This window comes from Peromyscus eremicus, chromosome 4 (assembly GCF_949786415.1).
Source record: "Peromyscus eremicus chromosome 4, PerEre_H2_v1, whole genome shotgun sequence".
NCBI classification, from domain to species: Eukaryota; Metazoa; Chordata; class Mammalia; order Rodentia; family Cricetidae; genus Peromyscus; species Peromyscus eremicus.
Window position 1 is genome coordinate 128,828,838 of NC_081419.1, and position 125,955 is coordinate 128,954,792.

The 125,955-nt window shown below is 46.0% G+C and overlaps 3 protein-coding genes across 4 annotated transcripts in view; 1 reads left to right on the forward strand and 2 right to left on the reverse strand.

Moving 5' to 3' along the window:
- The window catches only part of Gss (glutathione synthetase), a 31,368-nt gene extending 31,247 nt beyond the window's left edge, over nt 1-121 (reverse strand). Inside the window, exon 1 of the mRNA XM_059261726.1 lies at nt 10-121. The gene's annotated coding sequence lies outside the window, so the exon portion shown is untranslated. The remainder of the gene's footprint in view (nt 1-9) is intronic.
- Nucleotides 122-17,077: 16,956 nt separating this feature from the next.
- Myh7b (myosin heavy chain 7B) lies at nt 17,078-41,056 on the forward strand. Its single transcript, XM_059258968.1, has 41 exons — nt 17,078-17,168; nt 18,613-18,719; nt 18,895-19,038; nt 19,555-19,711; nt 19,964-19,991; nt 21,031-21,127; nt 23,381-23,404; nt 23,521-23,613; nt 23,729-23,792; nt 24,430-24,528; nt 25,767-25,870; nt 26,090-26,228; nt 26,458-26,576; nt 26,669-26,818; nt 26,962-27,132; nt 28,959-29,138; nt 29,226-29,358; nt 29,444-29,520; nt 29,913-30,000; nt 30,145-30,262; nt 31,591-31,714; nt 31,801-31,937; nt 32,646-32,901; nt 33,749-33,991; nt 34,749-34,925; nt 34,999-35,144; nt 35,379-35,469; nt 35,573-35,962; nt 36,590-36,716; nt 36,807-36,925; nt 37,015-37,211; nt 37,342-37,691; nt 37,809-37,933; nt 38,047-38,162; nt 38,511-38,907; nt 38,995-39,120; nt 39,220-39,390; nt 39,469-39,573; nt 39,652-39,747; nt 40,130-40,267; nt 40,970-41,056. The coding sequence occupies exons 1-41, from the start codon at nt 17,078-17,080 to the stop codon at nt 41,054-41,056; spliced, it is 5,901 nt and encodes a 1,966-aa protein (XP_059114951.1).
- Trpc4ap (transient receptor potential cation channel subfamily C member 4 associated protein) lies at nt 40,531-115,620 on the reverse strand. 2 transcript variants are annotated; one of them, XM_059261727.1, is made up of 19 exons: nt 115,329-115,620; nt 92,712-92,840; nt 90,592-90,708; nt 87,149-87,206; nt 84,248-84,303; nt 80,650-80,778; nt 74,765-74,972; nt 65,096-65,281; nt 61,511-61,677; nt 55,812-55,943; nt 54,489-54,547; nt 52,551-52,652; nt 51,449-51,532; nt 50,374-50,464; nt 49,086-49,226; nt 48,647-48,755; nt 42,532-42,644; nt 41,563-41,769; nt 40,531-41,384 (listed from the first exon to the last, which is right to left on the reverse strand). In XM_059261727.1, exons 1-19 carry the CDS (start codon nt 115,494-115,496, stop codon nt 41,247-41,249), a joined length of 2,394 nt encoding a protein of 797 aa, XP_059117710.1. In that variant the 5' UTR covers nt 115,497-115,620; the 3' UTR covers nt 40,531-41,246. The 2 variants fall into 2 exon arrangements, with proteins under 2 accessions (XP_059117710.1, XP_059117711.1); XM_059261728.1 differs by having other exon boundaries at nt 61,511-61,653; nt 115,329-115,590.
- Nucleotides 115,621-125,955: the final 10,335 nt, after the last annotated feature.

Here is a 125,955-nt window from a genome sequence, read left to right on the forward strand (position 1 = left end):
CCGACCTACTCGTTCGTTGTCCAGCTGCTCGCCAAGCTCAAACTCCTCACGCCGTTACCCAGGCTCAGGGGGCGGGGCCTCGGCACGACCCAGGGCGCCTGCGCAGACCGCCCCGCTGGGCTTAAAGAGCTGGGTCGGGAAGGAGCCCTGCGTCTGTGAAGCTGGACGGCGGCCGGGAAGGGGCACTTCGTGAGAAGCGACCTAGGCTCTAGGGATACATCGGTACCCTGGGGAACAGGCCTTGGGAAGTAGGAAGGGGTGTGGCTCCATCGCGGGATGTTGCCTGCAGGCTTAGATCCCCGAGAGTCAGAGCCAGTGACGTCCTGTGAGATGGGACACTGTAGAATAGGGAGGGCATCGGGTCCCCTGCGAGAGCAACGAGTACCCGTAATCGCCCTCTCTCCAGCCCCATGGGGCTGTTTTTAAATATGCAAGTTCATGATCCTCCTACCCCTACACAGACCCCTCGTCCTCTGGCAACCCACAGCAATTTGACTTTCTTATTCCTAGATTGTGAGAGGTTTGTTCAAAATCTGAGGCTCCTGTTAAAATGTTACTTAAATGAAACGCATCTGACCAAACCCTAGGGAATTAATTATGACTAAGATACCAAACTCCTAATTAGTTTGATGTCAATAAAAGATGAGCTCTAGAGTATGGGGCAGGCTGTTAAGAGCCCCAAGGAAGAAACCTTCGGCCTGGGGTTCTAGCAGCGAAAAGAGACAGTTTCATATGTTAGGTTTGGGCAGATGCGGGCAGATTTCAGGTGTGAGACTGAGGCTGAGGCAAGCCATGGTTGTGGAGCTAGAGAAAGGGGGTATCAAATTGAGAGAGGTTTATGAGGGAGAATTGTTACTGTAAATCAGTGGCCCAACCCAGGGACCAGAATCCTTCACTCCCTAGATAAGGCAGGTACATCTTTCCCTAGGACAGATAGCCCTCAGATAGGTGGACTGGTAGTTACTGACCAGGTAGGAAGCAGCAACCCCAAGTGACAGGCAAAGGAAACCATTTCTAATTCATAATGAAATTACAATAAGCAGGGAATCCTGGGCTTGAGCCTTTAATTCCAGCCTTCGAGAGGCTGAGGCAGTAGGATCTCAGTGAGTTCTAGCCCAGCCTGGTTTACATAAGAATTCCAGGCCAGCCTGAGTTAGATGGTGTGAACTTGTCTCAAAACCAAAACAAACAAAAATGAGATTATAATAAAAACAAAAGCACCATGGCCCAGGGCTCTGTGTACAGGTTCCTCTCCTCTGAGCTGGATCAGCGGTGATATGCCCGGTGATTATGGGTGAACTATGGGCGGGATCCCAGATCTGAACAGCCCATTTGGTTGAGCATCCTCACACTGTGGCTTTGTTTCTGTTCTATAGATGTGGCAGCTGAGCCTGAGAAGTTACCTAACTTGTTCAGAGTGATATGGTGAACGGTGAGAGTGGGATGAAGGGTCAAAGGTCCTCCCAGCGAGGCTTTTTACCCTGTGCTCCTCTTCTTGGATGATTTACTTCTAAGTCCTGGCCTGGCCGGCTTCTTGTCATTCAGATGTTTGCCCCTTAGATGCCACCCCGCCTTGCCAGTCTGTCACATAGTAGTTATTAGCACCTGAAATTACTTCTGTTTGTTGTTTCCATCTCCTGGGTGCGAATTCCATCAGCGTGGCCATCGGCTGTCTCATTCACTACCCCCTGAAAGGCCCAGGAAAGGAAAAGACAAAGAAGCAACCTGAGAAAATATCAAAACCTTTGGAAGGGAGAACTCTAGATCAAGAAACCAGGGGGACTCACTGTTCTCTTACAGCAATGGTTCTCAACCTGTGGGTCACAACATTTAGGATTGAATGACCCTTTCACAGGGGTTGCCTAAGACCATCTGCATATCAGATGTTTACATTATGATTCATAATAGTAGTAAATTCACAGTTATGAAGTTACAATGAAAATAATTCTATGGTTGGGGATCACCACAACATGAACTGTATTAAAGGGTCGCAGCATTAGGAAGGCTGAGAACCACTTCCCCAGACCCTGGAGTGGTGACTGGAATGATGATCTGATAGAATGAGAGGGAGGGAGGGAGGGAGGGAGGGAGGGAAGGAGGGAGGGAGGGACATTAGTGAAAACTTTACAAAATCTCAGGTACTTCCCACCAGTTCCCTTGTTTAATCCTTCCACAGCCTTTCAAGGTAAACATTATCTCCACGAATTGGTTTGTTTCTTTCGGGCTGAGGCTCAGTTGGTAGAATATTTGCTGGCATGCATGAAGCTCTGGGTTTGATAACCAGCACCACATAAACCAGGTGTGGTGGTGGACACCTGTAATCCTACCATTTGGAAATTAGAGGCAGGAAGACTGGAAGTTCAAGATTACCCTAGGCTACATGAGACCCTGTCTCAAAACAAACAAACGAACAAACAAACAAACAAACAAAAAAATCCTATTCATTGGATGGAGACGTTTGTGTATACGATGTGGAGAAATTAAAAGATCTAAGATGAACATACTCAGTATGGAGGATTGGGATGTATCATGGTGGTAGCGTGGTTGCTTAGCACTGTGAGGCTCAGGGTTTGATCCCCAGCATCCCCTCAAAAAGGATTTAGAAGGCTCCCACTTTGCTCCCTCATGAACACTTCTTTAAAAGCTGGCCACAGGGGTATGTATCTGTAACTCCAGAAACTTGGGAGGCTGAAGTGGTAGGATCACAAGGCCATCTGGGGCTGTATATAGATTGCATCTCCAAACAGAAACCCAGGACGAGGAAGTTTTCCCAGGGTATTCCTAGCCCCATGCCTTTGCTATTGCATGTAGTAGACAACAGAGAACCAACTGAAGATTCACAGAGGTGGATGAGGTTGCAGTGAGCCTTGGTATCTATGATCTGAGTTCAAATCCTGACTCCACAACCGAGAACTGTGACTACAGCAAGCCCTCTGGCCTCTAAATCCACAGCCAAAGTGGAGTCTGTTTTTCCCTGTCTTTATTGCACTGGTCACAAGTGCTAGGAGCTTTGCTGCTTCCTTCTTACCACCAGGGTTAGTCCAGGAGTATTATGGTCTCCATTCTTACAGCTGGGGAAGTGGAGGCTTGAAGAGGTCTCCTGGTTTGCCAGAGGCCACACAGCTCTGCACTCTTAGCCGCTGGCCCTCTTCCTACACTTTGGGATGAGGTCAAGCTTGTCAGAGCTGACCAGTAACTCCGCTGCAGTCTATGTTGAAGGGTTCGTGGGAACACTTGAACATGAATTAGAAGACAAGCAAGGATGCCTTTAACTTTGTGCTTTATATTTGCCCTGTGATGGCCTCTCCAAGTCTCAGCTAGCTTATGGAGAGTGAGGTTGACACAAGGTCTCGTGCATCTTGTTACGGAGCTGAAGATACCCTTGAACTCCTGATCCTCCTGCCTCTACTTCCCAAGTGTTGGGATCACAGCCATGTTCCATCACGCCACACCGAGCTTGGTCTGGCCTTCTGATTGGGAAACCTCCCACTGTCCCAGGGTCTGCATCGCACATGGCTGATGTCTCTTTTTAGCCATGACATCACCCTTCTGGCACTACAGTTTATGGGGCTAACTATCTCTCCACCTGGCTGGGGGCCACTGCTTCAGCTATTCAGAGTGGAATTCCTCGGCCTTCCAGCCTCTAGCACGGGCCTGGCCCAGACTTGCTGCTCAGGAAATGCCTGTGGAATCCAAGTGGGGCTATTGCATGTGTTGAGGATTTACTATGTGCCAGACCTATCCCTGACACTTTATATGTGCTATCTCATTTACACCCCGGCAGTAATCCTGGGAGGGAGACGCTATTGTCCTTATTTTACTGAGAAGAAATAGAGAAGCTGGACTCTGCTGTAGGCCCACTTGCCATTGCTATTAGAACCCAAACTGGCTCTAGGGCAGTGATTCTCAACCTGTGGGTTGTGACCCCTTTGGGGATCAAATGACACTTTCACAGGAGTCACCTAAGACCATCAGAAAACACGGATATTTACATTATGATTCATGACAGTAGCAAAATTACAGTTATGAAGTAGCAATGAAAATCATTTTGTGGCTGGAGGGTCACTACAACATGAGGAACTGTATTAAAGGTCACAGCATTAGGAAGGTTGAGAACCACCGCTCTAGGGCACACACTCTTATAGTTCATCACGAACTGGGGAGGCCGCTACTTCTAAGACCCAGAATCCTCAGAGACCTATCACAAATTCTGACCCAGCTCTAACTTCATTTACAAGCAAAGAAAATTCCCAGAAAGGAGAGAAGACTGTGAGAAGGCTCCTCAGGATAAGGCTTTTGTCACCAACACTGAAAATCTGAGTTCAATCCCCAGGACCTACATGGTACAAGGAAGAACTGAATCCTACAAATTGTTCTTTGACCTCCACAAATGTGCTGTGACTCATGCATGTGCATAAATACAACTAAATAAATGTAAAAAAAAACTTTATGACTTTTCCTATTCTGAACATTTCATACAAATGGAATCATACCATGTGTGACCCTTATGACTTTCCTCTGGCCGGCATGATGTAGTCTGGATCAAAGCTTTGTTCCTAGGGCTGGAGAGATGCTCAAGGGTTAAGAGCACTGGCTGCTCTTGCAGAGGACCACAGTTCAGTTCCCAGAACTCACAAGGCAGCTCACCCCACTTCCGGAGAACCCTGAACCCTCTTCTGGCTTCATCGGCACCAGGTGCGTATGTGACACACACTCGCACGTGCACACAACATGGAAAAGGGAAACTCCGTTCCTCTAGGTTAAGTACTCAAGTTTGTGAATAGACCATTTTGTTCATTAGTTTAAAGCTATTTTCCCTGTGTAAACATTTTTTTCCCCTTAAGACAGGGTCTCATTATGTAGCCTTGGCTAGCCTGGAATTCACTCTAGACCAGGCTGGCCTCAAACTCACAGAAATCTGCCTGCCTCTGCTCCCAGGTTCTGGGATTAAAAACATGTGCCACCCTGCCCAGGCTGTTTTCACTTTTTGTTATTCTGAATGTTGTTAACATCCACATACATGTCTGTGTGTGAACATTACATCTTATAGTCCACTTGAGATCTAGTAGTGAGATTGCTGAGTCATGTTAACTATAAGGTAAATCCTTTAAGGAATTACCAACTGTTTTCCAAAATAGCAGTGGTATATGAGCTCTGGTTTTTCATCTTCTCTAGTACTTGTCTGTCTAATTATAGTCCTCTTAAGTAGGGTAAAGTATCTCATTGTGGGTTGTTTTTGTTTGTTTGTTTGTTTTTTGGGGTTTTGTTTGTTTGGTTGGTTGGTTTTTGAGTCATGTAGTTCAGGCTGGCCTCCAACTCCTATGTTGTTAAGGTTCCTCTGTGGTCTCTATTTCTGTTCATGCCTAGACTTACCTTGATGGTGGACTGTGTCTGGCTAGTCTTCTGTGGACTTGACACAAGCTAGGATCATCTGAGAGGAGGGAACCTCAATTAAGAAATTGCCTCCATAAGATCAGGCTGTAGGCAAGCCTGTAAGGGCATTTTCTTACTAGTAATTGATGAGGGAGGGACCAGCCCATTTTGTGTGGTGCAATCCCTGGGGTGGTGGTCCTAGGTGCTATAAGAAAACAGGCTGAGCAAGCCATGAGAAGCAAGCCATGGCCTCTGCATCAGTGCTGCTTCCAAGTTCCTGCTCTGTCTGAGTTCCTGCCTTGGCTTCCCTCAATGGACTGTCACCTGTAAGCCAAATGAACTTTTTCCTCCCTCAAGTTGCTTTTGGTAGTGTTTACCACAGCAAAAGAGAAGCAAACTAGGACACCAAAACTCAGGATTGTCCATTTATTATTACTATTTTTTCTAATCTACTGGTTGAGATGCTGTGAAATAATCCTTCTGTACACTGTGAATATGTATTACTCTTATTGGTTAATAAAGAAGCTGATTGGCCTATAGCAAGGCAGGATAAAGTTAGGTGGGACAATCAAACTGAAGATACTGGGATGAAGAAGGTGGAGTCAGAGGAGACACCAGCCAATCAGCCAGCCACTGAGGAAGGAGGACCTGTAGAAAATGAGGTAACAAGCCATGAGCCATGTGGTGAAGCATAGATAAGAAATACGGGTTAATTTAAGTGTAAGAGTTAGCTAGAAACAAGCCTGAGCTACCGGCCGAGCATTTATAAGTAATATTAAGCCTCTGAGTGGTTATTTGGGAACTGGTGGGCAGGAGAGAAATGTCCGACTACATTGAGAAGTGACAGCTCACTGTGGCTTCCCAGATTAATAGATATGTTCTACTATACCTGCATGGTTAGTCAGATGGCTGATTGGAGCCTCTGAAGGAAAGAACCCTTTACTCTGCTGTGGTTGGAGCTTCGCAGGGCTCTGCATCTAGACTGTTGGTTGTGCAGAGGGAGACTGTGGAGTTAGGGAATGTTAAGGAGGGTGATGACTCTATAGGGAGAGGGTTGTTGTCACCTTGAAACCTGTGGTGGAAGGAAGCTAAAGTTCTATCTCCTATCATAGGGCTTTAAAAAATTAAACCAAACAAAGGAGTCAACGACTTAATCTTGAGACCTAAAACAATGAAACTCTTATTAAAAGAAAACCCAGGTGAACTCATGGGGATCTTAGATTCATTGATGGTTTTTTAGATATAATAGTCAAGTGGGACATGGATGCACATGCCAGTAATCACAACACCCAGGGGCAGGCAGGAGGATTGCTACTGTGAGGTTAGTCTGGGCTACACAGCAAAAACTATCCTCAAACTAGGCGTGGTGGCACACGCCTTTAATCCCAGCACTCAGGAGGCAGAGGCAGGTGGATCTCTGAGAATTTGTACTGAGAGAAGGGGCCACAGAGACCATGAAACCAAGGAGATGCCTAAGGCACCCACAGTTGCCAGCATGACCTTTTCCTTCTCATGACCTCATGGCGAGTTGTAGACTTTCCTTGCTTATTCTCCTGAAATGGAGACGATAGTAATAAGAGAAGTAATTATTACACACTGGATAATGATTATGAGCATTGAGTTGGCATTGTGTTTGTTCTTTTTAAAGGTGTGTTATCTTATTCCTTAGGGAACAGCTGCTGTCTCAGAGACAGGGTAATTGGGGTTTACATACAGACAGCCAGACTCCAGCTGTATTGTTAGCCTGGCTCAAAAGAACAAAGAAAGAGGAAGCCCAGACTGGGGTGGGAGAGAACAGAGGACAACATGTTTGTTTACTGGGCCTAGAGTTGAGGCAACAGCGGGGGTGGGGGGGGGGGGAAGTGGGAGGGAGGGTGGGGGGGGTGGGGATGGGGGGTATAGTGAGGCCCTCAGGAAGATAGTTCTTGGTAATGACTGTCCCACTCCGCTGGACATGGCCTTCAGCAAACACTGCCACTCCCGTACCGAGGCCCCTGCTGGATGCTAGTGAGCCAGCCTGGGATCTGCTTCCTCTAGGGTTTTACATTGCCCTGATCTTCTGGGGAAGACGTGATGAGCAAGCCTGACAACAAGCATAATAAATTAAAATTCTGGGTGCATGCCAGGTGGTGCACACCTTTAATTCCAACATTTAGAAGTAGGTTTGAGTTCCAGGCCAGCCTAGGATTAATAGTGAGACCTTAAATAAACAAAAAGTCACTAGGAAAATGTAAATAAGTTGGTCATATCTCATATCAATGCTGTTACAGGGCGATCCTCCCATGGTGTTTTTTTTTTTTTTTTTTTTTTTTTTTTTTTTTTTTTTTTTGTGGGGGTAGTTTTAGATAGGGTCTCACACTGTAGCCTAGGCTGGCCTGAAATTCAAGGTTGCACATGATGGCCTCAAACTCACAGCAGTCCTCTTGCCTCAGTTTCCTAAGTGCTAGGATTACAGGCATGAGCAACCACAACCAGCGTTCTGTACTTTTTAAACAATTGAATGTAAATACACAAAAATAAAAGAAAAATGAATTAAGCAATAGAATCTGGCAGAAAGTGTAGTTCAGGGGCAAATGGCCACCATCCGCAAGGTCCTGGGTTCAATCCCCAGCACTACAACATATTTTAAAAATAGAAAAAGAAATTTAAGCCATAAAAACCCTAAGGGCTATGCTTATGCTTGAAGCTTCCTGTCCTTGAGTTGAAGTATGGCTTCAAAGATGTGGGGCTGAGGAAGGGTCACCCTCTGGATCCTTGGGTTAGGGCTGTGGGATAGGGCTATGCTGCACGCTATCGGCCAACTTGCCCAGTTTAATCTTTTGAGAGAGTTTCTGCTCTCAGCTCCCAAACTTACTGACCGTGACCACAGAGCAAGGGCAGAGCCAAGCCTTGTCCACACCTTCAGCTCCTGCTTGGTCTTTTACTAAGGATGGTTAAGTGTTCTTTCTCCGTTCTCAGTCCACCAGATGGGGCTAAGTCTCCATTCCTGGGAGGCCCTAGGTCGTTTGTTATTAACCCTCTGTCTTGGGCATGTCTCCCTCACCAATCTGATGACCCTTAGCAGTGAGCCAAGTCCCAGGCTGGAGGTGTCAGCCAGCGCCTGGTGCCTTGAATTAAGTGGGCAGCTGACCCAGTCTGAACCAGTCATCCAGATCCCAGGACTCAAGGCGGGGCCTGGGCTCTGGCGCAGGATTTGGGCTGCTGTGGTCCTGTAAGATCGGGGAACTTCCCTCTCACGTGTTGGGCCTCTTAGGACCACTCTTGCAAACTGTTGACTGACCTGGGCACCATCCTAAATTCCATCCCCAGAGTGGCAGACTCGAGATTTCCCTACCCCAGGACCCCGATTTACCACGGCCAGAGCCACAATCTCAGCCATTGCCGCCCCAGGCTAAGCGCTGCGTTTGGCCACTTCTCTCAACAACGTAAGTCGGGCTCTCCGTGTGTTCTGTTTTGCAGAGAAGGAACATGAGGCTCAGGGGTGAGGCAACGTGCTTGTAAGTGACAGAGCGAAGAGGTGAAGGAGGCCTAACTTGTCGCAGGGTAACCCTTAGTACTCAGATTAAAAAGAAGTGTTGCCAGCCGGGCGGCGGTGGCGCACGCCTTTAATCCCAGCACTCGGGAGGCAGAGCCAGGTGGATCTCTGTGAGTTCCAGGCCAGCCTGGGCTACAGAGTGGGTTCCAGGACACCCAAGGCTGCGCAGAGAAACCCTGTCTTGAAACAAAACAAAAAGAAATACTGCCTTCTCTGCAGGAGCTGATGCTGCTGTCAGCATACTGTGTATGTAGAACAGACACAGGCTCAGCCCTTTGCATGGATTATTAATTGAATACGCATAACGACTCAGTGCATAAAAGTTATGCCTTCTTCACAATGGAAATTGGGGCTCTAAGAAGAGACCTGTGCAAGGCCTCATGGAAAGCTGGACGGTGACTCTCTTCTGCTATTTCTTTCCTAAACCCTCTTATTATTGGTTTCCTCTCTTCTCCCTACACTGGCTCCCCAGCCCCTTCCTAATGATGTTGCTGCTCTCCCTCCATCCCAGGACCCCTGGCTAACCTATATCCATAGCCCTTCATTCATATTCTTACCATGGTTTGGAGCCTAGTGTTGGACCAAGCTGTATGGATTAGTGAACCCTGGGGATAATTCTCCCTTTAGACATTCTTTAGCCCTTATTACTTTCTGCTTCTGGGCAAGGGGAGTGACCCAGGGACACATCACTCAGGCCCTCTGAGAAGTCTGCATATTTGTGACTAGAGCAGTTTAGAGGGTAGAGCCGGCAGGATGTCCATACCTGGCAGGGAGGTCAGATACACAAAGGTGGGGTCAGGATTGGCCTCTCGAGGCTGGGTAGTTCCCAGGACTAGGCCCCTCAAGCTGGAAGCTGATATGAGCAGCAGCAACCGCTGGCATTATCTGGCTTCTAAGAATAGCTTGAGGTAAAGATCAGAGGCTGGGGCCAGGGAAAAGGACAGGGGCCTCTGTCTCCTTGTCCAGCCCTGCTGCTTGGCATGGAGGCTGGCCTCCTCCCTCTGGCTCACTCTTTGGTCTAGGAAGGTTTTGAATTGACATACTCATCCAACTCTGGGCTCCCAGAACTCAGACCCAGGTTGTTTGGCCTATGACTAGAGATAGTGAGCACACAGTGCAGGGCTGGTCCTCATCCAGCCATCCTCCCGTGTTATAGGCCTTTATTCACTTAGCAAACATTTTAAAATGGGCCTTATATACATATGTGATTAAAAATTCAAAAAGTATTCTAAAGGAAATAAATCTGTCCCCACTGACTGCTTTCATCAGCATCCTGAAGAACTAGTCTATCCCTAGATAAACTCATGGACTCACAAGCCTCCCTGACATACGCAGTCCATTTCTGCACATTCTTTTTTCCAGTGCTGGGGACGGAACCTAGGGCCTTTGCATTCTAAGCAGGTGCTCTACCACTGAGCATACCCACAGCTCCTCACTTGCTTTTCCTAATGCTCTGTCTTAGACATAGTAATATATTGAGTCTCCTCTTATACTAAATACTAGTCTTAGCACTTCGGATACTTCAGCTCCACCATCATGTTCAGGACTGTGTTCTAGCTATTCAGCTCACTGTTAGAGGCTTAAGTGACTTCTCAAGATGCCATGGCTGGTAACTGATGGAGACAGGATTCAAACCTAAGGTGTTCTTCCTCTTCAGTTTGAGTCACATCCCTCTGCTATAAGCCTTCTCCCTGTCTAAGGGCCAAGGTAAGAAATATGTAGTGAACATTACCAGGCACCAGGCTGAACTGTGATACAGTAGAGCATAAAAAAGATCAGGTCTCTGCCCTCGTGGAACTGGCACCCCAGCACTCACAAGTGCCTGTCAGCTAAGGCTGGAGAGAGGGGACCCCCAGATGTCTTACATCATGTTCAAGTCTTCTGTTCAGACATACCCTGTTCCTTTACCCATGAGCCCTCCAGCTCTCCAGTCTCAGAGCTTGGAACTCTTAGAGCTCAAGTGAAAGATGAAAGATGGAAGATGGGGGTCAAGACAGCGGTAGCTGCCTCTGAGGTCACCCTGTAGCCCTGGTGAGCCTCATCTCATTCCCTCTGGGATCCACTGCAGCAGGCCCGGAGGGGGTGTCTATAATCCAGGACCAGCCATTGTTTGAAGTTGGGAACAATTGAAGGGCAAGAGAGCTATAGATAGATCCACAGCTGCTGTCACCTGTCCCAGCCTGGGCCTAGGGCCCAGGCGTTGTCTACACCGAGCCACTCTACCAGTGAGGCCCCCGGGGGTGGGGGCACAGGCCCAGCTGAGCCTTAGAGAGACAGAGTCAAAGGCCAGGAGGAAGAAATGCTAAGTCTCAGAGGATAGAAGAGGGACAGGTAACATGGAAAGACCAAGCCCCTTGAAAGATATTAAGGATTCCCACCGAGTATTCCAAACCGTTGGATTGGTGTTGGGGCCAGAGAGAGCACACTATGGAGACACTGGAACCAAGGCAAAGGTTGAACTCACACATGAGCAGATCAGAACCTGAATAGAGCTGCTGATGGGAGCTAGAGACCCTTGGCCCCACACAAGTCTTCTGGGATGCCCGCACACACACTTTTTTTAATCTCTTTTTTTTTCTTTCTTACTGGGGTGACCACATCCCAGAATTCTTTATGGGGCAATTTGAAGGATCCCCATGAATGCTCTGAGAGGCCCCCTGGGTCTTTAGAAGCTTAAGATTAATTGTACTGCTGGGTGATGCCTTCACAAAGACCGGCACCCCCCTGCTGTGCCTCAGTTTCCCTGACTTCAGTGAGAGCTCATTTCTAAAACCATTAAAGTGTCCCTTGGTTCTCTGACACTGGCAGGACATTATTTCTCATGTGTCTGCCCTCCCTCCTCCCTCCTCCAGATGAGGCCACAGTCCCTGTACTTAGTCCTTTATGGGGATGGGGGACAGCTGGTTCTCCACTTCCTCCCCCCAGCAACCTTTCAGACATAAATCCATGCTGAGGCATCTCTTCTCTGGATAAACAGCCTTGATGCCTTCTGGCTGCCCTCATCCTATTTTCTGCTTGGAGCATCAGAGCGGGGGCCCACTCAAGCCCTCTGCAGCTGCCCAGGGCCCCACGAGGAGGACAAACCTGGGACAAGCAGGGGCCAACCACCCCCAGAGTGCCAGGGTGGCGGGCCCCTCTTGAGGCCTCACCACCTTGCCTGTGGACCGTTATGGCAGCCTCCTCCCGAATGAGCCTTCCTGCCACCGGTGGGTCTCGCCCCTTCAATCCATCCTCCACACCAGCTGCCACAGGGATCTGATGAACACATAAATCTGACCGCGCGGTCAGATCTCCTTGCTCAGGACGCTTTGATGAAGAAATAAATAAAAACGCCTTTGATGGTGCCCCAACTCATACAGGGGAAAGCTCTAAATCCCAGTCTTGCTTTTGAAGTTCCCCACAGTCCTATCCCAATGACCAGGTCCAGCCTTACCCCTCTTTATGCCCTGGGGCCTAGCCTTAGCCGTGCAGTTGCTCAGGCCGGATCTTCGTTCTCTTCCCCGTGGGACTGTGGGCTCATGACATCTGTCTCGTCTCCTCTTCCCTGCCTTCAGCACCCCAGGCCCATCTGCTTCTTCCTGGGTGACCGCAGCAAACTCAACTGTTCCCTGATCAGCTCTTAACCTTCCCGGTCTAGTCTCAACATGGTAGCCAGACTAGCCCCTCTTAAACTTTAGGCCACTTACATCCTTGCCCTTGAGGTTCCTATTGCTCTTGTAGTCAAACCCTGTGTCCCAGGTTTTTTAAGATTCCAAACAATCTTGCCTGTTTTCTACCCCCTGTTTTTCCCTGGTAAAACTCTTCTCCCAAAACATACTTTTTTTTTTTTAAACCACACCCAGTGTTGTGGGGTACACTGGTAGCAGAGATAATTTGGAGCTGGGTTCTAAAATCCTGGAGTCTAGCCTCCTGAAGCTAACCAGACTTCAGCCATTGCCCCCTCCAAAACATTGAACCCTCTGCAGCTACTGCAGCCTCATTTTCTTCCAAGGCCAGGTCTGCAGTCGCAGGCTGGCTCTGAGCATTTTTTTTTAAATTTTATGTGCATTGGTGTTTTGCCTTTATGTATTTCTGTGTGAGAGAGCCAGGTACCCTGGAACTGGAGTTACAGACAGTTGTGAGCTGCCATGTGGTGTTGGGAATTGAACCGAGTCCTCTGGAAGAGCAGCCAGTGCTCTTAACCACTGAGCCATCTCTCCAGGCCTGGGCTCTGAGCTTAAGAACCTACCTGTGTACACGACTTTGCTTCCTTGTCGTTACCCCGCCCACAAGTCTACTCTCCCCATCCCAAATGCTGGGGATTAAATCCAGGACCCTAGACTTTCCAGAGAAATGTTCTACCTCGAAGTCCTGTCTCCAAGTCATGGCAGATTCACCTTTGAGGCTGCCCAAGTCCCACAGATCCCTTTGTTCCTGACCGCATAGACGCATTTGAAATTAGCACCTCAAGCCCTTGCAAAATCACAGACTTCCTTGGCTCTCAGGACATGGGTTTCCTTGTTGCTTTGCTTTCCTGACCTGGATCCTCACCTTAGCAGGAAGATGTGCCCTGGGTGGTAGAAGTGAACCTAGCAGGACACTTCTAGGCCTGGATTCTGGGTTTGTTTCTAAGCACTTGGATGTACATTGAGCAGGTAACTCTAGAATTTCACCACATTGTAACTTTGGTAGAGACTACAGTTATTGGAAGTTCTGATTCTTTAGGTTAATTCTGCCACTCTGTCCTAGAACAAAGTGCCTTGCATGCTGAGAACCTTTGAGCAGTGAAGAGTTGTGTCTACTCTCTATACTGTGTGTGTGTGTGTGTGTGCAGCCACTGTGCATATGCAGAGGCCTGAGGAGGACATCGGGTCTCCTGCTCCATCACTCATGACCTTACTCTTTTGAGGCAGGGTCTCTCACTGAACCTGCATCTAGAGAGATGGCCAGCAAGGCCTAGCCATCCTCCTGCTTCCTCCCCACCTCTCCAAGGTGACATGTGTGTACATGGCCATGCCCAGCTTTGTGTGCAGCACCAAGTCACCCCTTCACAGGGATGCCGGGATCTGAACTCAGATCCTCAGGACGGCAAGTGCTCTTACCCACTGAGCTATCGGTCTGTTCCCTACTCTCCACAGTTCCTACAACTTGCTCAAACTCATCTCCCAGCCTCTGACCTTGTATAGATATGGAGACTCTGTCTACTGAGTTTCTGTTCCTGGGCAGGCTTTCTGACAGGTGCTGGGAATGCAGAACAGAGTCCTGCCCTCAGAGTCCCTTTCTAGTTGTGGGAGGCAAGTGAGAAACAACCTACCTCCCACAAGGAGTGAAAATGACATTGTTCTTACAAATATGTCAAGAGGATGAAGGACTAGTGATATAACATCCAAGACATAAAATTCTGAAAATAGGCTAAGTGGTAGTGTACACCTTTGATCCCAGCACTCAGGAGACAGAGATAGATGGATCTCTGAGTTCGAGGCCAGCGTGGTCTACAGAGTGAGTTCTAGGACAGCCAGGGCTTTACAGAGAAACACTGACTTGAAAACCAAAATAAACCAAAACAAAAAATAAAAATTCTGAAAATAGGCAAAACTAAGTAGTGATGTAGAGTCGGGACTGTATTACCTCAGGAGAGGAAAGTTTATACTTTTGTCAGTTATTATCAAATTTGGCAGTGAAGTTTTTATTTTTAAAGCTTTCATGTTTTGTGGGGTGGGTGGGAGCTTTCATGTTGTGTGTGTGTGTGTGTGTGTGTGTGTGTGTGTGTGTGTGTGTGTGTATTTCATTATGCATATGTACACACATTTAAAATGTACAGCTTACTTTGATCACAAGATAGACACAACTGTGCAACTACCACTTAGCTCAGTGTCTGAAGTATTTCTTCCATTCTAGAAGTCTCTCCTACCAGCCTTCCACTTCTGTCCCCATAGATGAGTTTTGCCTGCTCTGGAAGCGTATGTGGTGCCAGTGTATATGATTACTTTTGTGTATTTTGTTTGGCGCAGTTACATATCTGGAATGGACTGCCTGTTGGGACTGAGCGTTATCCCCCGATGCCTGTTTGGAACGCCCCAGGTTCGTGTCCATGTCCAAGGATCTTGGATTCTTTTATTCTCTGCTTAGCCTGGCATGTGTTTGGAATCCTGGCCCTTGGGCTTTTGAGTTCTGTGTCCAGTGTTCTTGGATCATTTGAGCCTGTAATTCTAAAATCCTGCAATGTCATCCAGCCCTGAAGGAATTGATGGACAGAGAGTCTAGACGTTTCCTGACATATTCTAGAGTTGTATCAGATGGACTGAGTTGTGAGCACCCCACTCCTCATATGAGAGTAGGGTACAAAAGTTGGCTTTCTGTAAGTCATAAATGTCAGAATATGGAGATGCTCCTAACTAGTCTACCTTTCTTCCTCCCTTTACTGTATGGTTCGAGCTCTGGCTCCTTTCCTTTTTTCTCTTTCTTTCTTTCTTTCTTTCTTTCTTCCTTTCTTTCTTTCTTTCTTTCTTTCTTTCTTTCTTTCTTTCTTTCTTTCTTTCTTTCTTTCTCTCTCTCTCTCTCTTTCTTCTTTTTCTTTCTTTCTTTCTTTCTTTCTTTCTTTCTTTCTTTCTTTCTTTCTTTCTTTCTTTCCTCCCTTCCCTCTTTCCTTCTCTCTCTCTCTCTCTCTCTCTCTCTCTCTCTCTTCCTTCTTTCTTTCCTTTCTTCCCTCCCTCCCTCCTTCCTTCCTCTCTTCTAGGGGCCACACCTAATGTCTTAACCTTGTTAGATAAGCACCTTATCACTCAACTACCTCCCCAGCCCCCTCTCTACCTTATTATTTTTTTTTATTTTGAGATGGAGTCTTGCTAAATTACCTAGACTGGCTTTGAGCTTGGCCTCTTCCAGCCTCCTGAGTGTTAGGTCTCAAACTCAGGACTAATGCCTAACTGAGGTGCCTTATCTCAGCCATTTGTCCCGAGTTTCTTTGAGATCTAACATTGAGCACCAGGAGCTGCAGGTGTCCGCCAGGCCCAGCTTTGTGTGGGTGTAGGTTTTCTTCATGTTGGATTTCCCTCTGGAGACTGAGGGACCAAGATGGAGGCTGAGGAGGAGGAGGAAGGTCCAGGTGCTGCAGAGGGATGTGCGTCTTTTCAGTGCTGACTCCTACACTGCTGACCTTTGAGACGTGGTTAGGGCTTGCTTTCTCCAGACTTCATTCTTCCTAGTACAGAAAGAGAAATAGGTGGTTTCCGTGAGCATTCTATGGCTCCCTTCCCTGGTCTCTTTGCTCTCTGTTTCTGGAAGTACAGGTCTTTTTTTCCGCATGTATGAGACTCCCTGTGACTCAGTTTCCACTCCTGAGTGCCTTACTGCCTTGCCCCTGTCCCTGTCACTCTCTGAATCCCAGCTTCCCTGACTGAGTGCACTGTCTCTCTCCGCCTTTGTGATCCCCTGACAATGGGAGGTAAAAATAGCCCAGGGGCTGAGCTACAGGAGATAAAAGGGACTTTGCCTTTTGTGTCCTGTGGCCAGGCTGGGGGGGCTGTGACACGTGGAGATTGCTGACATAGCTCTCCTTTGCTGACCTTGACAGCATCAATAAAAGGGGTAGCACAGCTCCCTGCCCTCACTGTGGTGCCAAGGTGGGTGATCAGGGCTGGGGTGGGTGATCAGGGCTGGGATGGGTGATCAGGGCTGGGGTGGGTGATCAGGGCTGGGGTGGGTGATCAGGGCTGGGGTGGGTGGTCAGGGCTGGGGTAGGTGATCAGGGCTGGGGTAGGTGATCAGGGCTGGGGTGGGTGATCAGGGCTGGGATGGGTGATCAGGGCTGGGATGGGTGATCAGGGCTGGGGTAGGTGATCAGGGCTGGGGTGGGTGATCAGGGCTGGGGTGGGTGATCAGGGCTGGGGTAGGTGATCAGGGCTGGGGTGGGTGATCAGGGCTGGGTTTGGAGCTGGAGGGAAGGTAGGAGAGAGTCCATTGGTGGGCCCAGGTCCTCAGTACCTGTAGCAGAGGATGCTCTTATGTTTGGAGTTGTGTGTTTACAGGCAGGGAGACCCACTGTCAGTCCTTGTGGGTTAGAGGGTCATACGCCAGTGTGCAACCCAGTCCCCGAGTTTCCTGCCATTGCCATCTTCCAGTGCCTGCTGCCTAGGACTACCTTGAATCACCACCCAGATCTTCAGGCCACCTCCTCCCCCTCTCACCACCATGATGGATGTGAGCGAACTTGGAGAATCTGCCTGCTATCTCCGCCAGGGCTACCAGGAATTGATGAAGGTGCACACTGTCCCATGGGATGGTAAGTGAGAGCAGAGAGGGGCCCAGCCATGGAGAAGCCCAAAGGACTCAGACTAGGAGTGAAGAGGGAGGGCTACCATTCTCCTTGATACTACAGAGGCACTATGGCCTGGTACCTGGGACTTTCTCTCAGGTTCTGGGTGCCAGAGGCTAAAAATCGCAGGGACCACGTGAATAAGATTGTGTGGCTACAGGCAAGGCTTGGTTTGTCCCTCTGTAAAATGGGATAATGTCACCTTGCTCTTAAAGTCTCCATGAAGACTCAGGCTGGACCTGGGCCTCTGAGATGAGACTGATGTGTGCAGGTGGCCTCCATGTCCACAAAACCTGTGCTGAGCTTATTTTTAGTGTTTTCCATGGAGCCAAAGCCTCTGTTTATTAGGGACAGGAATAAAGACTACTATTTATGACTGGATTGGCTCATAGTACAATAATAACATAGGCAGTGTGTGTCTAGGGCTTACTGTGTGCCAGGCCCAGAGCTGATGACTTCCTGTGTATCCTCTCAATAATCTGGGCAGGTGGGAACCAAAGTAGAGCCAGACTCAGTGTTATGGCACATCTGGAGCTGTACATAGCTCTATGTTCAAAAGGGATAGCGCTTAGCTGGGCGTGGTGGCGGCACACATCTCTACTATCAGCACTCAGGAGGCAGAGGTAGGCAGATCTTGGTGATTTGGAGGCCAGCCAGAGCTACATAGTGAGAACCTGCCTCAAAGGAAAGGAGAGGTGTCTCATGCTTGATTTGACATTCTTCTATTGTCATTTTAATTGTTTTCCTTTGTTTAAAATTTTAGCATGCAGAGTTGAGGATTTCCTTAGGGCATTAAAATTTTTTTTTAATGCATTAAAGAACAAAACAAAATGCAGGAGCCTGGGTTGGAGTCTTGTTGTATGAATAGTTCTGACCAAGGCACATGGCTAGCAACTGGGAGGTCAGGGAACAGAACTTGCTGTCTGCATGAGTCCACATTTTTACCATCATAAAAAATCTGGGCTCTCAGAAGCTCTGGGGTGAGCTGACCAGTCAGGAAAGAGTATAGGACACAGGAGAGCCCCAAGTGTTCAGTGAGATAGGGAAGGTACAAGCCACCTGAACGTTAGGAGCCCGATACTGAAGGGCTCCTCCACCTGGGACTTCAGCTGGCCTCATGGCCTTTGCGTTTGAGGAAACAGGCCCAGAGAGAATGAAGGCTTCCCAGGTGGCAGGGAGCTGAGCCCAGGTGTGCAGTGTAGACTGTTATCCTGATCAGCTCATGTGTGATCTTTAGGGACCTTCCCAGCTCTGCCCTGGGTTTGGATGAGTCCTCACTGGAACTCCTATGCCCTGGCAGAAGGGCTCCTGGTGGGGAATGGGGGGGGGGGGGCATTGCTTATGTTCACAGTGTAGGAACCTCACTGGACACTTGGAGGCCCTCTCAAAGTCCGATCTTTCTGCAACCTAGGCAAGAAACGGGTCTGGGTGCCTGATGAACAGGATGCCTATGTTGAGGCCGAGGTCAAGACTGAAGCTGCTGGAGGCAAAGTCACCGTGGAGACCAAAGACCAGAAGGTTGAGCACCCTCTCCCTTGAGATTAGCCCGCCTGACCCAGGGTGCATCTCCTGACTGCCTGGATCAGCAGAGTGAATGAAGCAGGGTGGGGGGGCATGACAGTATGTGGGTAGGAGAGCGAAAGGTCAGTTGGCGCATCTCTAGCCCTCACTATATGACACATCTCCTTGGAAGGTGCTGACAGTGCGCGAAACGGAGATGCAACCCATGAACCCACCCCGCTTCGACTTACTGGAGGACATGGCCATGATGACACACCTCAACGAGGCTGCGGTGCTGCACAACCTGCGCCAGAGATACGCCCGCTGGATGATCTATGTGAGGCCCGGGCAGCTGTGGGCGGGGCCACTGAGGGGGATGGGGCCACTAATGGGGTGGGGCTACTAGTGGGGCGGGGCTAAGGGAAGAACCAGGGCTCAGAAGGAATGGGGTCTGGCGAACTGGACTAGAACAGGGCTGGAAGGGGGCTGTGGGGCTGAAGGAGCAGAACTGTGTAAGTGGCAGAGGGGAGGGTTAGAGGCACAACCCTGGGTGGACGAGAGGCCAGCCTAGAGCAATGACTTGGTGATGTCTAGGGTCTTGGAGTCAGGGCCAAGGCTGTGGGTGGGGCCTGAGATGTAGCGGCCTGCTTGTCACCGCTGAAGGTTCAGCAAAGGACAGTGGGGTCGGTCATTACATGGGGCTCGAGCTGGAACAGGAGGAAGAGGGCTGTGCATGGCGTGTATCAGGAGGCTTCTTGAATATAGCAGGGGTTACGGTGAGGCGGGGGAATGGAAACTTGGACATCCCCCTTCCCTCTCTCTAAAACTCCGTCTGTGAACTCCTTCTCCTCAGACATACTCCGGCCTCTTCTGTGTCACCATTAACCCGTACAAGTGGCTCCCGGTCTACACAGCCTCTGTGGTGGCTGCCTACAAGGGCAAGCGGCGCTCAGAGGCCCCGCCTCATATATATGCGGTGGCAGACAATGCCTACAACGACATGCTCCGCAGTAAGAGGCGCTCCCTCTCCACCCCTCAGCTCCAGGGTGGCCTCTGGTTAGGACTCCCTTCCCTTCCCTTTGGCACTGCCCTAGCTCTACCCTAGCTATTCTGCCTCTTGAGTCTGGAAGTCCTGCTTGGTCTTTCCCACTGGGACTTCGGGTGGCGGCAACTGTCTCTGTGCCGTAGATGACCCAAGAGATCCACCTACGGTTAGTCCCTCACCCTGGCTGACACCCATACCTCTCCCCCCTTTCCTCTAGACAGAGAGAACCAGTCTATGCTGATCACGTGAGTGGGGCTCTGGGCATGGAGTGGCAAGTACTAGCCATTTGGTGGTGGTGGTGGTGAAGGAGGAGGAGGAGGAAGAGGAGGAAGGGGAGGAGGAGGAGGTGCTGGTGCTGGTGATGCTGCTGGTGGTGGTGGTGGTGGTGGTGGTGGCGGCGGCGGTGGTGGTGGTGGTGAATCAAAGCTATTTCTCAGGGTTAGATTCCAAGTTCTTAGGGTAGGCCTTTACCTCCTGGAGCCAATGTCCTCCCCTCTCCATTTATGGGTGGGGGGATAGAAAGCAGGTATTCAAACAGGGCAGTGGCCCCAAGCCCCTGCTGTCTCTCCCCAGAGCCAGAATCTCCCACCTGCCTTCGCTGGAGGTGCTGCTCTCTAGTTCTTCTTCCCTACTCTGCCCAGCATCTCCTCCTCTCTACCTCAGCCCTCATCCTTCCTTCGACTTCATGGGAACGTGGTCCGCTTCTGATGAATCGGGTTCCTATCCCGTCAGGCCAATACATGCAAACATACACACACACACACACACACACACACACACACACACACACACACACAAACATAAACACAAACACAAACACACGAAACCTTTAGTCTGCAAGTTTCATCACTCTGAAACCAGACAGAGCTGGATTCGGGCGCTCACATTTCCATTTCTTGCTGTGTGCCTTTGGGCCCCTGAACCTCACCAGTCAGAACAGAACACTCTAACCTGCCTCACAAAAGAACAGCAGTGTGTTTGGATGTGAACCATGCACAGGGCAGAGGCAGGCCCAGAATTTCTGAGGTTCCTTTCCATATCCATAAAATGATCGTGGTCCGCTCTGTGGGGTCTGCTGATGGAGGCGGGGTACCTGGAGTGGCACCAGGAGTTAAGTTAGTGCTCAGGAGGTAGTGGTCCACCATCTCACAGAGTGGTCTGTACCCGGGAGTTGGAATCTGGGGATACTGAGTTGGGAACAGAAATGGGAGAGGAGGGCTGGGGTTTGGGATCTGGGGGGATTAGACCAATGGGCACTGGTGACTCATGTTTGTGTTGTCCAAGCGGAGAGTCGGGGGCCGGTAAGACGGTTAACACCAAGCGGGTCATTCAGTACTTTGCCATCGTCGCTGCCCTGGGAGACGGGCCGGGCAAGAAGGCAGTAAGACTTGCCCACTTGGGCACCAATCCCCACTGCTTCTCGCTGGTTTTCTTTTCTTTCTTTTTAAAATTGCGACCTCCCAGAACCCCCAGCCCTGCCTGAGCCTCCTACCTCGGTGAGAGACTCTGGCTTGAGCAAGGCTTGACCAGAAAAACCTGTGGCCACCTCCTTTACTGTGTTAGGCCTGAGCCAGGCCTCGGCTACACAGACGGGAGCGACATCACTGCTCCCAGATGTTTTGTGTGGGTGTGACTTTTCCATGTGACCTTCACGGTTTTGAAGAGTTTACCAAGTGGGCTGCTTTTACCTGGAAGGGCCTGTTTTCTTGGACCATATGCACATCAAAGACACTGTTACCTGCTGCCAAGGAGAGGAGCGGGCTTATCCACAGATGCTGACTACCCAGAGCTGTGGGCTCTGGAGCTCTGGTTTTAAGATGTTTTGAAATTTCTTTCTTTCTTTCTCTCTTTCTTTTTTTTTTTTTTTTTTTTTATGACAGAGTTTCTCTGTGTAGCAGTCCTGGCTGGCCTCAAACTCACAGTGATCCACCTGCCTCTGCCTCCCAAGTGCTGGGACTAAAGACATGCCCCGCCACTGCCTGGCTCAAAATTTCTTAAAACGGTGGAGACATGGGGCTTTTGTTGTTTTTAAGTGAACTATCCTATCTCTGGCCCACAGGCCAGCTGTTGACAGCTCTGTGGCTTCCACAGACCCCCCACGTGCCGACACAGATGTGCACTGTCTTCTCTTTCTGGACCCAGGTTTTCTCTGAGCAACCCCCACTCCCGGCCCTGTTGAGCCTTGCTTTATTCTGGGGCGGCTTTCTTTTTCTTCTTATTTTTTTCTTCTTGCTGTATTTTCTTTCTTTCTTCTTTTTTTTTTGTTTTTTCTTTTCTTTTTTTGTTGTCCCCCCCTTCCCCTTTTCCTCATTTGATTGTCTTGGTTTTTGGGTTTTGGTTTGGTTTTTGGTTTGGTTTTTGGTTTGGTTTTTGGTTGCACCCATTGTTGTTTTTGTTGACTTTTTGATATTCTTTCTCCCCTTCCTTTCCTGCCATGTTTTTCCAAACCCCAAAAGACCTTTGAGGATACTGCAGAAAAGTGGGGTGACCCCTGTAACAGGAAAAGATGACGGGGCTAAAGCTGACAGGAACACAGCTGGAAGGCTGGGGCAGGGGAGTACCTGCATAGGGAGGGGCTCTGATCCTGGGGTCAGGGCAGAGGGGCAGCTCAGAGAGAGGACAGAAGCCACCCACGGGAATTGGTGACTTAAAGCCTGTACTAACCCCTCCCCTTGGGCTCAGATGTGGCTAAACTAGCCAGGAAGTCCTGAACAAAAGCAGTGGGTGTGAACTGGACAGGGAGGTCAGGTGTCTTTCCTCCCTCTTCCCAGCAGTGTGTCCGGGGCACTTTTAAGTCGTGGGCTCCCTGGAGGTCAATAAGTGAATGAGTGACCACAGAGTCCCTGGTGACATGTCATCCCACAACCTGTTCCTCTCTTTCTTCTCAGGCTCTTGGCATTAGGGTAGAAGCGGGGAGGGGACATGAAAATGGAGGAAGAATAAAGTGAGCAGGGGACGAGGGAGTGTGGCCTCTGGGCTCTGTGTCCCTCTGGGTGAGACACAGAAGGGCATCACAGGAGGCAGGATGCTTGAGGTGACCCCCAGGACATAGACTCACTGTGCGGCCTTGAGCCGATCAGCTCCTTGCTCTGACAGAGCTAATCATTTGCAGCGGCAGGGCCCCTTTGTCTGTTAGTCTGCACACAGCACTGAAGACACACAGACACACACAACAAAGCACAGAACACATGTAAAGGGGCTGCCAGGGAGGTTAGGGTGGGAAGGTTTGGAGTTGGGAGAAGTCTCTGCTATCTCAGAGATCAGGGACGTTGTCTCAGAGGAGGAGAGGCCTTGACAGGCCTCTAAGGGAGAGAAGACTCTAGTCAGGCCCTTGTGTGGATATGGACAATGAAGAGATTCCTGAGAATCGAGAGACAGGTTAGACCTTAGTGCACAGGAGACCCGTGCCGCCCTGTCTCAAGCCCTCAAGACTAAGTGTGCTTCCCCGCCTAGCACTTCTCAGTTATCCGCCCCAGGAAAGCTAGGTGTACAGAGTAAGGGGAGGGCAGGATGTGATGCTTACCATTACTAAATATCTGGGTGACTAACAACATTATCCCACTGACTGCTGTCCCGATGCCCCACCCCTTCCGGAGAGACCTCACACCCTCTGACATCTTCCTTCTCCTTCCAGCAATTTCTGGCAACAAAGACTGGGGTAAGTATAGGCCAGCTGCGGGGCAGACAACATTTATGGGGTCCTGGGGATGCCCACCTCTCCTTACAACCAGAGATTCCATGGGAGGCCCTGACCCCTCCTTCCTCTGCCACCAGGGCACCCTTGAGGATCAAATCATCGAGGCCAACCCTGCCATGGAGGCTTTTGGCAACGCCAAGACCCTGCGGAATGACAACTCTTCCCGCTTTGTGAGTGGGCACAGCGGGGCATTGTGTGGCTGGGGGTGGAGAAGGGTCGGTAGCCAGGGGGGCCCTGGTGGTGGGAAACAGCAGGACTGAGGGTGGCGTGGTCCTTCTGCTGTAGGGCAAGTTCATCCGCATCCACTTCGGTCCCTCTGGGAAGCTGGCCTCTGCAGACATTGACAGCTGTGAGTCCGGGAGCGCGGGGCAGGCGCGGGAGCAGGGACAGAGGCTGAACTGAACAAATCCTTCGGCTTCCGTCTGCTCTGGCCATTGCTCTCCATCCCCAGCCAGTTCCCACTTGAGTCCTTCTCGTCCATCCTATTGGCCTCCTGGTCCCTCCTCTTCCGAAGCTGATCGTATGCTGTCCCTGCTTCAGAACCTTCTCTAGGGAGTCAGGGAGAAGCCTCACGTGTAAAGTACTTTACTGTGCAAGTACAAGGACCAGCGTTCAGTCCCCAGCACCCATGTACATGCTGAGTGGGTGTGGAAGCCACTTGTAATCCCAGCCCTGGGGAGGCAGAGGAGGGAGTCATAGAGAAGCTGGATAGTAAGGGCTTCATTGATGAGCTCTGGGTTCAATTGAGAGACTTCTGCCTCCATATACAAGGTTGAAAGTGATGGAAGAGGACACCAGAAACTCCCACAGAGGCAGACCCGAGTCCCATACGGTGACACAGATACTGTGTGTGTTGACCCGGGCACAGACACAGGCACCTCCACACATCCCCTGCCCCTGTGGCTGCTGCCTCCCATCCCTGTACGGCTCTGGTGTCTTTGTCTGGGGAGGTAAGGAGCTAGCAGGCCGGCACTCCTTTTCTGCAGATCTCTTGGAAAAGTCTCGAGTGATCTTCCAGCTGCCCGGTGAGCGTGGTTACCATGTCTACTACCAGATCCTCTCGGGGAAGAAGCCAGAGCTGCAGGGTGAGGGCCAGGATGGGGAATCAAAACCCAAAGAGACTGCCTGGCCCCCATCAGGCCAGGCCCTGGGATGGCTGTTCATCCTCTAGGCAGAGGTGTGGGATATCTCCACTCTCCTGGAGGCTCACAGCCCGTCTGTACCCCCTCCCCGATTCTTCCTGCTGCTTCTTATTACCACTGAGCCCTCTTTGTAAAAGTTACTTTGGTCATAGTTGTTACTGAGGGGTGACAGTGGTGGTGGTAGTGTGTGTGGCAGGGGGCTGTAGATAAGGGTGTGGGTGTTCCTGCGGTAGGAAACAGGCTTCTTAACACCATTGTACTGCCAAGATGGCAGCAGCTGCTCCTGCCATCCTGAGACGAGAGCCCCCACCCAGTACCAAGGGAATCCAGTGGTAATCTATATCCACTTTGGCTTTTCCAACCCTTTGAAGGCAAAACCTGGTCCTCCCTTTGTCCCGGTACCCACCTCAGGATCTGGGCTAGAGGGCTGGCTGTGAACAGGGGTCAAAGGATGAGTGAGATTTATGGACTGAGGTTCATTCTCCAGAGAACCGTAAAGAACACACGCCCGGACACACACATGAACTTTAAAAAACCAAAAGGAAGGGGCTGGGCTTGGTGATGCCCAACTTTAATCCCAGCACTCAGGAAGCAGAGGTAGATGGATCTCTTTGAGTTTGAAGCTAGCCTCGTCTATAGAGTAAGTTCTAGTCCAGCCAAAGATATGTAGGGAGACCTTGTCTCAACAAAACAAAATAAATATGTAAATAAATAAAATAAAAATTTGAAAGAGCCGAGTATAACTCAGTGGTAGGAAGCACTTGTCCAGGAGATACAGAGTCCTGCATTCCATCCCCAGTCTCCCCTGCACCCCCCACTACACACACACACACACACACACACACACACACAAAAAAAAAAAACCTATGAAAAAGAAGCAGCCAGGCAGACATGCCTGTAATTCCTGTACTCAGAAGCTGAGATGGGAGGATCTTAAGTTTATGGACAGCTTGGGCTACATAGAACCTATCTCATAAGACTAAGTAAATAAAAATAAATGATAAAAAGAATTCAAAAGTCACGTGTATGGATACTAAGGATCAGAAGCTCAGGTTCCAGAGAAGTCCTGGGAGAGAATCTAGACTTGCTGACAGACTCCCCAGGGTCTCCAGATGGGATGGAGAGGGAAGGCAGCCTATGACTACTCCGCCTGACTCACCTTTGGGGCATCTTGTCCACAGACATGCTGCTTCTGTCTATGAACCCCTATGACTACCACTTCTGCAGCCAGGGGGTCACCACCGTGGACAACATGGATGATGGAGAAGAACTGATCGCCACTGATGTATGCTCGGTGGAGGGTGGGGAGTGGGAGGCGGTGCCAAGCTGGGTTCCCATGGTATGTGCGCGTGTGCGTGCGTGCGTGCGTGCGTGCGTGCGTGCGTGCGTGTGTGTGAACCTACGCGCTGGGTAGATACCAGGAAATATGACTGGTGTGGCGGTGCTTGGCTAGACTCTCAAGGATCCACACTTTTCGGAACCTTGTTTGTTTGTCCCACCTCAGCACGCAATGGATATCCTGGGCTTCAGTGTGGATGAGAAGTGTGCCTGCTACAAGATTGTGGGTGCCCTCCTGCACTTTGGCAACATGAAGTTCAAACAGAAGCAGAGAGAGGAACAGGCTGAGGCAGACGGCACCGAGAGTGAGGACCTCTAATCCCTGGCCTTTACCCCGGACACCTTGTCCTGTACATGACCATCAATCCTTGTCCGTAACCTTTGACCTCAGTGTTCTCTGTTCCTGTCTGAACTCTAGACCCTCCTGAGGGTGGCAATATGCAGGCCCTGATTCCTCCCAATCTTCCTCTTCTAACCCCACCCCAAAGTGCCCATATTGTTGACTTCCCTTGTCTAAGCCATGTTCCCTGCCAGGCGCTGACAAGGCTGCCTACCTGATGGGGGTCAGCAGTGGAGACCTCCTCAAAGGCCTTCTGCACCCCCGGGTTCGTGTGGGGAATGAGTATGTGACCAAGGGCCAGAGTGTGGAGCAGGTGAGATGCCTGTAGACTAAGGCTCACCCAGGGACAGCTGAGGCAGGATCCCTTTCTTGCCAGGTCCCAATCCTGCCTTCCTGCATCCACAGGTGGTATTTGCTGTGGGGGCCCTGGCCAAGGCTACCTACGACCGGCTGTTCCGGTGGCTGGTGTCTCGGATCAATCAGACCCTGGACACAAAGCTGCCCCGACAGTTCTTCATTGGGGTCCTGGACATCGCCGGCTTTGAGATCTTTGAGGTGAGAACAGCTCTCGGCCACAGGCATTGCTCTGAGGCAGAGGCTGATGGGTGGGTGGGTATGGGGGACCGCTTCCCTGCTTCCCCACGGGCCCCCGTGCCCATCCACAAGGAGCCTGCTGACTGTGGCACTGCCCCTGGTAGTTCAACAGCTTCGAGCAGCTGTGCATCAACTTCACCAACGAGAAGCTACAGCAGTTCTTCAACCAGCACATGTTCGTGCTGGAGCAGGAGGAGTACAAGCGGGAGGGCATCGACTGGGTCTTCATCGACTTCGGCCTGGACCTGCAGCCTTGCATCGACCTCATCGAGAAGGTCAGGCCTGGGGTGGGGACCCTGCCTGAGTGCGTGTGCGCATATCAGCTGTGTATCAGCGTGTGGTTGTGCTCCAAGTGTGTGTGTGTGTGCATGAGTGTGAATAGGGTTGCGTGGCTGTGCACATAGGTGTAAATAGGAACATGAGGGTAGAGGTGAATAGTGTCATACGTGAGGTAGGGATGGTAAAACTCCATTGTTGTAGGCAGCCCTGCCATCCACCAGGCCTGGTGCAGAACGGACCTGAGCAGAGTCTCCTGTTTATCGGATTGGAATACATTGTATATGTTTCCCCACTGCACAAAGGGAAAGATGAATTGGCAACATTGGAAACAAAGGGGGAAAATTCCCTTTGAGCCTCCCACAGCCTGTGCCATAGCCTTGAGCTCGGTCACTCCAGACGTTTTGCCCAGGGCATGTGTGGTTCTTTTCTATCATTACATGTATTTATTTGCTTCATATATTTGTGTTGGTAAGCTTATGCCATGGCGTGCATGTGTGGGAGAGCAGTCAGAGGACAGCTTAGGAGTCATTTTTCTCCTCCACCACATGGGTCCTGGGGATCAAACTCAGGTTATCAGGCTTGGTGACATTTGTCTTTACCCACTGAACCATCTTGCCAGCTCAGCACATATTATGTTCTTTATGGACATGGCCCCAGTGTATAGTATGTTTTTCCTCTGAACATGCATTTTCAATGCCGTGAAGAAACCAGATAGGCCATGCAGCAGGTGACTCAGAGAGTTTCTGGCTGTTGGGCATTTAGATGGTTGGTCTTTTTATTATTTTTTCTTTTTTTTTCCTTCGATTAAATAAGTATTGAAGTGAAATCATTTTCCCATTTGGTTAAAAAATGAAGGTGTGGCCGGGCGGTGGTGGCGCACGCCTTTAATCCCAGCACTTGGGAGGCAGAGCCAGGCGGATCTCTGAGTTCGAGGCCAGCCTGGACTACCAAGTGAGTTCCAGGAAAGGCGCAAAGCTACACAGAGAAACCCTGTCTCGAAAAACAAAACAAAACAAAACAAAACAAAACAAAACAAAACAAAAAAAACAAAAACAAAAAAAAAGAAATGAAGGTGTGGGGCTGGAGAGATGGCTCAGTGGTTAAGAGCCCTTGCTTCACCTGGTGGTGGTGGCAGTGCACGCCTTTGATCCCAGCACTCGGGAGGCAGAGGCAGGTGGATCTCTGTGAGTTCGAGGCCAGCCTGGTCTACAGAGGGAGTTCCAGGACAAGCTCCAAAGCTACACAGAGAAACCCTGTCTCGAAAAGCAAACAAAGAGCGTGTGCTTCTCTTGCAGAAGATCTTGTCAATTCCTGCCACCCACATAAGGCAACTCATAGCTGCCTGTAACTCAAGTCCCAAGGGATCCAGTTCCCTCTGGCCTCCGTGGGCACATAAACTCTTGCAGGCACACACATACACACATAAATAAACAAATGCTTATTTTTAAAAACATAGGTTTAGTAAAATGCAAGATCCCTATTTCTATTGAGTGTGGGAACCAAAATGCAGAGTTAGTTGGCCTTAAAAACCAAACCACAACCAAAACCTAATGTGTACAAGTGAGCCATGGATGTTAGTTAATAGAACACAGAGATGCCAGTCTGGTCTGCACACATAGGCAAAGAAGGGGACTGAAAGTCAAGCCACAAACCCTTCTCTCCTAGAAGGTGGGCTCCTGGGGATGGGGCTCGTCCCTGGCCCTCCTGCAGATGGCTGGGTTATGGATCTGAAACAGCTCCTGGAGGGAGCTAGTCTGGAGAACGAGAGTCTAAGAGCCCAGCCAGCATGGTCTGGCCCTTCAATCTTGCTCCTTGTCCCCAGCCTCTGGGCATTCTGTCCATCCTGGAGGAGGAGTGCATGTTCCCCAAGGCTTCAGATGCAAGCTTCAGGGCCAAGCTCTACGACAATCACTCTGGGAAGTCACCTAACTTCCAGCAGCCTCGCCCAGACAAGAAACGCAAGTATCAGGCTCACTTCGAGGTGGTCCACTATGCAGGCGTGGTAGGTGCCCACTGGAACTCTACACTCAACTACTGTCCTCCCTTCCTTCTTGGGATCACGACCTTGGGTCAACACTTGTCTCTGTAGGTCCCGTATAGCATCGTGGGCTGGCTGGAGAAGAACAAGGACCCCCTCAATGAGACAGTGGTCCCCATCTTCCAGAAGTCACAGAACAGACTCTTGGCCACCCTCTATGAGAACTACACAGGCTCTTGCTCCAGTGAGTACCGAGGGACACTCTGGTCATTCCCGTGGGTCCACAGAGTGGCATTCCCTGGCATGATCGGTTCTCGTATCTTTACTAGCTGAGCCCCCCAAGTCTGGGGTGAAAGAGAAGCGTAAGAAGGCAGCATCATTTCAGACGGTGTCCCAGCTTCACAAGGTGAGGTGCAGACAGGGCCCCAGCAGCCCTGACCCTCTGAGCCTGGAGCGCCCTCCGCTTCCTGCCGCATCCCTGTGTCTTGGGTGGGCAGCTGTTAAGACTTGCAGTGATGTTTAGCTCCTCTCTACGTGAACATCACAGCAAGTCTGTGCTGCTGCCTGCCCCCATGCTGCCTGGGCAGGGCTGGGGGGAGGGGCAGCCCTGGGAGTCGGCCCTGGGAGGGGATGGAGACCTTGGTGGCGGATGGGGTGTCATAAGGAGCGAGAGATAAAGAACAGGCGCAGGTGCATTTGGGCCCCTCTGCTCAGTCCCCACTGGTCCCTATCCACTGCAGCATCCAATTCTGGTTCTCTGCCCCTCCCACGCCTTCTCCCTGCTCTCCCCACTCCCAGGAGAACCTCAACAAGCTAATGACCAACCTACGGGCCACACAGCCCCACTTCGTCCGTTGCATCGTCCCCAACGAGAACAAGACTCCAGGTGGTGTCCCTGGGCTGGCCAGGGTGGGGGAACTGGAGATGCTCTTACCTTGCAGGGTCTGCACAGTCTCAGAGGCCTGGGTAGGGACCTAAAGGCCTGTCCTTAGGTTCCTAACCTCCTCCTTTCACTCCCAACACACTCCAGGGGTCATGGATTCCTTCCTGGTGCTACACCAACTACGCTGCAATGGGGTCCTGGAGGGGATCCGGATCTGTCGCCAAGGATTTCCCAACAGGCTGCTGTATGCAGACTTCAGGCAGCGGTGGGTGGCGGCTGCTTCAGCGCTGCCCTCAGCTCCCTTCTCCTGCCCTTAGATGAGGTGGAGCCTGGGGGAGTGGGAGGGACAAGTTACAGCCCGAAGGACAAAGAGAGGTTCTAGTCCCTGAGGAGGAGGCTCCATCCCAGGAGGCGGTTAGGGAGAGAAGTAAATAAACTTGTGGTAAACTGAGGTGGAGGCTGCAGGCTTTGCCAGTTACTTGGATACAGAGTAAGAAAGGATAAGCCTACGGTGACTTCCGGGTTTTAGGTCTGAGCTACTGGATAGCAGATTTACTGAGCGACATAGAGACCCTGTCTCAAAGGAGGTAGCCTGCATTCACGAGGACAGCTCCGGGGCTGTCATGTGGCCTCCACAGGCATGTGTATGTGTGCCTGTGCACACAAGTTTAAAACTAAACCTGGGCTGGAGAGATGGCTCAGTGGTTAAGAGCACCTGCTGCTCTCGCAGAGGACCTGGGTTCAGTTTCTAGCACCCACATGGTGACTTAAAACCGTACAACCAGCTGGGTGTGGCTCCAGCTCCCGGGGCTCTGGCACCCTCCTCCGGTCGCCATGAGTACCTACATGTAGGCAAAGCACTCATACACAGACAATTAAATAATAATTCTCAATCCTTCTGCCTCAGCATCCTGAATGCTGAGAGCACAGACGTGTGTCATCACACCCAGTATATCACGTTTGTTTGTTTTTTTATTGTCTGGAAAACATACAGTAGCCCAATGACCCACACACCTTATTTAGTGAGTTCCCCCTAGTGAAGGGGCCTGGGCTGTCTCTGGGACTTGTCCTTCACAGCATGGCCACAGCCCACCTGTACACATGTGTGTATATGTCCATGTAAGTGGACATGCTAGGAATCCTTCCTCCTTTTAAATAGAATTCTCTCAAATTTTTCTTAAATTTGTGATATGGTATAGCATACCACTTCTATGTTTTGTTTTGTTTTTGCCTTTAAGAAGCTATAAAAATCGCACATGCCCTTTATAAAAACCACATCCATTTACAAACGCACTAAAATGCACTTGAAGCCATCAAGCCCATTTCTGAGACAGGGTCAGGCCAGGTAACCAGGCTGGCCTCAAAGATCCACCTCTGCCTCCCAAGTGCTGGGATCTTGGATGTGTGCCACACACCTGGCCCCTGCGCTGAGGTTTGTACAGAATGTGCCATATCCCCCAGTATGGCAACACTCCCCCCTGCCGTCTCTGAGCGGTCAGGCAGTCACAGTTCTCTTGCTACAGCTCCTTGGCTTCCCGTTCATGGCCTGTGCTCGGTCCCGGTCCCCATGTCAGCTTCTCCCTGATCTCCTAGGTACCGCATCCTGAACCCCAGTGCCATTCCAGATGACACCTTTGTGGACAGCAGGAAGGCCACAGAGAAGCTGCTGGGCTCCCTGGACATCGACCACACTCAGTATCAGTTTGGCCACACCAAGGTTAGGGAGCACTGGAGTTAGGGCTGAACCTGGGTGCACCCGCTCACATTGGGCAGGGGTCCCACTCGGCTGCACCCTGCCCTTAGGTGTTCTTCAAGGCTGGGCTTCTAGGCATCTTGGAAGAGCTCCGGGACCAGCGCCTGGCTAAGGTGTTGACGCTGCTGCAGGCCCGGAGTCGGGGCCGCCTCATGCGCCTGGAGTACCAGCGCATGCTAGGAGGAAGGTAGCCGTGGGATGAGGGATGGGGAGGAAGGGTGGGAAGGGACGGGGGTGTAGGTGTGACCACTGTCCCCAGGGCTGCAAGGCTCTCCCACCCTGCCACCCTGCCTAGGTTGTCCCCCATGGCTGGTTGGGGTGAGGTTCTGTGTCACACCTGTTTTTACACCTTAAAATTGGAGTGAGAGCCAGAGAGATGCTCAGTAGGGAAAGGCACCTGCTGCCATTCCTGCTAAGTTCAATCCCCAGGATCCACACAGTGGAAAGAGAGAACTGACCTCCATGTGTGTGCACAAGCACACACACACACACACACACACACACACACACACACACACACTAAAAATAACATAGTTTTAGAAGTTGGGGTGAGAGCGCGTCCAGAGTGTGGCCGGGAGGGTAACAGCATTTAGTGCTTCCCAGATTTGAACTGCATGTCTTATTTATCGCTTGCTTGGTTAAGGTAGAGGCAGCCCTCTCGGGTGGGTACCGCTCAACCGAGGAGTCGAACAGTCTGACCACAGGGCCTGGTAGCTTAGCTGTCTCCAGACACCTGCAGAGGCCACCTATCGGATATGTGGAGGTTATGGACCCTGCCTTGGAGGTGGATCTGCGGCTGCTCCCCAGACTCCCCCAGAGGACTGCTGGGAAGACTACAGAGAGAGGCCAGGGCACCTTGAGGGGGTAGAGCTTCACAGGATCTGTGTTCTCCCAGGGATGCCCTGTTTACCATCCAGTGGAACATCCGGGCCTTCAATGCCGTCAAGAACTGGTCCTGGATGAAGCTCTTCTTCAAGATGAAGCCACTGCTGCGCTCGGCACAGGCAGAGGAGGAGCTGGCAGCGCTGCGGGCCGAGCTGCGGGGGCTGCGCGGGGCACTGGCTGCTGCTGAGGCCAAGCGTCAGGAACTGGAGGAGACTCACGTCAGTGTCACTCAGGAGAAGAACGACCTGGCCCTGCAGCTGCAGGCAGTGAGTGAGACAAGGGCAAGAGAGTCCAGGTGTTCCGATGAAAACCTCTAACCAGATGTGGGCGGGGCAGCCCTGGAGGGTTCTGGGTACTCTGACCTGCCTTCCTACCCTGGAAGTACCAGGAGATGAGGCCTGTAGGCCTTGACCATCCACATGTCCTAAAGCTAAAGCTGCAGGAGAGCCCCAGCTCCCCAATCCCCCATCCCCCTGAAACAGACCCCTGCTCCCTTCTCTGGTTCAGGGACACAGGGCTCTCTGAGGCAGGTAACAGGGTCCTACCTAGAGGGCAGAGGTCAAAGTCTGGAAACTCCTCAGCATAGGTTTTGATGTTGCTTGGATGCCAGCCCCAGGCTGATGCTGGAGATGGTTCCAGGGAAGACACAGCCGTGATGGTTATAAAACTCCCCTTCTAGTAGGGAGGTTATGCAATAGGCAGTGTGGAAACGTGAAAGAACACTGTCTCCTCCTGGGATGGCCTTTGGTGATGCTCCATGGTGGGCAGGGCCTGGCCTGCCCACCCATCCACACTGCCCTCAGGGGGTGGCAGCTCCGAACAAGCAAATGCACTGTGGGGCTTCTCTCCGAGAGCACTTAGGCCTCGTGGGATGCCTGCATTATGGCTAATGTTGATCCTTAACAGCGCCATTTCTGTCCCTGTGTCCAAGGTCCTGGTGAGGCCCCTACAATAGTCTCCAGAGCCCAGCAGAGTGTGGGTGCTTCAGCTCCTCATCTATCCAATTGAATTGCCAACGTTTGCCTCATTGGAGTTGCTTTCGTGAGGACGAATGGCCTTTGTTTCTCAGGGTTGGGCTCCTCTTTAATCTGGCTCCCCCACCCCGCCCCTCAGGAGCAGGACAACCTAGCGGATGCAGAGGAGCGCTGCCACTTGCTGATCAAGTCCAAGGTGCAGCTCGAGGCGAAGGTGAAGGAGCTGAATGAGCGCCTGGAAGATGAGGAGGAAGTGAATGCTGACCTGGCCGCCCGCAGGCGCAAGCTGGAGGATGAGTGCACAGAACTCAAGAAGGACATTGATGACCTGGAGTTGACACTGTCCAAGGCTGAGAAGGAGAAACAAGCCACTGAGAATAAGGTGTGGGGTGGGCCTGAGCTGGGGGCCAGTTTAGGGTTAGGCAGCTGCAGGGTCCCCTTCTGGCTCTGCTGGGCCCCTGCTGTGTGGCCTGAGGCAGGTGACTGCCTCCTGTGAGCCTCAGTGTTCTCATCTGTCAAGTCGGGGTACCAGCACTTTATCTCATTAGGGTGCCTGAGGATTTGGTGTGTAACTGGCCGTTGCCAGGTATACACTACTGGGCCTTGCACACAGTAGGTGCTTAGTAAATGCTAGCAATTATCGTCTGTCATGGACTGCAAGCTTGCTGGAGGGGGCAACTCCTCTGAACTGCAAATCCCTCTGTCACAGAGACCTCATGGTACCCATGGTTGCCAACATGTATTGACTCTGTCAGAGGGGAGAGGAAAGTAAGGCTATTTGGGTTCTCACGGGGCTGAAGATAAAGCCAAGACCAGAACACAACTCACTGAATACCTGTTGATATTGTAAATGGCTGCCACCCACATGTCTCTTACTCAGGGCCAGGCGCCATGCTTGGCTATGAGCCTTTACATGAATCCTCTACATAGCTTGAGGAGATATGAACCCCTGGGGCAGGAATGGCGAGGGTCAGCGCAGTGGCCTGCCTTCATCCCGCAGCTGGAAGGGGTGAACCCCTGGGGCAGGAATGGCGAGGGTCGGTGCAGTGGCCTGCCTGCATCCTGCAGCTGGAAGGGGTGGCTGCTCAGAGCAGCCAGCGGGGAGGAATGGACCCACAGTGACTCGGGCCTCGGCACAGGTGAAGAACCTGACAGAGGAGATGGCAGCGCTGGATGAATCCGTGGTCCGTCTGACCAAGGAGAAGAAGGCCCTGCAGGAGGCTCACCAGCAGGCTCTGGGTGACCTGCAGGCCGAGGAGGACCGTGTGAGTGCGCTGGCCAAGGCCAAGATCCGGCTGGAGCAGCAAGTAGAGGATGTGAGTTGGAGGACCTTGGGGGACTGTCAGGGTGGCACAGGCCTGCTCCGGGCTGAGCCCCACTGCCCCACAGCTGGAGTGCTCCCTGGAGCAAGAGAAGAAGCTACGCATGGACACCGAACGTGCCAAGCGCAAACTCGAAGGGGACCTGAAGCTGACGCAGGAGACGGTGACAGACACCACCCAGGACAAGCACCAGCTGGAGGAGAAGCTGAAGAAGTAGGTGTGGGGTGGGCCAGGGTCTCTGAGCCTGATGGGCTCTCCTTCCCCTCCGAATTCCCTCAGCTCTGTTGCTGTGGGGGAGAATACCAGGGCAGGTGTCATGTCCCGCCCTCTCTGGACCAGGGCTGAGGACAGCAGATGGGACGACTGAGGCTCCTTAGGGATTCAGGGAGGCAGACAAGGGGGTAGCAGTTAGGGCCAGGGCGGGCTCATCCCACCGTGTACTCCCAGGAAGGATTCAGAGCTGAGTCAGCTGAACCTGCGGGTGGAAGACGAGCAGCTCCTGGGGGTTCAGCTGCAGAAGAAGATCAAGGAGCTACAGGTGTGCACGGTGGCCGTGGGGTGTGCACGGTGGCCGTGGGGAATGCCCCGGGGTAGACCAGGCCCCGGTCAGAGGCTCATGAAGCTGGTCCCATCTACCCCAGGCGCGGGCAGAGGAGCTGGAGGAGGAGCTGGAGGCTGAGCGAGCAGCCCGGGCCCGCGTGGAGAAGCAGCGAGCAGAGGCAGCCCGAGAGCTGGAGGAGCTCAGTGAGAGGCTGGAGGAGGCTGGCGGAGCCTCAGCCGGGCAGCGCGAGGGCTGCCGCAAGCGTGAGGCCGAGCTGGGCCGCCTGCGGCGGGAGCTGGAGGAGGCAGTTCTGAGACACGAGGCCACCGTGGCTGCCCTGCGCCGGAAGCAGGCAGACGGTGCGGCAGAGCTGAGCGAGCAGGTGGACAGCCTGCAGCGGATCCGGCAGAAACTGGAAAAGGAGAAGAGTGAGCTGCGCATGGAGGTGGACGACCTGGGGGCCAGCGTGGAGACTCTGGCCCGCGGCAAGGTCTGCCTCCTTCCCGCCTCTAAACCACTTTTGACTCCACAGCTCACCCGACTCTTTGTCCGCTGCCCACCTGATGCCAGTACTCCACAGCAGCATTGACCTCCTGACCCCTGAATGCTTGTTTAACCTGGCATCTAAGCCCCAGCTGCCCACCAGTCCTGACCTCTAACCCTGACTGCTCAACCTCATTCCCCGGCTCCAGATTGTTCCCATTCACATCCAAACCTTAGTCCTCCCACCCAGTAAAAGTATGACCCCAGCTCTTTACTCCTGAGTTCAGACTTAACATCTGCCTTTACACTGTTCTTGTCCTGAACCCCAGCACCCAACTCAGACCCCCCCTACACACACACACCCCTTCAACCTAATCCTAACACCTGTTCCCAGCAGATTCCAGATCTAGTTCCTAATTCCTGACTCACTGACCTTGGTGTGGGTTCTGAGGCTCGCAGTTTGGGCCCACATTAGGAACTCTGACCCTGAACCCGGAACTCAGTCTCCTTTTGATCCCTAGTCTCATACCTAGTGTTCCAGGTCCCAATCTCAGGCCCCCATCTCTGACCGGCAGCCCCTGGATCCTGCCCTCGGATGCACAAACTTGTCTTGATCTCTGACTCCACGTTCCAGGCCAGTGCGGAGAAGCTGTGCAGGACCTACGAGGACCAGCTCAGCGAGGCCAAGATCAAGGTGGAGGAACTGCAGCGGCAGCTGGCGGACGCCAGCACCCAGCGGGGGCGGTTACAGACGGAGAACGGTGAGGCCCCGGGTTGGCTGGGCTGTGCCAGGCAGGGTTTAGGTGGTCCCCTCAACCGACTGACTGGCGCGCCGGCCCCTTCACCTGCAGGGGAGCTGGGCCGCCTGCTGGAAGAGAAAGAATCTACGATCAGCCAGCTGAGCCGAGGGAAGACCTCGGCAGCCCAGAGTCTGGAGGAACTGCGGCGACAGCTGGAGGAGGAGAGCAAGGTGCGTTGGCCCCGCCAAGTGCGGGGCAGACGGGCGGGCCCTGCGGCCACCCGCTTGGATTGATGCTGAGGCCACTGGTGTCCCCGCAGGCCAAGGGTGCACTGGCTCACGCAGTGCAGGCTCTGCGTCACGACTGCGACCTCCTTCGAGAGCAGCACGAGGAAGAGTCGGAGGCTCAGGCTGAGCTGCAGAGGCTGCTGTCCAAAGCCAATGCTGAGGTGGCCCAGTGGAGGAGCAAGTACGAGGCAGATGCCATCCAGAGGACCGAGGAGCTGGAGGAGGCCAAGTGAGTGGCTGGTGTCTAGACCATGGCCAACGAGAGAGTCAGGCCTGTGGGCCTGTCTGCATGTGGTGGTGGGGACTCGGGGGTCCTTTCCCCAGGCTCGCTAGTCCACCCTGCCTGGTGCGTGGCCCAGGAAGAAGCTGGCCCTGCGGCTGCAGGAGGCAGAAGAAGGTGTAGAGGCTGCAAACGCCAAATGCTCCTCCCTGGAGAAGGCCAAGCTGCGGCTGCAGACAGAGTCAGAGGATGTGACCTTGGAGCTGGAGCGGGCCACCTCAGCCGCTGCTGCCCTCGATAAGAAGCAGCGGCACTTGGAGCGGGCACTGGAGGAGCGGAGGCGGCAGGAGGAGGAGATGCAGCGGGAACTTGAGGCCGCACAGAGGGAGGCCCGAGGTCTGGGCACCGAGCTCTTTCGGCTGCGGCACAGCCACGAGGAGGCGCTCGAGGCCCTGGAGACACTCAAGCGGGAGAACAAGAATCTGCAGGGTAGGACCTGAGGTCCAGAGCACTTTAGGGTCACCTTGGAATCGGGGTGAGGAAAGTAACCTGGGGCAGGGCAGATGTGAGGGTGAGTCCTCCCTCTGTGCTCTGTTCACCCCGCAGAGGAGATCAGTGACCTCACAGACCAGGTCAGCCTCAGTGGGAAGAGCATCCAGGAACTGGAGAAAACCAAGAAGGCGCTGGAAGGGGAGAAGAACGAGCTGCAAGCCGCGCTGGAGGAGGCTGAGGTCAGGGCTGGCCGCAAGGGTGGGTGGACTCTGGTCCACGGCTCCCTAGCCTCACTGGTCCCCAGATAACTGCCCAGTCCCCTCACCCGACACTGCCTGATCCACATCCCCAGGGGGCACTGGAGCTGGAAGAGACGAAGACTCTGCGGATCCAGCTGGAGTTGTCCCAGGTCAAGGCAGAAGTAGACCGGAAGCTGGCGGAGAAGGACGAGGAATGCACCAACCTGAGGTCTCTGGAAAGCAGTCTTGCTGTGCCTATGGTGGCACATTGGCAGGAACTGCTAGTCTGCCCCTGCCACAGGAGTAGGGTACTCCCATTCCAGAGGTGATCCTCCACAAGTCTAAAGGATGCTCAGGGCCAGAGTTCAGTCCCTGTCCCCCTGGCCTCTAGTGAATGAACTTAACTGTTTTTTTTCTTTTTTGGCAAGTCACAAGGGGCTTTAAAACAGAGGGAAACAATTCACTTGCTTCCCAAATGATTTTCCATCTCCATGGGTCCTAGGGCATGACGCCACAGGGAACGCCAGACCTACTCCATGCCTGTATGCGAAGACTGCCCTTTATGCCTCCCTCACAGGCGCAACCACCAGCGAGCAGTGGAGTCCCTACAGGCCTCCCTGGATGCAGAGACTAGGGCCCGCAATGAAGCACTGCGGCTCAAGAAGAAGATGGAGGGGGACCTCAATGACCTGGAGCTACAGCTGGGCCACGCCACTCGCCAGGCCATGGAGGCACAGGCAGCTACCAGGCTGCTGCAGGCCCAGCTCAAGGAGGAACAAGCGGGGCGGGATGAGGAGCAGCGGCTAGCTGCTGAGCTCCGCGAACAGGGCCAGGCCCTGGAGCGCAGGGCTGCACTGCTGGCTGCTGAGCTGGAAGAGCTGCGGGCTGCCCTGGAACAGGGTGAGCGCAGCCGGAGGCTGGCTGAGCAGGAGCTGCTGGAGGCCACAGAGCGCCTCAATCTCCTGCATTCACAGGTGGGGACGGGCCGAAGATGTCCTCCAGGATGGGGGTGTGTGTGTGAGCAGAGCCCTGCTGACCAGCTGAGTCTCTGCTCTCCTTAGAACACAGGCCTCCTGAATCAGAAAAAGAAGCTGGAGGGGGACTTGGCCCAGCTGAGTGGGGAGGTGGAGGAGGCGGCGCAGGAGAGGCGGGAAGCCGAGGAGAAGGCCAAAAAGGCCATCACTGACGTGAGGCTGGGCCAGGGTTGGGGATGAGTGGGTACAGAGCCCAAAGGGCTGCCTTTGCCCCCTCCCCACCATGTTACCCCCCCCCCCCCCGCCCCGTAGGCAGCTATGATGGCTGAGGAGCTGAAAAAGGAGCAGGACACCAGCGCACATCTGGAACGGATGAAGAAGACACTGGAACAGACGGTGCGGGAGCTGCAGGCACGCCTCGAGGAGGCCGAGCAGGCCGCGCTCCGGGGCGGGAAGAAGCAAGTGCAGAAGCTGGAGGCCAAGGTGTGTGCAGCCCTCCCAGTCCTTGCCCTGTACGGCTGAGGCTGGCCCGGCTCAGCTAACAGTCTGACTGCTCCACAGGTGCGGGAGCTGGAGGCGGAGCTTGATGCGGAGCAGAAGAAGCATGCTGAGGCCCTCAAGGGGGTGCGCAAACATGAGCGCCGGGTCAAGGAGCTTGCATACCAGGTGGGTGATAGGGTCCATCCCAGTGGCCCTGGAGCTAACCCAGTCCAGGCGAACCCTAAGATCCCTTTGCTGGCCCAGACGGAGGAGGACAGGAAGAACCTGGCTCGCATGCAGGACCTGGTGGACAAGCTGCAGAGCAAGGTCAAGAGCTACAAGCGTCAGTTTGAGGAGGCGGTGAGCACACTGGGGGCCAGGCATCTGGGACTGTTCCAGATGCCAGTGGTGAGCTACTTTCAACTGCAGGCCTTGCAGCCGCTGCACGACAGGGTGACAGCCGTGTCCTCTCAACTCAGGGACTTCTATGGCTAAAGCATGGGTCACTTATCGCTTTACAAGAGACTGAACTGTTTCCTTCCTCTGTCCAGGCCTGGGGATGGCCTATGGGCAAGGACACACGGGTACCTCTTAAAGGACAGTCTCCACTCTGGGTCTGAGTACGGGGAAGGCTGGTGATGGAGGAGTGGAGGGAGGACGGGGGAAACCAGCTGCTTTCTGGGCTGGGAGCAGGATAGCCATTTGTTACCAATGGGAACCAAGGCCCTGCCTATGCCTCTAGGAGCAGCAGGCCAGCACCAACCTGGCTAAGTACCGCAAGGCCCAGCACGAGCTGGACGATGCCGAGGAGCGCGCAGACATGGCCGAGACCCAGGCTAACAAGCTGCGGGCAAGGACCAGGGATGCCCTGGGCCCCAAGGTGAGGAGGCCTCTGTGCTGGGTGTGCTGAAGTTGGGCAGACACGGGTGTAGCTCAGTCTCTTTCTCATCTCTCAGCACAAGGAGTGACACCCCAGGCTCTGAAGAGGTTACCCGCTGCCGGTCTGCTGTAGCCTGTCTGTGGCCACCCCCTGCTCCCTGGAACTCTGAATAAACGCCACGTCTTCACAAGCACCACCGTCCTTATTTCATGGGGTCAGGGGATCTGGGACAACCTTAGGGACAAAGTCAGTCCACATCAGTCTTTAAAATAAAGTTCTTTAATAGTCTCCATTTAATTGGTTTATTTGCTGTTAATAAATTGGCAACACAGGAGGAGCCAAGGGTAAGCTCTCAGCCGGGCTCCTGTGTCTGGGCTCAGGCAGGCACAGGCACTCCACGCCCCACGGGATGGAGAGAGAAGGCCCCCACTTCTGGGAACCTTTGGGATGAACACAGTGGCCACTGAGAACCAGAAGCAGTTAAAGGAAGACGGGAGGTGGGGGGGAGGAGAGATGGGCAGACCTGGGGGAAGGAAGGCAGCATTCTCCGGTACCCACCCCTGCCCAGGGCTCAGGAGCCTCTGCCTGGGCCCTGAGGCCAGGGAGGCTTGGCTCACAGGGGTCCGCATCTTCCTCTCCATCAAGGGGCTGATGGGAGAAGCTCAGACAGAGCTAGTTTCCCATGTTCCCTTTCTCTGGCAGGCCAGGGCTCCAGGATTGCGAGGGAAGGGTGGGCATGGTGCTATTGTCCTTACCCTGGGGACAGTGAGGAAACAGGCTCCCCAATGACCCAGGCCTCAAACCCAGGAGACAAGAGCTTCTAGGATGTTCCTTCCACTGAGCCCATACCTGAAGACCTGGGGTAGACAGAGCAGTGGGGAGGCAAGAGAGGGGTGGGGACAGGCAGAGTGCGTGGCATGTGCACTCATGCTCACCACACTTGCCCTGGCCCAGCAGCTTCTTGAAGCCTGGCTCAAGGTCACTCCTCAGTGAAGTCTCTGTCTATGTCCATGTAGGGCTCCTCAATGTAGCTGACCAGGGCAGAAGGTGACTGGCGGTCTGGGTCCAACAAGATGGACACTGTCTCCTTCCAGTATGAGAAGCTGATGCAGGAGCTCTGGGTGAAGAGAGAGAGGTTGGGGAGTGCACTTGGGCCAAGTCTGGTGTCACCCAGGAGGGACTTGGCAGGCCAACAGTGAGCAGCCTGTCCACAGAGGGGCAACCTGAGTGCCCTGAGTGGCCTTGGGTTCCCATCCACCGTCCTCCCACCACCCCCTCAGGGGTGGGGCACTCACGTTCTCCAGGCAGGTGCTGTCCTTGTCCTTGTGCAGGTAATGCTGCTGCCAAAAGCGCAGCAGGTTGTGGAAGTTGTTGAGCAGGAAGCCAGGGTATTTCTTGCTGTGCTCCATCCGCTGGAGTAGCCGCAGGTACAGGGGCAGCCGCTCTTTCCGCCGGGCCAGCATCAGGATCACTAGGCTGGTGTTGAGGCAGCTGACATTCTCCTGCAAGGCCAAAGGCAGCAGGCTGGGTGCATGTCAGCAGCCTCAGGATGCCACTGGGCAGGGAGGAGGGGATCTTAGGCCTACACAGGGGGCTGGCACAATCCAGGGGCACCTTCCTGCTCCCCATACCCAACTACCACCATCCACACTAATATTAGCATTGGTCCTTGTCTACATCTTGGTTCAGGTATGACTTCTTCCAGAAGCTCCCATCCCCTACTGGGCTGGGTGCATAGGCTAGGTGCACTGATTTCACTTTAGAATTTTTAATGCTGCACTTGGACGTGAGCTTCAGAAAGAATCAGAGTTTCAGTCCATGTCCATCTTGTTCACCAAGCATCCCTAGCCCCAGGCCTAGCCTCAAAACATGTTTGGCAGACGTAACAAAAGAACCACTGCTCTGAGGTCCCAGATGACTCTCATCTAAGAAAAGTGGGTGTGAGGCTGGGAGAAGAGAAGACTGCCAGTTAGAGAAGGAGTTGGGGCAACCTCAGGTCCAATTCCACAGCCCAGTGTAGCCAGAAGGTAGGGGTAGGGTACATGGGGAAGAACACTGGCTCGGAGTCAGAAGAATGCAATGTCAATATCATCTGTGCCCCAACTGACTCTGTGACTTAGTTGACATCTGGTCTTAGTTCTCCTGTAAACTGGGGCACTGGGCAATACCCTAGAAGAACTACATTTCTAGAGGGAGGGGGCACACACAAGAGAGATACTCTCCAGTCTGCCCTACCTGACTGCTCACTGGCTGAGACGTCTCACCTGGGTTAGTGTCTGTACATGGATGATATTGATGAGACGGAAAAGGAAGGACATCTGCGTGGGCACCTGGGATATGTAGGCGAGCAGGCGGCACTCGGATAGGACCTCAGCCACTATGGAGGGAAGCAGAGGTGTAGTAGCAGGGGCATCCAGCGGCGGGTCACCCACGCCACTGGTTAAGCACACTTTGGTCCTGACTCTGTAGCTGGTGGTCTCTCACCACCAAAACAATTATGTCAGGGGCTGGAGAGATAGCTTAGCAGTTGAGAGCACTTGCTGCTCTTGCACAGGACCTACAGTGGTGGCTCACAACCACCTATAACTCCAGCTCCAGGGTATCCAACACCTTCTGGCCTCTGCCTACTCCTGCACATACATGCACATACCCACACATAGACACACTGCAAAATATTTGTTTACACTTAAAGATGCACCTCTGCCTACAGTGCCTTCTGAATGGTTTAATAAAGAGCTAAATGGCCAATAGCTAGGCAGGAGAGAATAGGCAGGACTTCCAAGCAGAGAAACTGGGAGGAGGAATCTAGGCACATGATTTTTGCCAGCAGACTCGGAGCAAGCTGAATGTGCCGTACAAAGAAGAGGTAACCAAGCCATGAGGCAGAATGTAGATTAAAAAAATATGGGTTAATTAAGTTGTAAGAAATTAAGTTGGAAAAAAACTATGCTAAGGCCAAGCTTTCATAATTAATAAGTCTCCGGGTCATTATTTGCAGGATGGTGGTTCAAAGATAGTCTGACAAGAAAGCTTACTACATTTGGTGCCCAACTCGTAGCATGTAAACCCACACAGGGCCTGAGAAAGCTGAAGAAAAAAGTGTTTCAAGTAGGCTTGGTGCTTGAGGCCTACAGAAGCCCTGCTACAAGCACTTGAATGGGGTTTATGAGCAGCAGGTGGAGTGCTGCTTAGTGGCAGGAGACTAGGTCCAAGGGCCTACAGGAGCTGGGGCAGACAGACTAGGTCCAAGGGCTTACAGGAGCTGGGGCAGAAAGACTAGGTCCAAGTGCTTACAGGAGCTGGGGCAGACAGACTAGGTCCAAGTGCTTACAGGAGCTGGGGCAGACAGACTAGGTCCAAGTGCTTACAGGAGCTGAGGCAGACAGACTAGGTCCAAGGGCCTACTGGAGCTGGGGCAGACAGACTAGGTCCAAGGGCCTACTGGAGCTGGGGCAGACAGATGGGGCCACAGGCATGAGCTTTGCTCTCACCGACCTGAGGCCATGTGCTAAGTGAAGAAATGCAGGGGAGGGCCTGGCCACTGCTTAGCAGTTTAAAGTTTAGCTAACTCAGAGAAGGCTGTAGATGAGCAAAAAGTCATGTCCAGACTGAGAATACTTCTGAACAGATACAGTATGCTTAAAAATGTGCTTAGATGCTGAAGAAAGAGAAGGGGTACAGACAGTCAGAGAAAATAGTGTAGCAGGCTTTCTTTTGGGCCACCAACCAGATCCCAAATCAAGCTACGGAGACTTCTTATTAGTTGTGAATGTTTGGCCTTATCTTAGCTCTTATTTCTTGCTATCTCTTATAACTTAAATTATCCTGTTTCTTTTGATCTACGTTTTACCTCGGGGCTTTTGACCTTTCTTTCTGCATGTCTTATTTTCCTGCTTCTTGTGTCTGTCTGGCAGAGGCCTGGCTTCTGGCCCTGGGTGTGTTTCTCTCTTTCTCCGTCATCATTCTCATCTCCTTCCTCTCCTCTCCTTCGCCTAGATTTCTCCCACTTATTCTCTTTGCCCGCCAACCCCGCCTATCCCTCTCCTTCCTAGCTATTAGCCATTTAGCTTTTTATTAAACAAAAAAAGATACCTTAGGCAGGTAAGGTGAACAAATGCAACACATCTTTGCATAATAAAACAAATGCAGCAAAAACAAGTTAACACACCTTTACACAGTTTAATGTTCTGCAGCATAAACAAATGTAACACATCTTTACATAGTTAAATATTCTACAACAAAATAGTCTAAAAATAATAAAGTTCTTAAAGAGAGAGTAAAGTAATATAAAAGGAAAAAGCCACATAAAGATGGAATATACTTAAGGTGTCTGGATCCTGTATGGTATTTTGTTGACTTTAAATTTTTTAAATGCTAATGAACAAAAAACAATAGTTGCTGAGAGACATTAGATTATGGAAATTGCTAACTTAAACCAACATATATATTTTAAGAATACCTTAACTTTAGAATGAAAGTCAGAAAGTATGTTGTGTTGGGGGAAAAGTTCTGCTTGTTTCCATAGGAAACAAAAAGTTATGGATTTCTTCAAAATTGATAAAGACCAGATTTAATCAGGGGAGACCTCCTGAAATTCTTGGCTACAGACATAAAGAAAGAAACCAAGAAAGACTATAGGACAGATAATGTATATGCTGATCCCTCTATTATGGGAACAGCTCTGAGACTGGATGAGACATGACAAATCTTGTTGGCTACAGAGTTCTCATAACTTACTATTACATGCCATCCTTTCATATGGCATGGATAGAGATTTATATAACAGTTTGTTATATAGTCCAAACAGACTTATAAAGTTAACAGATGCCTTTTACCTGCTTAAATATAGAACAAAAAAAACCCCCATCTTTAGCTGACTTGTGCAAATTGCACACTCCATACTTGTGTTAATAGATATATATGTTACCTTGAAGTCTGTGTTTTCGGGGGCGGGGGGGGGGGGGAGAGATCAGATACCAATAAAAACAAGTAGCCCAGGTGATCCAGCCTCTCAGAATGCCTCTGTTGCAGTTTCCTCAAAATTCTGCATCCAGAACTTCAAAGCTGCTAGCTGAGATGGTCTAGCCTCACAGACTACTCCAGCCAAGACTTCAGATAAGCTCTATACTCTCCCATCACACAGAGACTAAACAAATTTAGTTAGCTAGCTCTCCCAGGATTTGACCATTGTCCCAATTTTCTCAGGGTCCCCTAGAGATGCAATTGTCCCCAGACAAATGGAAGCAGTCTAGAGAATAAGATGCTCACATTCCCAAAAGGTAGGGTGAATGGTTTTTGGTCGTTCAATGGATTAGGGAAGTTTATCATCATTTAGGGGGGTTGGTTACAAGTTGTTGTTGGTCATGGTCAGGGAGAAAGCTGAGCAAAGGAGATTAGATTCAGGGATCTCATTCTGAAAAGGAAAAAGGGAGATATGAAAAGGATAGGATAAAAGGGTAGATTATTGAATCTACTTTAAACTAAAATGCAACTATTAATCTCAAATACTTTACCTGGTATGTATTTTTGTATGTTGATACAAATTTGAGGTTATTTTTGTTAGAATATACTGTTTCTATTCTTGTTTAAGATATTTTTTTGTATATTGATACAAATTTAAGGTTATTTTTGTTATATTGTATATATGTTTTTACTCTTGTTTAAGGTACTGTACTTATGTTACTCTAAAAATGTAATATATAATTAAGAAATACAGCTTAGTAGTTAGTCATCTATCATAATCAAACTTGTAGTCATGTTAGGTATATTTTCAAGGTTAAACAGACATATATTTTAGATAGATAGGTGGTCTTCAAACACTTCAGAGACCTACATAATATAGCATTTAAGATGTTTTAATAACCTAAGGCTTTTCATGACAGTGAGTCATGTCTGATCCTGGCACTACCAATTTACTTCAAATTAGAATGATGGGCATTAAAGAACCTCCATATAGAGTTTATTTTTCTTGTGGCAAAGTTAGCCACTGGGCAAGAAACTGCCCTTGCCTCAACTACTGACAGTATGCTGTCCAAATTGGACAAGCAAGACACAGAAGAACTTTGTTGAACTTTGCCAAGACAAGGCAGGACAGTCCTTCAACATTCCTGCTTCACAGAAAAGTCTGTCTGTAGGCCAAAGATGGATTCCCCAATGTTGCAGAGGAACCCTGGGTGACTGTCCAGGCAGCCAGATGTCTCTGTCATTTCTAGAGTTTTGGAAGTTGCTTGCTCTGCACTTTCTGTTTATTCAGGTAATATTACATACTTCTTGGGTCTTTGATGGAGTTGAAACCTAGATAGTTATAGTTACAGTTTTCCTTGTTATCAAATTCAGAAAAGACATTCACAAAAGAGATGTAAAGGGCATAAGGTTGAGAGACATAAAAGCTTAAATTGTTTACCTAAGATGTTTTAAGGACTAAAAAGGTATTTTTAGGATGGTAATACAAGTTATAATAGAAGTGGTTTAGGTACAAAACTTCAGACTCACTAAGACAGGATAGATAATACAGTACTTTCTCTAAATTTGCCAAATGCAAAAGGACTGGACATTGTGAATGTAATTCTTACCTGATAATTGTTCTTATTGTATATAGTTTTACTATGTTAGGGTTAAAACCTTTCCTTTTTAATTAGACAAAAAGGAGGGAATGTTGTGGAATATTTGTTTACACTGTAAAGATGTATCTCTGCCTACGGTGCCTTCTAATTGGTTTAATAAAGAGCTAAATGGCCAATAGCTAGGCAAAAGAGAATAGGTAGGACTTCCGGGCAGAGAGAGAAACTGGGAGAAGGAATCTAGGCAGGCGATTTTGACAGGAGACTTGGAGCAAGTCGAATGTGCCGTACAAAGAAGAGGTAACCGAGCTACAAGGCAGAATGTAGATTTAAAAAATATGGGTTAATTAAGTTGTAAGAGCTAGTTGGGAAAAAAATCTAAGCTAAGGCTAAGCTTTCATAATTAATAATAAGTCTTGGGTCATTATTTGTGGGATGGTAGTCCAAAGATAGTCTGACAAGAAACATACAAACACATAATTAAAAGCAAATCAATACAAAAACCTAACTCTTTATTAAAAGCTGCAAGAACAGGATCAATCTCCAACTGTTTGGTTATCAGGCTAAACCAAATCTCAGAGACTCCACTGGTGCTTCAGAACCATGCTCAGAAAGTGGTCCTCCTATGGCCCCCTCCCAGCTTGGCACCAGCTCCAGCTCCTATGTATGTTCCTCCTCAGGAAGACAGGGGGATAATGATCATTAAGAAACATAGCAAAAGCCGGGCAGTGGTGGCGTACACCTTTAACCCCAGCACTCAGGAGGCAGAGGCAGGCAGATCTCTGTGAGTTCGAGGTTAGCCTGGTCTACAGAGTGAGTTCTAGGACACAGGAAGCCTGGGGAAATGGCCCAATGGTAAAGTTGTTATGTAAGCACGAGGTTCAAAGCTTGGATTCCCAGAACCCATGTAAAAACCCAGTGTGGCAGCATACACCTAAAACCCCGGAGCTGGGGACACAGACACAGGCAGATCTCTGAGGCTCACTGGCTGGCCAGCCTAGCCGAATCCATGAGCTCCAGGTTCAGTGGGAGACTGTTCAAAAACAAAAGGAGGAAAAAGAGAACCTCTGGCCTCCACGTGTACACACACATGTGCACATACCTACACATACATAAATCACACACACACACACAAAGAAAGTCAAATTCAAATCACTTTCCAGAGCTCCTAATGTGACCGACTGGTTTACCACAGCTCTCACATGTCTATGTCCATATGCAAAGAGTGCTGAGCAAAGGACCTTCCATACTATTGGGAAGGTGATCAATACCTGATTACACTAAATTCTATGTGACCAATCTCCTAAAACAGACCCTTCAGAGAAGAAATAGGAGGTAAACGGTCTAATTTAGCCATGACCAGGATTTTTTCACTACCAATGACAATGATGAGGGGCACTGTCCTTTTTTGGAAGTATTCATAAACTTGTGAGAAACTGCTTGGTGCCACAGACCTCCTAGGGCAAATAGCACATGGGAACACACATATGTGTAGCTACACACAATTCTAGATGACACCTGACACCCACCCACCACAGCCAAATACTACAATCTTGCACAAGAAAACAGAATGAAGGGACCCTGCACGTTGCTAGCAGTCAGTCCAGAAGATGGCTTTTTCCTTTACTAAGATGTTGTACTCGTTCATTACAGGAAGCACAATCAGTGGAGAAGTCAACACAGCCGAGCAACGCAGCCAAGGGCACCTCTGGACCCCAGGCACACAGATACCTGGGCAAGTAACTCAGCAGTTCCTGGCTTGAGACCAGGTATCTGGCGGCAACTGCACCCACTGGCCTTGGCTCCTTGGCTGCCTCACCTTTCATGTCCACCTGGTTTTCAAATCGGTCCAGTGACAGAGTGACACAGCGCACCAGCATGTTGGAGTCCACCAGTGAGCTGTTGATCTGTTTCAGGAACACCTGGAACTGGAGCAGAGATGGTGCTCACTGGCGGGGGCTGCTGGCCAGGGCACCACTGATCTACCCCAGCTCCACTACTCTGCTGACAAGACACACTAAGTGGCCTGATCTTCCTGCTGGGCTGCTAGGATGCTGTAACCCAGCCAAAGTTCTCATCCCAATATTCTTAGGGTCTGGCTCAAAACGTGACACACAGTACGTGCAGTGAAGGTTTGCTGACTGCCCTTTGGATTCTAGACTCTTTCAACTGTGTAACCACACCTGAAGATGGGCAGGTCAAGTTTCACAGATAACTGATGCTGCAGCAAACACCATGGAGGCCTGGGTGAGCCTTACCTTTGCATCAGTGTTGATGTATTTATTGAATCTCTTGAATGCATCGACGTTGAACTTCATTAGCTCTCCCAGGAGGTCAAAGTAGCTCTGGAGTACATCCCTTGACTTGCACTCGCTGTCCACAATGCAGTATAAGATGTGCTGGGGTGAGCAGGGGACAGGGTGAGGGTGTGGATGGGGCTGACTCTACCTGTTTGCCACTCAGGCCTGGTCTGGAGCGCAGATCACTCGCTTGCTTCAAGCAAGCATCCAGGTAGATGGGATCTGCAACTTTGTCTAGGTTCTTTGCTGGGGACACTTGGTGGCTCCAAGAGTGAGCCAGGTAAGTGACCTCAGTAGGGGACACTGGGTGGGTATGTAGGGTTCTCTTTGCCAGGGCTTACAGGTGAAGCCTCTGACCTGCTCTGCAGCCACCTACATGGCCAGAGTTCTCTGTCTCCAGATCTAACCAGGACTGCTGTTCAAGCACTAGGGCCACGTAAGTAAGTGAAGGACAGAATTTAAGGGCAGCATACACATCTTGACCCTAAGATCTGTCTTTGTGTTTATCAATGAAACTGTTAAAAACAGAAAAATCAATAAATATTTACCAAGAAAAATAAGCCAATTTAACTCCTGTTTCTAATATTTTCCATTTTTGTTTTCTGGTTATTCTCCCGTCCTTCCCCTTTCTTCCTTCTTTTCATTTTTTTTTTTGTTTTGTTTTTTTGTTTTTTTGTTTTGTTTTTTTGAGACACAGGATCTGGCCTTGAACTTGTAAAAATACTGCATCCGCTTATGAAGTGCTGGTCTTTCCACCAAGCTCAACTCATTTTCTCGGACTTATACTGATTGGGCAGTTATTTTCCTTTACAATTCATAGGTCAGTTTCTTGTTCATAGTAATTTTTTAAAAAACCAATTATATAACTCGGCCATTTACTCCCTTTTGAATTTGCTTTTTCTGCAGGCCAGTGATCAAAACGGGAATATTAACTTTTAGTCAATACCAAATTATTCTCTGGGTCAAAGGCCTTGCTGGGTAACTCTATAGTCTACACTCCTGCATGAATACCTCTGAGTCCTTCAGTCACCTGTCAGTACCTACAGGAGCCCACAGCTGGAGCCCACAGCTGGAGCCCACAGCTGGAGCCCACAGCTGGCAGCTCAGGGCAAACACCACAGCAACATGCACTCGGAACACCCAGACCTGTTCTGTTCCTGACCAAACTACTTAAGGCTCAGGATGAGAAATCGACACGAGGGGCTGGGGAGGACGGCTACCTGACACCCCGGTTCCTCAGCCATACCTCCAGAAGGCCTCGCTTCAGCAGGAACATCTGGTCTGCATAGGAGGTGGTCCCTCGGAGGAAACTTTCCACAGCCCGGGCTTGCCAAAACCTGTGACCCAAATGTTGACCCCTGACCTGGGTGGCTTTGGCTGCCCTCTCCTGATTGAGGGTCCATCCCCCAGGGTTGGAGTTGTTCACAGCCAAGTATCTGACATTTACTGAACATTTTCCAGTCCTCGACCCCATCCCTAGGTCTTGAGGACAGAGTAGTGAGTAAGACAATGGCTGTCCTCCTATCATGGCGCTCACAGCTCAGCAGGGACCAGTCTTTCACATGGCTGTACCAGAGAGTTTGTATGGCATAGGCAGTTGAGGCATCCAGGCTCAAAGAGTGATCGCTAGTTAAGTTCCGTGTGAAAACTCTCTCAGAAGACTGGAAAGACAGGAACTTGGGAGCCAGGGAGGTGTGTGGCCAGCAGCAGGGCATGTGTGGACAAGCCCCTGAGCTTATATGCACTGAGCTGGCCTAGAGAAGAGAGAGCAGACACGGAGTAGTCCACACGGCTCAGCTGGGCTTCACGAGGGAAGGTCTACACAGGCAAGGCTGAGGTGACAGAGACCCTGTAGGGACAGAGCCTTGCACCCAGGCCTGATGGAATCCCTCCTGTCTGCAGCCTTCACAACTTTCTCCAAGTGGCTAGGAACTCTGCAGCCTCTTCCTGGGTGCCTGGTCACCTAGCAGATGGCTCCTGGGGCAACTCCTGGCTCTGTTTCTTCCCATGCTGCGCTGAGGGTTTCTTTCTTTTCATGCTTATTTCCTACGAGCCCAGGAAACGTCACACAGGCAGGGCCTGATCCCATTTTTGTCCCACCTCTCTAGTGCTAGCCTGATGACTGCTCAGTCACCTCCTGACATACCCTGCTGGTATGTGACAGGGGTACATACACTTACCAGCTGAGTCACACGGAGCCAGTGGCAATGAAGCCAACTTCCCCCATGGTGACCACTCTTAAGGAGTAGATGCTAGAGACGAAGCAACTGGGAAAGCCCTGGCTCCTGGGCCCCTAAGAAGTGCCCTGTCCACAGACTCACCTGAATGAAGACTCTGCTGGCTCCTTCTTCATGACCTGCAGCAGCCGCGTTAGTAAGCCCCTCTTGCCATCACACACCAAACTCCTGAAATCAAAGGGATAGAGCACTGGTGACAGATCCCAACGGCTGCTGGGGACCACTGAGCTAGGCTCCTGTGCTGGTGGAGATGGATGCTCTGTTGCTCTCCACCTTGTGCCAGGACCTCCGAGACTGTGCAGCTATCAACTCAACAGCCAAGTGCATTTCTATTGCATCTTAAGCCAGTTTTCTCTTCTCACACTGGCTGGCAGGAGGCAGAGGCACATCCAGGGCCAGATGTGACTCAGAACAGCCAGAGGAAGGGCCATTTATATCACAAGTGAATTTAATCCAGGCCACAGCAGAGTATGCCAGATGGAACAAGTCTGTGCCAATTGGGCAGGGCCCAGAGTTCTTTTCCTGCTCCAGGGTTAGTTCCAGCTGAGCTGTGGGCTTCCAGGCCTCAGTTCCTTGTCTACGAGGCAAAGGCAGTAGGTAAGGAAAGGACTAGGCCTGTCATGGTGGCAGGTGTCTGGGCCCTTAAACTCTCTCTTCACACAGCAGCTCCACTCCATCCCCTGAGGACACCGGGGCGGCGCTGTGTCCACCTTATCAGGGCAGTGGGAGTTATGGCTCTGGTTGCTGGATAAGATCCACACTTCATTAAGTTCCTGTGAGCCTGGCATGTCACTGTGTTGTTCCCAAAGATGAGGTAGACATAGCCAGCACACAGGACTTGATTCTTGGCAGGGGGTAAAGAATCTGCTTACCCTGCTTAGCACAGCTGTCACTGGGCAGGGGATGAAGATATCAGCAAAGGGGACGTTTGCATGGGACAAGGTGGAGGGACAGAGTACAGCTGACCTTTGGCAGGGGGCTGCTTGATACATACAGAGAGGAAGATGAAGATGGCACTTCCTTCTGAGAGCTGCTGTGATATTCGGTTAGGAAATACCGGAGATGTGAGTATTTAGCACATAAAGCCAGTGGGGCACGGTAGCTACGCCTGAGAAAGGGCAAGTATGCACACCTGTGTGTGCCCTCCTGCGAGCCTGTACCTACAGCTGTTCCCCACCAGGATCACCTGTCAGTGTTGAGGACAGCTTCCACCTCAGGGATGTTGGCTTTCAGAGAGATGGCACTGAGTTCATTTAGCTCCTGATTGTTGAGCAGCAGGTACTTGTTCCTGAAACAAATGGGTTCAAAGGGTAAAGGGCAGGACCAGGGCTGCTAAGCAGCAGTGCAGTGGGGCAGTAAGTTCGCCGCCCCCCCCCCGCCCCCCCCCCCCCCCCCGACCCCAGGGAAGGGAAGCTGAGAATCTACCAGCACCTCCACCCCTGCTTGTCACTCACGAACAAGGTCCTTCCCTGAGCATCTCCAGGTCGCTGTGTTGTGCACTGAACATTTCTATGTGACTTTTCAAAGTCATCTGCATCTCGGCATGTCCAATCCCATCTGCCATCTTACCCCAGAGCCTAGCCCTGCTACAGCATTCTCAGTGGCCACAGGGTCACATAAGCAGGGGCCTGACCAACTGTGACAGCCCTGTCCTCTTCATCCAGGCTTGCCATTATGGGTCTGTGCAGCACAGAACCAGCATCCTCAGCTGTTCCTGTTCCCACAGGAAGGGAACCCTCACCCAGCTCCTTGTGTGATTCTCAGAGCAGGGCTTGGACCCTGTCACTATTGAAAATGCTCCCCCCAGTTCCACATTTCAGTTGTGTACACCTAGGGGGTGAACACGACTCAGAGGCCCTGTGCAGCCACACTACCAACTGAGCAGCTCACACCCACCACACCATCTGGCCACTCTGGTTCATGACCACGCCATGTCCTTCCTGCAGGGGTTTCTCCACATGTGGGCCTCTGGCTAGAACACTTTTTCATGCTGCCTCTTCATCCCATTCAGGCCTCTCTGCAGTAAAGAGTCGCTGAGTACCGGCCAGCCGGTCACTGAAACCTGCCCACCGTCCTCCACAGAGTTGTGCCCTTCTCTGTCATCATGCATTCTTTCCTGGTGACCTTCTCTAATGTTATACTTCTTCCCAGATGGACCCTTCATGACAGCATGGGCCAAAGTATTTCCATTCCTCACTGCATGCTCTGAGCCAGGCATACAGAAATGCTGATTTGAGAGTCTGATGAAAGCTAGGAACAGGGAATGACGGATAGACCGATGGACAGACAGACAGACACAGACAAACACACACCACCCCCACAAAAACCCAAAGACAGAAAATGAGCGTAATTCTGTAACCTACGGGTACCTTCAGCCACAGATGTTCTCACAGAAGAGAATCACAAGAGATAGAGGCCCCTAGGCCACACTGTCCTCGGGCATGTTATATCAGCTTGTACAGCACTCCAAAATGTTAAACCAACATTTAAAATCAGGTTAACCCCCAGCACTGTGAGAAAACCAAAAGGACAAACTCCTCACAGGTAACTCCTCCTCTGTGCTGTTCATGGATACTTTAATTCCTGGCTTTCTTTGGGACACCAAAAATAAAATAAAATCAGAAGCCATGTACCAGTGTGTCCACTTCTTTGTGCACACACAGCTGTCAGGTCACCAAAGTCCTTACTGCAAAGCTAAGGCCAAGATCACCAGCTTTTCCTCCCTCCCCTGCATTGTTTCCTTTATAGTGGACAAACATTTTCTCATACAGTCTCCACTGAAAGCTGAAACATTAAAATCAAAGAGCAGAACATCTCAAAAAGTGTGTGTGTTGGGGACTCAACACATTTCATTGTGGAGGTAGGAGCCCCCATGTTTCCAGTCAAGGGCTTTCTGAGGCTCAGAAGCCAGTCACTGGGGAAACGTGTCGCTCCAGGGGCAGTGAGGGACAGCCACTTCTACCCCTTCAGGGGGGCTGTGAAGGTGCAGGAAAAACCCAATGCTAGATGAAGGAAGGACAGCCACACCAGGACACTTGGGTAGCTCCCACCAGCCCCTTCTGAGTCAGGGGTCAGTGAGAAGATGAGGGGAGATGCCTATAGATTACAGGCCACACATACTTACTCATGGTGGTCACTGAAACTCTGGAGAAGCCTCAAAAACTGGATCTTCAAGGTAATGTCCTGTAACACACATTAAAGCTACATTAGTCCTGGTACTTCTACATAAAACAAGGGTGGGCTCTGGTGAGATCCCTGTCTTGCAACACTGCTTCTTTTGAGTCCCTGTCCTCAAGCACAGTGGGGTTTTTCTTTAGTTGAACAGTCAGACATTCATAGCTGACCAGAGTCAAGGTAAACTAATGTAGACCTTTTCCTAGCATATTAGAATTAAAAAATTAACTTAAGTCCTTTTACATGTAAGGCTAATTTAGAAATGAGAAAGGGAAACCTACAGGAATCAGAAAGGCCTGGCCCACAGAGCCCAAGCAGAGATGCATAGGAGCTAAGGGAGGTGGCATATGGATGAGAGAGAGGGCTGGTCACAACAAGGCTTTGGCTTCAGGGTCCTGCAGTGATCAGACAGAGCCAACCTGTGAGCCAGAGAGCTGGGCAGGAAGCCTGACCCGCTTAGGCTTGGCTGGTGGGAGCTGCCCAGGAGAAATAAGCATCCTAACTGAGGGGCAGGGCCAAGAAATTAAACATAAAAACAGACTCCTCCTAAAACACTGGCTCAAGAGTGTCCAGGGCAGAGGCTGCACAGGTCCCCAGGCTGGCCTCCTCCCAAACATCACAAAATGGGGGACGTGCCACTCTGAAGGTGTGAGGACCCAAACACAAGCTAATGGCACCACAGGAGCATCTCCAAGGGACCAAAGGAAAGTAACTGGCAAACCATTAAAGAGATAAATTGCAAAAGGAAAAACAGAAGATGTAGTGTGTTTACATAGCAAACAAAGACCAATTGGTTTCTGACTAAGTCAGACATGTTATCTACACATATAAACTATACTCCTTTTAAATTATTAACTCAAATGGACAGAAGGAAAAGCAATCTGACAAGGCCAAAGAGAAGGACAAAGCAGGAGGCAGGGCACTGAAGAAATGCAGGGTCAGGAACCCAGGGCACCAGGTTCTGCTGATTACAGAGTTTCAGGTCTTGGAGCACTTTCCTGCCAATGGTGTGGGAAGGTTGTGCTGAGGCCAGCAGGCACATTGCCCTTTGTGTCCAAGAAAACAGAAGCTCTGAGATTCTGTGACTCAGTCAAATTTTTCTGAAAAGCTGAGTGGCAAAGGACTTCTGATTCTCAGTTCAACGATCTGAGAAACAAAAACTTCCTTTCTGCTCCCATCTTCAAGAACGAGACCCTGAGGGTCAGCAGTGGCTCTCAAAACAGGTAACTCTTAGTAATTAATATCCTGCATGTTCCCAGGCTCTCTTGCTTACCGGGCTACAGTCACAGTTCTGGTTGTGACCATGCAGGACAAGGGCAGACGCTGAATGTTTCCTCCAAATCAGTTTGTCAAACAAATTATTGAGTCCTGGGATCAACTTGAACTCAGCAATCATCCTGTGGACCTGTGTGGGGTGGGAAGGGAGAAATAGTGAGCCTACAGTGAGACCAATGTGTGCCCAAGATCAGCAAGGCCTCTCCTCCGCACATACAGCCATCCTCAGGATGAAGAAAGCAATTGTTAGAACTGAGTGCTGCCATTTAAAGACAGCATCCACACAGCCTCTACCCTGACTGCACAGAAAAATACCCTTAAAAATGTATGTGCATGTCCATGTGAGTATGTGCACGTATGTGCTGGTGCCCTCAGAAGCTAGAAAGCACATCAGGTCCTCTGGAGATGCAGTTATAGGCTGGCCTGCAACTCACTATGAGGAGTGAGCCATCTTATTTGGCTTAGAAAAATTTTTGTTGTTGCTTTGTTTTGTGTTTTGTTTGTTTGTTTGTTTGTTATTTTTTAAAAGACAGGGTTTTTCTGTGTAGCCCTGGCTGTCCTGGAACTTGCTTTGTAGTTCAGGTTGGCTTCAAACTCAGAGATCCACCTACCTCTGCCTCCTGAAAGCTAGGATTAAAGGCATGGGCCACCATGCTCAGCTAGAAAATGGTTTTAAGGGTTAGAGAGATGGCTCAGTGGTTAAAAGCACTAGCTACTCCTCTAGAGGACCTGGCTTTGATTCTCAACATCTCCATGGCTGTTTACAACCTTCTGTAACTCCAGTCACTGATGATCCATTACCCTCTTCTGGCATTTACGGGTACCACACACACTCAGTGTATGGCCACACGGTTAGGCAGAACACCCATACACCTAAAAGAAAAAAAGACAATATGGTCTTTAACTTGTTTTTATTATTATATGTGTATGGGTGTTCTGCCTGCATACATGTCTATGCATCGTAGTGTGTCCAGTGTCCATGAAGGTGAAGAGTGTCGGATCCCCTGGAGCTGAATTTACAGACAGCTGTGAACTGCCTGCTAGGAATCAAACTGGGGTCCTCTGGAAGAACAGCCACTCTTAATCACTGAGCCATCTCTCCAGCACCAAGAAAATGTTCTTAATCACAAGAAAAGCTCAACCTCACCATGGAGAAAAATTCGTATCTCAAACAATCTTGCTTTTTCCGACAGGCAAAGGAGACCAAGTCTCATGTGCCTTTGGCATCTGTAACTGTGTCAGCTCACAGCTGGTAGGTAGCACTACTTCAGGAGGGTCTCAAATCGAGGAGGAGGAGGGACTTATAGGAGGAAGTAGATGACGGGTAGATCCATCAGAGTATCTTGTCCCTGTCTTTTTCTCTGGTTCCCCATTTTCACAACGGGGACTGTTCTGTTGTACCACTGTTCTCACCACGAGACACCTCTAAAATAGTGAGCCAAAAGAAATCTTCCTCCTTCAGACTGCTTTTCATAGTGACACAAAAACCTAATAAAGAAAACATGTACAGCTGAACAGGAGGTTCTAATAGGAGCTCAAAACACCAGAATACCGTAGAAAAGCAGACCACAGAGACAGACTGCTCACAAAGCCAGGCATGGTGCACACAACTTTAAGCTCAGCATTTGGGAGGCAGAGGTAGGTGGATCTCTCTGAGTTCGAGGCCAACCTGGTCTACAAAGTGAGTCAGGACAGTCAGGGTTACACAGAGAAACCCTGTCTCAAAAAAACAAAACAAAACAACAAAAATAAGACTGCTCACAAGGTTTCAGTGGGAATAGGATTTAGAGATCATTCCCAATACATTCTGGCAAATATTTTGCTTATATTTGCCCATATCCTAAAGCTTTGTAGGAGACTGAGTTTAAAGGTGATAGACTAATTGGAAGAGGAAATTTTAAGACAGCATAGTGCTGTGAGGTGTCTTTCTGTATGCTGTGAATATGTGTGGCTCCCATTGAATAATAAATAAAACTGTTTTGGCCTATGACAAGAAAGCTTATAGCCAGGCAGGAAATCCAAGCAGAGATATAGAGAGAAGGGCTGAGTCAGGAGAGATGCAGGCCCACTGTCGAAGGAGCAACAAGATGCCAGCAGACCAGTAACACCACAGCCACATGGCAACATATAGATTCATAGGAATGGGTTGAATTTAGTTGAAAGAGCTAGCTAGCATAAGCTGAAGCCATAGGCCACACAGTTTGTAATTAATATAAGCCTCTGAGTGATTATTTTATAAGTGGCTGTGGGACTGTGGGTAGGAGAGAATTGTCCTGACCTTGGGGCCAGGCGGGATACCAGAGAAACTTCCAACTACAGCATTAGCATTTGGGCTGTGGCATGGTTATTGATGGCTGCTTCTAGCTAATTTTATAGTGAAAACTGGGAGCAAAGAGCAGAGAACTTATAAAGCAAAGTGAGTTATTCAGAAAAAGAAGGAATTGAAAGTTGTGGATAAAGAGGATGTGGTTGGGAAAGAGATTAGGGCCATTAAAAAGAAGCCAAGCACTCTGCACAGGAACAGAAAAGACAGGGAACATACCTAATAGGCACCTCCAGGGTTAGAGGGAGCCCACCTGTCCCAGGCTCAGGTATAAGGTCAGAAGCTCATTCGAAGCATTCTTCTGACAGCAGACAAGAGGACAGGGTGCTTTGCTCACACAGGGCCATCTATAGAAGTACTCTCCCAGGTTCAGCTTCCCAGACACTCAAAGACCACTGTACTTATGGTCCAAGGGAGACCTAGCCATTACCTGAATTAGTTGCACCCCTTAATACCACTCACAGGGTATTAGATTTTTGCTTTGTTTTTATGACAGTGTCTCGCTTTACAGTCCAGACTGGCTCTGAACTTGTGATCCTCATTCCTTCTCCTCCTAAGAGCTGGGATTATAGATTTACAACACTATGCCCAGCTCACGTTATACTGGTTTTTGGACATGTAGTATGCAAGAGTTATGGAATCATTGAGGCTTTCATTGAGACTTCAAAGGAAGGCCTAGAGGAGGGTGATGCATGAACTCAGCTGTGATGGAGACCTCATGATGTATCTACAGCAACTACAGAAGAGAGCTGCAGGCAAGGTTTAGAGCCTGTCCAGGAGGGATGCCATGAAGGCTGCAATGACAAGGACACAGGGCGAAGCTCCCAAGCCACTGGAGCTCACCTCAAGACACTACACTCCCTATTCTAAACACAGGGCTACAGGTTTAATGGTTTCCCTGCTGAGTTTGGTCTCACTTTCATCTAGCCCTTCCTTGTCAGTCACCAGAGGACCTGAGTTTGGTTCCCAGCATCCATGTCAGGTGGCTCACATCTCCAGCTCCAGGGAATCTGGTGTCCTCTCCTGGCCTCCATGGACACCAGTATATATGTATGTGTGGTACGCATGCACACATACACACTTCCCCCCCCCCCCCAAGGCTTATAAAGTAAAGGGCTCTGTGCTCAGTGCTCAGCTGGAGGTTCTACTTTGGGGGTTTTAGAAACTTTAGGAAGTAAGATCCAGTGTCTTCCTGCTTTCCCCTTTGTTTCTGGCTGTCATGAATGAATTGCTCTGCTCTACCACACCCTCCTTACTACAATTAAACAACATGTGTGAAACCACGAACAAAAAACAACCCTTTCTCAGGTGTCTGGTTATCAATGCCAAAGTCAGCACCATTTTGGCGACCTGGACACCGATGACAGAGCATGCTGGTACCACCTGCAAGAGGATAGTTTGGCATAATCCCCTAGATTCACAAATCTATGTTTCCTTGGCCAAAAATTCTCCTTTTATCATTAGAGGACCCTTACATATGATAAATGACATATTTGCAGCATCAGTGGTGGAAGTATTATCTATAATACCCAACACAGACATAATTTACACTTAAACAAATAACAACACATCCAAATGATGGGATAAATGATAAGTCTTTCACATGTAGTGAGCTGAACCATCAAAGAATACATGGAAGGAAATGTGTCTTGTATTCAGCTGAATGTATGAAAGTTGCATTTGCTTCGTAAGTATGAAAGAGCTAGGGGCTGGAGAGATGGCTCAGAGGTTAAGAGCACTGGCTGCTCCTCCAGAGGTCCTGAGTTCAATTCCCAGCAACCACATGGTGGCTCACAGCCATCTGTAATGAGATCTGGTGCCCTCTTCTGGCCTGCAGGCATACATGCAGACAGAACACTGTATACATAATAAATAAATTAAAAAAAAAAAGTATAAAAGAGCTACAGAAGGAAATACTGACAATGGATAACTCAGATGTGTTCCAGTACACGGAGGCCCAGAAGGGAGACAGGCTCCACTGACACTAATTTGTATCAACTATGGGAATGATGTGCCTACTAAATATTTTTACATAACATGAAACAAACCCCTTGCTACCTCTTGTTAGGAACAGACTATCCCTGTCATATGAATAGCCAGAGAATGAAGGAGACTGGAATCGACCCTATGATCAATTATTGTTACTCTGTGGGCAGTGAAGCCCAGCAAGACTGTTCTAGATAAGGTCAGCTAAGGAAATACCACAAATTCAGGCATCTTATCCTTGGTTTGCCTCTTTCCAGCTCACCACTGGACCTAGCTGGAAGGAGTAGGTCACAGGGGAACTCATGGAGGGCATTATTTAGGCCTTCCTGCTTGCCTTGAAGTAAGCAGTTTTGCTCTGCACACCTTTCAGTCATGATGTGTGGCCTAGTTACATGGGCCTCTGAAACCATGAGCTTCAGTAAACCTTTCCTCCCTTTAAACTGTTTCTACAGATGTCATCATGGCAATGAAAAGCTGAGTAAAAGACAATCTTGTTCCTCTCTCCTACTTCAAGGCTTAGGGAGCCCCCACTCCCCCACATCTACTCAGGTTTCATAAGTGGGCATCCTTCTAGGCTCTGCCCCAGCACCCTGATCTCACCTCAGAGTAGCAGCTGCTCTACTGCACTGACAGGGCCAGATTTTTTTTTTAAGATAATGTTTTAATTTTTTGAGACTATAATTACATCATTTCTCTTTTCCCTTTTCTCTCTCCAAACCTCCCCTGTATCCCTTCCCTCTTGCTCTTTCAATTCATGGCTTCCTCTTTAATTGTTGTTATAGACGTGTGTGTGTGTGTGTGTGTGTGTGTGTGTGTGTGTGTGTGTGTATTTCTGAATAAATAAATACAACCTGCGCAGTCTACATAATGTTACTTCTATGTACGTTTTCAGGGCTGACCATTTGATATTAGTTAACCAATTGGTGTGCTCTTCACAGAGTCAGTCTTTTTTTTTTTTTTCTCTCGAGATAAGGTTTCTCTGTGTAGCCCTGGCTGTCTAGAAACTCACTATGTAGACCAGGCTGGCCTCAAACTCACAGAGATCTGCTTGCCTCTGTCTCCTTAATACTGGGATTAAAGGCCTATGCCACCATGCCCAGCACACAGCATCAGTCTTTAATCTTACATTACTAAAATAAAGGCTTGCTCTTGGCTTGCACAGTCACTATCTAGAAATGCTGCCTGAAGCCCAGAGCAGACACTCTAGGCTCTAGAATCTAGAATCTAGAATCAGTCTGGTTTCCTTACAAGGAGGCGAATAACACATAGACTTTGCTGGGCTGGAGAGTGCCACGCTGACACGGCCTGGTGGAGGTACACCTGGCACTCCATGGGTCACGCAGTGTTTGCTTTCATCTCTCCCATTCTGAAGCTGGGGGAGCACCCACCTGGTTTCGCTGACGCCCCATCAGCAGCACACAGAGGACATAGAGCACTTCCAGTTTGTACATGATCTCATGCATAATCTTCATTGACTGGGGCAGCTGGGTCCTGGCTGAGGTGTGTGGCAGCGCATTCTCCTCTGAAGCGCCTAGAGGAGGGAACACAGTGGGGGCTGGCAGAGCCCCCGTATGATGGGTGAGGTCTGGCTCCTGAGAAAACTTGCTCTACCCACAGGCCTGCTGTGAAGAGACTGGAATTAAAGAGCCATGAGACAGAACTCAAACCCTCATTAGACATTTTAAAAGCCAGGAAACTTCCTTACACCTACAAGAGCAGCTTAGAAACCTAGGGAAGGCTCTGCAATTCTGTACTCTCCAACATCAAGTACAGCATTTTAACACAGCCAGTGCAGTAGCCTCTCTCTGGTACTTCTTGTCACCAATCAGTCAGATGTCTGGCAGCAAACTGTGGAGAACACTCTTCAGGTCTCCAGTGACCAAGTGTTTGGTGCTGTCTATACACTGCTGACAGCATGAGGGGTTCTTCTGTAAGATTGTCCCTTAGGTAATACTGCTCATTCACTTTATTACCCACTTCACAAGAGTCCAGCACTGGATTCTTAGGAAGAGCTCTGAAAACAGACAGTGATGCACGAAGATAATAAGATGCAGCATGGCGCAGTGGTTAAGCGCACAGACGCTGAGCCTGGCCCTGTGCCGTCAGGGAAGTTGGATGATTTCTTTGTGCTGCCTAGTCATCCTCCTTTGTGAGACAGAGGTGATGTCGTAGCAACTACCTGCTACTGTTCTAAGGATAGGAAGAATTAACATATGGAAGGTGCTTAGAACAATGCCTACACAAGTCAGCAACATACGAGGATGCTGAATAAAGTAAAATAAAAAATTCTTCTGCTAATGCTTGTCTGCTGTAATTTAGAAATTAAAAAAGTTAACTAATACATAAAAACAAACTGTTCCTAGTAATGGGGCATATTATACAAAGTTTTGATAAGATAGATACATATATGTACATTGCTTACTGAATGATTTAAGTTAAACGTTATCTTTTCAAACATCCAATTTTTTTTTTTTTTTTTTTTTTTTTTTGGTTTTTTCGAGACAGGGTTTCTCTGTGTAGCTTTGCACCTTTCCTGGAACTCACTTTGGAGACCAGGCTGGCCTCAAACTCACAGAGATCCGCCTGCCTCTGCCTCCCGAGTGCTGGGATTAAAGGCGTGCGCCACCACCGCCCGGCTCCAAAATTCTTTAAGATTTTTTGAGATATATAATATACTTGTTATCTATAACTGGATATAGATAACTGGAGCTTTTTGTTTTTATTTATCTTTTATTTATTTGGTTTTTTGATACAAGGTTTCTCTGTGTAGCCCTGGTTGCCCTGGAACTCTCTGTAGACCAGGCTGTCCTCGAACATATAAGAGATCCTCCTGCCTCTGCCTCCCGAGTGCTGGGATCAAAGGCGTGTGCCGCCCCCCCCCCCCCCCCGCGTTTTTTAAAATTTTTAATTAAAATTAATTAATTTGAGGGAAGGTCTCACTCTGTAGGCCGGTCTAGCCTGAACTTGCTATGTTGATCAAGACAGCCTTGAACTCAGACATCCACCTGCCACTGCCTTCCATGTGCTGGGACTAAGGGTGTGTACCCCACACTCAGCAGATGGATTCCTCATTGCCATCCAACTGTCAGTCAGGCAGCTTTTCATGTGTGTTTGGCCATTTTTTCCTGTTTAGAGAAATGTCTATTTGGATCCCTGTCTGTATTTTGGAATGAGTTGTCTTTTTAGTCTTCCTCTATGGGTATTCTTTATACACTTTTGTAGCAGGAATCTTAGTCTTATTAATAAAATCAAACCTGTGAGCCAGGTATTGGGGTGAAGCTGGAAGATCAGAGATACAGAACAAGCCACAGCTACCTCACATCGCCGGATCCTCAGCTGGTCTTGTTTCCTCAGACTGGAGGCCTCTGAGTCCTCATCCAGAATGGGTCTCAGCTGAATTGCTGCTCAAAAGCCTGAATGCTTAACCAGGCCAAATGCCTAACCAGCCAAATGCTTAACCAGCCAAATGCTTCTAGTTTCTGGTCCTCACGCCTTATATACCTTTCTGCTTTCTACCATCACTCCCTGGGATTAAAGGCTCGCTTTCTGGGATTAAAGGCGTGAGTCACCATGCTTGGCTATATCCTTGAACACATGGATTTCTGCCTCTGGAATGCTAGGATTAAAGGCGTGTGTTACCACTGCCTATCCTTTATGCTTAATATTGTGGCTGCTCTGTCTCTGACCCAAATAAGTTTATTAGCATGCACAATATTTGGGGGAATACACACTTTTTTAAAAAAAAACAAAAAAAACAAAACAAAAAAAACCACGTTCATGTTCGTATCTGTGAGAGGCCAGACAAGGGCTCTGGATCCCTGAAATTCAGGTCCCCTGAAGAGCAATAAGCAGGGTTCTCAACTGCTGGGCATTTCCTCAGTCCCATGCTCTTTTCTTCAGTTAATTAATTAGCTCTTTTGGTCAGTACCGGGCACTGAACACAGGGTCTCACATGTGCTAGGCAAATCACACCCCTAGACTTCTTTATATATTCTATATCAGTCCCTTATTTCATACGTGATTTGTAAAAATGTTCTGTTCTGTAGGTCAGTCTTTTCAGCTTCTTGGTGATGTTTTCAAGACTTTTATCAAGTCTGATTTATCTATGACTATCTGCTCACCTGTGTCTGTGGTGTCTGTGAAGCCACCGTGAAATCTAGTCAGGAAGGCTTTCCCTTCCGTTTGCTATGTACTCCCTAGGCTTCCCAAAGGCACCCTGCATACCTGTCTGGAGCCTGACAACTGAGATGTCAGAGACATGAACATTGTCCCCAGCGTCCCTTAGGGCAACCTATATAGGCAACAGGCCATGTACACTCCCAAGGAGGCCACTTAATTGGCTACAGAAGTTTCTTTTTTTTTGGGGGGGGGGGTAGATCTGTACATCTATATGCGTAAGATATTAGTCTGTAAGTTTCTTTTCTTGTGATCTCTTTGGTTTTAAGGGTAAAACTTGTCTCAAAGAATGAGTTGAGAAGTGTTTGCTTTACGGAAGAACTTAAATGTTGGTAGACTTCACCAGTGAAGCCATGTGGCTCTTATTTTGAGCTGCTTTTGCACCCCTAATTCAATCTATTTATTTATTAGACAAATGCAGATTTTTTTTATTTCTTCTTTTTATGAAGTGAAGTGGAACTTATTAAAGTTTTTTTTTAAAGATTTATTTATTTATTATGTATACAGCATGTATAACTGCAGGCCAGAAGAGGACACCAGATCTCATTATAGATGGTTGTGAGCCACCATGTGGTTGCTGGGAATTGAACTCAGGACCTCTGGAAGAACAGTCAGTGCTCTTAACCTCTGAGCCATCTCTCCAGCCCCTTATTAAAGTTTTAATACAGTCCTGGTATAGGACCACCTTAAGGAAATTTCTACTGTAAGCAACTCTTAATTTTCCACAGAAAGGGGACCAACAATGTCTCCAAGGGGTCCGGAAAAACTCACCATTCAGGGGACCCCCTAGAAAGTACCTTGATTGTGCTCAGACTCCTCACTGGCCACCCTCATCAGGGCATCTAGTACCAACGCATTGTCTAGCCACGTGTACCATTCCTCCAGCTCCTGAAGGAAGCTGGCTGTGCCCGTTGACTCTGACACTTTCCTAGTGGCCAGTTTGCAAAGCCGCTCCACGAAGCCAGGGATGCTGAGAAGAGCCGCTGCAAGGAAAGAAAGAGAAAGAATTCACAGAAGCTCTACAGCCCTGACCATGGCAGGGATGATTCCTTTGTCCTTCCATTGTTGTTTTCTTCTGTAGAGACAGTCTCCAGGACCCAGGCTGGCCTTCAATTCCCAATCCCAAGTGCTAGGATTATAGATATGTGCTACCCTATCCAGCCAGGAAAGGGTCTACTATGATAGCAGCTAGAGTACCCTTTTAAAAACAAAGTACCAAGGGGCTGGAGAGATGGCTCAGAGGCCTAATCAGGCTGCTCTTTCAGAGGACCTGGGTTCAATTCCCAGGACCACACAGTAGCTCTCAACTGACCATAATTCCAGTTCCAAGGCTATGATGCCCTCTTCTGGCCTTCTTGGGCACCAGGTACCCAAGTGGTGTACAGACATACATGCAGGCAACACACACACACACACACACACACACACTAAAAAATAAGTAGCTGGGTGGTGGCACACACCTTTAATCTTAGCACTTGGGAGGCAGAGGCAGGTGGATCTCTGTGAGTTTGAGGCCAGCCTGGTCTACAGAGCGAGATCCAGTATAGCCAGGGATACACAGAGAAACTCTGTCTCCAAAAAAAAAAAAAAAAAAAAAAAAAAAAAAAGCCAAGCCAAAATAAAATAGCAATAAACTTCAGAAACAAGTTTAGATTTTAGATGTGCAGGGAACCTGGCTCTAAGTGGGGATATAAATAAAAATAACTTTATGCTTTTAATGTGTGTATTTGAGTTGAAGGCTCATTGTTGGTAAATTTTTCATTATGAGAATATCTGTGTTGAGAGGGTGGAGAGACAACTCAGTAAGTACAGTGTCTGCCACACAAGCACGAGGAGGACCTGAGTTCCATCCCTGGCACGATGGAAGAAGTTGCCCCTCAGAGCCAGTCTAGCCTAACTGGCAAGCCACAGGTCTGTCTTGGTTAGTATTTCTATGATAAAACACCACAACCAAAGCAACTTGAGGGGAAAGGGTTTATTTCTTCTTCTTCTTCCAGGTTAACTGTCCATGACTGACAAAGTCAGGAAAGGAAGTCAAGCAAGGCAGGAACCTGGAGGCAGGAACTGAAGCAGAGGCCATGGAGGAGTGCTGCTTACTGGCTCACTCAGACCTCTTTCTTATACTACCCAGGATATGGTCCTAGGGGTGGCATCACCACAGTATTCTGAGCCCTTCTCTGTCAATTATCAGTTAAGAAAATGCCCCCTACCCCCCAAAAGACTTGTCTACAGGCAACCTGAAGGAGGTGTTCTCTCAATTGAGGTTCGTCTTTCCATTTGACCCTAGCCGAGTGAAATTTACAAAAAACTAAGAGGACAAGGTCCCAGGTGGGAGATCTCGCCTCAAAAATCAAGGTGGACAGTCCCTGAGGAAGAAGAGCCACAGGTGATGTCTGGCATTTGCATGCACACACACAAAAATCTGTGCAGATATTCAACCATGTTCTTTTTGTAATACAGAAATCACTAAATGTCTATCAACAGCAAACTGATCACATATAGCTAACTCCATAAAGAATATAACAGACTTTAAAAATGACATATTTATATATAGTTCTTTAAAAAACTTGTTTTAAGGAGAAAAATTAAAATTATTAAACAATATTGATTTAATCTCTCCCCCCCCAAAAAAAATTTAAGGAACAGAAGCAGGGTTGGGGTGTAGCTCGGTATTGAGCATATCTAGGTAGCATTAGGCCCTGTGTTTAATTCTTAGCACCAGAAAAAAAGAATGGAGACATATAATCTGAGTATTTACAGTGGCTGCTTATGAACAAAACAGAACAGAAACAACACTTCAAAAACTGAGTGTGGTGGTGAGCGTGGTGGTCTTCCAAAGAACTCAAATTCAATTCTGTGGTAAAATATTGTGTACCCTATGCAGAAAGAGTGGTTTTATATATTGAAAGTGCTGAATTTATCCCTGATGAGTCAGAATTAACTTCGTTACTTATTCAGTTACAAGAAATAATCAGGAATAGGAATCATCCCTTATATAACACACATCTGATCCTATAGAGGTCTACCAGGCCCTCTAGCACAAGGTAATGACAAGATTGATCAATTATTGATAGGAAATGTGCTGGAGGCCTCAGAATTGCATAAACATCATGTCAATAGTAAGGGTTTGAAAAAGGATTTTTCCATAACCTGGCAACAAGCCAAGGAAATTATAAGGAAATGTCTTACTTGTTCTTTATACAATCAGACTCCACTACTAGAAGGATGTAACCCAAAGGGTACTCAGAGGAATGCAATCTGGCAGATGGATGTGTTTCATTTTGTAGAATTTGGAAAATTGAAATACATATACCACACCGTTGATACCTATTCAGAATTTCAATTGGCAACTTCCAAAAAGGCTGATTCTGTAATCACGTATTTGCTAGAAGTTATGGCCATCATAGGTATACCTGTACAAATTAAAACTGACAATGCTCCATTATATGTCTCTGGTAAAATGAAACAGTTTTTTGCTTATTGCAATATAAAGCATATTACATATACCACACAATCCTACAGGCCAAGCAGTCATAGAAAGATCAAATCAAACTCTAAAGGATATGCTAAATAAACAGAAAGGGGTAACCAAAAACCCCAGAAATAGATTATATAATGCTCTGTTAACTTTGAATTTTCTCAATGCTAATGAGAAAGGAACAACAGCTGTGGAGAGACACTGGATAATAGAAAAACTATGGAATTAAATCAGCCTGTATGCTTTAAAGATGTGCTGACCTCAGAATGGAAACCAGGATACATGTTACATTGGGGACAAGGTTTTGCTTTTGTTTCCACAGAAGAAGAAAAGCTATGGATACAATCAAAATTGATAAAGGTTCAATTTGAACAAGAGAGACCTCTTAATTAGAAGAGGTGATAGTTCATCAACCAGCATGACCATTCAATTTAAACTAACTTATATGACTAACAAATGCTTTTCATTAGATTAGATATGACTTGTCAAAAGGGAGCCTCCCCAAAGTTAGGGTTGGGGAAGGGTTTTGTTTTTGTCTTTCAGGAGAATGAAGGCTAAGGAATCTGAAGAACACTGGACAAATGAGACATCTGAAGAAAAAGGACAAATCATCTAGAAAAAAATGTTCCAGGAAAAAGATTTTCGGCAGTGAACCATGACCATGCCGAACAGTGAGTGACTTTGAAGTCTCCAAAAAGATGATAGGACCCCACAACAACCATTCCATCAGGACAATGATAATACCATTAAGCTGACAACACCACTCAAAGATCATCTTTGGAATATAAACTGCTCAGGACAATTTTGAGATGGCTAGCTGAGATGATATAGCCTCACAGACTACTCCAATCAGAACTTGACCATAATCCAAAATTTTCTTTGTGTCCCCATATGATTACTAGCATCCCCCAATCAGCAGGAAGTAGCCTAGAAAACTACGCCCACATTCCCCAAAAATAGATTATGGATGTTTGTCTTTGTTTAGTGGTTGGTTAAAAATTGTTATTGGTCATAGTCAATCTCTTTCTAAAAGAAGAAAGTGGGATATAATACAGAAATGTATTATACAGAAATGATAGGATAAAAAGGTAGATTATTGAATCTACTCTGAAAAAAAAAAGATATAGAAATGATTGGATGAAAGGGCGATTGTTGAATTTACTCTGAAAAGAAAAAACAGGAATATAGACATAAGATAAAAAGGTAGATTACTGAATCTACTTTTAAATAGCAACTACTAGTTTTAAATATTTACACTGGATTGGATTTTTGTATACTGTATACAAATTTTGTATAGTGATACAAAGTTAAGATTAATTTTGTTAGAAAATACTGTAGATACTTCTAATCTTGTTCAAGGTACTGTGCCTATACAGTTCATTTAACAATGTAATGCAAATTGCTAGTCCTCAAAAGTTATTATTGCCAACTAATTAGGATATAAAGAAGTACAGGTTAGTAGTTAGCCACCTATTACAATCAAACTTGTAGTCAGGTTAGGTATGTTTTCAAGGTCAAACAGATATATTTTAGATAGGTCATCGTCAAACACTTCAGAGACCTACAGAATACGGCATTTAAGATGTTTTAATACCATAGTTTTTTTTATGACTATGAGACATGTGTTGTTGGTTGTTTTTACTCTTTTCTAGGGGGCCCGCCACCCAGCTCCCAAGTAAATTACACACGGAGGCTTATTCTCAATTATGAATGCCCAGTCTTTGCTTGGCTTAGTTTCTAGTCAGCTTTCCTTAAATTAACCCATCTATCTTTTGCCTCTGGGCTTTTCTCATTCTCTTACTTCTATAAATCTTACTCTTACTCCATGGCTTGCTGAGTAGCTGAGTGGCTGGCCCCTAGAGTCCTCCTCCTCTGGCTGCTAGATCTAGCTCTCTCCTCCCATTTTTTTCCTTCTACATATACTCTCTGCCTGCCAGCCCCACCTATCCTTTCTCCTGCCTTGCTATTGGCCAGTTCTTTATTAGACCATCAGGTGTTTAAGCACAGTAACACAGCTTCACAGAGTTAAACAAATGCAACATAAATAAAAGTAACACACCTTAAAATATTCTACTACAGACACGTCTGCTCCTGGCAACACCAATCTACTTTAGAGAAGATGATGGGCATCGAAGAAACTCCATTATGGCATTTACTTTCTTTGTGGCAAAAGTTAGCCACTGGACAAGAAACTGCCCTTGCCTTGACTGCTGACAGTATGCTGTCCAAATGGGATAAGCAGGACATAAAAGAAAGGACTGTCAAGACAAGGTAGCTCTTCAGAAAATGCTGCTTCACAGATAAGTCTGTCAGATATGCTAAGCCTGTAGGTCGAAGAAGGATGCCCCAATGTTGCAGAGGAACCTTGGGTGACTGTCCAGGTAGCCAGCTATTTCTGTCATTTCTCACATTTTTTTGGAAGTTGCCTACTTACTGCTTACTTAGGTAATATTATTTCTGACTTGAGCCTCTGAGGGAGTTGAAGACTAGATAGTTAGTATTCCTTGTTAAGAAATTCAGAAAGGGGCTGGAGAGATGGCTCAGAGGTTAATAGCACTGGCTGCTCTTCCAGAGGTCATGAGTTCAATTCCCAGCAACCACATGATGGCTCACAACCATCTGTAATGAGATCTGGTGCACTCTTCTGGTGTGCAGGTGTATATGCAGACAGAACACTGTATACGTAATAAATAAATAAATCTTAAAAAAAAAAAGAAATTCAGAAAAGAAACACACTAAAGAGGTGTAAAGTATATAAGTTTGAAAGATATCAAAAGATAGTATTTGGTTGGTAATACAAGTTAGGATAGAAAGTAAATTAGGTACGACATTTTGGACTCACCAATTAGGATAGATAATGGAATATTTTCTCTGAATTTGTCAAATGTTTATGGACTGGACATTGATAATGTAATTGTTGACTATATATATTGTATATACTTATTGTACTTATTTTATATACTTTTTCTTATATTAGTTATAACCTCTTTTTATTATTTTAGACAAAAAAGGGGAAATGTGGTGATATACTGTGTATCCTAATAAATTTGCTTGAAGATCAGAGAACAGAACAAGCCACTAGATTAAACATAGAAGCCAGGCAGTGGTGGCACATACTTTTAACCCTAGTACTCGGATCTCTGTGAGATCAAAGCCACTCTGGACTCCATGAGATTGACTCAGTCTAGGAGAGAAACCGAGCCAGGCAGTGCAGTGGTGACACACTCCCAATACTTGGGAGTCACACGCCTTTAATACCAGCACTAGGAAAGCTGAGACCAGAAATGATATGGGTGGGCAGAGAAACATACATAAGGCATGAGAAGACAGGAACTAAAGTCTTTCGGCTGAGGAAAGCTTTTCAGGCTGAGGAGTCCTAGTGGTAAGAGGTGACTTGTTCCTTTGTCTCTCTTATCTTTCAGTATTTACCCCAATTTTTGGCTCTGGGTTTTTTATTAAGACCATTTAGGAATTCATGCTACAAATTCCCAGGACCCACACTGAGGGGCCTGTAACTCCAGTTCTAGGGAATCTGATACCCACTTCTGGCTTCTGGGGAACCCACACATACATGGCATATACAACACAATATACATTTTAAAAAATAAAATAAAATCTTTTTTTTTAATTTATTTATTATGTATACAGAAGAGGACGCTAGATCTCATTACAGATGGTTGTGAGCCATCATGTGGTTGCTGGGAATTGAACTCAGGACCTCTGGAAGAGCAGTCAGTGCTCTTAACCTCTGAGCCATCTTGGATGTTAGACTGCTGTGGAATATTCCTTTACACTGTGTGAAGATATGTCACTGTGACTGATTTAGTAAAAAGCTATAAGGCCAATACCTAGGAAGGATTTTCGGAGCAGAGAATGCTGGGAAGAAGGCAGAATTACCAGCCAGATGCAGAGGAAGCAGGACATGTAAGAAATGAGCTAACAAGTCATGAGACATGTGGCAGCACATAAATTAATAGAAATGGGTTAATTTAAGTTATAAAAGCTAGTTAGAAAGAAGCCTAAACTATTGGCCAAGCTTTCATAATTGGTAAGAAGTCTCCAGTTGGTTATCTGGGAGCTGGCAGGTGGGGCAGAGAAAGACTCACTATAACTGTGTCCAAAGTGGGGGCACATATTTCCACATAAGAACTGAAAAAAGGTTTCAAACACACAAAAAGAGTCAAACGTGGCTTCCTGGAACAGCAGTTTCTCATGCAGGCAGTGGTACAGAGACCATCTCCCAGCTGCTGCCTATGGGCTTGAGTCACCAGCACACTAGGAGCTAAGCTGCACAGTAGTTTAAGGTTTTGCTCGTGCAGACAGAAAAGGTTACAGGTATACAGTAAAGCAGGTTCAGATGGAAAAAACCTTTAAACAGTTTGTTTAATAACGTGTGTAGGCTTAAGAAAAAAAAAAGAAAAAGGATATAGACAGTCATAAAAAATAATAATAGTTTAAAAATAATAAAATAAGCCATGTGGAGCTGGGAAATATACAGGGAGACTGGATCCTGTATGATGTTATTAACTTTAATTGACTGCTGATGAGCAAACAGTAGCTGTTGAGAAACTTTGGAGTATAAAAACTACTAAATTAAAACTTGAACTAACAGAGCTCTGCCTGTCTCTGTCTCCTGAGTGTTGGAATTAAAGGCATGTGCCACCACACCTGGCTTATTATTATTATATTATTATGTTTACTAGTTTGGCCTTCTTAGAGCATCTGACTACGGAAGACATATGTGGGTTTAGGACAAGGAACAGGAATTATGGCCAGAGTCAGAAACGGTTAGATTCTGCATCAACTCCAGGTGGTGCCTGATGACCTGGGTTTCATCCCCAGAACCCATATGACGGAAAGAAAGAACCAACTCTGACCTTCATGCACCTGCCGTGGTACATGTACACATACCCTTGTATGAGCTCCCTCCACCCCACAAACACACAGAGTGAATAAGTAAATGTGATAAAAAAGAGAAAGCTCTGGCTTACAGAACCTTCCCCCAACCTATGCTGCATAAGTTCACACACTACAACAGTTAGACTTCATCCTATCAGCTACAGACAGACACTGCACACAGATTATCTAACAGAACAGCCACATAAGCAGGCAAGTGAACCTAGCTATTTTATATATAAACTTTCTTTTTTCAACACCCCAAATCAAAGAAAAGTCGCCTTGGAGTTATGAATCAATCAAAACCAGTTGGCTAGATTATCTTAGTCCCCCAAGATGATGGGTAATGCTATTTTCACTTAAATAAGTTTACATGCACCCAGCCAAATGGCTAAAAAACAAAGTATTATTTACAGAGCATTGTGAGGATGCTACCTTGGGATGGTAATGATTTTCTACTGCATTTTTATTATTTTAATAATAATAAATTTTAATAAATTTGAGCTGTGTCAACAGCTTGAATTCTAATATCTAGCTGTTAACTGTCAACGACTAACTTAAAAGACATGCAAATGATTCAATTAAATCATCTACACTCTTCCACCCAGCTCTGGGAAGAATACTCCGTCAACATAACAGTTATTTTTCTGCTGAAAAGAGAGCCATAAGGTAAGGCCAGGCATGGCAGCACAGGCCTAAAATCTCAGCTACTGGGGCTGGAGATATGGCTTAGCAGTTAAGAGCACTGACTACTTTTCCAAAGGACTAGGGTTCAATTCCCAGCATCTTTTTTTTTTTTTTTTTGGTTTTTCGAGACAGGGTTTCTCTGTGTAGCTTTGCGCCTTACCTGGAACTCACTTGGTAGCCCAGGCTGGCCTCGAACTTACAGAGATCCACCTGGCTCTGCCTCCCGAGTGCTGGGATTAAAGGCGTGCGCCACCACCGCCCAGCCCAATTCCCAGCATCTTTATGGTAGTTCAAAACCAGCTGAAATGCCAGTCCCAAGGGATCTAACACCCGCTTCTGGCCTCTGCAGGCACCAGGCATACACATGGTACATAGACATACATGTAGGTAAAACTCACACACATATAAAATAAAATAAAAATTTTTTAAAAAAAGCAAACAAAAAACTCAGCTACATAGGTGGCTCAATTGGAGGCCAGCCTAGAGTCATAGTGAGTTCAAGGCTACCCTGGGCAAACTTGAAGAGCCCTTATCTGAAAATGGGGGTTAGCGCATCCATCTCACGCTTGCTTAGTATACACAAGGCACTGAGTTTAACCCCCGACATCACTAAAGAGAGTAAGTGGAGTAGATTAGAATCGTGAGGGTTCTTGTTCTTGTTTAAGTAACTTAAATTCGGTGCTCTAAATCAAGAAGCATACAGTAAGAAGTTCCAGAAATACTGTCACTCACTTGCTAGTAGGCAAGCACTTGACAATTCTTTGTATCCTTCAGTTTCTTTACAAATACTGTATGCAAACAAACTACCATGCAGTTTTATTCACCGCCCCTGTCTTACGGTAAAAGTATTCCATCCTTTTTATCCTCTTACTCCCCACCTACCTTGACTGCTAGGCACTGAACCCAGGGCCTGTGCTAAGCAAGCACCCTCTACCACTGAGCTACAGTACTGGACCTACATTTCCCTTTTTATAATGAATATATTTTGTAGATTTTCTTATACCAGTCTATAGATATATCATCACTCTTTTTAAACCTATACCATTTTTCATTATACAAACATTCCATAATGTAAGTAGCCTCTCACTGATGAACATATGGGCTGTCTTGATCTTCTGTTACCACAATATGGCCATGAAAAACACAGTATATACTGTCTATAAGAAAACTTAAAACATAAGCATTTGTAATTCTAAATAGACAGTGAGTTTTTTGAACTTCTAGATCCATTAAAAAACCTGATTAAAGCTATTGAACTTTGTCCTGAAACAAAAAATAGACACAAAATTTACATCCTCCAAATGGACCCCAGAAGCCCTAATACACAGATTGCAAAGAGATATTAAGAGCCAGGTGATTGAAGAAAGATCTCAACTACAGCCTGGAAATGTTGAGAACTCTTTACCTTGGTTGATTTCAGCTGCAGAAGGCCCCAAGCTCAAGCTCTTCTTCTGCTGAGCATTTTTGGCAAGAAGCGTGTGTTTGTCGTCATTCCCTGTGTCCATCTCTGAAATGGTGACAGCCAGAATCCGGCAGAAATTAGCAAGCTGCTGCTGATCGAAATTGGATACTAAGGAACTCAGATTAGGAACTTCATCTAGCCGAATCATTTCCTATAGAAGACACAAATAAACAATCCCCATGCTCAATTCCTCAAGAAGCTGTATGTGTCCTCCTCGCATCCCTCCTCAGGGCTCAGCAGTGAGACCACTTGGGTCCAAATCCCAGCTCTGTAGCCCTCAGCTGTGCGGCCTCAGTCAAGGTCTGGAATCTTTCCTCCTTCCCATGACTTGACCTAGTGTCTACTGTTCCTAGGTAGTTAGTAATAGAACGGGACTCTCCTATCTCACAGTTAGTATGGAGGTTACACTTACCCTGTAAGCACAACTGTTCCCACTGTCTGCCATTGCTCTGGCAGCACATTTGGTTCCTTTTTAAAAACCTATCATTCAAGTTTTCTAAATTATAAATCACTATTCTCCCTATAGATTTTTTTTTTTGGCAGCACATTTGGTTCCTTTTTTAAAACCTATCATTCAAGTTTTCTAAATTACAAATCACTATTCTCCCTATAGATTTTTTTTTTTTTTTTTTTTGGGCGATAGGGTCTATGTAGCCCAGGCTAGCTTTAAAAAACTATGCAGCTAGGGAAGAACTTGAGTTTCTGATTCTCCTGCTTCACCTACTGAGTGCTGGAATTAGAGGTATGCAGCACTATGCACAGTTTATATGGTGCTAGGGATCAACCCAGGGCTTTACACATGCTAGGCAAGCACTCTACTAGTTCCCTATTCCTAGATTACGTTTTGTTCTTTGTTTTTCAAGACAGGGTTTTAGCCCTGGCTGTTCTAGAACTCACTCTGTAGACCAGGCCGGCCTCAAACTCAGGGATCCACCTGCCTCTGCCTCCCAAGTGCTGGAATTAAAGGCATGTATCATCACTGCCTGGTGCCTAGATTAATTTTTAAAAAAGAAATAAAACTTTTAAAACATAGCCAAAGGCATCTGTAAAGTCCTAGAGTTACAATCCCCTTTCTCTTTTAGGAGGGAGCCATTATTTTGAACTTGTGTTTCCAGTCCTCATAAATACTTCCATTAATCGCCACAGCACTGTTGGGCACGTGATGAACGTATTAGACCTTACTTGTGATTCCACACTGAAATTTATATAGAGCCTCCAACAACTGGCTCTAGTTCAATTCTTTTTCACTGCTTTTATTACATGGTGCTTTGCTCTCCTCTACGCACACTTAGGTGAACTGTAACTCCTCACTACTACTGAATGTTGCGGTGAGCATCCCTACAGGTGGTCCTTGTATACATGTACACAGTAGAGCACCTGGGGGCAAGGAGCTCAGTGACTGTGCACTAAACAGGCAAATGATTCCTGGACGGGGTGATGAAGGACAGGGGTTTGTTAAGGAAGCATCTGGGAACAGTTGTCTGTCTGTTCTCTCTCCAGTCAGTACACACTGATGTCAGCTACTACTGTTATCACTAGACACTCAGCTGCTCCAGTCCCTCAGCCCATCTAACTCAGTGTATGACTCTCGGCTCTGCCATTCCTCTAGCCCTGTCCAACTCAGGGTATGGGTCCAAAACCAGGTCCATGACCCCACACCCACTTCTCATTGCTGTTGGTTATGAGATGGGTTATCCTACTATAACTTAGGCTAGCTTAAAACTCATGCTATAGCCTAGGCTGGACTTAGACTTCCTTTAATCCCCCTGCCTCAGCCTCCCTAGAATAAAGGCTCCATTACACTCAGCCTCACTACCTTTTAAATGTAACATCTGATACATGTTATAAAGTACAATGGGCTTCTCACTGTGTGAGCTTCCTACCATCCCTGCTTCTTGGGGGGTGACCACAGCTGTGAAATTACTTTGTCCTTAGAAAGTTTTATGTAGCCAGGCAGAGGTGAGGCACACCTTTAATCCCAGCACTCAGGAGGCAGAGCCAGGAGGATCTCTGTGAGTTCAAGGCCAGCCTGATCCAGGACAGGCACCAAAACTACACAGAGAAACCCTGTCTCGACAACAAACAAACAAAGTTTTATGTTTTATTTTATGAAATGACACGCAGCCTACAACACTCTGCAGCTGGCTTTTGTCACTCAGTCACTTCCCTACTCAGCTGTGCTTTTACCCACAGCACCAGTCATGTCTAATGCTTCAGTATATCCCAGTGTGTGAGGAGACCTGGTCATAGGCTTGCTTTTCGGCTTCTGCTCTCAAACAGTGTCCCCTAAGTGCTGCTGCTTGATGCCCATGGAGAAGTCTTCCTAGAGCAGCAGCTACTAAACAATTCTGAACGACCAGTGAGACATGTTTTCCATTGCAACTCAACACACACGTATGTGGGGGGGAAGGTCTTCAAACAATATCCTTGCATGACACACTTGGATCTGTTCCCTCTAGCTGACAGACAGAGCTTCTGGGTTTACTCTAGTGTTCTCATTTCTTTTTTTGCATGTATGTGTATACATAGTCACATGTGTACAAGTGTGTATGGCACATGTGGTAGCCAGAGGCCAATGTTAGGTGTCTCACTGGATCTTGATCTGCCTTGTTTATTGAAACATGGAGCTTGCCTATTCACCTTGTCTAGCTAGCCAGCTTGCCCAGGATCCCTAGGATTACACATGGGCTACCCTGACCACTTGGTTTTTATGTGGGTGTTGGGGATTCAAACTGCAGTCTTCACAGTTAACACAGCAAGTGTTTCTCCACCAAACCACTTCCCTAGCCCTTGGTATTTTCACTTCCTTTAAAATATTGTTCTAATTACATTTTATTTGTGTGTGTGTGTGTGTGTGTGTGTGTATGTACGTATGTAGGTGGGTGTGCATGTGTGTATATGAATGTGTGTGCATGTGTATTTGTGTATGTGTGTATATGTATTTGTGTATGTGTGTATATGTATGTGGTGTGTATATATATGTATGGGTGGGTGTGCATGTATGTATATATATGTAGTGTTGTAGTAGGATTTTTCTTTGGGCTGCCAGCTCACAAATGACACAGACTTATTAATTATGAAAGCTTGGCCTTAGTTTAGGCTTGTTTTTAACTAGCTCTTATAACTTAAACTACTAATCTACGTTCTGTCACATACCACTTATCCTGCTTCCTCTGTGTCTCCTCACTTCTCTCTCTCTCTCTCTCTCTCTCTCTCTCTCTCTCTCTCTCTCTCTCTCTCTCTCATGACTAGATTCTTCCTCCTACTACCTCTCTCTGCCCAGAAGTCCTGCCTATACATTCTGCCTAGCTATTGGTCATTCAGCTTTTTTTTTTTTTTTTTTTTTTTTGGTTTTTCGAGACAGGGTTTCTCTGTGTAGCTTTGCGCCTTTCCTGGAACTCACTTGGTAGCCCAGGCTGGCCTCAAACTCACAGAGATCTGCCTGCCTCTGCCTCCCAAGTACTGGGATTAAAGGCGTGTGCCACTACCGCCCGGCCAGCTTTTTATTACACCAATCACACCAATCACTATTTCACACAAGGTACAAATAGCCCACAACAGTGTGCATGTGCGTATATATGTTATGTGTGTATATATATTGATGGGTGTGTGCCATAGCACAAAAGGAGGTCAGAGGACAACTCACAGCCATTGGTTCTCTCCTTCCACTACGTGTTCCCAGAGACTGAACTCAGGTTGTCAGGCTTGGTGGCAGGTGCCTATACCTGTTAGGCCATCTCTCTGGCTACCTGTTTTCATTTCTAAGAATCACTGACCTACAAGCATGCTGAGGCCCAAGTCACATACAGCTCCCCCACAGTAAAACCCTGAGGCCCCAGCCTGTGGCAGTGCTCCCAGGGGAATGCACACAGTACGTCTTCGTTCAAGTACAAAGTAAAAAACTGGACAAGTCCATTCCATAGGAAGAATTTCCACTCTACATCCATTAGGATCTGCTCTTGCACCTCACACAGTATAAGAGCTGTATTTCCTGACTTACCAATGAAGACAAACATCTACTTACAGCTCATCTGTTTCTCCTTTGTAAAATGTCTGTTCATAATATTGCTCATTTATTAACTAAGCTATTTGTCTTTTTCATGATGATTTGCAGGAATTTTTGATGAATTCTGAATATTAATCCTTTGGGGTTTTGTTTGTTTTATTTTTCAAGACAGGGTTTCTCTGTATATTCCTGGGCTGTTCTGGAACTCACTTTGTAGCCTAGGCTGGCTTCAAACTCACAGAGATCCACCTGGCTCTGCCTCCTGAGTGCTGGGATTAAATGCGTGTGCCCCCACTGCTAATCCTTTGTTTGTTGCATGAATTGCAGGCATCTTTTCCCAGCCAGTGGCTCAAGCTTCCACTTTAGTTTTACACACTTATCGAGGCACCTACAAGGTGCAGAAGAACCTATGGCGAATTTGGATAACACAGACAGGAACAAGAAGGCATGAGGAACCAGGTGGGCAAAGCTGGGAAGGAGCAATCATTGACCCTGCACTGACAGTCATTCTCACACACTGGATTGAGCACACGATTCTTGGGAAGTAACAAAGGCATTTTATCAAAGAGCACAAAGGGACTGTCTGGGGCCTGTACACACTGAGAATGTGTTCCTACAGACAATGTGCCACTTGTGATGCTTCTGCCGGGGTTATAACAGGCAAGGCCCACAGAAAGCAGAAGTGACAGCTAGGTGACAGTGTGTGTGGCACCCTCTTTTCTGCAACAGCAACCTCAAGGAGACTATACAGCAATGAGAAGAAGTCTGCCAACCAGTAGCAGTGAGGCGTGCAGAGGACTGAGCAGGTAAACACCTGGTCCTAATAAGCATTATACCAAAATTCCAGCATAGCGTACATGGGTGTGTTTTTGGAAGTCTATGAGTTTCTGATGAGAAACTTTAATGTTTTCATCCTGTGCTGCTGTTTTTTAAGACAAAGTCTCACTCTTGCCCAGATAACCTCAAATATGTGACGAGCTACACACAGGGTAATAGTCCAGTGAGAGGAACACTTGTGATGAGCTGCACACGGGGTAATAGTCCAGTGAGAGAACACTTGCCTAGAACGTACAAGCCCCTAAGTACAATTCCTAGTTCAGTAAAAAAAAAAAAAATCTAGGCAGTGGTGGCACACGCTTTTAATTCCAACACTCAGGAGGCAGAGGCAGGAGGATCTTTGTGAGTTCGAAACCACCGTAGCCTACAGAGTGAATTCCAGGACAGCCAGGGCTACACAGAGAAACCTTGTCTCAAAAACAACAAAAAAAAAAAAAAAAAAGAAAAAAGAAAAGGAAAAGAAAGAAAGGGCAAAAGAAAGCAGGGTTTCAGTGCTTATACTGAGATCTCATGTTCATGGCAATTAACCAACTGAAGGCTGACAGGAAAATACAGAGCAAAGGCCACTATTACCACCAGAGGGAACAAAACCAGTGGCCAAAAGCTTCACAGCAGTTCAAACACAGAACGCTGCTTTGTGAGAAGTCACCTGTCCACACGGCAGAAAAGCATGCTAAGAGCTTGTACCACTACAGTTAGTGAGAAGCGATTTTATCTTAGCCAGAAACACTAAACATTCACCAAATCGATGTGAAGCTTTGTTCCATACTCTGACCTCCATTTATATATGTATTTGTGTCTCACAGCCATACAGGCCCATGGGCATAAGGAACACAGCCTAGTTTTATATCTGGACCTATCTAAGAACAAAGAAACGAACACTGGGGAGGGGAAGAGCTTCTTTGAAAGGAGCCCTGGCTAGTCGTTAGCCAGGCTCAACAGTGCAGGCCTGAGACACGCTCCCCCGGCGGCGAAGACAGCTCACCTTCTTAACCCCCAGTATGTCTTCGATGAGTGTTGCCGTCTGTAAGAACGTCTTCCTACTTGTCATCAGTGTAAACAGGAAGATCACAAAGTCATTCTTTTCCGCCAGACGCTTTGTCACTCCTTCCGTCTGTCACAGGGAGAGGAGAAGAGGCAGACTAGCTTGTGACCACAACACTAACATGAAGAGCAGAGCACTAGTCCAGACGCAGACAGCAACCCCTTCCTGAAACACTAGCATGAGCCAATCCATATAGGAAGTTGAGAGTACCGTGCGTGGGGAATACATGTCAAAAAGGACTCCTGACCTTCAGACTACATGCCAGGAAACCCACTTTGGAGCTAGGAATGAGAAAAAAGGAGGAGGCCATGAACAGCTTCAGCTAGCTCATAAGGTCTAAGCCTCTAATGGCTCCCTTTAGAGAGCCAACCAGTATCATCTGACAAAAGCCCATTGACTAATGTGAGCAATTAATCCCACCTAGAACACAATCAAGCTACACACTTAGGATGCGCGAGGTGATGCTGCTTCCTAAGAGGGCTGTGCAAGGCTTCTGCAGGCCAGTCTCCATCAGAACAGTCTCAATCGGAACGTACTTGCTGTCTAAAGCGTGACTTTCGAGAGTCGAAACTAAATTCTAACTCCATCGAGGTGACCCTGAGCAATCACTGCTGACCTTTGGATCTCCATTTCTTCACCTGTACACGGCTGTCTCAAGAGTCTGGGAGGATCCCAGTGAGAGTGCAGTAAACACTCTTGTCTAGCCACTATCTCGGAGCCAAAGTGATCCTGAAGTAACCAACAGGCTTAGTTTCCTCTGCTATCCATGAACTCATTCTTCTGACTGATACTCAAAGGTCCTTCAAACAGGCGCACAGGATCTGTCAGGGACAATCCCCCAGAGGCTTACCTCAGGTCAGGTCAGGCTGAGTGACCTGCTGTTAACACTGAAGCACACAGGGATTCCTACTTTACCTCTTTGTTCCTCCCTTAAAGGACACACTACCCACAAAGTCCCTATCTGTCACAATCATTTAACACTGGAACAAGATGAGTGTCTGCTGGTAGATTTTTTGGTTTTTGGAGACAGGGTTTCTCTGTGTAGCTTTGGTGCCTGTCCTGGATCTCGCTCTGTAGACCAGGCTGGCCTTGAATTCACAGAGATCTGCCTGGGTCTGCCTCCCGAGTGCTGGTAAAGGTGTGCACCACCGCCACCCGGCCTCTTTTTTCCTTTTGTAGAATAAAAAAGCTTGTCATGAAATGTGGCTTCTACATAAAGTAGCATACAAAAGTCTGAAATTATAGCAGATTGCTGGTAGTTGTTTAATCTGCTTAATGGACCACATGGGATTTACCCTCTGTATCTTATCTATGGGTGCAATTTTCTTTAGTCAAGAATATGCTTTGGGGCCAGCAAAATATCTTGATGGGTAAAGGCACTTGCCACCAACTCAAGCACCAGAATTTGATCCTTGAACCCACACAGTAGAAGGAAAGAATTACTCCCTACAAGCTGTTCTGACTTCTACACACATACACTCACTTAAGTATATGTATATATACATATATATTAAATTACCATATAACAGGATTTTGTTATTCATAAATTATTGCCAAAGATGGGAACAGGCAAGCAAGCCTACCAACTCATCAGGTGATTCCTTCTCTGTGAAATCGTCCCTAGCCTACTCTAAACACAGGCACTCTATTTACTCTGAAGTCTCAAAGCACCTGGTCTACACCTGTCCACATCCTTCACCAAACATGACTGTGATGTAACAGGTACTCTATCTTCACACCTCTGCTATCCACAGCAGACCTAGCTCATAGGAGACATTTAAAGGCTAGAATAAAAACAAGGGGTAATGAAGGAATAAAAGGACTAGCTGGCAAATCACCTTAAAGTCCTGTTCAAGAGTTTGGATTTTAAACTGGTGAGTGGTACTCCAAATTTACAGAAGTTCATAATCAGTGAGATAAATGTGTTAATCAAATTTAATCTTCAAAATGAAGAGATAGATAAAATGTGCAGAGTCTCTCACTGGCCTAGAATTCATCAAGCAATCTAGGCTGGCTGGCCAGTGAGGCCTGCGTACCCATCTGCCTCTGCCCTCTGAGCACGGCCATTACAGGCATTCGCCACCACTTCTCCTTTGTTACCTGGGATCAAACTTGGGTCCTTATGCTTATGTGGGAAGCACTTTACCAGATGAGCCATCTCTGTAGCCTTAAGTTTTTAAAAATGAACTCTTCCTAGAATGTCTCTGATTGATATTAGGTCACAATTTAAAAACACCCTTATAGTAAACTTGACAATTACGGAGTTACTCTCTTCCATGCTGTTTTTTTTTTGTTGTTGTTGTTTTGTTTTGTTTTGTTTTAATATTACTGAACTTTAGCTGCAAAGATAGTTGAGCATTCTTGACAATTAGCCTTTTGTCTTATAGACCTGCCTGTGCTGTTCTGGGCTACTAGCTGTAAAAATGTGGCTATTGAGCTATTGAGCACCTGAAAAGCAGCTCATCCTAGCTGAGACACACTGTAGATGTGAGACACACTGGATCCTGAAGGACTGGTACAAAAAAGTAAAATATCTTAAAAACTAATTGGAATGATAATATTCTTACCAGGTGTGTTAAATAAAATATAGTATCAAGATAATTATTTTTTTGTTTCAAAAAAAGTGGCTCTAAGGAAATGTACAATAACCACATAGCCGGCATTATAATCCAAGGCATGTAAGCATCCCAGACACCGGTGTGCATAGTATCTGTACTATCTGTGCTGGCCTCATCTATTTCTCAGTCTGTGCTCTTAGCAGTACTGCCCTGCAATCTTCTTTAGAAGAAGACAAGAAACAGAGTCAAGTGTTCCTTTTGCTTCCGTGACAGGCTTCACTTCTACAGCAGCACTTAGCATGTTCCACTGTGCACTGTGACAAGTAAATTTACCTTAAGTTCCCAAAGTCAGCACTTAGCCTTTAAAAACCAACATTTACACACTGCTTACGGCGTGCATTCACACCTGTGAGTTCACTTCGTTCTCACGATAGTCCTGTGACGTCAGTTTGATGGCAAACACTCTGTGGACCAGGCTCAGGGCACAAAAACCAACTTCCAACAGTAAGTGCTCAGCTCTGCCTTTATTCGCCATTCTTCTTGACACAGTGGTCAAGCCCACAGACTGTCATAGCCAATATATGGGTAGGACCTTTGGCTTTTGTTTTCCAGTAGGAAAATGAAGGAACAGGCAGAATGGAGTTAAAGGTTATCTTAAAGGACATGGACACTCTGTCAACACTGGTCACCCTTCAACAAGTAGTGGTTAGTCCCTGCTTGGACACCTGAGGGGAGGGGGTACTGGCTATGGAGTCTGGAGCCTGTTGAGGCAGCTTTAACTCTAATTAAGTGCTACAAAGTTCTACCTCTCCATTATTAATACCTGCTGGTCCTGATTCTTAGGCACACAGAAAATAAGGGCAATTCCCTTAAATATCTGAAGACAGTTCTCATGTCTGCTATCCCACTCAAACATTCTTGCCTCACCAGTGAAGATAAAGTAGGGTACAAATGGGTACTGTAACAGCAGAAATACTCACACAGACACAGGTATTATACAGGATGCTCAAGCAGTCCTTCGACATCTCATCACTTACTGAAAGGGAAGGAGCAGCATTATTATTCTCACAGAAAACATGGTGTAACATTAGCACACTTCTGGCTGGGTGCCTGTTGTGTGCCACAGTCCCAGCACTTGGGAGGTGGGTGTGCGCTTAGACTGTGTCACTTTAAGTGAACACACAGCGCCTCTCCACACCACAGTGCCACCAGAAAAAAGACTCAAGTTGCATTTTCAAAATCAGAACAACTAGTATCCAGAGTGTAAGAATCCTGAGCAAACTCTTCCTACATATTCCCATGAAAATTCTGCTAGCAGAAAATAAGAGCATCACTTCTGCCTCAGATTTGCCAACTGGGTTTTAGGTTTTCTTGTTACAATGATTTATATTAGGGAAGTGGCTTCTAACATCTGATATACTGTCAATTCCAATAAAGAAAGAACTCACTACTTATCTATAACCAGAACAAGACAGTAGCACAAAAAGGAACTTAATTTTATGAGCTCCAAACCCAGAGATGATAAAACTGAGTATGAGCCACGGCAGAGTGCTTTATCTGGTGTTGCATTTATTTTTTAAAACCAGTTTCCAGGCTGGAGAGATGGCTCAGAGGTTAAGAGCACTGGCTGCTCTTCCAGAGGACCCGGGTTCAATTCCTAGCACCTACATGGCAGCTCTCAACCACCTGTAACTCCAGTTCCAGGGGATCTGACACCTTCATACCAATGCACATAAAATAAAGTTAAATAAATTATTTTAAAAAGAAAAACAGTTTCCATTCATTTCCTCACTGTCAAAACTCTAACATCAAGATCTCTCTCAAGATCCCAATGAGTGGCCCTGTCAGACTAGCCTGGCCAGACAGATGGGCTGCTCATCTACTTTGGACTATGTAGTTATGTGGGGCCCGCATTACTACCTCTCAACCTATTTGACACATTTTGCCTTGTTCATTTATTTAATGAATTCAGAGTAGAATGAATCAAAATTACTCCAATAGTTCTCAACTTTCCATTTCCAAAGGGAGTTTTAGATTCATGCATTCATTAAGAATTTGTACCGGGCGGTGGTGGCGCACGCCTTTAATCCCAGCACTCGGAGGCAGAGCCAGGTGGATCTCTGTGAGTTCGAGGCCAGCCTGGGCTACCAAGTGAGTTCCAGAAAAAGGCACCAAAACTACACAGAGAAACCCTGTCTCGAAAAACAAAAAACAAAAAACAAAAAAAAAACAAACAAACAAAAAAAAGAATTTGCTCACTGCTCATTTTAATGTGGAGTTACAAGCACAAGAGGAAGAGAAGTCCCCACTCCCCATGGTACCTACAAATCTACTGGGAGGGAAGAGACCAAGAGTGACCAACCAGCCATTAAATCAGGGGACCTCAGCCTGTGGGTCACAGCCCGGGGTGGGTGGGTCGAATGACCCTTTCAGAGGGGTTGCATATCAGAGATCCTGCATATCAGATAGTTACATGACTATTCAATTCATAATAGTAGCAAGATTACAGTTACCAAGTAGCAACAAAATGATCTTATGGCTGGGGGTCACCACACGAGGAACTGCATTAAAGGGTCGTAGCATTAGGAAGGTTGAGAACCACTGCATTAAAAGATGCTACTTGTTGTCAGAGTATAAAACAGAGATACTCAGAGTATGAGAACAGGACAAGGTGACACAAGCCTGCAACACCAGTACTTGGATGGTGGAAGCAGGAGGATCAGGAATTAAAGGTCATCCTCAGCCAGCATTCCTCACCCCTGCCCTCACCGAAAAAGAATATGAACTCTATAACTACTAATGTATACATAAATGGGGCCTCACATAGTAGTACATCCTATTGATGTAGGTGAAAATTTAAAATGTGTATATATCACGTGTGTGTGTGTGTGTGTGTGTGTGTGTGTGTACACACACACATGCACGCATACACACGCAGGGATGTTAACTGAAGTAATCTCAGGCTTTAAAGGCAGAGTGAAGTGTACCTTTAAGGTAGAATTTAAAAAATAAATACTGAAACCTAAAAAGAGTGCCTGTCACACATGAAAGCTGTAAAAAATAATACAACAACTAAACCTATCACCCAACTTATAAAATTATGAATTATGCAAACATTTTTTCCCACTTATGACTCTGGCAATGATTGAACTTTTTTCCTTTTTCATTTATTTATTTATTTAGAGACAAATTCTCTCTTTGTGGCCCTGGCTGTCCTGGAACTCACTCTGTAGACCAGGCTGGTCTCAAACTCACAGAGATCCACCTGCTTCTGCTCAGAGGCTGGGAATAGAGGAGTTGTACCACTACATCCAACGTGTCCAAACTTTTTACAAGAGCATAAATCTCCTTTATAACAAAAATCTGATGAGTTGACAGGCTGTTTCAACAAAATGATCTTATCAGGCTATCTCTTGCTTTCTCAGATAACTACACACATAACAAAAAAATTTCCAAAGAAAACAAAAGCTGGATCAAGTGATTATTGGAAAGTACAAAGATGCAACTCTTTTTTTTTTTTTTAAAGATTTATTTATTTATTATGTATACAGTATTCTGCCTGCATGTGTCCCTGCAGGCCAGAAGAGGGCACCAGATCTCATTACAGATGGTTATGAGCCACCATGTGGTTGCTGGGAATTGAACTCAGGACCTCTGGAAGAGCAGTCAGTGCTCTTAACCACTGAGCCATCTCTCCAGCCCAAGATGCAACTCTTTAAATGTTTTTTTCTTTAAAGGTACTTTAAAGGTATCTTCATTTCTAGCAAATATACAATTAATGTAGTGCGTTGTTTAGTTTGGGATAGACAGAGCAAGCTCTAGGGTTGACTGGAAGATATTTCTGGCATATAGGGATGAGGACTGGCACCTAACATACTTACTTTTTAGTTTCTGTCCCCGGATAGAGATTGTAGGCCTCATAAGAATTTCTACAAGAAGCTGAAAACAAAAGAATAAAAAACCTTCAAAATTAACTCAAAGCACAACTCACAAAACAATTTTTACTATGAACACTGTGGTCCAAGAAGCTGTCACAAACTCTCTTGTTCTAGGAGGCTGTAAGGTTCAAAAGCAGCACTTCAGCTAGAGTTAGTAACTCCCAAAGGCCAGAAGAGGGTGCTGCATCCTCTGGAACTGGAGGTACAGAAGTGATTTGCCATTTGGGTGCTGGGCACAGAATCTGAGTCCTCTGCAAGAGCAGACACATTCTTACCTGAGTCATCTCTCCAGCCCCTAAGGAACAGCTCTTATTTTTGTAACAAGGGCTTTAATTTTGAATAAAGTTGCTTTCTATTTCAGTATTTTTGTTGTTTTTGAGACACAGTCTAGCTGGGTAGCCTATGCTAACCTCCAACTCATGATCCTTCAGCCTCAGCCTTCCAAGTACTGGGATTATAAGTGTTCACCTCCAGCCTACTTTCTACTTAAATATTTTAAAATAATCTCTGTGCTAACAAAACAGCTAAGTCTGCATATTTAAAGACATGCACCATAAATAGGTATTTTGTTTTATTTTGTTGTTTAAATCAAATCAGGAACATTTTGGAACAGAACCAAAATGTTCTAGCCCTTTCCAGCTACTGCCAGCATTGGACAGCACATCCAAGACACCTCAAGCCAAGTGGCAGAAAAAAGATTCCACAGCACTTTTAAAGTCTCTGTTTCTTCTCATTGTTTTAAAGCCCACAGGCAGCCTTTAAGACTAGAGATCAGCTGAGGGATCTAAGAAAGCCTCTGCTTATCTCCAACCAGCAACAAATCTTAAGAAATCAAATCCTTCCTGGGTACTACGCGTGGTAAGTGACTCTGATACCCAGAACCGAGGGGAGGGGAGAAGCACACCTTTAATCCCAGCACTAGGGAAGCAGAGCCAGGCAGAGCTCTGTGAGCTCAAGGCCAGCCTAGTCTACAGAGCGAGTTTCAGGACAGGCACCAGCTGACAGGAGCATGAAATGGTGCAGCGTCTTTGGAGAACAGTCAGCCAGTTCCCTCAAAAAATTACACCAAGTTATCATGTGACCCAGTCATTTCACTCCTAGTATACACCCAAAGAAAGGAAAGCAGGTGTCTACACAGAAACTTGTTCAAAACTGTTATAAGCCATAGTCTTCATTACAGTCAATTGCCTATTAACAGGCATAGATACACAAAATGTGCTATACATCCAAACAGTGGAGTATCAATTGGCTATATAAAGAGCAGTTATGCATGCTTCAACACGAAGCATGAAAGCATTGTGCTACGTCAAAAAAGCCAATCACAAAAGACCATGTATTACATAATTCCATTTACAGGAAATAACTATAGAGCCAAAAGGGAGATCAGTGGCTGCCAGGGGGAGGATGGCAGCAGGGGAGTAACAGTTAATACACAGAGTTTCTTTGGGGTATAATGGAAATACTCTAAAACTGTCTGTGGTGATGCATCTAAATATAAACAACTATACACACTACACTTGACCTTAGCCAAAAAGTGAAGAAACAACGAACTGTATACTTGAAATCGGTTAACTGCTATGGGATAATGCTTTTGTACACTGGTTTAATAAAACACTGACTGGCCAGTAACCAGGCAGGAAGTATAAGTGGGATAAGCAGACAAGGAGAATTCTGGGAAGAGAAAAGCTGAGTCAGGAGACACCAGCCTGCTGTCCAGGGAGCAGCATGTAATGGCACACAGGTAAAGCCATGGAACACGTGGCAACATACAGATTAACAGAAATAGTCTGAGTTTAAGTGTAAGAGCTAGTCATTGGAAAGCCTGAGCTAATGGCCAGTTTTAATTAATATGAGCCTCTGGGTGTTTACTTGGGTCTGAGCGGCTACATACCATGGGGCCGCAGGAGCCAGACAGGACCAGGAAAACTTTCAGCTACAGTTAACTGTACGGCATGTGAGCCATATCTCAATAAACCCGGTTTTTAAAAAAAAGTTATAAAGAAATGTGGTTTTTCCCTTTCCTTTCCTTGTATCTGCTTAGTAAAGACTTGAAACATACAGGGGGAAGGACTCCTAGTTGCTGGCATGTTCTCTTTCTTTGAGCAGCAGGACAAAGAGGAATTCATTTTGTGGTAATTACTAGTGTGCTCTTCTGTATCAAGACTCGACTTTTATAACAAAGTCCACAGAACGAATATATACAAGAGGTAGACAGATGGCTAAGTAGTTAAGAACACATGATGCTCTTGCAGAAGACCCAGGTTGAATTCTCAGCATCCATGTGGCAGCTCACAACCATCTACAACTCCAGTTCTGGGGATCTTCCACTCTCTTCTGGCCTCTGCAGGCAAGTGCACACACATGGTGCACAGAAATTCATGCAGGCAAACACATGTATTAACACTTAATACATATAAATGAAAATAAATCTTTAAAAATACACATAAGGGAGAAATGATATAATTACATTATAACTTCAAAAATAACAGAAATAATTTTTAAAAATACACACATATATACAGCATGTTTGTAATGCTATGGGTAAAAAGATACTCTTATATGTTGTTCCTAGGATTTAAATTGATTGGTATAAACTGCCGATTAATAAATAAAAGATATACATGCTTTGGCTCCAAAAGTCTGTAAAAAAACAAAACAAAACAAAAAAAACAAAAAACAAAACAAAAAAAACCTTCTGCAATCTTGTTTGTAATAAAAAAGATGTGGAAAAATTAAATGTTCAACTGGGGCCTGAGCAAATAAACCATGGTACAATTTACATCAGGAAATATTAGATATTTAAAGTATGGCAGATTTAGGTGTATAGAAATGAAACTGTACCCACTTAGTAAGTCACATGGAAAAAAGCAAAGTAGAAGAGAATATACTGGATACATAACCTGCCAGTGCATGTGGGGACGAAGGAAACTAAGCTGGAGATGGGGAGCATTTACACATGCACGTGCAAACAAACAGAGCATCTCTGAGGCACCTGAGAACTAGTGATCACAACAACTCCTGAGAAGGGGACACTGGGAAACACACCTTTTACTTTTAAAAAGGTGGTTATATTAGCACTTCATGAAAATTCCTCCCAAGCAAACACTATAGTGATTCAATGTAAGAAAATGCCATTGATCTCAAAGTTAAAACTCAGACCAGAGAGGTGGCTCAGGAGGGCAAGGCATAAGCCGCCAAGCCTGATGACCTGAGTTTAATTCACAGGACCCATGTGGTGGAAGAAATACACACACACACACACACACACACACACACACACACACACACGCGCAAAATAAATGTTTTTAAAATTAAAAGATCTGAAATGTTTTAGATCTTTTAATTTTAAATTCTCAAATGATTAATAGTATTAAATAGCTACTTACATCAACACCTCCAAACAAATCAAAAATATATGTATTTGGATATGTAGCTTCTTGAGTAAGTTTCCTATCTTCAGTTACAAATGCCATAGCTTCCATGGAGAGAAGAGGGGAAATCTCCTGGTTCAAAAAAAGTATGGACAGATTCCGTTTTAGAATTTAACACAGACCAGAAATATCTAAATATCTAAAATTTATCACTAAAATATGCATTTTAGTCACAAACTGAAACCCCCTGAGCACAAGGCTAGCCCTCAATGAAGTATTCAGGACCCTTGGAGTCCTTTTCCCATAGAATCTGGCTGGTGTGACTATTTCAATGAACAGAATGCAAAGAAGTGACACCGTACACTTAGACATAAGCCTTACAAAGGCCTTACAACAGAGTTGGCTTTGGCTACTGTAGAGCCTCGCTGTCATGTTGTGAGAAGCTCAGCAGCCCCCTGGGGAAGGCCAGACCACGTAGCCTTAGCTGACTTCCATCAACAACCCGCCAGGCACTAATGAGGCCATTTTGGACATTCTAAACAGCTTTAGGCCCTGTAAAAACACAGGACGCAGACAAACTTCTGGTTTACTGAGAACTGCTGCGGGAAGGTGGGGGCTGCTACTTGAAGTTACTAGGTGTTTTAAGAACAACTGGTTCTGCAGCCATAACCAAATCTCTGCTGCTCTGTGACCTCCTAAAGGAAGTCCTCAGTGACTTCTCCAAGTTAAAGGCATTCTGAGGATCTTCTACAGCCACCCAAAGGAATCTCTAAGTCATTGGTGACATTTAGCACTTTACTTTGCAACTATTTACAAACCCAGGGTTTCCTTTCCTAAGCTAAATCGGTGTTCCTTGCAGACAAGCTTAAATAGATTCTCCCTTGTTTCCTCCTCTAAGTCTCAAAGCAGAGGAGGTATTCAGCATGGCAGGTACAGGCAGTGGTTCTCAAACTTTGGGAGGGGCATGGCATCCTTTGTTCATAAAACACAGGTAACAGACAGAAAAGAATCTCACGGAACAACGCTGCTTTACACAGCAATTTTCAAGTATGTATTCATAAAGTGAATAAAGTCAAGATCACCTGGTATTAAATGCCCAAGCCTTCAATTTCACCTCAATTCTATAACTTAGAGACTTGGTGGGAATTAAATGTAACAAGTTTTTGGGAAAGCACCTTTAGTTTTTTTGTTTTGTTTTGAGAGACAGGAACTCACTATGTAACCTTGACTGTCCTAGAACCGTGTAGTAAAGGATAGCCTTGTATTCGCAGGGATCTACCTGCCTCTGGCCTCCCAAATGCTGGGATTGAGTGTGTCGGCACCACACCCACCTTGCAAAGCATTTTAAGGCACACAGAGGAGCTATAATTACTTCTCTCAATAAGACTGTGAAAAGATGAAGAACATGTAATATCTCTTCATAAAGGGGAAAATGAGGTTTATTTAATAAGCATGTTTAGAATATACCTGGATAGTCATCGACACTTTACCTCTGAAGAGCACTGTCGTGTTCAGGTTTTTATGACCACAGGCTTACACAGGTTATAACTGTAGCTCCAGCTACTTCTCTAAATCCTGTTTGGACCTAGCCCCCAAATCAGAAACTGAGTGTGTGGGCCAGCACTGAGACAGTATTCAAGACGGAGAACAAGTGTCTAGAACAATGTCATCATACTCTCAACCTAACCAGCAATCTAACTTCAATCTTACATTAGTGATAATTATTGACAGCCATAAAGCCCCTTCCAAGAGCCTTCAATAATACAGAGCCTTTAAAATTCTGTTCAAAAAGAATGTCATGTAAGTGTAGGGATGGGGGTAGGGACTCAGAGTACAATTCTGACTAGCATGTGCAAGGCCCTGGGCTCATTCACAGCACCATAGGGAGGTGGGGGTGAGGGTACAGTGCTGACCTCCCAAACTAGAGAAGCACTGCTTCAACAGCTTCCCAGAACGACACACACCTTAATCGACTCTGGAGATGAAATAACTAATGATTATTTTCTTCTTTCAATGCTGCTGAACTTCTCCAATTCGACAGCTCACACAAAAACAAGCTATTTTTAAAAGGCCAAAAGTTTGAGACATTTGGAGATCTGAGCACAGCCTTTCTAAGGCCTCCCTCTATGAGTTACCTTGAGGATGTTTTGGCACTCAGTGAAGTCACTGTGGAGGTGGCTGGTGGCATACAGCTTAAGGAGCAACTGAGGAATTCCACTCCATTTGGATAATTTGTCCCTCTCGGTCAAAAAGGTCTCAGTGAACTGTGAATAAACAATAAATAAAACAAACATATTACTGGCAAGGAAGAAGTTTTGACAAAAGAGAGCAGCTGACTCCCAAATACCCAGGGAGACAATTTAAAGGTGGCTCTGAAGATATCTTCAGGTGCTTGCAATAGCTTATAAGCTGAAGTCTAAGCCCTCTGCCCCTAAAACGGCACCATTCTGAATCCACCCCTACTTGCCAGCTTCCTGCTTTTTCTAGTGCACACTCAAGACTCTAAATTCAGCTGTGTTCCCTGTACATGTTCTTTCTCCCTCTGCCCAGAGGCTCTCTCCCAGTCTTTTCTATCGGAAATGCTTGTTTTCCTTCAAATGCAAGACAACGAGGGCCAGTGGGTAAGGCTGCTTGCTACACCAGCTGATAACTATGATTCCTAGAACCCACGTAAAGGTGGAGGAAGGGACTTATTAACACCGTATACCATCCCCCAATGCTGACATGCACACCACAGCACGGGGCACACACACATATTTAATAAAAAAAAATTTAAAAGTTAAAGAAACTTTTATTAAAATTGTAAGTTCTTATTTATTTTATGTGTATGGGTGTTGTGCCTGCATGTATGTCTGTACACAACTTTTGGGTCTGGTGCCCATGCAGGCCAGAAGAGGGTGTGAGATCCCCTAGAACTAGAGTTACAAACAGCTGGGAGCTGCCACGTTTAAAAATCCTGGGCTGTAAGTAAGTTCAGCCTGGGCTGTAGAAACCCTGCCTCAAAACAGAGCAATAAACAAATAAACAAAAAAAGAAATCAAGGCAGGGGCTGGAGAGATGGCTCAGTGATTAAGAGCATTTCTTACTTTTACAGGGGACTCAAGATCAGTTCTCAGCACACATGCTGGGCAGCTCACAGCTGTTTGTAACTCCAGTTCCAGTCTCTGCCAGCACCCACACACACGTGGATACATTCGCATAGACACAGAAATACATATATATAGTTAAGTGCAGGCAACAGCTAGAAACCTTCCTTGGTGGCCCTCCTTCCTCTCCTTCCTAAGGCATTGGCCCCTGCTTTGGGGTTTCACCCATTATATATTTTAACCTACTGTACACAGTTCCCAGTTCATTTGATCCTCTCCTCGATGATCACTACTTCAGAGCAGGTACCAAACTGTGAAAACACTCATACACTCACTCTCTTTCTTTCTCTCTCTCACTTTCTTTTCTTTTTTTTTTTTTTCTTTTTTTCTTTTTTTTTTTTTTTTTTTTGGTTTTTCAAGACAGGGTTTCTCTGTGTAGCTTTGCGCCTTTTCTGGAACTCACTTGGTAGCCCAGGCTGGCCTCAAACTCACAGAGATCCGCCTGGCTCTGCCTCCCGAGTGCTGCTCTCTCTCACTTTCATTCAACTTGCACAGAACAGGAACTGAGTAAATGTCTGAAGGCTCTGGGTGGTGGTGGTGCACACCTTCAGTCCCAGAACTTAGAAGGCAGAGGCAGAGGGATCTCTTGAGTTCGAGGCCAGCCTGGTCTACAGAGCGAGTTCCATGACTACACAGAGAAACCCTGTCTCGAAACAACAACAACAACAAAGTCTGAAGGTATCAATAATAGCAGCAGCACAAGGACAGAAGATGAGCAGATTATGAAGATTTTCACTAACACGTCACCATTACAAGGACCAGATAGGAAATTCTGTGATTAAATCAAATCAAAAGACCTTGTTATAGTTTGTATGGAGCAAACTGGCCTTCAATGTTTGGGTGTATCTGAACACAAATGCCCTGTGATGATAGACAAGTCTCATAATTCTTCCTACACGTGTGTCTTAGATTAGCATGAGGGGTAACAGAAGAGTTCAAAAGAATGCTTTGTCTTAGGGTGAAACACAGGGAAATACTCCTCCTTACAACAAAAATGTCTGTGTACTAGCAATTTTATAGTGCTCAACCTCAAAAACCAATACAAGCAAAACAAAACAAAACAAAAGGTTAAAAACCTCTTTTTTTTTCCTGAAGAAGGAAAGCAAGCACCTACTGCTGTGGGACCCTACAGAAGCCATCCTACAGAACACTATCTGAGCACCATGACACTAGAGAGCTCTAAACAGTATTAGAAATGGGAGATCACAAGCCAATAACCAACCTATCATGAGAAAATACGGGAAATAATCAAGCATGGCAACAAAAACAAACAAACAAACAAACAAAAAACAGGGCAGCAGAAATAAAAGGAAGTAAAAGCAGGAAACTACACAAATATCAACAAAATTAAAAGTTTCAAGATTTTCTGAAAAGGTCAATTAATGGACAAACTTTTAACTTCTAATGTCTGGCTAAATTATTAAATTCAGGAACAAATGAGAGAATGTTACTACCAACCTGATCACAGCAAAAGAGATTATGGTAGAGCTCTGTAAAGGACCATATGGGGACAATGACCATTTCCTAAAGGAAATGACTAGGAGAACACACGCTGTGAAACAGAGTCATCAAGCAGACCTATAACACCAAACAGAGAGGCTGAATTAGGGGTGATTCACACAGCAACAACCAAGACCTCCAGAGAAAAATCTAGATCCAGATCAATGGTTCACGTTATCAAACATTTAAAGGATAATAACACAAATACTCAGATTCCCACAAAATAGATGAGGCCAGAATTCTGGTAACAAATCTAGACAAATACACCACAAGAAAACTACAAGTCACTCTCTTACCAATATAAATGTAAAAACCTTGCAACACATGTAACAAAAGCAAACAGGATTTATCGCGGGAAGGAAAATAGTTCAACATACCAACTACTACAATACAGAAAACCAACAGGACACACTCAAGATATGTAAAAAGACAGATGAGAAATGGCAAAAACCAAACATGTCTTCATGATTAACACTCTGCACACACTAGAAGCAGAACAGAACTTTCTCTACCAGCTAAAGGTATTTATAAAGAGTCTAAAACTAACATCATGCTTACCAGTAAAGACTAATGTTTTCCTACTAAGATCAAGAAGAAAAAAGACCCAGAGATGTCTGCTCTTACCACCTCCATTTGACTATGTATTATAAACACAAAGAACATTGAATTGAAAATATGGAATATTCTATTCACAGATAACATGATTCTGATTATCAATTACATTTATAGTAGCATCAAAAATAAGATGTTTAAGAATAAATTTAACAAAAGCAGTGCAAGACTTATGCAAGGAAACTAAACACTGTTAAGATATTAAAGGACACCAAGGCAGGAGAATCTCAAGTTCAAGGCCAGGCTGAGTTATACGGTTAGAATCCCAACCCCCCTCCCCCGCCCTGGAAAAAAAAAAAAAACAGGAAAGCTATCTCATGTTTAAGGAATGGGATTTTACTGAATTGGCGATAATGTCCATACTGCTGATTATTACTAAAACGATACCCCCTATGTTGTTGACTCAATGTAATTCCTATCAAAGCCCAGCTGTCTTCATTGTAGAAACTGATAATTTACTACTAAATCTCATACAGGAATGCCAGCGACACAGAACAGTCAAAACAGCCTTAAGTTGGAAGAATCTGAATTCCTGACTTCTTGCTTTGTAATTTCATTACATGTCTACATTAATCAAGACTGCACAGACTGGGTGAGCATAAAGACATCTTAGACCAGTGGATACAAATGAGATTCCCCAATGGTTAAGCAATTTTTGCTCTGTTTGTTTGAGGGTGATTTGTTTGTTTTTGGCAGGTTTTTGAGAGAGTCTAACTGTGTAGTCCTGACTGGCCTGGAACTCACTATGTAAAAGAGTATGGCCTCAAATTCACAGAGATCTGCCTACCTCTGCCTCCTGAGTGCTGGGATTTAAAAGCACGTTGCCACCAAGTCCCAAGGTTGATTTTTTGACAAGACTGTCAAAACCATGGAACAGTTTTCTCAACAAATGTTACTAGTACAGGTATTATCACTAAACAAAAAAAGGACTCCCTTATATTTTTAAAAATTGACAAAATGAGTCAAAGGGCTTGGAGAGGGCGCTTAGTTGGTAAACGCTTGCAAGTATGAGGATACGAGTTCATGTCCAGAATCTACGTAAAAAAGAAAAGAAAAGCCAATGTGGTAGGTGCACTTGAAATCCCAGGGCTGGGGAGGTGGAGACAAGGATTCCCTGAGGCTAACTGGTTGGCCAGACAAGCCTACTCAGGGAGTTCCAATCTGTGAGAGACCCTGTCTCCAAAAACAAGGAAGATAGCACCTAAGAAACAACACCTGAGGCTGTCCTCTGATCTACGAACACACACGTGAGTGTGCACTGCACCTGAACATATACACAGGTACATGCATGCATGTGTAAATACACACACACATGCCAGAAGAGAAAAACTGTTACATTAGGCACACTGTCTGAAGCCACACAGCAAAAACAGGATAAAATATTTAAAGCATGGAAAGGGGGTTAAAAATCACACCCACTGGCAACACTGGATTCAGTGAGGTTATCCTTCAAAAGTAAAGAAAAAAATATGAACCTTCTCAGACAAAACTTGACCTATCCTACCAGAAATATGAGAGGTTGCTCTTTAGAGATAAGGAAACTGATACTGGTGAGAAACTCTGGTTTAACTAAGCACCTCTGACTACCTGTCTCTTCCAATGTGTCATTTATACACTATCCACAAAGAGGGCTAATGATGAAACAAATGAACATAAATTAACTTTCCAATCTAAATTAATCCAAAATGCAAATGCCAGCAACAATTATTAGGTGAGACAGTGAAAGGAGAAGTGAACTGAATAGCAGCAATCTTAGAAGGGTATGAGAGAGAACTGGGATACTTGTTCCACTCACAAACATTTCCTGACCAGAATGAATGCTCCAAACTCCAGGGCAACCAATAAAACAGGCCGCTATTGCTGGGCGGTGGTGGCACACACCTTTAATCCCAGTACTTGGGAGACAGAGGCAGGCGGATCTCTGTGAGTTCAAGGCCAGCCTGGTCTACAGAGCGAGTTCCAGAACAGTCAGAGCTACACAGAGAAACCCTGCCTTGAAAATCCAGAATAACCAACCTACTATAACACCACACATACTCTTTGGAAGCCCAGGTTCGTCTCAAACTAGCAGCAATCCTCTTGCCTCAGCCTCTGGAATGCTAGAATTATAGATATAAGTCACACACCCAGCTAAAAATGACTTTTAAAAAAATATAATTGGGGCTGGGAAGATGGCTCACTCAGTAAATTGCCTCCCACCACCAGCACGAGGACCTAAGTTCAAATCTCCAGCACCCACTAAAAAGTCAGGTGCAGCAGCACACATCTATAGCCCCAGCCTGGCGCTCAGGGGCCCCCAGCCTGGGTGAAGAGATGAGCACCAGTGAGTGAGAGTCTGTCACAAAAAACAAGGTGAAGAAGGACAAACAGGCAGACCTGAGGTCAACTTTGGTCTCCACATGGGAACACATCTACAAACATGTACATAACCCCCCCCACACACACACACACACACACACACACCACACTAAGGGAGGAGTCAGTGCTGTCACAAAAATGCTCAATTAATCTACAAAAGTAGGAAAAACCAGGCAGGTAAAAGAAAGAACAAGTACAGTGCCGCTGCACATGTGGCGGAATCCACCTCCTACGTCACTCACTAATCACTGCACAAGTCTATGCATGGTGGAGCACGCCAATGCCTGCATACTGGTTTTAGAAACTAATTAGAAACAGTATCAATGAAAAGCCTATGAATAAAATATAGTAATATATATGTCAGTGGAATAAAAAAAAAAGCCAACTGTATGTTGTCTATGAGAAACCCACTCTAGTGACTAGAAAGATGGTTCAGGGTTAAGTGCCTGTACCACACTCACAGAGGACCCAAGTTCAATTCCCAGCACCAACATTAGGCAGTTTACAACCACCAGTAACTCAAGTTCCAGGGGATTCCAGTGGCTCTTACCTCCTCAAGTACTGCTTCATATGCACATACCCAAACATAGACTTATACACATACTCATAATTAAATGAAAATATATCTTTTTAAAAACTCATAATTAAAATAATAAAAATATACCTAAAAAAAAACTACCTTAAAAATGGTGCTATGTATCAGTTAAAAGTATAGGGACAGAGTCCTATGTGGTGGCACACATTTGTAAACCCACTATTTGGGAGGTGGAGGCAGAAAGGTCAGGAGACATTCAAGACCAGCCTGTTATCTAGTGAGTTCAATGCTAGTCAAGGCTACACGAAACCCTGTCTCAAAAAACAAACAGGAGGATCTAGAAAAAATCATCTTGAGTGAGGTAACCCAGACTCAGAAAGACAAACATGGTATGTACTCACTCATAGGAGGATACTAGATGTGGAACAAGGATGACTGGACTGCTACTCACATCACCAGGGAGGCTACCTGGAAAACAGGACCCCAAGAAAGACATGGGGATCGCCCAATGATGGAGAAATGGAAGAGATCTACATGAACAGCCTGGACATGAGTGGGGGTAATGAAGGGCGAGGGTCGAGGGAAAGAGAGCTTGGGGGAGCGGGAGATCCCAGCTGGATCAACAACAGAGAGGGAGAACAAGGAATAGGAGACCATGGTAAATGAAGACCACATGAGAATAGGAAGAAGCAAAGTGCTAGAGAGGCCCACAGAAATCCACAAAGATACCCCCACAACAGACTGCTGGCAATGGTTGAGAGACAGCCCGAACTGACCTACTCTGGTGATGGGATGGCCAAACACCCTAACTGTCGTGCTAGAAACCCCATCCAACGACTGAGGGATCTGGATGCAGAGATCCATGGCTAGGCCCGGGTGGAGCTCTGGGAGTCCAATTAGCGAGAAAGAGGAGGGTTTATATGAACGAGAATTGTTGTGACCAAGGTTGGATAAAGCACAGGGACAAATAGCCAAACGAATGGAAACACATGAACTATGAACCAATGGCTGAGGGGTCCCCAACTGGATCAGGCTCTCTGAATGGGTGAGACAGTTGATTGGCTTGATCTGTTTGGGAGGCATCCAGGCAGTGGGACCTGGTCCTGTGCTCATTGCATGAGTTGGCTGTTTGAAACCTGGGGCCTATGCAGGGTCGCTTGGCTCAGCCTGGGAGGAGGGGACTGGACCTGCCTGGACTGAGTCTACCAGGTTGATCTCAGTCCACGGGGTAGGCTTTGCCCTGGAGGAGGTGGGAATGGGGGGGTGTGCTGGGGGGAAGGTGAGGGGGACGGGAGCGGGGAGAACAAGGGAATCCATGGCTGATATGTAGAACTGAATTGTATTGCAAAATAAAAAAAAATGACAAACAAACAAACAAACAGGAGTCTAGAGAGAAGGCTCAGTGGCTAAGAGCATTACTGCTCTTGCAGAGAACCTACATTTGGTTCCCAGCACTCACATGGCAGATCACAACCATCAAAACTACAGTTCCAGAGGATCAAGTTCCAGGAGATCTGATGCCTTCTTCTGACTTTTATGGGTACCATGCATGCATGTGGTGCACATATATATGTGCAAGCAAAACACTCATAAGATAGATCTTTTTAAAAAAAATCAATAAAGTAGAAGGCATGGAGAAAGATAAATCATGTTAACAATAAAAGAAAGCTTAAGGAGTTCTATGAATTTTAGACAACGCAGAGTTCTGAAGAGAGAACTGCTAGGAATAAAAAGGGCCATGACAGAATGCTAAGGTGCTACCTCTCCAAGACAACGTGGTAGTTCTTAAAAGATGTGCACCAAACAATATCATACCAAAATATAGGATGCAAAACCTCAAAAAAGTACCAAGAGAAACTGATGAATTTTTGAACTGATGACTCCTCAATCAGGCAGGAAAATCAGTAAGGACAAGGTTGACATGAGTGCCACCACTGATCAACTAGATCTGACATTTGCAGAGCATCTCATCCAACAACAGTAGAACACACACTTATTCTCAAAGTCACATGGAACAGTCACCAGACAGACCACATCCTTGGCCACAAAGCACACCCTGGCAAGTTTCAAAACGTACAACTGTACAAAGTGTGCTCCCAAACCACTGAGTAATGTGTCCAGACTTCACTAGTCTGTTCACTACAAAACAGCTGCAAAGTTTAAGGTATTTGGAGATGAAGTAACCTATTTTAAATAACGTAAGTCAAATAAGCTTCAACAGAAATATGTAAACATATTTTGAACTAAATGAAAAGATAATTTATAGGAAATGGCAAAATCAGGATTTAGGAAAGAATTTAGCGTACCAAAAGCATGTATCAGCGAAGAAGAAATAGCTCTGGTCTATATCCTAAGCTTCTACCTTAAACCAGAGAAAGCCTAAAGAAAGCAGAAGAAAATAAGAAATAAAATGAGACCAAAAATAATTAAATTCAAGCTGACTGTCTTAGTTAAGGTTTCTCTTACTGCAACAAAACACCATGACCAAAGAGTACGTTGAGGAGGAAAGAGTTTACTTGGCTTACACTTCAGCATTGCTGTTCATCACTGAAGGAAGTCAGGAGCTGATGCAGAGGCCATGGAGGGGAGCTGCTTACTGACTTGCTTCCCATGGCTTGCTAAGCCCACCTTCTTACAGAACCCAGGACCACCAGCCCACCATGGGCTGGGCCTTCCCCATTGACCACTAAATGAGAAAATGTCTTACAGCTGGATCTCAAGGAGGCATTTCCTCAACTGGGGCTCCTTCCTCTGATGACTAGCCTGTGTCATGCTGACGCACAGAACCAGGCAGTGCACTGATTGGCAGCTCAGATGTGTAATCTCAGCAGCACTTGGGAGGCTGAGGTACAAGGACAAACACGAGTTTGACACTAGCCTCAGAGCAATGAGATTCCCCAATGGTTAAGCAATTTTTGTTCTGTTTGTTTGGGGGGTGATTTGTTTGTTTGTTTTAGGTAGGTTTTTGAGAGTCTAATGGTGTCATCCTGACTGTCCTGGAACTCACTGTGTAAAATAGCAAGGCCTCAAATTCACAAAGATCTGCCCACCTCTGCCTCCTGAGTGCTGGGATTTAAAGACATGTTGCTGCCATGTCTTTAAAGGACCCCCTGCCCCAAAAAAATATAAAAAAATAAAAATAAAGAAGAAAAATTAAAAAAAAGATTAAATTAAAAAACCAGGAAATCAGTAGAGGAAAAAATTTTAATTAAAAATTGGATCTATAAAGAAAAATAGAATCAATAAACTCTAAGTAGGCTAATTAACCAACAAAAAGGATACGAATTACTAATGTCAAAACTACGAGTAGGGTCGATGATCCCATGGATGTTAATAAAGGAATACTGTGAGCAACTCTATGATCAAAATTTTATTAGATTAAATGGACCATTCTTTGAGTGGTACAACCAAGACATATATAAAAAGAAAAGGATATGCTGACAAAACCATATACTATAGAAAATTTACAAATAAAAGTGGGCAAAGTCTCTAAAAAGACATTTTCCAAAGGTGACAGACAGATGGCCAGTATGCATGGAAAATGATCAGTATCAGTAGTCATCAGGGAACAAGCAAGCAAATCCCACGAGCTAGCTATGTGTCACACCAACCAAGACCATATAACCCCAAAGACAGAAAATAAGTGTTTGTGAAAGTCGGAGAAATGGAGCTAGCTCTCTTTGACTCCAGGCAGAAAAGAAAAATGGCAGTCACAGTTTGGCAAGGACTGAAAAGTTCAACTCAGCCAGGAAGAGTGGAGTGTGACTCTAATTCTAGCTCTTGGAGGTAGAGAGAGGAGGGTCACACAGATTTAAGGCCTACAAGAGTTATTTAGCAAGACCTTGTTTCAAAACCCCAAGGCCTGTGGATGTACCTGAGTGGTGCAACTTGCCAACTTGCCTAGCTGTGTACAAGGCCCTGGGATAGACCCCAGCACCACACCACACCACACCACACCACACCACACCACACCACACCACACCACACCACACACACACACACACACACACACACACACACACACACACACACACGACCTCTCTCTCCCTCTCTCCCTCTCTCTCCAGAATTATCCTATGACCCAGCAATTCTCTTCCTAGGCCAATGTCCACAAAAGCCTTGCACACAAAGGCTCATGACAAACATTAATTTCAGTACGCAAAAATAGAACAAAACCATATACTATAGAAAATTTACAAATAAAAGTGGGCAAAGTCTCTAAAAAGTGTCCATCAACTGCTGAACAGACAAAATAAATTATAGGACATTTGTACGAAGGAATATTATTTGGCCAGAAATGATACATACAACAAAGATAAATCTTGAAGGCTCATTATTCTAAATGAAAGAAACCACACACAAAAGACCACGTTTTATTTGATTCTATTTAATATAAAAAATATACGGAACTGCTGTGATATGTTTTTCTGTACACTGTGAATATGTGTTGCTCTGATTGGTTGATAAATAAAGCTGCATCGGCCTATGGCAGGGCAGGATGGAGCCAGGTGGGAAAATCCAAGAGAGATAGTGAGAGGAGAAAGGAGATGGGGGAAGACACCAAACTGCTGTCCAAGGAGCAACATGTAATGGGACACAGGTAAAGCCACAGAACATGTGGCAACATAAATTAACAAAAATGGGTTAATTTAAGATGAAAGAGCTAGCTAGCAAGAAGCCTGCCATAGGCCATACAGTTGGTAATTAATATAAGCCTCTGAGTGATTGTTTTATAAGCAGCTGCAGGATCGCAAGGCCAGGCGGGACGGGAAAAACACGGGACTGTGGGGCCGGGTGGGACCAGAGAAACTTATGGCTACATATTGGCACCCAATGTGGGGCAAGAATCTCTATCTAAACACCTGAAAAAGCTTTTAAAAAATGGTTCTAGCCGGGCGGGCGGTGGTGGCGCACGCCTTTAATCCCAGCACTCGGGAGGCAGAGCCAGGAGGATCTCTGTGAGTTCAAGGCCAGCCTGGACTACTAAGTGAGTTCCAGGAAAGGCGCAAAGCTACACAGAGAAACCCTGTCTCAAAAAAAAAAAAGGTTCTAAAATGAAGCCAAGAACAGCTTCCTAATTCATGTTGCTCATGGTGGGCCACAGTACAGAGATGCATCCCCTAGCCACAGTGGGCTTCAGCGGCAACATGGCAGACTCCTGAGGTTTCTTGACAGGACAGGCTGAAATACAAAGAGACTTCTCCCAGCCACTGCCTGCTGGCTTGGGAGCACAGTCACAGGCTTAAAAACACAGGCATACTATTTAATACTGCTTCCCAGAATTGGAAAGATAAGCATGACTCATTGGTACCTGCGTCATGTTAAAAAACCTAATGGGATGGGGCCAACAGCCAGTGCTGCTACTGCTTTGGTCCTAGCCACACACTGCAGTTTAAATCAATGGTGAAAAAATGATTACAGATTCACAATCAAGACAGATTCAGATGGAATAAAACTCTAAACAGTTTACAATGTATGTAAAAAGGTACGTAGGCTTGAGAGAAAAAGAGAAAGGATATAGTCATAAAAATATTAAAAAATCAAACAATATGTAAAAAATATAATAAGCCAGGTAAAGATGGAAATTACACAGAGAGTCTGCATTATGTTGTCTTTGAGATTTTAACTGGTAAGAGACATTTGATTGTAAAGGCTACCGAGTTAAACCAATATATATATATATGTATTTTTTTTTTTTTTTTTTTTTTTGGTTTTTTGAGACAGGGTTTCTCTGTGTAGCTTTGCGCCTTTCCTGGAACTCGCTCTGTAGCCCAGGCTGGCCTCGAACTCACAGAGATCCGCCTGGCTCTGCCTCCCGAGTGCTGGGATTAAAGGCATGCGTCGCCACCACCGCCCGGCCCAATATATATATTTTAAAAGTATCTTGACTTTAAAATTTATCTCTAAGGATATGTTGCTTTGGAAAAGAGGTTCTGCTTTTCTTTCTACAGAAGATGAGAAGCTGTGGGTTCCTTCCAGGTTAATATGGCTCCATCAAGGAAGACCCCCTGAGATGTCTCCAGATGATCCAACATCTGGAACAGCCTCAAGGCAACTGGCTCACACAATACAGCCTCACAGACTACTCCAGTCAGGGCTTGACCATAATCCTAAAATTTTCTTTGTGTCCCCATAAGACTACCAGTGCCCCCAATCAGCAGGAAGTAGCCTAGAAAACTACACCCACGTTCCTAAAAAATGGATTATGGATGTCTGTCTTTGTTTAGGGGTTGATTACAAATTGTTATTGGTTATATATATATTGGTTATAGTCAATCTCTTTCCAAAAGAAATAAAAGGATATGATATAGATATGACAGAATGAAAGGGTAGATTATTGAATCTACTTTTAAAGAGCAACAACTTGTTTGAAATGTTTTACATTGCTATGGATTTTGGCTTATTGATATAAATTTAAAGCTAATTTTGTTATACTGTATATATATTTCTATTCTTAAGGTATTATGTTTATGCAACTCATTAAAAATTGTAATATATAATTAAAAATACAGAATAATTAGTCATTTATGATAATCAAACCTATAGTCATGTTAGTTAAGTGTTTTTTTTTTTTTTTTTTTGGTTTTTCGAGACAGAGTTTCTCTGTGTAGCTTTGCACCTTTTCCTGGAACTCACTTGGTAGCCCAGGCTGGCCTCGAACTCACAGAGATCCGCCTGGCTCTGCCTCCCGAGTGCTGGGATTAAAGGCGTGCGCCACCACCGCCTGGCTGTTAGTTAAGTTTTTTAAGTATACATGGATATATTTCAACTAGGTAAGTAATCTTCAAACACTTCAAAGATGTACAGAATATGGGATTTAAAATGTTTAAAAACTTAGACTTTTCTAGATGATGAGACACGTCTGCTCCTGGCAGTACCAATTACTTCAAAGAGGATGATGGGCATCAAAGAAACTCCATATGGAGTTTGCTTTCTTTATGGTAAAAATAGCCATTTTGGCAAGAAACTGCTCTTGCCTAGACTACTTAATAATATGTTGTATAAACTGGACATACAGTACCCATAGGAAAATGACCACTGAATTTTGCCTGAACAAGGCGAAATGGTCCTTCAGGTTCCTGCTTCGCACGGGAGATTACCAGACATTCTACAGGACACAGGGAAAAGCAACTGAACTTCAGACAGCTCCTACTACACAGAACAAGCCAATCCATAGAGATAGAAAACAAGCTTAGCTGCTGCCAAGGGCCAGAGATATCAATTGGGAAGCAACTGCTACAGGTAGAGGGTTGGTTTGGGTTTCAGTCTGAGACTTAATCCCATCCTCACCACAAACTCACTACGTAGCTGAGGATGGCCTTGAACTCTGATCTTTCTGCTTTTACCTACCAAGTACTAGGATTAAGGGAATGCTATGCTACCTCAGTGCTGCAATCAAGTTTTGTGGGTTTTTTGTTTGTTTGTTTGTTTGTTTGTTTTTGTTTTCTTTCCCAGGAAATGTTCTAAAGTTGGTTGTGGTAACTGTAGCTTTGTATAAACAGCTACTGACTTGCATACTTAAATGGGGTGTGTGTGCAATAAGTCAATCAACACTTCAATAAACCTATTATGAAAACTAAATAAATAACAGACATAAGTGAACTTTTTAAAGTGACAGGAATGCCCTAAAACCATTCTGGTGATAGTCGCATGATTTTATAAATGTATTTTTTTACATTTATTTATGTTATTTTTATGTGTATGAGTGTTTTCCTTCATGTATGTGCACCACATATGTGCCTGCAGAGGTCTGCAGAGGGTTTCAGATCCCCTGGAACTGGAGTTAGGTACAGATGGTTGGAAAATGCTATGTGGGTATTGGGAACTGAACCCATCTCCTGAACACTCAATGCCCTGAACCACTGAGCCGTCTCTTCAGCCCTATAATTCACTTAAAAAAAAAATCACTGAAATGGAAACTTAAAATTGGTAATTTTGTTTTGTTTTTTTGAGACTGTATCTACTGGAGCCCAGGCCAGCCTCGAATTCCTGATCCCCTACTTCCACCTCCCAAGTACTGGGATTACAAGCATGGGTTTGGCTGGTTGTTTTAAGTCTTGATAAAATCGTATTTTAAAAGAAACATCAAGGACTGGGGAGATGCCTCAGTCTGTAAAGCTCTTGCCTCCCAAGTGTGAGAATCTGAGATTAGACCCCTAGAACTCACCCAAAAAGCTGGGTGTGTTTGGAATACACCTGTAACTCAGCAATGGCAGAGGTGACAGAAATGGCAGAGGTGAGAGAGGTAAGACAGATCCCTAGAAGCTCACAGGCCAGCTAGCCTGGCTATGCGGTGAAGGTCAAGCCGATGAGAGGCCATGCTTCAAACAAAAAGGGACGGCATCTGAGGACTGACACTCCAGGCTGCCCTCTGACTCACACATACACACTATGCATCCATGCAACTGCACCAACCCCCACAAACACGCACATGTGCATGTACACACAGACAAACACACAAATATAATAAGGGGCCCAAAAGGGACACAGAACTGATATGACATTTGAAAAGCAAGTATTGGATTAAATAAATATATTTAAATCCCCAAATGTCAGTTATTATAGTAAAGGTACTAAATACTCCATTTAAAACAAAGTTTATTTTGCTGCCTCCCAGAGAAGCACTTCAGAAAGGCTGACTGTAACAGACTGGGAAATAACACATGATGTAAAGGCACACACCAGAACAAAGGTGGTGTGACTTATCAAATCAAAGAGTACCTCCAGCCAGCCAGGCTGATGACATGTGCTGCTGATCTCTGCACTCGAAAGGCTAAAGCAAGAGGACTGCATGAGTTCAAGGCTAGCACAGGCCACATGGCAACACTTGCCTCAAAGTAAATGAAGAACATGTCCAGAGATAAGTACCTTACCAGCACAAATGTGCCAGTCTCAGTGGGATGCAGAGCTAAATGCCAAAGCAAATCCTTACCACTTCAGAAGATACTCAAGAGTCTTCAGCACTTGAGAACAGGCAGATTCTTAAACAGCAAGAACCACTTAAGTGATAGAACAAACTATAATAAAACTAAGCATTTATGTTCACCAGATGTTTTTGCTGTTTTGTGAGATACGGTCTATCTGGAACTATGCACACCAGGCTGGCCTTGAACTCAAAGATCTTGCTGTCTCTGTCTCCTCTATGCCTGGTTCATCAAAAAGATCTTTACAGATTAAAAAGGAGTTACAGAACAAGAGAAAATATCTGCAAAACATCACTACAAAAGGTGCATATATCCAGCTGGATGTGGTGGCACATGCCTTTAATTCCAGTACTCAGGAGACAGAGGCAGGTGAATCTCTCTGTGAGTTTGAGGCTAGCCTGGTTTACAGATGGAATTCCAGGTTAGCCAGTGAGACACTATTTAAAAAAAAGTGATGTCAAAGACTTCCAGTTAGGTTACAAAGATGAAAACCAAGGCCTGGAGAGATGGCTCAGTGGTGAGTTTCCAGAGGACCCAGGTTCAATTGTCAACACTCACATGGTGGCTTACAACCATCTGTAATGCCAGTTCCAAGGGATCTGATGCCCTCTTCTGGTGTCCTCAGGCACCAGGTATGTACAGGATACATAGAGATACACATACAAGCAAAATGCCCATACACATAAAATCATTTCTAAAAGAAAATAACAAAAATGTACAAAATATTTGAACAGGCAAGTCACAAAAGGGGGTGTCCAAATTGCCAAGAAGCTTCTGAAAGGGAGTTTAATTTCATTAACTCACCATAAATTAAACCCACAGTGATTATACCATTAAACATCCAAGGGAAAAAGAAGACCCTAATTGAAGAAGACTGACACAAAGCTCTAGGGTGGCACGAACGTGATACTAACAGACACTGCTGAGGGGAGTGGAAATTAGTGCAAGCACTTGAGAAACTCTAGAGATGGATACTGATGCCAGTCTATGCATATCTTACACCCCAGCAATTCTCAGCATATACCCTGCAGGTTGTACAAATGCATACCAAAGACATGAACAAATGTTCATATCAGCATTATTCATAACAGATCCCAAACTGGAAGGATCCCAATACTTCTCAAAACTAAAATGTCTTAATTGTGGTCCACTGACAGAGTTGACAAGCCAAACAAGAATGGATGGACTACAGCTTCACCATCTTCAAGAGCGAGCAAAACACCAAAATGTGGTTTAAAAGAATGTACCTGCTCCAAGAGTTAGACCTGATATACAAGTATAAGAGTAAAAGATGTTTTCAAATGTGTAAACATGAAAAAAATTACTTTTCACATGCTTTCCTGGGAGTCTACTACAGAATGTATTCCCAGGAAAGGCAGACAGAGATAGAAAACAAGGTCTAAAACACAGGAAAGTCAGTAAAAAAACGAGAGTTAAATGCCCTGAATTTGACAAGGGGAAGTTCCAAGAATCCAGCTGTAAAGATACCAATCCAAACTCTAGCGAGGAAGAGGAGGTTGGAAAACTTAAAAAGCCAAACAAAAAAAGAAGTTTTAGAGTTTGGGGTCCAAGTATCCAGATGGAGAAAGCAAACGTGAAAGGATGCAGCTCTATGCTGGGAAAGCTTCAGAAGGCTCCATGCAGTGTATGACATGTCTTTATGAGGTGCTATGAACAGTAATTACATCAGCAGCAGAATGCAACTACTTTACATCAACAACCAAAACTGTGACACTGGGAGAATAGTAGACAAGTGACATACAGACTCTAATCTTTTACATGAGGAAGAAAATAGGTATTATCAACTGAATGTCAAGAAACAGCGTTATAAACAAGTTAGTTAGAAATACTGGCGCTCTGGCTTCTTGGGTCCTTCTCTTGTGAAAGTAATAGCTACATCATGGACAATGGCTGCCTTGGGAGAATGGCAGGCCGAGGGAAGAGTGGGGCAGGGAATTGCTGTTGTCTAGAATAAGCCTCATGATACCCACATATCCAGCCACAGTCCAAATGCCTCAGAAGGAATTTTACTACTTATACATTGGCTTACAAGACATTTATTTAAAATAACATGTAAAGCTAGGCATGGTAGTTTATACCTATAATTAATTCTAGTTAATTTGGAGACTGAGGCAGGAGACATGCCATGAGTTAGAGGCCATCTGGGACAACATAGTAAGATCCAGGCCAGCCTGGGCTACAGAGAGAGATCCTGTCTCAAATATAGTAAATAAAAATAATCATTTCCAGTTTGTTTTCCTTGCAAGTAGCTGAGCCCTGTGATGAAAGAGCTACTATCCACTCATCTTTACAGCTGAGTTACTGGCAGGTGTCGTATGGGTTTTCTTTTCAAGCACTTGTGGTTTGACAGTTTACCGGAGCGATAATCTCTTACATCATGTTCCCTAAGCTGTCAGCCTGTTTAGTCAACGTGACATTTCCAGGCATTCACAATTTTCACTGATTGTCTTTACTGCCTTCCTTTTAAAATAACTAAAAGCTGATTTCTGTGAAAACAAATGTATATCTTCTTTGTTTGATCCTAAACATAAAATAGCTACTATCTTAAAATAGCTAAGTGCAGGCAAACAGACATTTCAAAAGATAATTAATGAAGATTAAATATCTTGCTAGGGCAGTCTGATAAGGAGTATTAACCACTGAATATTTGTATCCTTTGCAATGGTGTTTTTGTGGTTTCAACACAATTGGAATACATCTTAGGGTTTGTGGGTACAAATGCTACTGAGATTAACAGTATTTATATATGTTTCTGAGACTGACTTATCCAGGAGGTTCATTTTTTCTTCCTCTCCCTCTCTCTCCCCGACGTGTCTCGGAGGAAGCTGTCCAGCTTTTGAGTCAGGATCTCTCTGTGTAATCTTGGCTGGCCTAGAAGTCACTACGTAGACCAAGCTGGCCTTCGAGCTTGTTAGCAGTCCTGCCCCTGCTTCCCAAGTGCTGGGGTTCCCAGCTTCCAATACCACTACACCTGGTTCCATGTTTTCTCAGTATCACACTGCCCCTAGCAGAAAAGAGAGGTTTTTCTTGACTTAAATTCCTAAGTGTCAACTCTAATTAGAGAAAGACTAAAACAAACAGTACCGACAGGAGAGAAAAAAACTAAGATGAGAGCAGTGTGGAAGAGTGGTTAAGTTTGAATCTTAGTAGCACATAGAAATGGAGAGAGAAAGGGAGGGAGAGTCTAAGAAAGGTGAAAGTAAAGACAGGTGAAATCTAGAGTGGTCACAAAGTAACAGCATTTGGGAAACAGAAGGGACCCCATAACCCAGACTTCCCAACTGCCAAGCTGCAGAATATCTGCAGAGCAGATTCATTGTTCTAGTGCTCAGTTTATCCAGTCTCTTTCCCCTCAACTCTATCGGCCCTGCAGGATCCTGTCCCCTCGTCATACAGGGAGCAGATTTACTCCAACTGCAATGAGAAGCAGCTGGGGAGCTGCAGGCAGAGGATTTTAAGACCCAGTTTTCTTTGAAAATCAAATGTGCAGCTGAGTACGAAGGCATGAATAAACTGCAAAGCACCTTGGCATATGCATTACCTTGACAGAGGACAGACAAAAGGTCGGGAAGAAAATGAGGCAAATGAGAACTCCAGTGGAACCAGCCCCTCAAGTCCTGTGACCTATGTCCTCTTCCAGGCTGCTCTCGTGTCTCACTTAGCGAGAGGGGAAACTGAGGGAGGATGGGGTTTGATGGAAGAGAAACCAAGATTCTGATTTCCTACATATTAAATTTGAGTTGCCCATTAGTTACCTACACAGAGATTCAGGGCAGGTGGTTGGAAATACCTACCCACGTGGAACTTAAAAAAAAAAAAAAAAAAAAAAAAAAAAAGGGTCAGGAATGGAAATGCAGACTTATGAGCCATCAGAATATAGAGTATTTGTTAAAATAATAATAATTAAACCTAATGTATCTGCACACTCATTATACTTCAGTTACTTTTTTCAATGTTTTCTATGTAAAAACTCATTTTCCTCATCATAATCTTAAGAGGTTAGGTCCTGGGCAGTGGTGGCACATGTACTCTGGAGGCAAAGGTAGGTAGATCTCTCTGAGTTCAAGGCCAGCCTGGTCTACAGAGTGAGTTGCAAGACAGCCAAGGCTACTTAGTGAGACCCTGTCTGAACAAAACGAACAAAGAAAAAAGAAACAGATCTTAAGTAACTTTCCCAAAGACATAAAGCAAGTATGTATCCATGCCAGGTATCAAATCACAAGTGACCTGACTCTGGAACTCTTTAAAGCTATGGGGTTACTGCAGAGTTACTACAGACAGATACAGACTGGGGATACACTATTTCAATTCAGTTTCCTGAGTCCTTCCTATCAAGTGCTTGGCATGGTTTCAGGCTCTGCAGATACAAAGAAAATAAGACACTCTCAAAAAGTCCAGTCTAATTACTGCTAGGCAAGAGCAACTATTTATCAAATAAATATGTGTATGTGGCTAAACTTTCTGACCTATTGTTTCACCTGATTCTCATAACAACCTTATGGGACAGATGTCATTACTACCATTTTAGAAATAATGAAACAGATTTGAAGAGATTAACTTAGGCTAAGGGCACTGGCTAAAAAAGGTCGGAACTAGGATTCAATTAAGACCCATCTTACTCCAAATCCAGTCTTTTCCAGGGAAATACTACCATATGGAAATTCTGCTCAGATGAACCTTCAGGGCACCTGTCAAACTCCCCGCAAGAGAAAGTAGAAGGTGGTTATGGAGGCTGGGGAGGGCACAAGGAGTTGCTCAGTGGATACAGTTTCAGGTTTGCAAGCTGCAAAATTCTAGAGATTGGGTGTGCATCAGTGTGAGAATAATGAACAGTACTGAATTGTATAGCTTCAAACAGTTGTGATGATCAGCTGTTGTGCTTTTTTTATTTAAAAAGGTATTTTAAGGCAGGTGATGCTCATGTTACTGTCCAGCCTGTGGCCCTTGCAGTATATTTAATGAATCTGTTTTCTTCCCCATCCCACCGCGCCCCTCAAAAAAAGTTTTTTAAAAACCTGGTACTTTCCTACTGTGCCATATGCCGTAACCAATATGTGTGCTGTACTAAGGAAATATGGGTGAGAAAATAATTTATTCTGCATAGCAGGAGAGGGGATAGGGAGAGCATAGCAAGGAAAAAAACTGAAGAACTCTACTAAGGAAGGAAACCATGAAATGTAAAGGTCTCCACTTCATTATCACTGCTATTTGGGAGACAGGAATTCCTAAGTCAACCTCTGAAATAGCTCCCACACCTGTATAAAACTATCAAAGAAATATGCAATTACAGGTTAAGAAAGTAATGTGATCGAAACAAACTTTGGGCATCAACAGAGTAATAGTGGAGACCACAATGACCAGCCAAATCAGGCTCCAAGTAGCCTTCTAACATAGTTTTCTAGCATTCCTACCTAGCATTTCAGCGTTGAAAACAAATTATTTTCCTAAATTGCTCATTCAGCATTTTAAAGAATTTCTATGGCTCACTCTCTTTAAAACACAGATTATCTGGAGAGGTGTTTAGAATCACACTGCCTAACCTTTCTGAACTTCTATTTCCTCATTTGTGTTAAGAAATGAGTTCAAGCCAGGCGGTGGTGGCGCATGCCTTTAATCCCAGCATTCAGGAGGCAGAGGCAGGCAGATCTCTATGAGTTCGAGGCCAGCCTGGACTACAAAGCGAGTTCCAGGACAGGCACCAAAACTACACAGAGAAACCCTGTCTCAAAAAAACAAAAAAACAAAAAAAAAAAGAAAGAAAGAAACAAAGAAAGAAAAAAGAAATGAGTTCAACACATGGCTCAAAATATTGAAAACTGCTGGGTGTGGTGGAAGACACCTGTAATCCCAGCACTAAGAATGCAAAGGCAGGAGGATTGCCTCAAGTGCAAGGCCCGTCTAGTCTATATAGTAAGTTCTAGGCCAGTCAGATCTATGTAGTGATAGCCTGTCTCAAAAGTAAACTCACATTCAAAATAAAAACATGAACACCTTGCACACTGATTGTTCCAATATATGTAATCCTTAAAGGTTAGTCCCCTTTCTGCCTGCCCTACATACTCAGCTCAGTCACATATCCTTGCTTAATGGACAGAGCAAGTATTTCTCAGATCTTCTTAAGGCAGATGCAGAAAAATGTAATGAAGAAAAGATGCTCATCTACAGTTTCTGTAGGAAAATATGGCTACCCAAAAGTGCTCCTTCATCTGCAGCCCTCTGCAAATACAGACCATCTCACCTTCACCTTTTTAGTCCTTTAGGTAATATTCAAATGGCTCAAAATTAACTTTAAATATGTAATGGTACACTGAGAAAAATCTCACACCCATTCCCTCATCCATGCACCTAATTCCCATCCCTCTCCAGTTCAACACTTACTGGTTTCTTTGTATTCCCCAAAACACCATATGCAAAAGCTATCTTTAAATTAAGCTAATGTGTTTCTCTCTCTCTCTCTCTCTCTCTCTCTCTCTCTCTCTCTCTCTCTCTCTCTCTCGCCTTGTTTTTCGAAACAAGGTTTCTCTGTGTAACAGCCTTGGCTGTGCTGGAATTTGCTTTGTAGACCAGGCTGCCCTGGAACTCCCAGAGATGGGCCTGCCTCTGCCCCCCAAGTGCTGGAATTGAAGGTGTGGGCCCGGCTACGCTAATGTTCTCAAATTAAATTCTGGAATCACCTAGGAGAATGAGGAAAATATGAAACGAGTCATCCATCCTGCTTTATTCTAAGGTAGTGCCCTACACTAACCCACAAGCGCGCGTGCACACACACACACACACATACACCATGTATTGGACACCAATCGGTGTAATATTAGCTAGGCATTAAATATAACATTAACTGATAACCCTCCAGCTCTTATATGCACCTGAAATGCACTAACACGTCACACCACTATCTCCTTTGAATTTAACAATATCCTTAAAATGTGACTTAAATGAGGAAACTAAGTCACCGAAAGGTAACTTGCCCAAGCAAGAAAGAGAGTAGGGCTTTGAACTTGGGCTTGACTAAAGTTCTTCCTCCAAAGCACGTCGCCCTACACTAGCAAAACAGTCTCTGCACTCGTTTGGAGCTCAGCCTAATGTGGGAGACAGGCGTGAAAAGGGCAGACAACAAAGAAATATGCAATTACAGGCTAAGAAAATAACGCAACCGAAAACGAACTGGGGGGTTTGACAGAATAACAATGGGGACCTACTTTAGGAGAGGAGGAGGAACGTTAAGGCCTCTGAGAAGATGACATTTATGATAGGCTTGCGAACCGTTTGGGGGGGCTGCAGTGAGGAGGACCCCGTCTTGCTCACAAGGGGCAAACGCGAGGCCAGTAGAAGATGAAGCCAACTCGCCAAGGTCCCCCAGACATGCAGACGTGGCGCAGGGAAATGAGGATCTAGAAACTCGGCCCAGGGCTCATACGCGCCATCAATACCCCAGGCAGCCCGACCCTACTCGGCCCAGACCTGCAGGCCTCCCAGGCGGCCGCTGCCCATCGCCCCACCGCGGCTGACAGCGTCCGGGAGGCACACGGGACAGCCCCGCGGCCAGCCAAGGGGGATCTGGCCGGTCCCGCAGCGGCCTGGAAAGGCCTCTTTCCCGGCCGCTGGCCAGCTCCAGCCTGGCCCGCCCCGCCCCGCCCCTCCGGGCCGGCCTCGTACCTGCACCGCCCGGACCAGGCCCCGACCGGTGAGCTGGCCCTGCCGCAGCTGCAGCAGGATGTTACCGGGCCGCGGCCGGCCTCCCCAGCCGCCCCACGCCGCCGCCGTAGCTGCCGACTGTCTCCCCCGGCTGGCCCCAGCTCCAGCCGCTGCCGGCGCTGCCGCCATGTCTCCTCGTCCGACAAACAGGAAGCAAGCGGCCCCGGAGCCGCGTAGATTTCTACGGGGCGGCGGAGGATTCTCCACATCGCCCCCAGTGGACTGACGCGGAGGTGCAGGCCGCGTGGCAGGGGCAGTGCGCGTCCCGCGGCCTTATGGGAAATGTAGTCTTTCTCCGGAGGCCGGACAGATGACAGCGATGCTGTGTTTCCTGGACCACCTGTTTTCCCACATCCCACCTCCAGCATTTCTGTGAGGTAACGGCCAGTCGCTGCGTGCGCATGCTCTCAAATTTCTTGTCTGTTTAGAAATGATGCAGCCGAGTGGCCAGTGAAAGGCCCTAGGCCAGAATTAACACTTGACTCTGATTGCTGCCCCCTTCTTTCTACGACTGACTTCAGCCAAGTCACTGTGTTCTACCCATGCGCCTCAGTTAGTCCATTCAATATGTAGTCCCTGGGAGTCGGATCAGTCAACTAATATTTGGATTATAATTAACAAATATATTTCGTGTAAATGATACATAAAGGTCCTTCAATGAGCTATTGCTTATTCGAAGAAACTGTTGGAAAATATTTCATGAATTATAAAATTGTGTTGGGATTAATAATTTTACGGATGTCAATAAATAATTTCTAAGGGAACCAGCTGTACTCGTCACACTGAACAGGTAGAGGAGGTGGAAGGTGAGGTGATGAGCAGAACAGTGGACGACCCTGTGACGGGATTCGGATTACAGGACCACAGCAAATCCACACACAAATAAATGTAACTGGCTAGGTTGTGGTGAAGTTCAATGAAATAATGCAAGGAGTGGGGGTTAGTAAGTTTTATCCTCTGCCAAATAGAGCACTGAGCTGACTGCCCGGCCCTGCTGTGTTCTCTCTCTTCTGAAATCGCAAACTCCCGACAAACCTCTGCAGCAGGGCGGTGCCGACTCTTTCCCCATTTTCACTCCTAGGAGGCGATCTTGTAACACAAATAAGGAGAGCTGAATGTCTCTTTTCAGCGGCTTGTCACTAAGGTGGCTATAACTTGTTGCTCAAACCAAAATCCCTTAAAGTGTGAAATGATGTAATAAATAATTACACTGGAACACAGACATTTATGGGCACTGCCAGGACAAACTGGACTGTGGGTACCATCTTCATGCGCACTTAGAAGGTGTGGTGTCCACTCACCTCCAGCAGATCACTGCTAGATTGTCTGGTAAAACAAATAAAATAGGGCTCGAGAGATGAGTCGGTGGGTAGAGGCACTAGCTGTCAAGACTAAGCATCTAAGTTGGGTTCCCAGAACCCCGTATTGACAGAAGAAGAGAAATTACTCCTCCAAATTGCGCTCTCTCTCTCTCTCTCTCTCTCTCTCTCTCTCTCTCTCTCTCTCTCTCTCTCTCTTACACACACACACACACACACACACACATATTAAATGTAATTTTTAAATTTAAGAAAAATCTATATTGAAAGAGAGCAAAGAGGGGTATATGTGAGGGTTTGGAGGGAGGAAAGGGAAGAAACGTGATGTGATTATATAATAATCTCAAAAAAGTAAAAGAGATAATTTTTAAAAGAAAAACTTTATTAAAATAAAATAAAAGCATTTTTCAGTGAAATTGTCCCATCCTGAAATCTGTATGAGCCAAATAAAACCCTGTGTGTTTGTGATTGCTGAAGAAAAAGCAGAAATAGGAAGTCTATCCTGTAGTGAAGGAAATTTTCTTCAAGCCAATGGAGAAAAAAAAAAATAGGTCTGTAACTTGACACTAAAATCTCAAATTTATCTTAGAAACATCAAAGCTAAACATAACAAAATCAAAGTGTATTTCTAAAACTGGGTTGTAGGGACAGTATACATTCACACACACACAAATCTCTGGATTGTATTCCAAATGGGTAGGTTTTGAAATGTAAATTATACCTCCACAAAGCTGTTAAAAGTTAAAGGCATATCATGGTATATGTGCATACTCATATACACACATGCACACAAACTAGTTAATTAAATAAATATAATTTGGTAGCAGGAATCTTATAGGGTCTTATTAATTAAAACAAACCCAGAGCCAGTTATTGGGGTGAACATTGGAAGATCAGAGAAACAGAACAAGCCACAGCTAACCTCACCTCGCCAATTCCTCAGCTGATCTTGTTTCCTCAGACTGGAAGCTTTTGAGTCCTCACCCAAATGGATCTCAGCTGAACTGCTACTCAAAAGCCTAAAAGATTAAAAAGGCTCTAGTTCCTGGTCCTCACGTACAATATATTGGGGGACACAATATCACCACATAATTTTAAAATAAAATGGACAAAACGTTTGGATGACTAATAACAGATAACACCACAACACCTTACTTCTCTGGCAGTCTTACCTGTCTGGAAGAAAGCATAAGGTCACCTTTGAGTACCCGAGATATCACTCAGTTGTGGCCTTAAAGCTCATCTATGGCAGGCTGTTGGTGGTGGAGCACACCTTTAATCCCAGCACTCGAGAGGCAGAGGCAGGTAGATCTCTGTAAGTTCGAGGCCAACCTGGTCTACAGAGCAAGTTCCAGGACAGCCAGGGCTACACAGAGGAGAAACCCTGTCTCAAACAAACCAACGAAACAAACAAAAAAATTAAAAGTGTAAAATGGTAGCAACAAATGTAAGATAATCCTCTTATGATTTAGGGGAAGAAAAGTCTTAAGTATAAAATCCAGAACCAGGACCGGAAGATCTCAGCATCAGGATAACCTCCTATACAAGACGCCGTGAACAACCACGGAAGGCACATGGTGTTCTGGGAAAGAGTTAACTTAGAACTTGTGAAGACCCTGCTATCCTGTTGGCCTCAAGTTCTCCACCTCAGGCAGCTGCCTGAGCTGCTAGCTTGCTCATGCCTTCCTTCTGAGCACGGGTATAAAGCGCTGTCTCTTCCGCTCTCACTGCCTGCTTTCTCCTCTTGACGTACAATTCATGACTCTGCGCACCTCTCCAGTTGGAGGTATATGTGATCTGTTCAGTACTTTGCCACGCCCATCTCCAGTACCCAGAACCGTGCCTGGAACAGTCGGTGTTAAAAACTGATTATATGATCAATAGATCACTGAAAAGATAAAACTACTCCTACAAAAATCACAATAAGCCAAACAGCACAGTAGAAAGAAAGGTTAGGGGCAGCTGTTGAGATGACCTGGGGGCAAAGACACTTGCTGCCAACTCTGAAGACCTGAGTTCAATCCCCAGAACCCAAATGGTGGAAGCAGAGAACCCATTCCTGAAAGTTAACCTCTGACCTGCACACAAGCGCCATGACCTCTTTGCCTATGCATGTGCACACATGTATGCACACACACGGAGTAAATAAATACATGTTTTTAAGTAATAGATGAGCAGGAATAGGCAATTCGTAGAAAAAAAGATGGCAAATAAATGTAGGAAGAACACCATAAGTCTCCTCAGTTTTCCTCAGAGTGAATGCTGATGGTGAGAAGGTGTGCTGGACCTTCCCAGAAAACAATTTTTTATCGATGTGAAATGAGTTAAAAATAGTCTTCTTGGCCAGGCAGTGGTGGTGCACGCCTTTAAACCCAGCACTTGGGAGGCAGAGCCAGGCAGATCTCTGTGAGTTCGAGGCCAGCTTGGGCTACAGAGCGAGATCCAGGACAGGCACCAAAACTACACAGAGAAACCCTGTCTCGAAACAACAACAAAAAACAAACAAAAAATAAAAACAAAAACAAAAGTGAACTTCTTTTGACTCAGTAATACTCCCTTAGCATTATGTGAATGAATAGCATTCTAGCGAGTGTAATTCTAGAAGACATAGCCAGAGCCAAGGGTGGAAAAAGCAGTCAAGTTGGAAAGGAAAGAAGTAAAATCATCTCTATTTCCTGATGACATCATCCCATATGTAGGAAACTGAAGATTTCTACACACAGAACCAATGAACAAACAGCACAGTTTGCACAACACAAAAAACACACATAAAAAGCTGAGCAAATGGGGCAGGAGAAAGACGGCTTGGCTATTAAAAGCGTTTACTGTTCTTGCAGAGGATCTGAGTTCCCTTCCGAGCACCTACCCTGGGAGGCTCATTCCAGGGACTTGATGCCCTCTTCTGGACTCCAAAGGCATCTGCACTCACATGAGCATAACCCCTGAATACACAAATACATTTAAGAAATAATAAAGATAAATCTTTTTTAAAGACTTCACCTGAAATTTGGTCCTTAAGGACTCCATATAACTAGGAATTAAAAGGAGAAAGGGTTCCAGAAATCTGTGTGACCACTGAGTACACCTCATCTCTTTCCTGGTGGCCTCTCTCACGGAGACCAGCTGCTTCTCACCACCAGAGGGAGCAGCATCCTTCTGCCAAGGGGCCTGTTGATATTGATTTGGGCCAACACTGAAAAAATAAGATAACACGGAAACTCTCAGCTTTGACTAATTTTTTGTAGTAATTCCAGTATTATAACCACATATGATGCTGTTATTCCTAGAATTAACTACCAAGATCATCTCAATTAGGCATAGGGATTTTTCTAGGGCATTTTTTTAAATCATTTTTTTAATCATGGGGAAGACATAGTCAAAGAAAATCACATTATTATATTCAGGCCATAGTAAGAACTGTCCATGTAATCATGTGTCATCTTGTGATGTCATTTTGGACACTATTTTCATATTTTATTTCTAATGTACTCAAAAATTTGGAGTTTTAAAATTTTTACTCTCTCTCTCTCTCTCTCTCTCTCTCTCTCTCTGTGTGTGTGTGTGTGTGTGTGTGTGTGTGTGTGTGTGTAGACAGATCAGAGAACAAGTGGTGGGGGTCCTGTTCTCTCCTTTTACCTGTGGGATCTGGTATTGTACTCATGTTTATGTTTGGTGACAAGCAGAGCCGTCCACTGGCCCAATGATTTGTTGTTTTAGACATTTACGTTATCGATTAGCACTGTCACAAGCACTAGGGATGCTGTGCTAAGTAAGCAAAAGTCCCTTATACTCATCTAAGATCCACCCTTTAATTGACCACTTACCATTGGCCACACACTTTGTTCTCACACCCTTTCACTTTCTTCTCTCAGCTTTTTTGGGAAAAAATTTCAAATCTACAGAAAGGTTGAAAATAATATTATGAACATTCATGTATCATTTGCTTATGCTCTCCCATTATTAATATTATATATATATGTGCATGTGTGTGTGCTCCTACATATACATACAGATATATAAAATATGATGTGTATGTTCACATATTCTCTAGGTAGATTAATATTTATAAAGTTCATTTTCCTAATTATTTTACTTTATTTATTTTATTTTGCTTGTGGGTATATGTGAATCTAGGCATGTGCATGCCAAGGTTTGTGTGTAGAGGTCAGAGGATAACGTGGTTCTGTCCTTCTAACATGTGAATCCTGGAGCTTGAACTCATGTCATCAGACTTAGCAGCAGGTTCCTTTACCCACTGATGGCCATCTTGTTGGCCCAAACCATTTCATTTTGGTTAAGCCATTTAAAAGAAATTTTAGATACTATAAGATTTCACGTCAATATTTCAGTGTTTTTCTCTTCAGAACAAAGGCATGCTCCAATAACCATGAAACTATCATATTCAAGAAATTAATGTGGATATACATCTATAATTTCAGGATTCAAGAGACTAAGGCAGAATTACACAGTGAAATCCTTTGTAAAAAAACACAACAAAAACTACTTAGTGATGGTATGCTGGAGCTACTGGACTGGGTGTAAGGTAAAAAGCCCGAGCTCACTTCCAGGTTTTGAAAACCCACCAATCCCAGAATTCAAAAACCCACCAATCCCTGGGCTCTCCCCAAGCTCAGGACTTGAAATCTCACCAATCCCCACCCTGGAAAACTCCACTCCCAAGAAACCCTACGTAAGTTCAATTTTCTGATGCCTCTCACAGAGCAGAGGCAGCCACGTGTCTTTCCCAATAAATCTCTTGTGTGAGGTTTGTTGTGCAGTGTGACTTTGCAGTATTCTTTGGCTTCTGACTGCCAGGATGCCTTTCCCCTCGGTGCTACGAGACTTCTGCTGGGGAAGCCTTTCCCCTCAGAGCTGCAACACTTAACACTGGACAGAGAAACTCCAGACAGGAAAATTGACTTGATTGATAAGATCTGCAGGAGCTTCTGATGAAACTATTCACATACCAAACCCACTGGGATCTACCATTTTGAGACTGCAGGGGAACTGACCTACAGGTGGAATCTTCCATCCCCCAAACCCCCTTTCTGCCCTTTAAAATCCCCAAGCCCCCTGCACCACATGTGCACACGGTCTCCACATGAGTGTACTTCACTGTTCTCCACTTCCAGAGCTGCTTGTTGTTTTCTTTTCATGTGACCTCCATCAATCCCACCTAACATTCGAGAACTACTGACTTACGTACAAAAAAAGGTTTCCTCTTTTTCAATCTTTATTCCACAATTTCATACACATCTATAATGACTGTTAGTGTTGTCTTCACCCTCTGTTCCTCTCTCATCCTGTTGCCAAACATTCCTTTACACTGTGTGAAGATGTGTCACTGTGATTGGTTTAATAAAGAGCTGGATGACCAATAGCTAGGCAGGAAGAAGTTAGGCAGGACTTCTGGAGACAGGGAGATCTGGGGGAAGAAGAAAGGAGGGGTCACTAGCTGGACACAGAGGAAGCAAGGCATGTAGGAGGAGAGGTAAAACCCAAGAGCCATGTAACAGCACATAGATAAATTGAAATGGATTAATTTAAGTTATAAGAGCTAGTTAGAAACAAGCCCAAGTGGAGTGGGAGAGCAATGAAAGAGATATCTTGATAGAGGGCGCCATTATGGGGTTAGGGAGAAACCTGGTGGTAGGGAAATTCCCAGAAACTCACAAGGATGACTACATTTAAGACTACTAGCAATAGTGGAGAGGGTGCCTGAACTGACCTTACCCCTGTAATGAGATTGGTGAATACCCTAATTATCATCATAGAACCTCCATCCAGTAACTGATGGAAGCAGATGCAGAGAGCCACAGCCAAGAACCAGGTCAGGCTCTGGGAGTCCAGTTGAAGAGAGGGAAGAGCGATTATATGAGCAAGGGGGTCAAGATCATGATGGGGAAATCTACAGAGACAAGTGAACCAAGCTCATGGGGACTCACAAACTGTAGACCAAGAGCTGTGGAGCCTGCATGGGACCAAACTAGGCCCTCTGCAGGTGGGAGACAGTTTGTAGCTTGGTCCCTCAGCTTGGATGCAGGGGGGAGGGGATTGGTCCTGCCTCAACTGAATGTACCAGGCTTTGTTGATTCCCCCATGGGAGGCCTAACCCTTTTGGAGGAGTGGATGGGGGGTGGGGTGGGGGTGTGGGGGAGGGAGTGGGAGGAGAGAGGGAAAGGGGATCTGTGGTTGGTATGTAAAATGAATAAAAAATTTAAAAGAAAAAAGAAACAAGCCTTAGCTAAGGCCAAGCTTTCATAATGTATAAGAAGTCTCCATGTTGTTATTTGGGAGCTGATGGTACAAAGACTTGTTACAAATGGCATCCAAGCTGGGCAGTTGTGGCGCACGTCTTTAATCCCAGCACTCGAGAGGCAGAGCCAGGTGGATCTCTGTGAGTTTGAGGCCAACCTGGGCTACAGAGTGAGTTCCAGGAAAGTCTCCAAAGCTACACAGAGAAACCCTGTCCAAAAGACAAAAAAAAAAAAAAAAAAAAAGGCATCCAATGTGGGGCCACATATTTCCACATAGATTCTGAAAAAGCAGTCTCTTGGGTATCCTCAGTGTACAGAGACACAGCTCTTTTAAGAGGCTCTGCTATGGAGCACTTAAATGGGGTTTATGAGCAGCAGGCAGCACACTACTTGGTTGTGAAAGAACCAAGGTAGAAGCACTTACTGGAGCTAGGGTCTATAGACCAGCTCCAAGCAGGATCTGCAGGCATAAGGCTCCATTCTCACCAACCCAAAGGGGGCAGAGCCAGCCACCAGGCCATGTGCTAGCAGAGGAGGACCTAGCCACCACTACTTAACAGCTTAAGGAACACTGCCAGTGCATGGCTGCAGACACTTAGTAAAGCAATCCAGACCAAGAAAACCTCTGAACAGATAGAGTATATTTTAAAATGTGCTTAGATGCTAAAGAAATAAAAGAAAATGGATATAGACAGTCATGGGAAAAAAATTTATAAATAATAAAATAAAGCCTTTAAAGAGAGAGAAAAATAATATTTTAAAAATATGTAAACATGGGAAACACACAAGACATCTGGATCCTGTATGGTGCTTTGTTGACTTTGAATTTTTTGAATGCTAATGAACAGAGAACGGCAGCTGCTGAGATACACTGAATTGAGGAAGGGACTGCTGAATTAAACCAGCCTAGATACTTTAGGGATGGCTTGGCTTCAAAATGGAAGTTGGACAATGTGTTGCATTGGGGGAGAATTTGTGCTTTTGTTTCCACAGGAAATGAAAAGCTATGGATTCCCTCAATGTTAATCGAGATCAGATTTGAATGGGGGAGACCTCCTGATGATCTTAGCTACAGACAAAAGAAATAAACCTAGAAAAACTACAAGACAGAGCAAGAGGACCAGACACTAATGAAAACAGGTAGCTCAGGAGATCCAGCCTCTCAGAGTGCCCCTGTTGCATCCAGAACAGCTTCAAGGCTGCTAGCTGAGATGGTCCAGACTCACAGACAATTCTAGCCAGACTACAGATAAGCCTTGTACTTTCACATTGCATAGAGACTGTACAAATGTTATGGCTAGTTTTCCCAGGACTTGACCATTATCTCAGTTTTCTTAGAGTCCCCTAAAGATGCCATTGTTCCCAGACAACAAGAAGCAGTCTAGAAAACTGACACCCACATTCCTGAGAGGTGGGGTGGGTGGTTTTTGGTCAGTGGGTTATGGATGTGTGTCATCATTTAGGGAGGTTGGTTAAAAATTGTTCATGGTGGGGGGGGGCGAAAAAAATTGTTCATGTCATGGTCAGGGTGAAAGCTAAACAAAGGAGATTAGATTCAATGATCTCTTTCTAAAGGGAAGAGAGGGGATATAGTATAGAAATGATGGGATAAAAGGGTGGATTGTTGAGTCTACTTTTGAACAACTACTAGTCTCAAGTATTTTACATTGGTATGGAATTTTGTATATTGATACAAATTTAAGGTTATTTTTGTTGTACTGTATATATGTTTCTATTCTTGTTTAAGGTATTATACCTGTGCAACTCATTTAAAAATGTAATGTAAAGTTTTAGTTCTTAAAAGCTATTTAGGATAATAAAGAAATACAGGTTAATAGTCATCTATAACAATCAAACTTATAGTCATGTTAGGTATGTTTTCAAAAACAGAGCTATATATAGTTTAGATAGGAGATCTTCAAACACTTCAAAGACCTACAGAATATAGCATTTAAAATGTTTTAATAACACAGAGCTTTTCCTAACAGTAAGACACATCTGCTCCTGGCAGCACCAATTTACTTTAAAAAAAAGAATGATGGGCATTGAAGAACCTCCATATGGAGTTTGCTTTCTTTGTGGCAAAAGTTAGCCATTTGGGCAAGAAACTGCCTTGCCTACACTGCTGACAGAATGCTGTCCAAATTGGACAAGCAGGACACAAAAGAAAATGACTGCCAAACTTTGCCAAGAAAAGGTAGGACAGTTCTTCAAAATTCCTGCTTCATATAAAAGTCTGTCAGATCTTTTAGGCTTGTAGGCTGAAGACAGATGCTGAAACACTACAAACAAACCTTGGTGACTGTCCAGGCAACTAGACGTCTTTGTCATTTGGAAGTTGATTGCTCTGCACTTCCTGTTTACTCAAGTAATATTTTATCCTTCTTGGGTCTCTGATGGAGCTGAAGATGAAATAATTATAGTTATAGTTTTCTTTGTTACCAAATTGAAAAAAAAAACTTACAAAAGAGATGTAAAATGTATGAGGTTGAGAAACATAGAAACTTAAGTTGTTTATCTAAGAAAACATTTTAATGTCTAAAAAGATAGTTTTAAGATGGTAATACAAGTTATGATAGAAAATGGTTTAGGTATAAAACTTTAAATTCATCAAGATAAGATAGACAATTGAGTATTTTCTCTGAATATGCCAAATGCAAATGGACTGAACATTATAATGTAATTCTTACCTGATAATTGTTCTTATTGTTTATAGTTTTATTATGTTAGAGTTAAAACCTTTCCTTTTATTTAGACAAAAAAGGGGAAATGTTGTAGAATATTCTTTAACACTGTGTGAAGATGTGTCACTGTGATTGGTTTAATAAAGAGCTGAATGGCCAATAGCTAGGCAGGAAGAAGTTAGGCGGGACTTCTGAAGACAGAAAGATCTAGGGGAAGGAGAAAGAAGGAATTACTAGCCTGATGCAGAGGAGGCAAGACATGCAGGAGGAGAGGTAAAAGCCACGAGCCACATAACAACACATAGATGAATAGAAATAGGTTAATTTA

What these genes read in the sequence shown, in the direction of transcription:
- Myh7b (XM_059258968.1), top strand. Translation starts at nt 17,078, where the DNA reads ATGATGGATGTGAGCGAACTTGGAGAATCTGCCTGCTATCTCCGCCAG. An exon ending in CTACACAGGCTCTTGCTCCA is followed by an intron (nt 29,359 to 29,443) that starts GTGAGTACCGAG and finishes TATCTTTACTAG; the next exon opens with CTGAGCCCCCCAAGTCTGGG. An exon ending in CAACGAGAACAAGACTCCAG is followed by an intron (nt 30,001 to 30,144) that starts GTGGTGTCCCTG and finishes AACACACTCCAG; the next exon opens with GGGTCATGGATTCCTTCCTG.
- Trpc4ap (XM_059261727.1), bottom strand. Translation starts at nt 115,496, where the DNA reads ATGGCGGCAGCGCCGGCAGCGGCTGGAGCTGGGGCCAGCCGGGGGAGA. An exon ending in CCAGCAGAGTCTTCATTCAG is followed by an intron (nt 50,465 to 51,448) that starts GTGAGTCTGTGG and finishes TTTGGGTCACAG; the next exon opens with GTTTTGGCAAGCCCGGGCTG. An exon ending in ACAGCACCTGCCTGGAGAAC is followed by an intron (nt 41,385 to 41,562) that starts GTGAGTGCCCCA and finishes CTCTTCACCCAG; the next exon opens with AGCTCCTGCATCAGCTTCTC.